At 45.9% G+C, this 144179-nt stretch overlaps 3 protein-coding genes across 5 annotated transcripts in view; 2 read left to right on the top strand and 1 right to left on the bottom strand.

The window, feature by feature from the left end:
- Nucleotides 1–24542: 24542 nt before the first annotated feature.
- LOC142143291 (scavenger receptor cysteine-rich domain-containing group B protein-like) lies at nucleotides 24543–70555 on the bottom strand. Its single transcript, XM_075201008.1, has 9 exons — nucleotides 70476–70555; nucleotides 61440–61639; nucleotides 52922–53016; nucleotides 50683–51243; nucleotides 49364–49684; nucleotides 48972–49289; nucleotides 46341–46667; nucleotides 26192–26506; nucleotides 24543–25377 (listed from the first exon to the last, which is right to left on the bottom strand). The coding sequence occupies exons 1-9, from the start codon at nucleotides 70476–70478 to the stop codon at nucleotides 25361–25363; spliced, it is 2157 nt and encodes a 718-aa protein (XP_075057109.1). The 5' UTR covers nucleotides 70479–70555; the 3' UTR covers nucleotides 24543–25360.
- Nucleotides 70556–70622: 67 nt separating this feature from the next.
- On the top strand, nucleotides 70623–93776 carry EIF2B4 (eukaryotic translation initiation factor 2B subunit delta). 2 transcript variants are annotated; one of them, XM_075201009.1, is made up of 13 exons: nucleotides 70623–70739; nucleotides 71912–71946; nucleotides 78592–78721; nucleotides 80812–81042; nucleotides 82660–82739; nucleotides 86451–86542; nucleotides 87148–87262; nucleotides 89403–89479; nucleotides 90063–90165; nucleotides 91884–92011; nucleotides 92107–92284; nucleotides 92609–92789; nucleotides 93526–93776. In XM_075201009.1, exons 1-13 carry the CDS (start codon nucleotides 70718–70720, stop codon nucleotides 93723–93725), a joined length of 1572 nt encoding a protein of 523 aa, XP_075057110.1. In that variant the 5' UTR covers nucleotides 70623–70717; the 3' UTR covers nucleotides 93726–93776. The 2 variants fall into 2 exon arrangements, with proteins under 2 accessions (XP_075057110.1, XP_075057111.1); XM_075201010.1 differs by having other exon boundaries at nucleotides 80815–81042.
- A 23280-nt stretch (nucleotides 93777–117056) lies between these two features.
- GTF3C2 (general transcription factor IIIC subunit 2) overlaps nucleotides 117057–144179 on the top strand; it is an 86941-nt gene continuing 59818 nt past the window's right edge. For both annotated transcript variants that reach the window (XM_075201011.1, XM_075201012.1), the window contains exons 1-5: nucleotides 117057–117114; nucleotides 120795–121123; nucleotides 121336–121690; nucleotides 128580–128859; nucleotides 137429–137523. In XM_075201011.1, coding sequence (XP_075057112.1) covers nucleotides 120838–121123; nucleotides 121336–121690; nucleotides 128580–128859; nucleotides 137429–137523 — 1016 coding nt within the window. In that variant the 5' untranslated portion in view covers nucleotides 117057–117114; nucleotides 120795–120837. The remainder of the gene's footprint in view (nucleotides 117115–120794; nucleotides 121124–121335; nucleotides 121691–128579; nucleotides 128860–137428; nucleotides 137524–144179) is intronic.

Below are 144179 nucleotides of genomic sequence, written 5' to 3' on the forward strand. Positions count from 1 at the left end.
AGGATCAGGGGACTGGGTTACCCTCTGCCAACATGTGTATCAGAAACAGTAAATAAAGAGCTGTATGTTGTATTTTAACTGTATTACACCATCTGGATGATCACTAGTACCTCCAACTGGTGTGTAACTGTCCTTGTATGGACCCCTTGAGCAATAAACATCACTGCTTGAAGATTCTGCCTGACGCCTATTACCTGTTGTATCTTGTGACTAACATATAAGAGCTTACACTCTAATCTGTTCAACGGCTGTCTTGTTTTGAGCCCAGCGTCTCTGTGTCAATGCTCTGCCCACTACCCAGCAATCCAGATGCATAGTAAGCGGTCAGGAGGTACCAGTCAATCCACAGCAAAGAGGGGCTGTAGCAGCTATACCAGCTACCCAGAAGTAACCTGTTCTAGGTGTCGATGAAGGAGCCTAGTGGTGGCAGCGAGATTCACCTACAACTATTGCGCAGTTGGAATCGCAGTCGACAAGTGTCTGGTAGCAAAGTGGCACCAGTAGGAGTGGTCAGTACCAGTCGGTTACTGACAGTGAGAAAGAGACCCAGATAAACTGTACAGGAAGAACGTCCCTTCATCCTTCTTCCCCCAACAGACTGGGTGGTACAGTAAGCCCATCCAGTCACAGGTTCTAACTGGTGGTAAGCGGTGGGATAATACCAGACAGTTTTTTGGAGACCAGCTTTGGAGAGCCGAGTTACTCAAGTAAAAAGTACCTCCAGCACAGGGGAACACACAGGATGGGTAAACACAGTGCAATGTCCAAGGCGGACCGCCAGCTCTTGTGCCAAGCAAGAAACATCGAAATTCCTTACCTAGCGACGAGGAGCAAAATGAAAAGGCGCTAATGGCCTACAATGAGCCGTACAGGTCAGCAGATGAGAAAGCTGACTGCGACAGTGACCAAGCGGAGATCCCAATCCCAAACTTAGACATACTTGCGGTAATGTCCCAGAACCCAGCACCTGTTCTCAGTGGCAGCCCTCTCCCACAGAATGAGCCAGTGGCGTAAATTCAGCATCCTGATAAGGGCAACTTTTCCGCACTAATGTGGCAACTGGAGTCCCTGAGAGATAGAACAACTGAGATGGGGCTGCTGCTTATTATCAAGTTGTGGGTGAACAGATGGGCACCACCTCCTGCAGCAACCCGCGATCAGTCATCTGCTGCGCACAAATTAGGATCCCTTCACTTTACGAAATTGGATGAAAATGTTGGCGATATTGATGGACATTTGCAGGTGTTTGAAATATCCTGTAGTCTCCATGATTTGTCCAAAAAGGAGTGGGGAAAATATTTGGTTCCAAGTAGAAGGCCGTGGAGTGGAAGCCTATCATGGAGTGGCCCCAAAGGACTGTGCAGACTATAGTGTGGTAAAAAAGGGCCATCTTAAGCACTATAATATCACCCCGGAAACCTACTGGTAGAAGTGTCCCTCACATTAGCCATGAGGAATTTGCTAACCAGTTTCGGCAGCTGGCAATGAGAAGGATTAATGGATCTGGTGCCAAGTTCTGGAAAAAATTAGTGGACTTAATTTTCAGAGAGCAGTTTCATCGGTGGTGCACACTGGAGGTGAAGGAGTGGGTAATGGACCGTAGCCCAGCAGCAGCCCAGTTGGCAGATAAGTATGTGGTGGTCCGGACACACTTGCAGATGCACCAGTCTAGCAGCCAACCCCAAAGCACTGTATGAACAGGGGAACACCCCTATTCTGTTCATCACCCACCAAAGCAAGTAACCCCAAAGCCGGGTGCTTCTAGCCAGGAATTTATCAGAGACCAGCGGAGCCCCGGCTGAAGAGAAAGTGTAATGACTGTGTGATGATTGGCCACCTGACTGTTCTACAACCCAAGTACCCCAGACTCGCACCCCTAATCCAAGTCCTGGGGCCCAGCTAATTTGTCTAACTGGTGGAGGTGAGCCTGTGGCAGGATGTACCGTCTATGCCACCCTGTCTGTTGCTGCTGTGAACCGGCTGGGATTACTTTGCCACCGTTCCTTCTCGTTATCCCGAATGCCTCCTCTAACCGCAATAGGAGGGGCTTACTAATGCTGCCACCACTGGACTCCGGGTTTCTTCTGGGGAACTGACGCTGCGAGTTTACCCCGTTACTGGTGTACCTGGGCTGCTACTCCTGACCTCTTCCTATGGATCAGGGTTGCTGTGGATGGATTCCCCCTGGCCTATCACACTGGTCAGAGCTGCTCGGTAGTGGGCAGAGCGATGGTACTGGATGCTGGGTCCAAACCTCACATACAGCCGGGAATGGATTAGATTTTGGGTCTCATATGTAGGTCACAGGATTTTCAGCATGGAAGATGTTTTCAATTAGGTCTTTGAAGCAAGTGATGTTTACTTGCAGTCACACTGATTGAAGGTATCAGTGTCCAGGTCAGATGGAATCAGAAGAGCAATTTTCAATAAAAGGTAGTGCTTTTATACAGATTTGGACACAGCCTCACAGGCTATTTTTAGAATCAGGATGCAATTTGTTTACCCAAACATGGATTTACATGCAATGCAAAGCTGCCAATATTTACCCTTCTCTATTATGTGCTAAAACTTGATGCTTGCATTTTCTGAGATGCAGTCACACCAGACAGCCAGACAGCGGCCCCCTGCTGGGTACACAGGATAAACAGGTGTTTGTCACTTCACATAAAGACTTACTTAACATTTCCTGCTATCAGCAAACAGACTTCCTCTAGCAATGCTACAAACTGAAACAACGACACTTCCATACAAAACACATCCCAATGTAACATGATGAGTGCATTTCAAATTATACATTGGTGCCTTCACCACTGACTGAAATACATTTCTACAGTAAATTATTTCTACATGATCCAGCCACAAATAAGTTGTTTATACGTGATCCAGTGACAGAGCCCAAAGAGATTGTTCTCACACAACCCAGTCCAGTGAAGCTTGGTGGTACAGAAAGTGACTCAGCGGAGAGACCCACCAAAAACATGTGGAGGAACCTACAACCGGACCAAGTGGGACCCCAGCAGGGAGAAGGACTTAGAGACTCAGGGGGCCTTAATCACTATAGTGAACCCTCATGTTATTGATCCTGCCGCAGTATTGCAGGGTGGCACTGCTAAAGTTACTGTATCAGATGGAAAGGAAATGTAGGTGATTGTAGCGAGGGTCTATCTAGACTGGGGAGATGGCCAGGAGTTGCAAGATGTAGCCATTATGGATGGCCTCCATACTGATGTGATCTTGGGATACGACAGTGGAATTGTGACCCCGTTTTTCAACTCCATTACTCAGAGCCAAGCTGCCCGACTACAGTCTTCAGGATCTACAGTCATGGGCAAAAGTTTTGAGAATGACACAAGTATTGGTTTTCACTAGAGATGGGCGGGTCCGGTTCTCCGAGAACCGAACCCACCCGAACTTTGGGTATCCGAGTACCGAGCTGAGCAGCTCGGTACTCTCCCGCCCATTCCGAATCCAAATCGAGGCCGAACGTCATTGTGACGTCGTCGGATCTCGGGGCTCGGTTCTCGCGATACTTCAACTTTATAAATACACGCCTCCACAGCAATCCATCGCCATTTGACAGAGGGAGAGAGCAGGGTGTAGTCATAGGCTAATTAGAGCAGGGACAGAGAATACAATATTGTTCTTGCAATTGCTCTAACCAAAATCGCTAGTGCAGAGAGGAGGATAGAGGTTTATTATTTTTTCTTCATATTTGGCACTCCCCAGCGCTTTTGGGGTGTCCCCCATAATTGTGCATAAATATTTCTGGCTGTCAAAAGTCATATCTGTCAGCAGTATCTACTAAATAATTTTTAGCACTCCTCAGTGCTTTTGGGGTGTCCTCCCTAATTGTGCATTAATATTTCTGGCTGTCAAAAGTCATATCTGTCAGCAGTATCTACTAAATAATTTTTAGCACTCCTCAGTGCTTTTGGGGTGTCCTCCCTAATTGTGCATTAATATTTCTGGCTGTCAAAAGTCATATCTGTCAGCAGTATCTACTAAATAATTTTAAGCACTCCTCAGTGCTTTTGGGGTGTCCTCCCTAATTGTGCATTAATATTTCTGGCTGTCAAAAGTCATATCTGTCAGCAGTATCTACTAAATAATTTTTAGCACTCCCCAGTGGTTTGCGCTCAGAATGGATTCAAAGCAGTCCACATATGATCTGAATGAGCAACCAGGTTCTGTCACCAGTCCTGATGTTAGTGTTCCCAGTATGTCATCTGGCCAAGGCGATGTCAAACAACAGAGTGTTTTCAAATTAGTGCAAAAAACAAAAACCAAAAAAAAATTTACTGTATTGAAGCGAAAAAGAAGTGTAACTGAGCAAAAGTTAAGTGACGATAAAAAAAAAATTGCAAGCATGCCATTCTACACACGCAGTGGCAAAGAGAGAATGAGGCCTTCACCTTTGGCTATTAGTGGCAGATCCCAAAAAGTTACCCAGCCTACAATTGGTGCACAACTACTGTTACGCGTCAAAGCCGAGCTGCAAGATAACAGTGAGGCATTACAGGAGAATATTTGCTCTGATTCACAAATGACAACAATCCCTGTGGAGAGTCCATCCAACAGTGGGATGTCTAATCGTGAGCATTCTGCTGATGTGTGCCTTAATAGCCCGAGTGTAGCCGGTGATACCCAAATTGAGGATGCCACTTTGGAATTAGAAGAGGATGAGGGGAAGATTTGTGTAGGCGACGAGGGCGCTAATGATGATGTTGATGATTATGATGCAGACAGATACCAAATTGCCTTTCTCAATTTCTATTTATATTCTAGATTATATAACGGCTGAATAGTTTTCTATTTTACTCCTAGTGGAGAGAGGATCTGATGCAGACAGATACCAAACTGCCTTTGTCCATTTCAATTTATATTGTACAGTATATAACGGCTGAATTTATTAGTATTTTATACAAGTGGAGGGGGGCCTAGAGAGACAGAAACCAAACTGGCTTTCTCCATGTCAATTAATATTGTACAGTCTATAATGGCTGAATTTTTTAGTATTTTATACAAGTGGAGGGGGGCCTTGAGAGACAGAAACCAAACTGGCTTTTTCCATTTCTTTACATATTTAACTATAAGTGTAGGGTGTAATATACATTCAAAGACGATGGCTGCATTGCCAATATGCATAGATGGAGAGGAAGACAATCTGTTTTGTGTGTAGAATAGGCCTACCAACGAAGAATTAAACTGTTTTTTTGGATGATTTATTACCTCAACAATTAGATTACATGTCTCTAAAACAGTTGGAGCACTAAATTGGGTTAATTTAGGCCCAAAAACATGGATTTTCCAAAAAAATAGCAAAACAAAACCAAACAAAACCAAAACCAAAACACGCAATGGCAGTTTTGCAAAACCAAAACCAAAACACGACGGTAATCCAGATCCAAAACCGAATCCAAAACCAAAACACGGGGGTCAGTGACCATCTCTAGTTTTCACACAGTTTGCTACTTCAGTGTTTTTAGACCTTTTTGTCAGATGTTGCTATGTTATACTGAAGTAACATTACAAGCATTTCATAAGTGTCAAAGGCTTTTATTGACAATTACATTAAGTTTATGCAAACAGTCAATATTTGCAGTGTTGACCCTACTTTTATAAGACCTCTGCAATTCACCCTGTCGTGTTGTCAATCACCTTCTGGGCCACATACTGAATGATGGCCGCCCATTCTTACCTAATCCTTGGAGTTTGTCAGAATTTGTGGTTTTTGTTTGTCCACCCGCCTCTTGAGGATTGACCACAAGTTCTCAATGGGATTAAGGTCTGGGGAGTTTCCTGGCCATGGACCCAAAATTTTGATGATTTGATCACTGAACCACTTAGTTATCCCTTTTGCCTTATGGCAAGGTGCTCCATCATGCTGGAAAAGGCATTGTTCATCACCAAACTGTTCTTGGATGATTGGGGGAAGTTGCTATAGGCAAAATCTCCATTTAAAATAGTGGATATGTTGCCTATAGCAACCAGATTCAGATTCTAGGTATCATTTATTTAGTACATTCTGCAAAATAAACAGCTATAATCTAATTGGTTGCTATAGGCAACATCTAGACTTTTTCAAACCCGCAGGTTGATAAATGTACCCCTTGGAATGCCCAGGGTGTGCACACAAGAGTTTTTGAGATTGGGCAGAAGGTTCCTGTTCTGGTTCCCACGCGTCAGAACAAGCTCCTGGCTGTCTGTGCTGGCCCACTCATGGTCTCAAAATGCCTAAGTGAGATCACCTACGTAGTGTCATCTGATAGCGATGGTAGGAGGCAGCGGACCTACCATGTGAACATGCTAAAGGCATACCAGGAGAGTGTGGATTCTGTAGCAGCGGTTTGCTACTTACCGACTGAGGAACCAGGAAGTGATCCACTACCTGACCTCCTCGCGGATGCCAGAGGTGAAGGTGGTGTAGAGGAAGTGGGCTGGGATGAGCAGTTGAGTAACCAAAAGAGGGAGCAGCTTGAGGCAGGTGCTGTGGTCCTTTGTGACTCAGTTTAGTAGGAAGCCCAGACATACTTCCTTGGTGATGTACCATGTGGACACTGGAGAGCATAGACCAGTTAGGCAACCTGCTTATCGGGTCTCACCAGAGGACAAGGAGTGTATACACAGGGAGGTGCTGGAGATGCTTGAGCTAGATGTGATCCAACCATCATGCAGTCCTTAGGCGTCCTCCATTGTACTTGTTCTCAAGAAGCAAAAGACAATGCAGTTTTGCTTAGATTACTGCCAGTTGAACGAGGTAACCTGATGTCTATGCCATGTCCCACATTGATGCCCTGTTAGGCAAGTTGTCTAGCGAAAAGCTTATCTCACTGTTTGGGGTATGCAAGGATTTGAACCCAGGGCTTCTGCCCCTGTGGACTGCTGCTCTACTGACTGAGCTATTCTGGCTGCTGTACAGATCGTTGCCTTTATCCTGTGTTCCAGATCAGTTCTAGTGATCTCCTGATGTTCCAGCAAGACTTAGCTCCACCCCTTTACTTCCTATAAAAGCCTGGCCAGTCCCAGTGATCTCCTGATGCTCCAGCAAGCCTTAGCTCCACCCCTTGACTTCCTATAAAAGCCTGGCCAGTTCCTGTCTCCAGTGCCTGATTATTGTGCTCCTTGCCTGTGATCTAGCGCCTGTTCCTGTTGCTTCTCTTACCTGCAGACACCTACTTCTCGTGTACCGACCTTGGCTTGCCCTCGATTTTGCTTCTTCCCTAACCATTGGACCTCGTTACCTCTCTGTGTACCGTACCCAGCTACGTTTGCCCGGTGGCAGCCTTCCTCCCTGCCACTGGGCTCCTATCCAGTCTCCGGACTGTGCCAGGGTATTGGCAGATACTACTCACCCCAGAGACTCAATAATTGTCAGTTTTCATCACCCCATTTGACCTGTTCAAGTTTAAATCAATGTCATTTTGGGTGAAGAGTGCGCCAGCCACCTTGATTACCTGCTCGAAGAGTGTAAAGGCTTTGCTCAGGTGTACTTGGATGACATTACCATTTTCAGTAAGTCCTGAGAGGATCATCTGAGACATGTAGGGCAAGTGTTGGAGAAAATTCAGTGGTCCGGTCTGACCATCAGAGCAGACAAGTGTCGGATGGGGATGTCAGAGGTGCAGTACCTGGGGCATCGTGTAGGGTGAGGTAGGGTTAAGCCAGAACCAGCTAAGGTAGAGGCAATCCGAGACTGGCCCCGGCCCACGACCCAAAGACAAGTACGGGACATTTTGTCCCAGACTTTAGTACTGTAGTGAAGCCCCTGACAGATCTCACTAAGAAGAAACTCACCAAAGTAGTTGACTGGACACCCGCTTGTGAGCTGGCATTTCAGTCATTAAAGGAAGCCCTGGTTTGTGCTTCAGAACTGTTGGCGCCAATTATGACAAGGACTTTATTGATGCGTCACAGCATGGACTGGGAGCAGTACTTAGTACTTAGCCAGTTGGGTCCAGATGGGCAGGAACACCCTGTGGCCTATTTGAGTGCGGGCTTATTGTCGTGCAGCTGGTACCATATATAATATGAGATAAACCGAGCGCCTACTTTTTCTCTGTTTTTATCTCAAAATATTGCCTTATATTGTCTTAGCAGCTGTCCATCAAGCTTATTAAAGGCACATTTGGCCCTTGCGAGATGTAAACCCCTATACCTGGGAAGTGAGTGCATCTGATTTTAACTGCATTTTAATGGAGTTTAAAGCATATAGGTCAGTGTAGGACCTGCATATAATGAGGTGCCCTTGACGTTGGGATGCAGGCTTAAATGTTTTCATCAAAATATGAACTAATACCTCATGTTTTCTTTTTGCTCGATACACACAGATATACAGTGTTTAGGATAAACCCTGATAACTGTCGTTTTGTTTTGTATACATATATGGGCATTTATATTGCTATACAGCTGGTACCGTGTACCATATTAGATATATGCCAAGTGCGGCCTTATTTCCATACAGCTGGTACCATACATAACATATATATTTATATATACTGAGCATGGGCTCATTTTTTCTCTATATGTGAAGAAAACTGCTAAACCGGGAGCTGGGGTACCTCACAATTGAGAAGGAATGTTTGGCCATTTTGTGGGCAGTGAAGAAACTTCAACCTTATTTGTATGAACGACATTTTACTGTGGTGACTGATTATAATCCCTTAAAGTGGCTACAACACACCTCAGGGGAAGATGGCCGTTTGTTGCGCTGGAGCCTTGCACTTCAAATTTATGACTTTCACATAATTCACAAGCAAGGGAAGACTCACAGCAATGCGGATGGACTGTCTCATCAGGAAGAGCCGGATCCCCTGGGTCACCTCCGGTAACCCTAAGAACTGCGGACCAGGAGCCAAATCGTTGGGACATGGCACGCTGGTTACCACATGGACAAGGGGGGGGGAGGGGTGTGACTGGATCACTTATAAATAACTTATTTGTGGCTGGATCACGTAGAAATAATTATTGTAGAAATGTATTTCAATTACTGGTGCAGTACTCCCTGTAGATACCTCCCTGTGTATAAAATACTTATTTGTACATAACAAACCACTCCTTAAATGATACATCTTTCTGTATCTAACAAATGTGGCCATATATAACATACCTCTGTATAACATTACTGTATATAACATACCTCTCTCTATAATATTACTGTATATAACATACTTCTGTACAACATACCTCTCTGTATAACATTACTGTATATAACATACCTCTGTATAACATACCTCTCTGTATAACATACCTCTCTGTATAACATTACTATATAGAACATACTTCTGTATAACATACCTCTCTGTATAACATTAATGTATATAACATATTTCTGTATAACACCTCTCTGTATAACATTACTGTATATAACATACCTCTGTATAACACACCTCTCTGTATAACATACCTCTCTGTATAACATTACTGTATAGAACATACTTCTGTATAACATACCTCTCTGTATAACATTACTGTATAGAACATACTTCTGTATAACATACCTCTCTGTATAACATTACTGTATATAACATATTTCTGTATAACATACCTCTCTGTATAACATTACTGTATATAACATATTTCTGTATAACATACCTCTCTGTATAACATTACTGTATAACATTACTGTATATAACATATGTCTGTATAACATACCTCTCTGTATAACATTACTGTATATAACATACTCCTGTATAACACACCTCTTTGTATAACATTACTGTATATAACATACCTCTGTATAACATTACTGTATATAACATACTTCTGTATAACACACCTCTCTGTATAACATTACTGTATATAACATACCTCTCTGTATAACATTACTGTATATAACATACCTCTGTATAACATTACTGTATATAACATACTTCTGTATAACACACCTCTCTGTATAACATTACTGTATATAACATACTTCTGTATAACACACCTCTCTGTATAACATTAATGTATATAACATATGTCTGTATAACATTACTGTATATAACATACCTCTCTGTATAACATTACTGTATATAACATACTTCTGTATAACATACCTCTCTGTATAACATTAATGTATATAACATATGTCTGTATAACATTACTGTATATAATATACCTCTCTGTATAACATTACTGTATATAACATACCTCTGTATAACATACCTCTCTGTCTAACATTACTGTATATACCATACCTCTCTGTATGACATTACTGTATATAACATACCTCTGTATAACATTACTGTATATAACATACCTCTCTGTATAACATTACTGTATATAACATACCTCTGTATAACATTACTGTATATAACATATTTCTGTATAACACACCTCTCTGTATAATATTACTGTATATAACATATTTCTGTATAACACCTCTCTGTATAACATTACTGTATATAACATACCTCTGTATAACACACCTCTCTGTATAACATACCTCTCTGTATAACATTACTGTATAGAACATACTTCTGTATAACATACCTCTCTGTATAACATTACTGTATAGAACATACTTCTGTATAACATACCTCTCTGTATAACATTACTGTATATAACATATTTCTGTATAACACACCTCTCTGTATAACATTACTGTATAGAACACACCTCTATGTATAACATTACTGTATATAACATATTTCTGTAAAACATACCTCTCTGTATAACATTACTGTATATAACATATGTCTGTATAACATTACTGTATAGAACACACCTCTCTGTATAACATTAATGTATATAACATATGTCTGTATAACATACCTCTCTGTATAACATTACTGTATATAACATACTTCTGTATAACACATCTCTTTGTATAACATTACTGTATATAACATACCTCTCTGTATAACATTACTGTTTATAACATACTTCTGTATAACATACCTCTCTGTATAACATTACTGTATATACCATACCTCTGTATAACATTACTGTATATACCATACCTCTGTATAACATACCTCTCTGTATAACATTACTGTATATACCATACCTCTCTGTATGACATTACTGTATATAACATACCTCTCTGTATAACATTACTGTATATAACATACCTCTCTGTGTATAACATTACTGTATATAACATACCTCTGTATAACATTACTGTATATAACATATTTCTGTATAACACACCTCTCTGTATAACATTACTGTATATAACATATTTCTGTATAACACCTCTCTGTATAACATTACTGTATATAACATACCTCTGTATAACATTACTGTATATAACATACCTCTCTGTGTATAACATTACTGTATATAACATACCTCTGTATAACATTACTGTATATAACATATTTCTGTATAACATTACTGTATATAATATACCTCTCTGTATAACATTACTGTATATAACATACCTCTGTATAACATACCTCTCTGTCTAACATTACTGTATATACCATACCTCTCTGTATGACATTACTGTATATAACATACCTCTGTATAACATTACTGTATATAACATATTTCTGTATAACACCTCTCTGTATAACATTACTGTATATAACATACCTCTCTGTATAACATTACTGTATATAACATACCTCTGTATAACATATTTCTGTATAACACCTCTCTGTATAACATTACTGTATATAACATACCTCTGTATAACATACCTCTCTGTGTATAACATTACTGTATATAACATACCTCTGTATAACACATATTTCTGTATAACACCTCTCTGTATAACATTACTGTATATAACATATTTCTGTATAACACCTCTCTGTATAACATTACTGTATATCATCATCATCATCATCATTTATTTATATAGCGCCACTAATTCCGCAGCGCTGTACAGAGAACTCATTCACATCAGTCCCTGCCCCATTGGAGCTTACAGTCTAAATTCCCTACTATAGACACACACTCACACACAGAGACAGACAGACAGACAGAGAGACAGAGAGGGAGAGACTAGGGTCAATTTTTTTGATTGCAGCCAATTACCCTACCAGTATGTTTTTGGAGTGTGGGAGGAAACCGGAGCACCCGGAGGAAACCCACGCAAACACAGGGAGAACATACAAACTCCACACAGATAAGGCCATGGTCGGGAATCGAACTCATGACCCCAGTGCTGTGAGGCAGACGTGCTAACCACTAGGCCACTGTGCTGCCCTATATAACATACCTCTCTGTATAACACACCTCTCTGCTTTAAATGAAGCCCTATGTTCACTAATGTCAGCCATCCATCTGGAGGTATCTGGAGTTGTTCTCAGTATTCTTTTGTCATTTCGACTGTATCCGTCTTAAAAATGACTTAAGACTTTTATGAATATGGAGATAAGTAAAATGTTGTTATCAGCAGCGATTTCGATCTAACTCAAGTTTTGTGAATCTGGTCTTTAGTACTTTGTGTTTATTATTACTGTAATACTTTCTGTGGTCCGGATACCTTGTATGTTATGGACCTTTGTGGCCTTAAATACCAATTTTGTGACACGTTGGAGAAAAACTCAATAAAATGTACCTGGGAGTAAAGTCGCCTGAAGGTTTCTCTGTGACCATATTAACCCCAACTGAGCAGCAAAACCATCTAATCATCTCACGAGAGAAGTGGTCACATGACATATGCAGCATAAGGGACCCTAGCTAGAGGAGCTTACAATCTAGACCTTCATGAGAAGTTGGTCCCCTGTAGGTTACGGAGGTTCTGGCTATATATTGTGATGTGCAGATAACACAGGTTACTCATTGGAGGACAGATGATTGAGTCTGGATCCCGGGGACAGGAGTAGTTATAGGGGAATAAGACTATTTAGTGATTAGTAGTAATATTGGTTGCTGGGTCTCTGTGGAGGGACGGACTGGTATCTGAATGATCACCAGAGTCTTGGAGAGACTGCTCAGTATCTCCTCTGTATACAGCAGATGCGAAACTGCCAGATCCACTTTGATGTAATTGTTAATCTGTTCCTGCTGCCAACACCTTCTGGTTCCAGCCGCTGATGTCATAATGCAGAGACATTAAATCTTGTGACATATTGACCACTGTCCTCCGTCACAGCCTGTCTGATGCTACTAGTAAGAATGGACTCGTACCCGTCGAGCAATACATCATCATCATCATCATCATCATCATCATCACTACCATCATCATCACCATCATCATCATCATCATTATCATCATTATCATCATCATCATCATTTATTTATATAGAGAACACACTCACATCATGCCACCAATCACCTATCTGGACACATTTATGGGTTTGGCAAAATTCGCTTTATTCAAAGTTGGTTCAGTCTTTGACATTTTTAGTATAAAATATAAAATGTAGAGAGACACAAGGTCCATAATTAGGTATCTTCTGCATAAACGTAGAAACATATATCCTTAGTTAATCCACCTACCATATGGTCTCTTCGACCCTATGAGCCATTCAGCTCCCTTTTCATTAATGCAATTATCCAAAATCTTCACACCTATAGCCCGGGCCTGCACAGTCAACTGGGGTGCAATGATTTAGGGGCAATTAAAACACTGAATGAAGAACACAATGCCCCCACACTAAGCACCAGTCAGAAGCTGGGAGTATGGCGCTGGACTATGTTGCCACATTCCTAGTTTCAGAGGAGCAGAAGATGCCACCTTCTCATTCCACACAAGGTGAGAACTTTCCAGGAGCAGTCCAGTGCCAGAGAGGAGGTGGTGTAGTAGGTGGGTAGCTGCCTCGGGGGCCCAGGGACCCTACACAAGCATTGCCTATAGCTAACACATAGTATAACACATTATAATTCATCTTTTGGCCTTTCAGAATGGACCACCTCCCCCACCCAATGTCTCGGCCACTCCCTTGACCTTGTCTTCTCCTATCTTTGCTCTCCTTCTGACCTCTCTGTATTTCCTTTCTCTCTATGACCATCATCTCCTTTCCTTCACCATCTCCTCATCAGCCACTTCCATCACCTAAACAAATAGCCTTGACAAACCAGACATTACTATTTTTTCCACCTCCCTTGAAACTCTCCTCTCCCCCTTACCCATCGTGACCTGTCCCCACCTGGCAACCTCCCTTTACAACCACTCCCTCTGTCCTTGCGCCGCCTGTCCTGCCACCTCTGTTTCTCTCTGCTGTTCCAAATTCTAACCCTGGCACTAAGCTCACATGACTCCTCAAAAGATGTTCACATACTGCTGAATGTCACTGGAGAAAATCTCCTTCCCTGGCAGATTTTCTTCACTTCAAGTTCATTTTCTCCTCCTAACACTCTGCCCTCTTCCTAGCCAAACAACCATTCTTCACGTTTCTCATATTAGCTCAGTCATCCAACCACTGTGGCCTTTTCGCCACTTTCGTCTCCTTGCTCTCTCCTCCACCTCATCTCCTTCCACCCTCCATCGCTGCCACTGACTTGCCACCTTCTTCATCTCCAAAATCAAATCCATCAGAAACAAAACCTCCTCCTCTCACTTCCCTCATACCTCCCCAACCTCTTGTCCCCCCCTCAACATGCTCCCTTAATGTTATTCCCTCCTATTTCCTTGGAACCCTCTTGTCTGCTGTCTGCTCCCACTTTGCCCACCTCTTTCACTTCTCCCTCTCCTCCTGGATGTTCCACCGTTTCCTTAAAGCTAACATGGCCAAATCTGCACTTCCCTACCCTCCCATCCTCTGTTGTTAATACTAAAATCTCCTCCATTCCCCAAGTTTGCTGCCTAGGTGCCATCCTTGACTCCTCCCTCTCCTTCATCCCCCATATCCAATCCCTCACCCAATCCTGCTGCTTTCGTTAACGCAATATTGCTCATATACGACCCTTGCTCTCTACTGATGCCACCAAAACTCTCATCCCTACTGATGCCACCAAAACTCTCATCCATTCTCTGATCATTTCCCGCCTCAACCACTGCAACCTCCTCCTAACTGGTGTCCCCTGCTCCCATCTTGGCCCTCTTCAGTCCACAGACCCTGCTGCAGCGAGACTAATCTCTCTCTCCCCCCCCCCCCCCCCACTCCTCTACCCCCTTTCTTTATCCTTTCTCACTTATCATTTTCATCTCATCCTCTCTTTTCCTCCTCTATTCATTTCACCAGCACTTTTCTGCTCTCCCTTCCGATTTCAAGTTCCCTCACTGCTCTAGTCCCCCTTTCTGCCCTCCATTCAGATTTCCAGTCCCCTCACCCTGACTCCCCATGGTGTTTCCTAATGGTCTGCCTCCTCCCCTAGACTGAAAAGTCCTACGAGCAGGGATCTCTATTCCTTGTGTCCTCCTCCTGTCACCTTCCTGTTGTTTCTGGCACCCAGCTTCATTCCTCAACCTCGACTCTGGACTTCTGCCTTGGTCTACTCCTCTCCCTCCCCTCCATTACTGGCTCTGGTCCTGCTAGTTGCGGCCACACTCCTGGGCTCAGGCCCATCCTACTTTAGTCCGCTCGCCACCTCTCTTCCTTCCCCTTTCTGGCTCTCAAGCGTTTCTTTGTTCACTCATAACTGTCTGTCTGTCTACACATCGTAACTGAGAGTGGCATCATGTAAACCTGCACTGTGCATGTCTGTCTTCTCTGCGGCAAAGGGGGGACACCTCCGCTAGAGAAAGAAACAGCTGGGAAAGTGGGCGTGCAAAGAGCAGCATGTTCCCCCCTTCCAAGAGGCTTCGAGCCCCATGCTGGTAGCGTTGCAGCTCATTTCAACACCACTGAGCCATGATGCCTGTGGTAACTAACAAGACTGGGACCCCTGGAGAGGCAGCTTTATTACTTTATACCAAGAGCACCCACAATATTAAATAAACTTTATTTCAATTAAAAAAACTTCACCAAAACACTTGTTCACCACTTTAATATATATTTTTTCTTTTTTTCTGGATCCACTGAAGTCTAAATCAGTATAAATAAAACAAAAAACGACGATCGAAGAGAAGATATCCTGGGACTCCACTTCACTGCCAGCCAATCACAAAAGGCCAGTGGGGTCCAGCCTGGGTCTGGTCCCCACTGGGAAGGTCACAATTTTGGAGACGTCCCAGCTCTGGGAATGTTACTGATTTGGGAATGTCACAACTCTCAAGAAGGTACAGCTTTCGGGAGGTCACTAGTCTGCAAAGTTCACAATTTGTAAAAGGTCACATCCTTGTGCAGGTTTCCCATTCTGGGAAAGAGACCGTCATTCACAGGTCACAACTGCAGAGGTCAAAATTTTCACGAGGTAACAGCTCTGTTAAGATTATTACTGTGGAGAGGTCACAGTCATTGAGACGTCACAGTCGTTGAGAGGTCACAGTCATCATCATCATTTATTTATATAGCGCCACTAATTCCGCAGCGCTGTACAGAGAACTCATTCACATCAGTCCCTGCCCCATTGGAGCTTACAGTCTAAATTCCCTAATATACACACAGACAGACAGAGAGGGAGACACTAGGGTCAATTTTTGATTGCAGCCAATTAACCTACCAGTATGTTTTTGGAGTGTGGGAGGACCAGGAGGAAACCCATGCAAACACAGGGAGAACATACAAACTCCACACAGATAAGGCCATGGTCGGGAATCGAACTCATGACTGCAGTGCTGTGAGGCAGATGTGCTAACCACTAGGCCACTGTGCTGCCCTGAGAGGTCCCAGTCGTTGAGAGGTCACAGTCGTTGAGAGGTCACAGTCATTGAGAGGTCACAGTCATTGAGGGATCACAGTCATTGAGAGGTCACAGTCGTTGAGAGGTCACAGTCGTTGAGAGGTCACAGTCGTTGAGATGTCACAGTCGTTGAGAGGTCACAGTCACTGAGAGGTCACAGTCGTTGAGATGTCACAGTCGTTGAGAGGTCACAGTCACTGAGAGATCCCAGTCGTTGAGAGGTCACAGTCGTTGAGAGGTCACAGTCGTTGAGAGGTCACAGCTCTCTGGGTACGACGGGTCAGTCAAACCTTTGGAGAGGTTAATGTTCTGGGACATGAAATCTATGCAGGTTATCTGGTGTGTTCTTACCATTGTTACTGGATGATTATTTACATTCTTATAATAAGTGAAGCAGATATAACGCAGAGTACAGCTCATTCCCGGAGCCTCCTGTGATGTTGTGTTCTCAGCTGTGAATAGTCTGGGCCCCCGACATTGTCTGAGGGCCGTTAGGCCGCCCTGGCTCTTTGTCACTCACGTTTCTTCCTCCCACTCTCTCGCTCTCTCCATCTGTGTCCTGCCAGGTTCTTGTGCCTCCTAATTGTTGGCCTCTATTCCTCTTCCTCCCCCTCTAATCAGCGCTCTTATTTCACTCTAATCCTGCTGTTTCCTCCGCTCTCTCATGTCGTTTCATTGTATGAATAATTTCTTTTTATATTTCACTCATTTCAATCTCATAAATCAGCTTTTCCTATAAATGTATTCTGACTTCTCCTGCTTTCTGTCTGACTCTGTCTGTCTGTGACTCCTGTGACCCACGACTGTCTCTCTTTGTCTGTCTCTTCTGTCACCCATGACTGTCTCTTTGTCTGTCTGTCTCTCCTGTGACCCACGACTGTCTCGCTGTCTGTCTGTGACTCCTGTGACCCACGACTGTCTCTCTTTGTCTGTCTCTTCTGTCACCCATGACTGTCTCTTTGTCTCCCTCTCCTGTGACCCACGACTGTCTCGCTGTCAGTCTATCCTGTGACCCACGAGTGTCTCTCTTTGTCTATCTCTTCTGACACCCATGACTGTCTCTTTGTCTGTCTCTCCTGTGACCAACCTCTGTCTCGCTCTCTGTCTCTGTCTCTTCTGTGACCCATAACTGACTGTAACTGTCTGAATCTCCTGTGACCCATGACTGTCTCTCTCTCATGACTGAGGTCTGTCTCAGTCTATCTCTCTCATGACAAATGTCTGTCTCTCTCTTTCTATATATATGTCTACCTGTCTATTTGTCTTCTTTCTTATTTATTCATTCTGTCTGTCTCTCCAATTACTGATGTCTCTTTTTTTTCTTATTAATCCCATTTGTGTCTCTCTCCGGTGACCTGTGACTGTCTCTCTGTCTGTCTCTAATGACTGATGTCTGTCTCTCTCATGACCAATGTATGTCTGTCGATCTCTATATGTCTACCTGTCTCTTCGTCTATCTTCTTTCTTATTTATTCAGTGTTTCTGTCTCTCCAATAACTGATGACTGTCTCTGTCTCTCTATCTGTATGTATGTCTCTCTTCTTTCTCTTTTTCTTATTAATCCCATTTGTGTGTCTCTCCCATGACTGATGTCTGTCTCTTTGTCTATATGTCTGTCTATCTTATTTCTGATTATCCTGTGTGTGTGTGTGTCTGTCTTACATATGGCCAATGTTTTCCTGTCTCTCTCTCTGTCTGTCTCTCCCACAACTGATCTCTCTGTGTGTCTGTCTCTTTTCTTTTTCATTATTCCAGTCTCTGTTTCTCTAATGACTGATGTCTATCTCTCTGTCTGTCTGTCTAAAAATTGATGTCTGTCTTTCCCAGGATTGATGTCTATCTGTCTCTTTTCTTTCTTATTATTCCAGTTTCTGTCTCCTATTGCCGATGTCTGTCTTTCTGTCTGTCTCTTTCACATTAATCCAAACTGTGTGACTCTCCCATGTCTGTTGTCTGTCTCTTTAATGATTGCCTCTCTTCTTTCTGATTATTTTCAGTCTGTCTGTCTCTCCTATGGCCGATGTCTCTCTGTCTGTCCCTGTCTCTCTGTCTGTCTCTCCTATGGCTGATGTCTGTCTGTCTGTCCCTGTCCCTCTGTCTGTCTCTCCTATGGCCGAAGTCTCTCTGTCTGTCTCTCCTATGGCCGATGTCTCTCTGTCTGTCCCTGTCTCTCTGTCTGTCTCTCCTATGGCTGATGTCTGTCTGTCTGTCCCTGTCTCTCTGTCTGTCTCTCCTATGGCCGAAGTCTCTCTGTCTGTCTCTCCTATGGCCGATGTCTCTCTGTCTGTCTCATCTCATTTTACAGTTGTTATTGTTGAAGAAAACCAGAAATATTTTATCTAAACATTTCTATTTAACATCCGCAATTAAGATTTTTGCTTTGTTTATGGATTGTATTTGGGGGGGGGGGGGTTAGTTATTTTTTATTATTTATATTTTTTGAGGGGTAAAATATAAATTTTTTGGGGGGGTATGTTTGAGAAGCGCCCTACTTGGGGAGGAAATACATATTAGTACATGGTAGGGAACTTCTCAAAAATACCCCTCAAAAAACTGACATTCACATGGCTGATGAAATATTGCAATGCTTGAAGCTTATTGTACTGGCTCAGTCACCTGGTTTCCTGGGGGGATTATACCCCCCCCCCCCCCCATCTTTGGTTGGAGACAGAGAGGTGAGTGATCTACGCTGAGCAATAACAATGACAATGTGATTGTGATATTAGACTGTAGACCGGGCCTCTAATTAAGGGAAGTGTATGTGGAGAAAGCCATAAATATTACTGGTACAGGAAAGAAGTGACGATCACAGTCAATAGTGAAAGGAGAACAGGTGAAATAAAATGTAAGACACAAAATCATCATCTCTTCACTGGCGGAAACCATTTATTATTATCCTTTATTTATAGGGCGCCACAAGGTTTCCGCAGCGCCGTACAGAACACAAACAGTAGACCATACAGGGTGACACAGTACAGAACAATAATAGAGTAATACCAAGAGCTCCAAGCATACCGAGTACAGTGACGTTGGAGCAGAAGAATAGGTAGAGACACAGGAGGGACGAGGGCCCTGCTCCTAAGAGCTTACATTCTAAAGGGAGGACAAACAGACAGGAGGCACAATGGGGAGTCAGTGAGATCTCGCACAAGTGGAGCTAGTAAGGGGATAGGCGAAGAGAACATGGAGAGATGGTTAGGTGGATGGCTGGTAGGCTTAGAGGAACAGAGAAGTTTTAAGTTCCCATTTGAAGGTGCACAGACTACGGGACAGTCGGATAGAGCGTAGGAGATTGTTCCAATGGAGGGGGGCAGACCGGGAGAAATCTTGGATTCTGGATTGGGATGAGGTGATCAGAGTGGAGGAAAGGCGATGGTCATTGGCTGATCACAGGGAATGGGAGGGAGTGTGAATGGAGAGGAGATTGGAGATATATGGGGTAGTGGAGTGGGAGAGGGACTTATAGGTGAGAGTATGGAGTTTGAAAAGGATTCTGTAGGGAAAGGGAGTCAGTGTAGGACAAGACAGAGAGGGGAGGCAGAAGAAGAGCGGTGTGAAAGGAATATAAGTCTCCAAGCCACAATAAATACAGAAGAAATGGGTAGGTGAGGGCAAGGTTGCAGTAATCAAGATGGGAAAGGATGAGTGCATTGATAATGGTTTTAGTGGCATCCTGAGATAGGAAGGGCCAGATGCGGGCATGTTGCGTAGTTGAAAGCAAGAGGATTAGGCAAGAGATTGGATGTGGGGGACAAATGAGAGGCAGGAATCTAGGGTGATGCCCAGGCAGCGGAGTTGGGGAACAGATGAGATGGTGGTGTTGCTAACATTTATCGAGAGATCAAGATGGGATGAAGATCTAAAAGGAGGGAAGACAATGAGTTCAGTTTTGGCAATGTTAATTTTGAAAAAACATGAAGACAGCCAAGAGGAGATGTGCGAAAGGCAGATGGATACATGAGAGAGAGGGAGGGGGGGGGGGTATCAGGAGAACAGAGGTAGAGTTGAATGTCATTGGCGCGAAGGTGATACTGGAGACCGAAGGAAGTGATGTATCACCCAGGGAGGTAGTGTACATTGAAAAGTATAGAGGGCCAAGAACTGAGCCCTGAAGGACTCCTAAAGGCATGGCGGAAGGGGAGAATGATGAAGCAGAAGTGGATATAGAGATGGAGCTGTTGGTGAGGTATCAGGTGAACCATGCAAGAACAGAGTCAGAGAGGCAGAGAGAAAGAAGGGACTGTAACAGAAGTGTTTGGCCCACTGTGTTGAGGGCTACAAAGGGGTCCAGGAGGATGAGCAGGGAGAATTGACCCCTGGATTTAGCCGAGAGAAGATATATAGTAACTTTGGCCAGGGCAGTTTCAGTGGAGTGGAGGGGGCGAAAGCCAGATTGGAGAGGGTCAAGGAGGTCGCTGTCCAAGAGGTGCCTGGTGAGGGGATCGGTGATAAACCAGCTGAAGTAATTTAGAGGTGTAGGGGAGAAGTGAAATGGGGAAGTAGTTAACGAGTGAGGTGGGGTCAAGATTGTGTTTTTTGAGAATGGGAGAGAGATAGGTTGAAGAGATGTGCAAGGTAGGAGCAGGCAGTGGGGGAAAGGGAGCGAAGGAGGTGAGAGGGGATGGGATATAGGTGGCAGGTAGACGGAGGAGAGGAAAGAATAAGGTAGTGGACTTCTACACCCAAAGTAGGATGGAAGGAGCACCAGAGAAGGTTGTTGGAGGATGGTTGAAGGATAAAAATGGCAGAAGGATCATGTGAGGAGGAGATGTTGAGTCTGATTGCCTCAATTTTGGGGGAGAAAAAGTCGGTAGCAGAGAGGAAGAGCTGGATAAGAGGGGAGGGAGTTGAATGTGGCAAAGAGGACTTAGAAGAAATGAGGGACTTAAAGAAGAATTGTTTAGTGAGGGAGAGGGCAGAGCTGTAGGAAGAGAGGATAAATTTAAAATGAAGGAAGTTGGCCAGGGAGCGAGATATCCTCCAGAGTCGCTCAGCTGCACGAGTGCACTTCTGCAGGAACGGGGTAAATTTGGAGTGCCAAGATGGGGGTATCAAGCAGCGGTGGTGGACAGAAGAGGCGGGGGGGACCACACCCAGGGCAGTGGTGAGGGAGAGGTTGTAGAAAGAGGTTGCCCGGTCATGGCAGACCAGGTTGGGAAGAGGAGACAGGAGAGCTTGGAGAGAGAAGGAGAAAGTAATAGGGTCTAGAGCATCAAGATTGCGTCTAGTGAGAAAAAAAAGGTGATTGAACTGTGTCAAAATACATTTTGGGTCTAGCCCCCAGTTTTTGGGTCTTCTCTCCTAAAATTATAATGGGTATCTCTTGTTAAGGAGAGGTTCCTTATGGTTTTCTTTTTATGAGCACTTGTTCCATCTGAGTCAAGTCTAGAGCGTAACCTATTTATCAAATAGTACATCTTTGGTCTCGACCTAGAATGTCCCTTCTCTCTATTTATCCAGGGAGGGACTCTTGTCCACCATTGTCGATCTTTATGTGCTTGTGCTATATTTCTCTTATATATTCTCACCCTATTTGACTCATAGTCAGATGTAGCTATCCTGAATTTCTTGTTTTTCTTTTCTATCAACTCTATCTCATAATCTATGACTCCCTTATTGATGAGATGATCTTTAGCTACAAAGGCTGGAGAATTCTTATGTTTCAAAAGGGAGGTCCTCACTTTTTTTTATTTCTTTTGTTATTTGTTCCACCTTTGTTTCTCTGTACTTCTCTCCTGACAGTAATACAGAGGACAGTTTTCTGAAGATTTATGGGTCTACGGTTGTGTTTTAAGTTCTCTGACATGGAAGTTAGAATATAAAACAGATGTCAGTACTAACATGAGTTTAGTCCTATATGGAGATTTTTTGTATGTTTTTTGTGTTGGAAATACTAGGGACCTAATTAATTTATTAATTAGGCAACACATCACTCTTCTAGCCGTTCAGAATCCAGAGATAGAAACTGTTGTATTTTTTAATCTTGATTTATATTTCATGGCTGATAAGTACTAATAATGTAAACCATGAAAATAAGACAGTTTCTGAGGAGATTACAAGGTTTTAGAGTGATATTACTACTACAGGTGTCCGTGATACTGAGACATGGAATTACTATATATAGGTGATTATGGGAAGAGAAGTTATCTGTGAGAAAGTCTTACTATCCTGGTCGGGTCTATGAAGCAGTCAACTACTAAACCTGGATTTGTGCTTATTGAATATCACCATTAAGAACAGGTGGGAACGCTGTCATATAAGATTTGGCTACAACAGCTCACACAGACTGTGGAGACATTAGGATCTTAAAGCCACTCATCTGGCCGTGTGGACACTTAGATGGGGGATACATCTGACCAGGTGAGATCCTTTCAATATACTCTTGTGTGAAATGACTACTTTACGTTGCTGATTAAGTCCCACACGAGTGCTTGAATAAAATTTGGGCCCCCTGCTGATAATGGAGGAACCCCTGGATGAAGGCCATTGACTCCATTGCGATTGCTACAGACTGCACAGTTTTTTGGCAGTTATCATATATCCCTATTAATACCAGAGACCAGAGAGAAGAAGAACCAGAGGCCCTCACTTTTTGCTCTTTAATAAATCAGCCCCAGAATTTTATAGGTAAATATAATTGATAATAATACTTCACCTCCTGGTGCTCGGGCATCTGGTGCTCACACCTGATATTACAAGGCTTTGATGCATCCTCATTTAGTGCTGGACCTATTTCTTGGCCTTGATTTGGGGCCAGTCCCCGATGGCCTCTATCTTAGGCTTTGGGCACACAGGTTACATAGGTACTACACTCCGTCCGTACCCATCGAGCACTTGTATCAGCGGCTTCTCAAGGTGGGACTGTAAATATCTATGGCATCTATGGAAGCCTGTGACAGGTGGACATTCTACAATCATAAAACGCTCCTATTTCTCTGGAGTTTTGCATATTTTGCCTAATGCAAATCCAGGATAGACACAAAATGGGTGGCCCCTATCTGGTCCAGCTTATCTTCTACACTCGGCGTAGCATAGATGTCAGGGACAGTCTTTAATGCAGCTCCTGGATGTTTCCATTAGACCTGAGGCTACCATCTCCTCTACCTCCTCCACGTCTCCCATAAGGGATATGTTTTTTGGGGCCGATCAGACCAGAGTCCCCATGATGATGCCCCTAGTTAGTCAGGCTTCCTAATGAACAGGTCCTCACAGGTTTCCAGCACCCAAAACAGCTGAACAGTTCTTTACATCTAACACCTTTTACCCTTAATCTTTCTTAGATACATAGAGAGAGGGTCCGCAAGTGAATCACTCTCTCTGGAAGGCAATAAATTTTCTTGATTATCAAAAACATATTCCTGGTAAACATTTATCATATTTACATGTAAAGGAGTTTGTTACATCTTGGATAAGGGAGTATTCTGACAATATTGTGAAGGACTGAGAGAGACTGTATGTGATGAATAAAGCAAAGGATGGAGCCAGGTGTGAGACCAAGGCACTGGGCTTGGGAGTGAGGAGATTGTGGGGTTATTGATGGTGAGGGAGATTTGAGGGGAAGAGGTGGCTTTATGAGGAGGGAGTAGGATAAGTTCTATATTAGTCATATTGAGCTTTAGGTAGGACGGGGACATCCATGTGAAGATAGAGAGACAGTTGGTCACAAGATACTGATGGGAGAGGGTAGGAGCAGCAGAAAGTTCCGGGAGGATGAGTATGAAGTGACCACTAGACTTTGCTGTAAGTAGATCATTGGCCGCTCTGTAAGTGTTTTCTCAGTGGACTTTTAGGTGCAGATGCAAGAATGGACTTTGGTAAAAACTTCACTTGTGTTTTTACAATATTCTATCTATACATGTGTACGATTCCTTGTCACATGAATGATCTTTTATTCTAAATCTAGTGGTCTCTCAAAATGATCATAAAAACACACAACATAAGGATGGATTTATTTTTAATTAATAGACAAATGTTTAGCAAGTTACTGATTATATACAGGAAATGTACACAGAATGTAACGCAGGAGCCATATCTGCTGTCCTTCCATTGTCTGCGACTCTATCCGTAGACGTTAGTTGCGATGTAGTCAGGGATCTCTCGTAGCAATGAGGCTGCAGATCGTCTATTGAATCCATCGGACGCTTGCAATTATTTCTACATTTTCTGCACATTAAAGCATTATCTATAAACTAGCCCCTGTCTTAACGTTACTGGGCTGAAGTCAAATACTTCTTCATTATTCAAACTTGAGAATTCTCTCACTTATTCTAGATAAAATAGCTAATGTCAAAGAAGGCAAGGAATACAACCCCCCACCCCCCAAATGCACTGACACCCACATTTCAAAGAATTATGGGGAATCAGGCTAAACCTTTCCCCATGTTACAGGTAATTAGAAACATGAGCAGTGACTCAGGTAAGTCTCAGGTGAGAGGACATCCAGGTGATTGGTAGAAGAAACAGACTCAGGTGAGAGGACATCATGGTGATTGGTAGAAGAAGACTCAGGTAAATCTCAGGTGAGAGGACATCCAGATGAGGACCTTATGAGTCTGATGCCTCCTCTCTCTCTCTGTGATTTTGGGGCATGTTTATCTCACATGATCCTGACATGAGCTGGATAAGGACAGGGTAAACATGGGGAAGATGTTTATACGTTTACATAAAGGTAATAGCGATATAATGGATGGGGCAGGAGGACTCTCATGTGGGACAATATCTCTCTAACCATATTCTGTCCCTTGTGGCTTCACAGCTAGAACACCTTCTTTTCTGTTAAATTAGAGAAAAAAATACAATTATATTAGTTACACAATTGAATAGATCAGACAATATCCTATTGTATGTACATAATATACACAACAGTTACATTGTTAGAGTGTATAGTCAGTGCCCCATCTAACTAACAAATACCAGTCTGAATTTATCATTTCTACACCAGGACATTTCTTTTGTGCCCCTCGCCCCTCCCCCCGTGTTTCACAGTCCCAATCCGCCTGCGCTCCATCTGCAGAACATAAATAAGTGAAACAATTCCAATGTAGTCTGTTGTTAAAAATGTATAAACTGTACATAATAAATGATTAATAGACACATCTGTATGTTCAGCCGATGGTTACAATACTCAAAATGAGCATGTTAACTCGTTTCTGTAATACGTCCAGTGACATAATATATATAATAATACTATAATAATGATATATACACACTTTATAGCAGATAGCTGCCCATATCTCTGGTCTAACCAGGCCTTACATAAAGCGACCAATGTCCAACCCACTGTAACTTCTCCCAGACACCTGAAGCTATCAGCGAACAGGACCCAGAACGGATGACGAGAGGATGACACAGTGTAGTAAACAATAGGTTTAGTGTGATAAAATGATCCATGAATTGGAGACTTTTATGGCCTGTGAGGAACAGCCCAAACTATAAGCCACTTTCTATGGGGAAGGGATTATGTTGTGTGTACAGACGTGACCCCTGTCATATGTTACATGTTTGGTGGCCATGTAATGTTGTCTCTCTCATATGTTACGTGTGAACGTGATCATGTTGTGTGTAGATGACACATGTCTGGTCTCACCTTCACAAACCACCCCGGCATCTTGTGAGTGGACACATAGCGTCTTCCTAGATATCACAGCTCCACAAGCGGACAATGCAGACTCCGAGCCATGACAGTAAATCTTCTCCAACCAAATGTGTCCAGACCCAGGGCCAAAATAAGCCCCTACTGGAGCTCGCATGGCAGGGCCACAGCCAACTTGTCTACACACCACATTAGCGTCAGAGAGATCCCAAGTCTCGTCACACACTGTCCCCCACTGTTCTTTGTAGAAGATCTCAACACGCCCGGAACAGGGTTTCCCTCCATCCACCAGTCTCACCTGGGAGATCACTGGAGAAACATGACATTGGTCAACATGCTACAAGGGAACATACTACATGACATCTTGTATAAATGTATATGATGTATAGGTACAACCCTCCCACCAAGTCCATGTTCATAGACTTCCCCATCATCAACATTTATTTACATAGCGCCAGCAAATTCCGCAGCGCTTTACAATTGGGAACAAACATTAATAAGACAATACTGGGTAATACATACAGACAGAGAGGTAAGAGAACCCTGCTCGCAAGCTTACAATCTATGGGACAATGGGAGTTAGAAACACAAGGGCATGTGCTACATCATATTGCACAATGGACCAGCTAGAACGCAAAGGTAAAAGTACTGAATGGGCTGTGTGTGTTGCAGTGTTGGTCAGAGGGTTGTTGTCTTGCATTAGCTGTGTAGAGGATGGTAATAGGGTAATCTAGGGAAATTAAGATGGTGGTTGAGGAATATCATAACCTTGGCTGAAGAGGTGGGTTTTCAGTGAACGCTTGAAGGTTTGAAGACTAGAGGAAAGTCTTACTGTGCGAGGGAGGGAATTCCACAAAGTAGGTGCAGCCCGAAAAAAGTCCTGTAACCAAGAGTGGGAGGATGTGATGAGAGTGGAAGAGAGACGCAGATCTTGTGCAGAACAGAGGTGTCGATTTGGGAGATATTTTGAGACAAGTGAGGAAATCTATTTTGGTGCAATTTTGTTGATGGCCTTGTATGTTAGTAGAATAATTTTATATTGGATTCGTTGAAATACAGGCAGCCAATGTAGAGATTGACAGAGTGGCTCAGCAGAGGAATAACGGTTAGTAAGGAAAATCAATCTAGCCGCTGCGTGCAAAATAGATTGTAGGGGTTCAAGTCTGACTTTGGGAAGACCAGTAAAGAGGGAATTGCAATAGTCGATGCGGGAGATGATCAGTGCATGAATTAATATTTTTGCAGTATCTTGTGTCAGATATGTGCGTATTCTGGAAATGTTCTTTAGATGTATGTAACATGATTTAGATATAGAGTTGATGTGGGGAATAAACGACAGTTGTGAATCAAGGATTACACCTAGGCAACGAGCTTGCGGGGTGGGATTTATGGTCATGTTATCAACAGAAATAGAAATGTCAGGCAGGAAGCTTCTGTTCTTGGGTGGGAATATTATTAATTCAGTTTTTGAAAGATTGAGTTTGAGTTGGCGAGAAGACATCCAAGATGAAATGGCAGAAAGACAGTCAGTAACGCGAGACAACACAGATGGTGAAAGATCAGGCAGCACAGGATAGGACAGTGCCTTCAAGACCTAGGAATTGTAGTGTTTGTATGAGGAGAGAGTGGTCAACAGTGTCAAATGCAGCAGAGAGATCCAGGAGAATTAGAAGAGAATAAAGGTTATTATTTTTTGCTGTGATCAGATCATTGACAACTTTGGTCAGTGCAGTCTCTGTGGAGTGTTGAGAGTGAAAGCCCTGACTGAAGAGGATCCAACAGGTTGTTTACTGTAAGAAAGTGTGTGAGGCGAGTGTAGGCAATTCTCTCGAGAAGCTTGGAGGGGCATGGGAGCTGGGAGATGGGGCGGTAATTTACGAGAGAGTTAGGGTCAGAATTCTGTTTTTTTAAAATGGGAGTAATCACTGCATGCTTGAATAGTGATGGAAAAATACCAGTACAAAGAGATAGATTACAGATTTTAGTTAGAGGGGGAATGAGTACAGGAGACAGGGACATACTAATTTGTGAGGGAATGGGATCAAGAGGACAGGAGGTAGAGTAGGAAGATGAGAAAAGAGTAGAAACTTCCTCTTCATTTGTGGGATCAAATGAAGAGAGAGTGTCAGAGGGTGCTACAATGGAATTGAGCCGATTGCTTGTCAAGGGAGATGAAACCATTTCAAGCCTGATCTTATCAATTTTGTCCTTGAAATAGGAAGCAAGATCCTGGGCACTGATGGTAGTTGGAGGATTTGGGGCAGGAGGATTCAGAAGAGAGTTAAATGTGTTAAAGAGGCATTTGGGATTAGAGGCCTGAGCATAGATGAGAGATTGGAAGTAGGCTTGTTTAGCAGGGTCCAGAGCATTTCTATAGGAGTGGTAGATATCAGTATATGTGATGAAATCATTAGAGGCACAAGATTTACGCCAGTGACGTTCTGCTTTACGAGAAAGTTTTTGTAGAGTTCGTGTTACTGTAGTGTGCCACGGTTGGCAACAAATTCTACGCGAAGTATGTAGTGTCGCTGGAGCCACTTGATCCAGGGCAGTTGCTAGGGTTTCGATGAAAATGGGGTACTGCCCGATCAGGAGAGGAGAATGTAGAAATTGGGGAGAGAAGGTGTTGGGGAGAGGTGGAAAACTGTTGAAGAAGAATAGAGTTTAAATTCCTGCGGTTGTGAGGAGGCTTGGAAGAGTTTGACACTGGGGAGAGTAAAGAACTGGGGGTGAGCGAGTAGCTAATAAGGTGATGATCCGAGAGGGGGAAAGGAGTGTTAAGGAAATGAGAAACTGAGCATAGTCTAGAGAAAACAAGATGAAGACAGTGGCCATCCTGATGAGTAGATGATTCAATCCACTGGGAGAGGTCTAGTGAGAAGGTTAGAGAGAGTAGTTTGGAAGCAGCATTGGAACGTGGATTAGAAATAGAGATGTTGAAATCACCCAGGATGATGGTGGGGATATCAGTAGATAAGAAGCGAGGAAGCCATGCAGAGAAGTGTTCAAGAAATTGTTGGTGTGGACCAGGGGGGCGATAGATGACAGCAACACGCATAGAGAATGGGTTAAAAATCCTAACAGCATGTACTTCAAAAGATGTGAACGTGAGTGATGGGACATTTGGTAGAACTGTGAATGTGCACTGTGGGGAGAGAAGTAGTCCAAACCCCCCTCCTTGTCTGCCTCCTGGTCTGGGGGTGTGGGTGAAATGGAGACCACCATGTGAAACGGCTGCAGGTGAGGCAGTGTCTGATTGCGTGAGCCATGTTTCTGTTATTGCTAGAAGGTTTAGGTTGTTTGAGAGGAAGAGATCACGATGGAGCTTCTATCTCAAGGTCCAGGGGTCCAAACAAGATGAGTACCTCTGTTTTGGATTAGTGCACAGAGATTGCTCTGACTAAATCCAAGGTGTGTAGCTTTCTTTCTTTATCATTAGTTGGTTGCGAACAGAAGGATGGCCGAATAATTTCTTAATTAATATAAAAAGTGGACAGCACTTTAGGAAATAAAACTGGAACAGTCCTTAGTGCTACCTTTTCCAGCAAACATCCATAAATTATTATTTGCACCAATTATATAGGCAAAAGTAATAGCTACTAGGAATACAGCCTTCAGTTTAAGCCACCTTAGGATTCAGAAGAGAGTTAAATGTGTTAAAGAGGAGTTTGGGGTTAGAGGCCTGAGCATAGATGAGAGATCGGTAGTATGCTTGTTTAGCAGTGTCAAGAGCATTTCTATAGGAAAACAAGATGAAGACAGTGGCCATTCTGATGAGTAGTGGATTCAATCCACTGGGAGAGGCCGAGGGAGGAGGTTAGAGAGAGTAGTTTGGAAGCAGCATTGGAACGTGGATTAGAAATAGGGATGTTGAAATCACCCATGATGATGGTGGGGATATCAGTAAAAGTCACTCTCAGGAACAAAAATGGATAATAAGTTCTTCTAAGCTATCTTGGTATCTGTGTCTATCATCTTCTCTGAAATGTCTTTATACTGAGCAATGACCGCTCAATCTCCATTGTATCAAAGATAGCCCTTTTGGATTTGGATGAAGAACTGGACCCTGGTGTAAGAAGTCTTGCTGAAGATGAACAGACCATGGCTGATCCTGATGCATTTCACAAGCTATCGCAAACCACGGGGGTTATTGTCAGAATGGAAGAACTGCTATCACTTATGTTTTTTCCTTTTTGATCTTTTTCAGGGGACGAGCAATGAGAGGAAATGGAGGGAAGGGATTAAAGGTCCAAAGGATTGTCATAGCATCTATTTCTTCAGGTCCTGGAACTTTATGACGAAGGAAGAAACTGGGCACTTTGGTGTTGTAATATGTCCCCATTATGTCTACTTGAGGGCAGCCAAACTCTCATGTTAACAACTGGAATATTTCCTGGTGCAGAGTCCACTCTCCTGGATGAACTTGTTTTCCACTGAGATCATCGGCTATGACAAGTTGTCTTCCCACCACATACAGTGCCAAGAGGGACTTCAGGTATCTCCCTGTGGATGACATTTTTTGCTACCTCTGTTATCATGCTCCTGCTGCAAGTAGCTCTTTGACAAATCATGAAGGCGAGATCACTCCTGTTGTCTGAGAATACCTTGAGACACTTTCCCTGTAATAGAGGCTTAAAAGACTGAATTGCATTTCAGACTGCCCATGTTTCCAGAATTTTTATGTGTTATTTTTTCTGGTTTTGTGACCTTGCACCTTGTACTACCTTTGACAGGAGATGAACTCCCCCAGTCTATGATACTGGAGTCTGTTGCGAGTTTTATCCTGTCTGGTTCTAACAGAAACACTTCCAGTTCCCTTAATTTTGGATTCTGCTACGAGTTCAGAGACTTCCAGTCCTTTTTAATTGAATGATATGACCCAGAGATATTTGTCTGCGATCCCACTAACTAAATAAATCTTACTGGAGTTTTTGCATATGCCACCTTGCCCCAGGCGGAGGAAAGTATTTCTATAAGGTGAAGGCCCCTTCAAATTATTTTATTATTATTTTTTCTTTATGAGGCACCACAAAGGGTCTGCAGCGCCGTACATAGGGCAAGGAATAGCAGTACAGGGTAACGATATATGGCATACAGGGTAGTACAGAAACCAAGATGAAGTAAAAGCAAAGTGCAAAACGTATAAATAAATAATTACCATTTGACAGTGAAGGGTGCACAGTGCAGACACATAAAAGTGACTTCCAGTGTACAGATAGAGAGGGAAGTGACGGAGGGATATGGGGAGTGAAAAAAGGGTTGCGCGAGTGTCCTATACAGTGGGCACCACATACAGGATCAAGGCAGGGATAGAGAAGAGGAGGCACTAGAGAACAGGAAAGATGGGGACAGGGGTCAAGTGATGAAATGGAGAGAAGAGGCGGAGGACACGAGGAAAGAGAGCACTGCTCAAGGGAGCTTACAATCTAAAGGTGAGGGGAGACTGACAGGAGACACCGAGCACCAAGATGGGGTGAGGGATGAGAACACTGAGGGGAAGGAAGTAAGGAATAAGTAGGAGCTGGTGAGGTATAGAGAGGTGAGTACACAAAGATAGAGAAGAGGGTTGTAAGAGGGCAGGGTTAGGCAGAAGAAGGGTGGGCTAACCTGAACAGATGGCTTCAGGGAGCGTTTAAAGTTTGACAGCTAGGTGACAGCCTGATAGAATGGGGCAGATTGTTCCAGAGAAGGAGGGCAGCATGGGAGAAGTCTTGAATGCAGGAATGAGAGGTGGTGACCAGATGGGATGTAACGATGCTGCTGGTATTATCTGAAGCCCAATGGCCGAGTACATATCCAGCGAGTAGTCGGACGATTGCCGGGTCGGTACACAGGCAGGGTAGTCAGACGATTGCCGGGTCGGTACACAGGCAGGGCAGTCATGAATGCAAGAAAGTGCAGTAAGTGACAGAAGCTGAGCAGGCAGAATACTCAATCACATGTCTAATCCAGGAGGTGCCTATTATAGGCCCAAACAGGAAACAGGATCCAAGATGGTTTCTCCTTGATGCCATTCTGGCCATCTTGGATAAGGGCAAATCTGAGAGCAAGTTTACAAATGTAGAGACCTCTAGTGGTCGAAGGTGCAAATATCAAAGTAATTCCCTACATGGGAGGTGAAGCAGCAGTTGTTGGAAGACAGCAATGTAGATAAGTCTAACAATCCTGACCAGGTTTTGTTACTTTCCCTGTCTGCTCTGTTTTTCTGTGCATCACATGACTCACCCTCAGGGCGTGGTCACTTTACCTGCTCTATTTAAACTCAGCACTGACATCTGCTCACTGTCAGTGCAACTTGTTGCTAGCCTGATTCCTTGGACTCCTGTGTCTTCCTGTGTATGAGTTTCAGTTCTCTATCTAGTGCTGGAGCACTTCTACTGGGATTTCCCTGCTGCAAGTATCATCTTGTGCATATTACCAAGACTTTGTTTTCTCTCTATTGTGCTTCTACTGATTCACAGCCTGCTGCAAGTCTGTTCATGTGCATATAACAAGACTGTTATTGTGTTTATCCTTGTCACGCTCCGCCGTGGCTATTGGACACCTGCATATTATCATCTGTGCTGTGAATAGACTGCTATTGTGGTTATCACCTTGTCACGCTCCGCCGTGGCTAATTGACATCTGTATATCATCATCTGCATATTTATATATATATATATATATATATATATATATGTTTTTCATTGAAGTATTGAAGAACATTGTGTCTTGCCTCCTTATTCTGAACCTAGTAGACTCAGCATCTGGTCGTGTACAGGCCTGCTCTGACTATCAGACCTGTAACTACCAGCACCGTAACAATAAGACCGGCTGCAGCATTAAGTATGGACTGAAAAGGAGCGAGACTTTAAATTCATACTCTCTTCTTTCTCCTCTGCCCTCTCCCTCGCTAAACAATCCTTCTTTAAGTCCCTCATTTCTTCTCAGTCCTCCAATCCCCGCCGCCTCTTTGCCACCTTCAGCTCCCTCCTCCCCCCCTCCCCCGACTTCCCTCTCCGCTTCTAACTTCGTCACTTTCTTCTCTTCCAAAATTGAGGCCATCAGACTGAAGATCTCCTCCTCCCCTTCTCCCGCCACCCTCATCGCTTCACCTCCCCCCATCAACCAACTCTGGTGCTACTTCAGCCCTACAAACGGTGAAGAAGTTCGCTCCCTTATTCTTTCCTCTCCACCCTCTACCTGCCCTTTCGATCCCATCCCCTCCCACCTCCTTCACTCTCTTTCCAACGGCCTGCTCTTACCTAGCACACCTTTTCAACCTACCACTCTCCTCTGGTGTAGTACCCTCAGTACCCTCCTCTTTTAAACACGCTCTTATCTCTCCTATCCTCAAAAAACCCAATCTTGACCCCACCTCTCTTGCTAATTATCGCCCTCTCTCTCTTCTCCCCTATGCCTTCAAATTACTTGAGCGGATTGTCTGCAGCCGCCTAACCAGGCACCTCACGGACAATTCCCTCCTTGACCCTCTCCAATCTGGCTACCGCCCCCTCCATTCTACCGAAACTGCCCTGGCCAAGGTTACTAATGATCTCCTATTAGCCAAATCCAAGGGTCACTTCTCCGTACTCATCCTCCTTGACCTCTCTGCAGCCTTTGACACCGTGGACCACCCCCTCCTGCTGCAAACTCTTCTCTCTCTCGGCCTCTCTGGTTCTGTCCATGCCTGGTTCGCCTCATACCTCGCTAATCGCTCCTTCTCTGTATTCACGTCTGGTTCTTCCTCCTCACCCTACCCTCTCCCCGTAGGAGTCCCGCAGGGCTCTGTCTTGGCCCTCTACTCTTTTCGCTCTACACTTCCTCCCTTGGTGCTCTCATCTCCTCCTTCAGTCTTTAGTATCACCTTTATGCTGATGACATTCAACTCTATATCTCCTCTCCTGATCTTTCCTCCACCCTCCTCGCTCGGGTATCTGACTGCCTCTCCGCCATCTCCTTATGGGTGTCCGAGCGCTTTCTCAAAATCAATATCTCTAAAACTGAACTCCTTGTCTTTCCTCCGCCCAGACTCCCATCCCACGATGACCTCTCTATTGTCGTCAACAACACCACCATCTCCTGTCACCCAACTTCGCTGCCTGGGTGTCACCCTCGACTCCTCTCTCTCTTTTTCCCCCTCACATTCATTCCCTTGCCCAAGCCTGTCGCTTCCAACTACGCAACATCGCCCGCATCCGTCCTTTTCTCTCTCAGGATGCCACCAAAACTATCATCCACGCACTCATCATCTCCCGCCTTGATTATTGTAACCTCCTCCTCACTGGCCTCCCCCACTCCTGTCTCTCACCCCTCCGCTCTATACTCAATGCGGCCGCAATACTCATCTTCCTCTCACGCCGCTCCTCCTCCGTCTCCCCTCTCTGCCTTGCCCTACACTGGCTCCCCTTCCCCTACAGAATCCTTTTCAAACTCCTCACCACCACTTACAAGGCTCTCTCTTACTCTACTGCCCCTTATATCTCTAACCTCCTCTCCATTCACACTCCTGCCCGCTCCCTGCGCTCGGCCAACGACCGCCGCCTCTCCTCCACCCTTATCACCTCTTCCCACTCCAGAATCCAAGACTTCTCCCGTGCAGCCCCCCTTCTCTGGAACGACCTCCCTTGTTCCATCCATCTCTCTCCTACTCTGTGCTCCTTCAAACGTGCACTCAAAACTCACCTATTCCTCAAAGCCTACCAACCATCTACTTAACCCCCATCTCCTCCCTTTGCTCATCCTCCCTTCTCTCCTCTTGCTTCACTGGCTCCTCTTGTGCCTGGTCTGTTTACCCTCCCTTAGGATGTAAGCTCGTATGAGCAGGGCCCCCTCCCCTCCTGTCTCCATACCTGTTCTTCCGCTCCGTCTTTACTGCATATGACTGGCCGGAGTTTCTGAAGTATTGGTACTTTTTGTTCATTGTTCTGTACTGTTACACCCTGTATAGTCTACTGTTAGTACTGTGTGCGGCGTGCGGATACCTTGTGGCGCCTAACAAATAAATGATAATAATAGTAATAATAATAAGAGGGAGGCCAGTGAGGAGAAGGTTGCAATAATCCAGGCAGGAGATGATCAGAGAGTGGATGAGAGTTTTGGTGGCCTAGAAGGAGGCTGTACTTGAGGCTGAAGGAGCTTATAAGATCACCCAGTGAAGAGGTGTAGAAAAAGAGCAGAGGGCCAAGGATGGAGCCCTGAGGGACTCCTACAGGAAGTAGGGAAGAGGAGGAGGAGGAGCCAGTGAAGGAGCGGTTAGAGAAATAGGAAATGAACCAACAGAGGACAGTGTTGGAAAGTCCTAAGAAGCGAAGTGTATGCAGCAGGAGAGGGTGATCAACTGTATGAAAGACTGCAGAAAGGTTCAGGAGGAGGGAGTAGTGGCATTTACATTTGGCAGATAGGAGGTCATTAGTGACTTTAGCTAGGGAAGTTTCGGTGGAGTGGGGGGGCACAAACCGGATTAGAGAGGATCTAGGAAGAAGTTATTGGAGAGGTAGGTAGTGAGAGAGCTGTAGACTAGCCGTTCGAGTAATTTAGAGGCAAAGGGGAGGAGAGAGATGGGGTGCTAATTGGACAGGGAGGTGGGATCAAGATTCCGTTTTTTGAAAATGGGTGAGACTAGAGCATTTTTGAAGGACGAAGGAAAAGTACCAGACGAGAGGGATAAATTGAAGAGATGAGCCAGGTATGAGCAGGCAGTGAGTGAGAGGGATCTGAGGAGGCGACAGAGGATGGGATCAAGGGGGCAGGTGGAGGGGGGAGAAGACAGAAGTAAGAAACAAACTGCCTCACTGTAGGTAGAAGGAGCACATAGTAAGCTGGTTGGAGGGCAGTGAGGAGCGGGTGAGGCAGGAGGGATATGAGAGATGTTGGAGGAAGAGATTTCTATTCGGATGCCAGGGCATGCTGGCACCAGTAGTGCCCCAACAACGATATACATTTTTCTAATTTTGTTAACCGTTTATTACCACACACTCTCTGCTTTAGGGGGGTTGGTGAGCCTTACTGTTTTCTTCTAGGGGGAATATGTCCCGGTCCTAAAAGGGTGGGGTGACATCATGACAGGGGGACCCCACACTGCGGTTTCCCTGCTATAGTATCACCAGCCTATCATAGCTTCATCATCATGTTATTTATATAGCACCACTAATTCCACAGCGCAGTACAGAGAACTCACATCAGTCCCTGACATGTACACTTGGATCAGGGATAGGGCTGGGATTGTATTCATTCCACTCTTTTTACTTTTTGACATTTTTCTTATTATACTTGTTTTGATTTTAGATTTAATCCCGCAGTAAAAGCAGCGACCAGAGTCTATGTAATACTGGGGAGTGATGTGGAAGATTCTATATCCTGAGGGTGATACGTGTCAGCATTATCCTTATTAAATAGGCTTCACCAAGCAGAACATGGGGACAGGGCCCCCAGAAAAGGTTATTTTAAAGGCAATATCTAGTAATAGTCTTCACCGGCCACATGACGGAGTTTTAGGGTTAGGGGTAGGGTTCTGCATATACCCAAACTCATGTTTAGGTATATGTAAATATACAGTATTTATATCCATATTATGAATCATAAAATAATTAAATATTCCAATTATAGAAGGCGTTGTAAGGGCTGATAACTGAATCCTTATTACAAATAAATTATATCAACAATCCAAATAAACATATTAAAAACATAGGCAGTGTGTGTAATATAAATATATATATATATATATATATATATATACACACACACGCACACGCAATAACCAGGCCTTCTGGAGATAGATATGTATTGTATATCTGTAATCCAGATGATATTAGTTATAGCACCTACGCTGGTCCCAGCCTTTCTCCATCTAATGATTTGAATAACGCTTATTTAATGTTTTCGTTATTGATGATTTCATTTACTTGTGACACGGATTGTCAGTGTTGTTATATGGGTATATATACCGTATATTACACCCAGTGATCCGTAAAGGTTCCCTGTGATATGTGGGCGCACAAAGTGCCGCTGTCTCATTGGCCTTAACCTACTAATCTTAACCCTTGTGTATCTTTAATCAGCATTGTCATGATGGAGCTTCAGATCATGTGACTTTTCCTGGGGTGGACCGCCATCTTGTGGACATTTTGGGTAAGACAAGCGTCTTATGATTTTGAATTGAACTTAAAGACAGGTCTGCACACTAGTCGGTATATTAAGTTACAGGCATCGTAAATCTAGAAGATTCCAGAGAGAAGATGCACCAGGTTTATGTAGGTGTAAATATCATCGCTCATGTATGAAAGAGTTCACATGTATCTTCACAACCTTACTGTACAGTATCCGTGCCGGCACATCCCTGGTCCCCCTCTCATTAGTGACTGGGGCGTAAGTGTCTCGGACTACAAATACCTCCCAAAATGTCTATGCACAGAAACAGGGCAAAATAAGCCGGGGAGGGCTGGCAGACTTTAGCCCGGGGGTTAAGCACACAGCACTGGCCCATAAGTAGCGGCCCATCCTTAATGGGTGGTTTGCGGTACTATATCAATATAAAAAGAGGCTATTTTAGGGTTGACTAATTCAGCAATACGTTATTACTATAAGTGATAGATCTTAAATAATAAAAATAAATAAATTTTTAGGAGTTCTCCCGGACTCCCAAGAGAGCAGGCAAAAATCCCGGATCCAGATTTCGGCGTTGTTGAAGATGGCGGGGGCGGAGCCTAATGGTGCACCACGTGTGGCCACGCCCCCCTCGACGGACTCCCCCTCCCAGAAAGCTGCTTGCAAAAGTAGGCAAGTATGGCTATATCGGCACACTGGGACACACCCCCCATATCAGCACACTGGGACACACCCCCCATATCAGCACACTGGGACACACCCCCCCATATCAGCACACTGGGACACACCCCCCATATCAGCACACGGGGACACACCCCCCATATCAGCACACGGTGACACACCCCCCATATCAGCTCACGGGGACACACCCCCCATATCAGCACACGGGGACACACCCCCCATATCAGCACACGGGGACACACCCCCCATATCAGCACACGGGGACACACCCCCCATATCAGCACACCGGGGCACACACCATATCAGCACACTGGGACAAACCCCCCATATCAGCACACTGGGACAAACCCCCCATATCAGCACACTGGGACACACCCCCCATATCAGCACACCGGGACACACCCCCCATATCAGCACACCGGGACACACCCCCCATATCAGCACACCGGGACACACCCCCCATATCAGCACACACTATATCAGCACACACCGTATCAGCACGCTGGGACACACACACGCGCCCTATCAGCACACACCGGGACACACACACACGCACGCCCTATCAGCACACACCGGGACACACACACGCCCTATCAGCACACACCGGGACACACACACGCCCTATCAGCACACACCGGGACACACACACACGCCCTATCAGCACACACCGGGACACACACACACGCCCTATCAGCACACACCGGGACACACACACACGCCCTATCAGCACACACCGGGACACACACACACGCACGCCCTATCAGCACACACCGGGACACACACACGCCCTATCAGCACACACCGGGACACACACACGCCCTATCAGCACACACCGGGACACACACACACGCCCTATCAGCACACACCGGGACACACACACACGCCCTATCAGCACACACCGGGACACACACACACGCCCTATCAGCACACACCGGGACACACACACACACACGCCCTATCAGCACACCGGGGGACACACACACGCCCTATCAGCACACCGGGACACACACACACACACACACACACACACACACACACGCCCTATCAGCACACCGGGACACACACACACGCCCTATCAGCACACCGGGACACACACACACGCCCTATCAGCACACACCGGGACACACACACACGCCCTATCAGCACACCGGGACACCCACACACCCGCCCTATCAGCACACCGGGACACCCACACACACACACACCCGCCCTATCAGCACACCGGGACACACACACACCCGCCCTATCAGCACACCGGGACACCCACACACACACCCGCCCTATCAGCACACCGGGACACCCACACACACACCCGCCCTATCAGCACACCGGGACACCCACACACACACCCGCCCTATCAGCACACCGGGACACCCACACACACACCCGCCCTATCAGCACACCGGGACACCCACACACACACCCGCCCTATCAGCACACCGGGACACCCACACACACACCCGCCCTATCAGCACACCGGGACACCCACACACACACCCGCCCTATCAGCACACCGGGACACCCACACACACACACCCGCCCTATCAGCACACCGGGACACACGCACACAAACACACACACACACACACGCCCTATCAGCACACCGGGACACACACACACACACACGCCCTATCAGCACACCGGGACACCCACACACACACCCGCCCTATCAGCACACCGGGACACACACACACACCCGCCCTATCAGCACACCGGGACACACACACACAAACACACACACACACACACGCCCTATCAGCACACCGGGACACACACACACACACACGCCCTATCAGCACACCGGGACACACACACACACACGCGCCCTATCAGCACACCGGGACACACACACACACACACGCGCCCTATCAGCACACCGGGACACCCACACACACCCGCCCTATCAGCACACCGGGACACCCACACACACCCGCCCTATCAGCACACCGGGACACCCACACACACCCGCCCTATCAGCACACCGGGACACCCACACACACCCGCCCTATCAGCACACCGGGACACCCACACACACACCCGCCCTATCAGCACACCGGGACACCCACACACACACCCGCCCTATCAGCACACCGGGACACCCACACACACACCCGCCCTATCAGCACACCGGGACACCCACACACACACACCCGCCCTATGAGCACACCGGGACACACACACACACCCGCCCTATCAGCACACCGGGACACACACACACACACACCCGCCCTATCAGCACACCGGGACACACACACACACACCCGCCCTATCAGCACACCGGGACACACACACACACACCCGCCCTATCAGCACACCGGGACACACACACCCGCCCTATCAGCACACCGGGACACACACACACACACACACACACACACGCCCTATCAACACACCGGGACACACACACGCCCTATCAGCACACCGGGACACCCACACACACACACACACACCCGCCCTATCAGCACACCGGGACACACACACACACCCGCCCTATCAGCACACCGGGACACACACACACACACACACACACGCCCTATCAGCACACCGGGACACACACACACACCCGCCCTATCAGCACACCGGGACACACACACACACCCGCCCTATCAGCACACCGGGACACACACACACACACACACACACACGCCCTATCAGCACACCGGGACACCCACACACCCGCCCTATCAGCACACCGGGACACCCACACACCCGCCCTATCAGCACACCGGGACACCCACACACACCCGCCCTATCAGCACACCGGGACACCCACACACACACACACCCGCCCTATCAGCACACCGGGACACCCACACACACACACACCCGCCCTATCAGCACACCGGGACACACACACACACACACACCCGCCCTATCAGCACACCGGGACACACACACACACCCGCCCTATCAGCACACCGGGACACCCACACACACACCCGCCCTATCAGCACACCGGGACACCCACACACACACCCGCCCTATCAGCACACCGGGACACCCACACACACACCCGCCCTATCAGCACACCGGGACACCCACACACACACCCGCCCTATCAGCACACCGGGACACCCACACACACACCCGCCCTATCAGCACACCGGGACACCCACACACACACCCGCCCTATCAGCACACCGGGACACCCACACACACACCCGCCCTATCAGCACACCGGGACACCCACACACACACCCGCCCTATCAGCACACCGGGACACCCACACACACACCCGCCCTATCAGCACACCGGGACACCCACACACACACCCGCCCTATCAGCACACCGGGACACCCACACACACACCCGCCCTATCAGCACACCGGGACACCCACACACACACCCGCCCTATCAGCACACCGGGACACCCACACACACACCCGCCCTATCAGCACACCGGGACACCCACACACACACACCCGCCCTATCAGCACACCGGGACACCCACACACACACCCGCCCTATCAGCACACCCGGACACCCACACACACACCCGCCCTATCAGCACACCCGGACACCCACACACACACCCGCCCTATCAGCACACCCGCCCTATCAGCACACCGGGACACCCACACACACACCCGCCCTATCAGCACACCGGGACACCCACACACACACCCGCCCTATCAGCACACCGGGACACCCACACACACACCCGCCCTATCAGCACACCGGGACACACACCCCGCCCTATCAGCACACCGGGACACACACACACACACCCGCCCTATCAGCACACCGGGACACACACACACACCCGCCCTATCAGCACACCGGGACACACACACACACACGCCCTATCAGCACACCGGGACACACACACACACACGCCCTATCAGCACACCGGGACGGACACACACGCCCTATCAGCACACCGGGGGACACACACACACGCCCTATCAGCACACCGGGACACACACACACGCCCTATCAGCACACCGGGACACACACACACACGCCCTATCAGCACACCGGGACACACACACACACGCCCTATCAGCACACCGGGACACACACACACACGCCCTATCAGCACACCGGGACACACACACACGCCCTATCAGCACACCGGGACACACACACACACACACGCCCTATCAGCACACCGGGACACACACACACACACACGCCCTATCAGCACACCGGGACACCCACACACACCCGCCCTATCAGCACACCGGGACACCCACACACACACCCGCCCTATCAGCACACCGGGACACACACACCCGCCCTATGAGCACACCGGGACACACACACACACCCGCCCTATCAGCACACCGGGACACACACACACACACTCGCCCTATCAGCACACCGGGACACACACACACACACCCGCCCTATCAGCACACCGGGACACACACACACACACCCGCCCTATCAGCACACCGGGACACACACACACACACCCGCCCTATCAGCACACCGGGACACACACACACACCCGCCCTATCAGCACACCGGGACACACACACACACACACACACACACACACACACACACACACGCCCTATCAACACACCGGGACACACACACACACACACACACGCCCTATCAGCACACCGGGACACCCACACACACACACACCCGCCCTATCAGCACACCGGGACACACACACACACCCGCCCTATCAGCACACCGGGACACACACACACACCCGCCCTATCAGCACACCGGGACACACACACACACACGCCCTATCAGCACACCGGGACACACACACACACACACACGCCCTATCAGCACACCGGGACACACACACACACCCGCCCTATCAGCACACCGGGACACACACACACACACGCCCTATCAGCACACCGGGACACACACACACACACACACGCCCTATCAGCACACCGGGACGGACACACACACACACACACGCCCTATCAGCACACCGGGGGACACACACACACGCCCTATCAGCACACCGGGACACACACACACGCCCTATCAGCACACCGGGACACACACACACACGCCCTATCAGCACACCGGGACACACACACACACGCCCTATCAGCACACCGGGACACACACACACACGCCCTATCAGCACACCGGGACACACACACACGCCCTATCAGCACACCGGGACACACACACACGCCCTATCAGCACACCGGGACACACACACACACACACGCCCTATCAGCACACCGGGACACACACACACACGCCCTATCAGCACACCGGGACACACACATACGCCCTATCAGCACACCGGGACACACACACACACACACGCCCTATCAGCACACCGGGACACACACACACACGCCCTATCAGCACACCGGGACACACACACACACGCCCTATCAGCACACCGGGACACACACACACGCCCTATCAACACACCGGGACACACACACACACACACACACACGCCCTATCAACACACCGGGACACACACACACACACACACACACACACACACGCCCTATCAACACACCGGGACACACACACACACACACACACACACACACGCCCTATCAGCACACCGGGACACACACACACGCCCTATCAGCACACCGGGACACACACACACACACACGCCCTATCAGCACACCGGGACACACACACACGCCCTATCAGCACACCGGGACACACACACACGCCCTATCAGCACACCGGGACACACACACACGCCCTATCAGCACACCGGGACACACACACACACACCCGCCCTATCAGCACACCGGGACACACACACACACACACACACACGCACACACGCCCTATCAGCACACCGGGACACACACACACACACCCGCCCTATCAGCACACCGGGACACACACACACACCCCCGCCCTATCAGCACACCGGGACACACACACACACACACACACACCCGCCCTATCAGCACACCGGGACACACACACACACACACACACCCGCCCTATCAGCACACCGGGACACACACACACACACCCGCCCTATCAGCACACCGGGACACACACACACACACACCCGCCCTATCAGCACACCGGGACACACACACACACACACGCGCCCTATCAGCACATCGGGACACACACACACACACACACGCCCTATCAGCACACCGGGACACACACACACACACACGCGCCCTATCAGCACACCGGGACACACACACACACGCGCCCTATCAGCACACCGGGACACACACACACACACCCTATCAGCACACCGGGACACACACACACGCCCTATCAACACACCGGGACACACACACCCGCCCTATCAGCACACCGGGACACACACACACACACACACACACGCCCTATCAACACACCGGGACACACACACACACACACACACACACACACACGCCCTATCAACACACCGGGACACACACACACACCCCCGCCCTATCAGCACACCGGGACACACACACACACACACACACACCCGCCCTATCAGCACACCGGGACACACACACACACACACACCCGCCCTATCAGCACACCGGGACACACACACACACACCCGCCCTATCAGCACACCGGGACACACACACACACACACCCGCCCTATCAGCACACCGGGACACACACACACACACGCGCCCTATCAGCACATCGGGACACACACACACACACACACGCCCTATCAGCACACCGGGACACACACACACACACACGCGCCCTATCAGCACACCGGGACACACACACACACGCGCCCTATCAGCACACCGGGACACACACACACACACCCTATCAGCACACCGGGACACACACACACGCCCTATCAACACACCGGGACACACACACCCGCCCTATCAGCACACCGGGACACACACACACCCGCCCTATCAGCACACCGGGACACACACACACACACACGCCCTATCAGCACACCGGGACACACACACACACACACACGCCCTATCAGCACACCGGGACACACACACACACACGCCCTATCAGCACACCGGGACACACACACACACACACACACGCCCTATCAGCACACCGGGACACACACACACACACACCCGCCCTATCAGCACACCGGGACACACACACACACCCGCCCTATCAGCACACCGGGACACACACACACACGCCCTATCAGCACACCGGGACACACACACACACACACACGCCCTATCAGCACACCGGGACACACACACACACACACACACACACACACACACGCCCTATCAGCACACCGGGACACACACACACACGCCCTATCAGCACACCGGGACACACACACACACACACACGCCCTATCAGCACACCGGGACACACACACACACACACACACACACACACACGCCCTATCAGCACACCGGGACACACACACACACGCCCTATCAGCACACCGGGACACACACACACACACACACACGCCCTATCAGCACACCGGGACACACACACGCCCTATCAGCACACCGGGACACACACACACACACACACACACACACACACACACACACACACGCCCTATCAGCACACCGGGACACACACACACACACACACGCCCTATCAGCACACCGGGACACACACACACACACACACGCCCTATCAGCACACCGGGACACACACACACGCCCTATCAGCACACCGGGACACACACACACACGCCCTATCAGCACACCGGGACACACACACACACACACACACGCCCTATCAGCACACCGGGACACACACACACACACACACACGCGCCCTATCAGCACACCGGGGGACACACACACACGCCCTATCAGCACACCCGGACACACAGTTAACATTCCCCCCCACACTTACCTTGCTCCCTCCGCACGCGCTGTCTACAGCACTTCTCACATGGGACGACACCTGTCATGTGGTGCACCTCCTATGTGACAGCTAGACTCTCACAGATAGGGGGAAGGGGAATGGATGGATCAGGAGGATCCACAGCCAATATGAAAGGTAGCTGGTCCCGGAGGAGGGGTCCAGCTACCGGTCAATCCACCGGACCAAAATAGATCATTTCTGTCTGGTCCGGGGGGGGGGCATATGCCCCCCTTCCGCCCCTTTTGGTGCCCATAATTTGGAACTGTCCCACTAAAATCAGGACAGTTGGAGGTATGCACAGTGCTGTAAGTCTGGCCCTCTGTAGGCCATGTCTGAAAATCTATGAAAGGGTTATACCTGGTTACCACTCTTTACCTGTGAACATAGGGCCGGTGTGGATCTTCCTGTACTTCCTCTTAACAGTCCCTGCATTCAGGACCAGAGATCGACTCCTTATATGACTGGAACCCCAGAGCCTCACTGAACCACCGGGTCAGAACTTTCTACCTTTACATAAGTATAGTGGGCACAGTAAAGCGCGTGGAGTGGGAGCCCATCCACAAACTCCCTTCTTGTTAGACCCTCGGCTCCTACAGTAACTCTGCAATCTCCATACCTGACTGTGAACACAGCACCTCCGCTTCCCAGGCGTCACAGCTGGATCCTTTAGATACAACAGACCCACAGTGGGACAGAGTTGCTTCACTGCCCCCACAGTGCACACTGCGGACATCAGCCTGGGGGAATGCTCCCCTGGGTATCGCCACTTTCCTGACTTCAGCCAGCTCGATAGTTGGTCCACACCCGATCTGTTTACAGAGCACGGCCTCTTCTGCCACGGTCCAATGATCAGCGCACACCGCGCTCAGCTTGTTATTGTGGTATACCTTCACTCTCCCGGCACATGGACCGATACCGCCAGTCACCGTCACCTTGGAGAGAGCTGTATAGACACAAGGTCAGAACAGAACAATGAATAAAGGATTTGTTAATACCATCTGACAGGTAGTATGATGATACTTGTTAAGTAGGCTTCTCCCACAACATTACATCACCAACGGGGCATACCGCCTGTGGGGTTATCGCCAGCGTTAGCAGTGTTCTCATCGGCTGTAACCCCTTGTTGTATAGGGTGCAGTGAGAAAACATCTTCCGAGATGAGCCCTAATATATGTGACTAATACAGATGAGCAAAATGTTCTAAACATCTGTGGAATATTCCCCTCATTGCACATTGTGCATAGGATTTCCCTGGCATAATATGGGGGTATGTTTTTCACTCAGAATTCCCCCCATCATTTCTCATCTGCATGAACTTCTCCCCAGTTATTCCTCAACCACATCACAGAACAACATTATTCTTATAGATCTATATATAGACTCTAATTCCTGCAAACTGTGGACTCTAAAAACACATTACGGCAATGGAAGATTCTATCCCAGGACATTGTTTCCTCTAGTGACTCCATCTACACAGCTCATGTTTCTGTATTCTGTGTGTATCTTCTTGTACTGCTGGCTGGTCATCACTACCATAGAGGGACACTTACCTTGTTAGGGCTCTATATGAGCAACAAGCAACATCCTTCCTATAAGATCCACCATGACACTTATACCTGCTGTATTCCTGTGTCCTACAGATAAGGACTAACACTCTCATCCATCCCCCGGCTGTCCTGTGAGACCCCTATACCTGCTGTATTCCTGTGTCCTACAGATAAGGACTAACACTGTCACCCATCCCCCATCTGTCCTGTGAGACCCCTATACCTGCTGTATTCCTGTGTCCTACAGATAAGGACTAACACTCTCATCCATCCCCCGGCTGTCCTGTGAGACCCCTATACCTGCTGTATTCCTGTGTCCTACAGATAAGGACTAACACTCTCATCCATCCCCCGGCTGTCCTGTGAGACCCCTATACCTGCTGTATTCCTGTGTCCTACAGATAAGGACTAACACTCTCATCCATCCCCCGGCTGTCCTGTGAGACCCCTATACCTGCTGTATTCCTGTGTCCTACAGATAAGGACTAACACTCTCATCCATCCCCCGGCCATCCTGTGAGACCCCTATACCTGCTGTATTCCTGTGTCCTACAGATAAGGACTAACACTCTCATCCATCCCCCGGCTGTCCTGTGAGACCCCTGTACCTGCTGTATTCCTGTGTCCTACAGATAAGTACTAACACTCTCATCCATCCCCCGGCTGTCCTGTGAGACCCCTATACCTGCTGTATTCCTGTGTCCTACAGATAAGGACTAACACTCTCATCCATCCCCCATCTGTCCTGTGAGACTCCTATACCTGCTGTATTCCTGTGTCCTACAGATAAGGACTAACACTCTCATCCATCCCCCCGGCTGTCCTGTGAGACCCCTATACCTGCTGTATTCATGTGTCCTACAGATAAGGACCAACACTCTCACCCATCCCCCGGCTGTCCTGTGAGACCCCTATACCTGCTGTATTCCTGTGTCCTACAGATAAGGACTAACACTCATCCATCCCCCGGCTGTCCTGTGAGACCCCTATACCTGCTGTATTCCTGTGTCCTACAGATAAGGACTAACACTCTCATCCATCCCCCCGGCTGTCCTGTGAGACCCCTATACCTGCTGTATTCATGTGTCCTACAGATAAGGACCAACACTCTCACCCATCCCCCGGCTGTCCTGTGAGACCCCTATACCTGCTGTATTCCTGTGTCCTACAGATAAGGACTAACACTCATCCATCCCCCGGCTGTCCTGTGAGACCCCTATACCTGCTGTATTCCTGTGTCCTACAGATAAGGACTAACACTCATCCATCCCCCGGCCGTCCTGTGAGACCCCTACACCTGCTGTATTCCTGTGTCCTACAGATAAGGACTAACACTCATCCATCCCCCGGCCGTCCTGTGAGACCCCTATACCTGCTGTATTCCTGTGTCCTACAGATAAGGACTAACACTCTCATCCATCCTCTGTCTGTGTTGTGTGAAGAGGTGCTGTGGGAACTATACACAACACCCAGAAGTAAGACACTCCAGGTGCCGGTGAAGGAGCTTTGTGGTGGTAGCTTCTATTCTCTTACAACTAGTGTACAGTTGGTGGCTGAGTAGCACCAGTAGGACAGTTGTCAGTAAGACAGGTTACTGGTAGTAGAATGAACCCCAAGAGAAGCGGTAACATCACTTGCGGCAGCGAGCCAGGATTGCAGGATAAGCCTATCGTGTCACACAAGCTCTGTAGGTCTCTTACCTGATGGAGAGCAGACAAGTCCAGCATGAACATTGTGGAAACATGGCTCTTTACTCCACAGACTGATGCTGCACTCAGACAACTGAGACTCTGCCCCTGAGCAATGAGTTTTCTCCACCATCTGAACCTCAGAACCATCCCCCATAATATTCTCCTGGATCTTCAGGAGAGGTCCACAGCCCAGCTGTCTGCACACCACTGCAGCTTCCCGCAGGTCAAAGTTCCAGAGACAGATTCTATTCCATGTGTTATTTAGAGATATTTCAACTATCCCATCACAGGTTCCAGATCCATTCACAAGTCTAACACTGGTGAGTCCTGGAAGACAGACAAGAAAACCATGGTGTAAGGAACATGCAAATAGCAATATATAGAGGACATATAAGACTCACCAGAAGATAAGCAGGTAACGCCCGCACTGTGCTGAATCTCCTTGTGGTCTTGTTCATCCCATTGACCCAGTAAGCACTGTGAAATCTCATGTTCATCTCCAGTACAGAGCACCTTTTCCAGAACGTGTCCGGGTGCAGGACCAAATGCATCTCCTTTCAAGGCCTCCACCGATGGTCCACAATTCAGCTGTCTGCAGATGACATCAGCCACATGCCTGTCCAAGTGTTCATCACTCAACCAGCCCCAGGTATTATTATACAAGACTTCCACTCTCCCCTGGCAGAGATCCCGGCCACCAACCAGCCGTACCTGCGAGAGGACTGGCAAAAAGAAGAGGAATCAGCAGATGCATTTCTGCACAGTCTGTATCCTGAATGTCAGGACAGCTCAGTTTACCAATAAAAGCATTGTATGCTGCCTTCTTTATGTGAAAGTCTATCTCCATTCCCAGTCACTGACTCACCCGTAAACAAAACATTCAGTGTGTGTTAATGTATGATACACATGATGTCCCTCCTTTACCTGGTTATATCTCACATTCATCACTTTTGGTTCCTCTTGCACAGAGGTTTGCAGTGAACATCTGTGATCTTACTGTAAGGGGAAGAAGCTATACGATGCCATGTCTACACCACAAGAGTCACTGTCTCCAGGCTCCAGTGTCATTGGCCAGGAAATCTCCTAATTGTATGTTGTCACCCAGAATCACCAGTGTGTGTGAAGTGTAAATTCTGTGAGGATTACTTGAGGAGATTGATACAGCTACGTGTTCACTTGTACTTAGCATGCACAGATTAAGGTGAAATGAAACATGTTGTAAGTTAAACATGTAGAAGTAATCGTTATATGATAGGATAGACTGTCAGCGACAATGTCATGAAAATAAATCATGTTACATAAAAGCCTTTGATGAAAACACAAAATGGTAATGAAACGCGTTGTATTATTTGCGGTCTTCTAGAAGATTGGGGCTTATGTAGAGTTAGACGCAAGTCTCTTTTCCTTTCCATACATGCGCAATATTAGGGCGTCCTCCTCCCTCTCTATGCACTACGAGATGGAATGAGGATGTGAAGGGCGGGCTGGCGTATCCCCAGTAAGATAGAACGTGTCAACGTTACGTTGCGTCTTATGTACAGTAGACACAGATAGACATTTTTGGAGATTACATTCTTCGATTTCTTTGACGTTTCATCTATTTATGGTATTAATTGTAAAACAGTTCTGTGACTGTTATTATCAAGCTGCTTTTGTAGCAGGTTTAGGTGCTATTTATGTTTTATGGATATTTTTCTGTGAATTCAGGTGAATTACTTACGGGTTTTTTTTGCGTTGCGTTCCTTGGCCTCAAGACTGCGACAAACCGATTGTGCCAACTCAGACAGAGCTGCTCTGCCATTTGGATACTGCCGCCAGTTAAACGAGTGGGTTTCTGCCGGGTAGGACGCCACATCATCCAAGTCATGGTGCTTTATTTTCTTAAATCCCATTACAAAGATCTCTAGTCCAGCTCTCTTCATTTTCTGTATTTTGGGTTTCATAAAGATGTACGGGTCATAGCCATCCAGCATGAGAATGAGGATGTGCGAGGTGCGGGCCGTGGTGACCGATGGCTTCCAGGTCATTGAGTTAATAAACTCAACAATGTGGCTTCTCTGCACAGTATAACTGACCGTTCCCATTGCCTGATTGTCACGGATATACTTGCTCAGTTTACCGGGATCATAACAGTGAAGATGGAGATTAATTGTATGGTTTGAGGGTTGTAGATTTTCTACAAACTTTCTGAGTTCTTCAAACTCGGGTAAATTGCCCATGTATTCAAAACGGTCATTAAATATGGTGATGTGCGAGTTAGTGTGCACAGCGCTGGAACAACCTGCAAGAGACAGGAAGGATTGTACCATTATAGGAAGGTATAGGTCCTAAGCTTGAAGAACAGCCTCCGACATGTGTACTGATACCCCTGACAATGTCAGACACGGCATGTGTACCGAGACATCTCTTCTGAGGACACGTTTATATGTCCCGTCCCTGCCCTGTATACAGATAACAACTACAAACATAACCTTCTAGGCATATTACAGAGCTGCAATGGGGCAATAATTCACTAAGGTCGGGGCAACTATTATTTAATGATAGGAGCAGCATTTATACTGCTCACCAATGGCACTACAAGTGCCAGCATGGAATTACGCCTATGAGCATGCTAGCACTTACAGTTCCACCAGTGTGCCATATAAATTGTGCCCTCATAATGAAATAACAAGTGTTGGCCATCAAAACAAGATACCACTGCCAGTGATAACCTCTAGGACCTCAGATACCACTGCCAGTGATAACCTCTAGGACCTCAGATACCACTGCCAGTACTTACCTCTAGGACACCAGATGCCACTTCTCGATTTTCAGAGAACAGGTAATCCTGTCCCTGAGGACAATGGATAAACTATTGGAAGCAAAAAGTGTTATATCTGTTTGACCCCCAGTGATAGCAGATAGAGAGGACTGACCCCCAGTGATAGCAGATAGAGAGGACTGACCCCCAGTGATAGCAGAGAGAGAGGACTGACCTCCAGTGATAGCAGATAGAGAGGACTGACCCCCAGTGATAGCAGATAGAGAGGACTGACCTCCAGTGATAGCAGATAGAGGACTGACCTCCAGTGATAGCAGATAGAGGACTGACCTCCAGTGATAGCAGATAGAGAGGACTGACCTCCAGTGATAGATAGAGAGGACTGACACCCAGTGATAGCAGATAGAGAGGACTGACCCCCAGTGATAGCAGATAGAGAGGACTGACCTCCAGTGATAGCAGATAGAGAGGACTGACCTCCAGTGATAGCAGATAGAGAGGACTGACCTCCAGTGATAGCAGATAGAGAGGACTGACCTCCAGTGATAGCAGATAGAGGGGACTGACCCCAAGTGATAGCAGAGAGAGAGGACTGACCTCCAGTGATAGCAGATAGAGAGGACTGACCCCCCAGTGATAGCAGATAGAGAGGACTGACCTCCAGTGATAGCAGATAGGGGGGACTGACCTCCAGTGAAAGCAGATAGAGAGGACTGACCTCCAGTGATAGCAGATAGAGAGGACTGACCCCCAGTGATAGCAGATAGAGAGGACTGACCTCCAGTGATAGCAGATAGAGAGGACTGACCTCCAGTGATAGCAGATAGAGAGGACTGACCTCCAGTGATAGCAGATAGAGAGGACTGACCTCCAGTGATAGCAGATAGAGGGGACTGACCCCAAGTGATAGCAGAGAGAGAGGACTGACCTCCAGTGATAGCAGATAGAGAGGACTGACCCCCCAGTGATAGCAGATAGAGAGGACTGACCTCCAGTGATAGCAGATAGGGGGGACTGACCTCCAGTGAAAGCAGATAGAGAGGACTGACCTCCAGTGATAGCAGATAGGGGGACTGACCCCCAGTGATAGCAGATAGAGAGGACTGACCTCCAGTGATAGCAGATAGAGAGGACTGACCCCCAGTGATAGCAGATAGAGAGGACTGACCTCCAGTGATAGCAGATAGAGGGGACTGACCTCCAGCAGCAGCGCAGGGAAGGGCCATCAAGAGGAGGATGAGGACCGACATGGTGGATGGATGTAACTGACTGCAGAGTCCAGCTGCTTCTGTTCTGTCGTAGTAGGAGGGATCCCAGGTCATGTTTATCAGATGGTTAATGTGTAAGTGACAGAGGGAGGTTAGGTCAAAAAGTCTGTTTATTCAGCACCCAGATCCTGTATACTGAGAGCATATAATACACAATACAGCACTGATCCTGTACACTGAGAGCATATAATACACAGTACAGCCCTGATCCTGTACACTGAGAGCATATAATACACAGTACAGCCCTGATCCTGTACACTGAGAGCATATAATACACGGCACAGCCCTGATCCTGTATACTGAGAGCATATAATACACAGTACAGCCCTGATCCTGTATACTGAGAGCATATAATACACGGTACAGCTCTGATCCTGTATACTGAGAGCATATAATACACAGTACAGTCCTGATCCTGTATACTGAGAGCATATAATACACGGTACAGCTCTGATCCTGTATACTGAGAGCATATAATACACGGCACAGCCCTGATCCTGTACACTGAGAGCATATAATACACGGCACAGCCCTGATCCTGTATACTGAGAGCATATAATACACGGTACAGCTCTGATCCTGTATACTGAGAGCATATAATACACGGTACAGCCCTGATCCTGTATACTGACAGCATATAATACACGGTACAGCCCTGATCCTGTATACTGACAGCATATAATACACGGTACAGCCCTGATCCTGTATACTGACAGCATATAATACACGGTACAGCCCTGATCCTGTATACTGACAGCATATAATACACGGTACAGCCCTGGTCCTGTATACTGACAGCATATAATACACAGTGCAGCCCTGATCCTGTATACTGAGAGCATATAATACACAGTACAGCCCTGATCCCGTATACTGAGAGCATATAATACACAGTACAGCCCTGATCCTGTATACTGAGAGCATATAATACACGGTACAGCTCTGATCCTGTATACTGAGAGCATATAATACACAGTACAGCCCTGATCCTGTATACTGACAGCATATAATACACAGTACAAACACACAACAACTATTTATAACTGGAAACCACAACCCTACTAATCTCTGGGTAACTTGAGTGGAGAAATGATAATTGTTCTGGATACATATAAGGTCACAGGACCCCATCTCAGTAAATAGAACAGTCTTGTATCCTATGCCGTGCACTTTGTCAGTACCGGCCATCCCATAATAGTTGTGGTTATCCTGGAAGCCTGCAAGTGGTGGGCTGGAACTAAACCAAACTAAATAACAGGGGACTCCTCCCCTGCTCCACGCCCACCAGCTGATTTAAATAATTCTGTCACACATATTAAATCTTGTTTCTCTACTTCAGTGTAACACTTGGTGATCTCATGTACCAAATCCACACACGGCCCCAACCGGTCTGTGGCTTGATTACTTATAAATAAGTTATTGTATAAATATGTTTAAATGATTAGTGCAGTGCGCCAATTTCTATAATTACAAATGTAGTCATTTTTTTATACTGTATATTAGAAATGTACTGATTTCTGAGGTGTTGAATTCTGAGACAGTATGTCATGTTTGGGTTTTGTAACTTTTCTATAGGAAATCCCAAGTAGGCATAGGGAGTGGAGGGAATGTGTTTTTGAAACTGTCTGGAGACAGGTAACCTCATGTTAATTAGACCTTTTCATCGCTGAGTGACCAACACATCTGCTGAGCCTAAAAGCACAGGAGGGGTAATTATACTGCTGGTAGATGTAAGTGATCATAGATGAATGTGAATTTTGCAAGTTAAATTGCATTAAAAGCAAGATTAGAGAAATGTTATGTCCTGATGGTAAACATTCAATATAAAACCTCAGACGCTGTGGTGCCGCTAGCAGCAATGTAAGAAGGTGTAACAGTAACCTGTCTATTTCTCAAAGTATGGATGTACTCGTGCCAGCATCTGAACTGACCCGGCTGAAGAGATGCTGCATGATGCATTATTGACTTAATCTGGGGTCATGTCGATCAAAATCCATTGTTGATGGATCAGGCAGAGGCACACAGACACTGTGTGCTGGCCCGGGGGGCAGAGGCACACAGACACTCGGGGGCAGGCTGGCCCGGGGGGCAGGGGCACACAGACACTCAGGGGCGGGCTGGAGGGCAGGGGCACACAGACACTCAGGGGCGGGCTGGAGGGCAGGGGCACACAGACACTCAGGGGCAGGCTGGCCCGGGGGGCAGAGGCACACAGACACTCAGGGGCGGGCCGGGGGGCAGAGGCACACAGACACTCAGGGGCGGGCTGGCCCAGGGGGCAGAGGCACACAGGCACTCAGGGGCGGGCTGGCCCGGGGGGCAGAGGCACACAGACACTCAGGGGCGGGCCGGGGGGCAGAGGCACACAGACACTCAGGGGCGGGCTGGCCCAGGGGGCAGAGGCACACAGACACTCAGGGGCGGGCCGGGGGGCAGAGGGACAGAGGCACACAGACACTCAGGGGCGGGCCGGGGGGCAGAGGCACACAGACACTCAGGGGCAGGCTGGCCCGGGGGGCAGGGGCACACAGACACTCAGGGGCGGGCTGGCCCGGGGGGCAGAGGCACACAGACACTCAGGGGCGGGCTGGAGGGCAGGGGCACACAGACACTCAGGGGCGGGCTGGCCCGGGGGGCAGAGGCACACAGACACTCAGGGGCAGGCTGGCCCGGGGGGCAGGGGCACACAGACACTCAGGGGCGGGCCGGGGGGCAGAGGGACACAGACACTGGACATTTTTGCCAAATTTAGATTTATTGAACCCTTTGTTTAACTTCATCATCATCACCATTTATTTATATAGCGCCACTGATTCCGCAGCGCTGTACAGAGAATTCACTCACATCAGTCCCTGCCCCATGGGAGCTTACAGTCTAAATTCCCTAACACACACAGAGAGAGAGAGATTAGGGTCATTTTTTTTTATTTTTTTTTTTGATAGCAGCCAATTAACCTACTAGTATGTTTTTGGAGTGTGGGAGGAAACCGGAGCACCCGGAGGAAACCCACGCAAACACAGGGAGAACATACAAACTCCACACAGATAAGGCCATGGTCGGGAATTGAACTCATGACCCCAGTGGTGTGAGGCAGATGTGCTACCACTGAACTTAAATGTTTTCATGTCATCACAGGTATTTTCTTGCAAGCTGCACAGTGCATGAAAACTGCGGGAACCATCTCTATGTCTGGAAGTTTGCATAGTATCAGAACGCCGCATCCTGTCCTTATCGCCTCAGCGTTGTGGGCAAAGTTGCCTCTATTTCGAAGACAGGCAATTTGCATGCACCTTTCTTTTGAATGCTTTAAAATGTCATGGCCCAGGCTAATTCAGTATCATTATGGTGAGCATGTGCCATAGACCGGGCTATATTTGAGAGGGGCTTCTTACAGTACATCAGTATACTTCTGTTTGTTATACGCCCTGGAGTCATCACTGTTTTAGAAAGTGTTTGGATGGACACCGCATCATCTTTCCAGCGTAAAACACCGCGGCCATCAGGTCGAGAATCAATGTGCATAGGACACATCTCTGGGAACCTGCTCTTTGTTCCACTGCACAATGATGTCTGAACCACTCTCCTCTGAAGTGTCAGGGGCATACTCATCCCCACTGCTCTCCGGACTATAGTCGGAGCCACCACTGGACTGTGTAGTGCTCCACTGTCCCCTCTGTCCTACTTTCAGCAGGAGATGGATGTGACTGTGTCTTATTCCCGCTTGGATTAATAGGGTAATCTCCTTCTCTTACGGCGCGTAGTTGAACAGAGATATGTTCCACTGTCCCCTTGTAGAAATCTAGGGCCTGATTCATTAAGGATCTTAACTAAAGAAACTTCTTATTTCAGTCTCCTGGACAAAACCATGTTACAATGTAAGTGGCGCAAATTAGTATTCTGTTTTGCACATAAGTTAAATACTGACTGTTTTTTCATGTAACACACAAATATCAACTTTAAATTTCAGTGTACAAATAAGCTATCAAGTATTTGTGTGCTACATGAAAAAACAGTCAGTATTTATCTTATGTGCAAAACAGAAAACTAATTTGCGCCACTTACATTGTAACATGGTTTTGTCCAGGAGACTGAAATAAGAAGTTTCTTTAGTTAAGATCCTTAATGAATCAGGCCCCTAATCCTTGTGCCAGCGCTGTAAGGGAGCAATGCTAACCACGGTGGCACCCTGCCATCCATATAACTCAATTTATAAATAAGTCAAAATTAAAACAGTTGTTAGATAAATGGAGATTATACAATCTCAGCAATAAATGTTACAAAATGTTTTTCTTCCAAAATGTTTATATTATATAAGAATCTTAATCATCAAATTCTAATGAGTGATTTAATGAATCTACAAAAAAATCTTTACAACTGTCATTGGTCATTCTAGATGCCCTAGAGGGAGAGGGGGATGTTTTAACCATTTTATTAATAACTGGCAAACTGATTAATCTTATGTTTATAACCTCATATATATATATAAGATACATAAAATGGGATACACCTTTCACACACACAATGGTCGTATATCGTGAATAGTTGCGGGTAGTGAATGTTCTACAGATACAGTCATAAGGACACACAGTTACTGTGTAGATACAGAGTCCACACAAGGGTGAAGTTCACCAAACACATGATCTCCATAATCCGTGTCCTTCTGAAGTCATTGACCTGCTTAGGTTATATTATCTCACAGACTCGATGGGTGAAACACCCACAAGAGAGAACTAGAACCCATCTCATGAAGGACTTTCTGGGGGGTGATATAAAATATTTCGGTAAGGTTTGCAGGAATTACAATCTTCAGATCTTCAGAGTGGAGGAAATCTGAGTCTGGTAGCACCACTGCCCAGAAACCCCCAAAACAGGGCACTTATTACACTCCAGAACTTCTTCATCCCAGAAATAAGTCCACAATGTTTCCAAAGATACTGCATGGCCTGAAATTCTATACAAATGGTGGTGGATTAAACTTTAGAATTAAAATTCATATTTACAATTCAGAGCAAAACAATGTTAATTCCATACTTACCAACTTTACAATGTTGGTATCCGGGAGCCTGCGGGGGAGGTGGGCGTCATTTGACAGCGGGGGGCGGGGCCAAACGTCATTTGACACCGGGAATCGCGGAGTTTGGGACCTAATTCTGCCCACTTCACTAGAAAGTGGGCCCTTCCTAGTGGGCAGATCCGGGAGATTGCCACACTCTCCCGGGAGTTCGTGAGACTCTCGCAAAATGTGGGAGTCTCCCGGACATTCCGAGAGAGTTGGCAAGTATGGTTAATTCATTTTAAAATACTAAAAATATTAATATATGGATAAGACCACTCTGGCTACCAGAATCTACATCTTTTCTAGATGGAGAAAATGATCATTATCCTGGATACACGTATCGCTCATATATATACATCGATCAGCCACAACAAGTGACGTGAATAACACTGATTAATGGCACCTGTCAGGGGTGGGATATATTAGGCAGCAAGTGAACAGTCAGTTCTTGAAGTTGAAGTGTTGGAAGCAGGAAAAAGCTTAAGTATCTGAGCGACTTTGACAAGGACCAAGTTGTGATGACTAGAGGACTGGGTCAGAGCATCTCCAAACCGGCCGGTCTTGTGCAGTGGTTAGTACCTACCAACAGTGGTCCAAGGAAGGAGAACCAGTGAACCAGCAGCAGGTTATGGGCGTCTAAGTCATTACATCTAAAACATCTGATCACATTTTTATCACATCTCATATGTGGCTGGAACCGTCTTGACATAACTGGTCATTCTCCAGGTTCAGAGCCTTTGGCCTCTGGATGTTTCAGTTCATTCCACTGCTCAGCAATATTTTCCACTAGAACAGTCCTAGTAATAAGAAGATGACAGCTTGTGTCAAGCTGGAGCCTGTTGTATCCTCTGGGTAGTTCCCAAACAAGGCAACGAGAGACTGTACCACCTCTTTCAGGACTTGGCGGTCTTGGTGCTGTTGCCTCTGGGCCTCCTCCATGGCCAGCTACTGTACGCCAGTTGCTTCCCGCTGAGATGTGGTAGCTGCCTGCTGACTCGTAGCCTGTAGCAACGTCTTCATTATATCCTACATGCTACCCCGGGTGCAGGGGGAAGGCAGCGTCCTTAATCAACTGATGATGAGCCATATTAGGGTTCATAATATTTTTCCATATAACAGTCTTTTCCAAAGACTGGGTGTCTGTCACTTTAAATTTTGCACAGATTTTATATTGCTTCAATTAAAGTGCAATGCTGGCATTCTGCACCATGTGTCACAAGATAGGGTTAGGGGAGCCGTTTCCTGGGGTAAATGACAGCACTTCCTATACATCATCCAGACAGTATCCCACCAGTCCAGTGCCGCGGTACAAGTAGCCGCAGCTGGTTTCATCCAGGAGCTCCAAAAATAAACATAGACAAAAGTCCTAGCATGTCCATCTTATAATACCCCAAGGAGCTCCTGCTCTAAAGGGAAGGACCTAGTGTCCCACACACACAAAATAACAGCACTTACTGCTAACAAATGTCAGTGTCTGTCAGCAGGCACCTGACCTGTTCCCCAGGTAGTGAGAGACTGAGGGAACGGCCCAGCTTATTACTAGCACCTAGAAACGTGCTTTCCAAACATACACATTCTCCCTGGGGATTAAAAGCACAGATTATAGACACTTGGGCGTATGTGTCTCCCATTTACCACTTTCCCAGTGCTTCTGTCACAATATAAATATCTATATATTTTACACCGATCAGCCACAAGTTTAAAACCACCTGTCTAATATTGTGGAGTTCCCCATCATGCCACCAAAACAGCTCTGACCCGTGGGGGCATGGACTCCACAAGACCTCTGAGGTGTCCTGTGGTATCTGGCACCAAGACGTTAGCAGCAGATCCTTTAAGCCCTGTAAGGTGTGAGTTGGGGCCTCCATGGCTCGGACTTGTTCTTCCAGCTCATCCCACAGATGCTCGATCAGATTGAGATCTGGGGAATTTGGAGCTAAGTCAACACTTTGATCTCTTTGTTATGTTCATCAAACCATTACGGGAACAATTTCTGCAGTGTGACAGGACGCATTATCCTGCTGAAAGGTCACTGCCATCAGGGAATACCGCTGCCATGAAGGGGTGTATTTGGTCTGCAGCAATATTTAGGTCGGTGGTACGTGTCATAGTAACATCCACATGAATGCCAGGACCCAAGGTTCCCCAGCAGAACATCACACAGCCTCTGCCGGTTGCCTTCTTCCCATGGTGCATCCTGGTGCCATCTCTTCCCCAGGTAAACAAAGCACATGTACCCAGCCATCCACATGAAAACGTGATTCATCAGACCAAGCCATCTTCTTCCATTGCTCCATGGTCCAATTCTTGTGCTCACTTGCCCTTTGCAGGCGCTTTTGGACCAGACGGGCGCCTTCATTCCCCACGCACATCAATGAACCTTGGGCCACCATGACCCTGTCGCGGGTTCACCGGTTGTCCTTTCTTGTACCACTTTTGGTAACTACTAACCACCGCATAACGGGAACCCCACAAGACCGGCTGTTTTGGAGATGCTCTGACCCCGTCCATCTAGCAATCACAGTTTGGCTCTTGTCAAATTTGCTCAGAACCTTACGCTTACCCATTTATCCTTCTTCCAACACATCAACTTCAAGAACTGACTGATCACTTGCTGCCTAATATATCCCACCCCTTGTCAGGTGCCGGTGTACCAGGTAATCAGTGTTATTCCCTTCACTTGTCAGTGCTTGTAATGTTGTGGCTGATCGGTGTGTGTCATTATCTAGATTGTAAGCTCTCAGGATCAGGACCCTCTTCCCCGTGTCCTCCTTCATGACCTATGCCACAAGCACATGGGACTTATCGCCTATCCTCAATCAGCGGCTCTGGTCCTTGATCCTACGCTCATCCTCCTGGGCACAAGCTCAACTCATACTTGATAACTTTCTAACGCCCAAGATGCCAGTGTGAGAGCATCATAGAGCTCCGGGGAGGCAAAATACGAGATTTGTGGCAAATCGACACATCCAGGGCTTCTGAGTGAAGTGGGTGGGTTCTGCCCCCTATTCTGCCCCCCACCTCTTTCCACTAGTTATAGCGAGAGGCTATACCATGCCTAGCACATGCTACATCTTGTTACTGTGTATTGTCCTGTTATGTAGTATTTTAACGTATGCCCCCTGTACGATACTACGGACCATTTCTCCGTAGTATCGTACAAGATAATAATAACTGCTATATATCCATCATAGTGTTATACCAAGTATTGTATGCTCATCTCTGTGAGACACCAAATTGTGTCATTTCTTTCCCTGTCTCTGCAACGTGATGACGCAATTGTGTCTTTTCACCACAAAGGGGCAGGGTGACGCAAATCACCACAAATCGTGTCATTGAGGCTTCCGTCCCACCACTGACTCCAGGAAGTGGGTGACGTCTGGGAGAGATACCTGAAATTCGGGAGTCCCACAGACCATCCAGGAGCGTAGGCAAGTATGGTATATTCTAACCCTTGGCAGGCGGGTGACAGACATGCCACGCGGATCGCTTTCCTCTGGCACGCTGGAGCTGCGTCAGTCAAGCAGCCCATTGTTGCAGAAATGGATCTGCACCACATACGCCGCAGCTCCTCCCGTCTTCCACTGCGGAACTGAAGATGTTGAGACGCTGGTGAGTCGCACATATGAAAACAGAGCTGCCCACATATGTTTTATTAACATGGTTTAAAAGGCAGTGGCACCACTGTGTGGTATAATATGACCTGAGGACACTGCTGTGTGGTATAATATGACCTGAGGACACTGCTGTGTGGTATAATATGACCTGAGGACATTACTGTGTGGTATAATATGACCTGAGGACACTGCTGTGTGGTATAATATGACCTGAGGACACTGCTGTGTGGTATAATATGACCTGAGGACACTACTGTGTGGTATAATATCACCTGAGGACACCACTGTGTGGTATAATATGACATGAGGACACTACTGTGTGGTATATAATATGACCTGAGGACACTACTGTGTGGTATAATATGACCTGAGGACACTACTGTGTGGTATAATATGACCTGAGGACACTACTGTGTGGTATAATATAACCTGAGGACACCACTGTGTGGTATAATATGACCTGAGGACACTGCTGTGTGGTATAATATGACATGAGGACACTACTGTGTGGTATAATATGACCTGAGGACACTACTGTGTGGTATAATATGACCTGAGGACACTGCTGTGTGGTATAATATGACCTGAGGACATTACTGTGTGGTATAATATGACCTGAGGACACTGCTGTGTGGTATAATATGACATGAGGACACTACTGTGTGGTATAATATGACCTGAGGACACTACTGTGTGGTATAATATGACCTGAGGACACTACTGTGTGGTATAATATGACCTGAGGACACTACTGTGTGGTATAATATGACCTGAGGACACTACTGTGTGGTATAATATAACCTGAGGACACCACTGTGTGGTATAATATGACCTGAGGACACTGCTGTGCGGTATAATATGACCTGAGGACACTGCTGTGCGGTATAATATGACCTGAGGACACTACTGTGTGGTATAATATGACCTGAGGACACTACTGTGTGGTATAATATGACCTGAGGACACTACTGTGTGGTATAATATGACCTGAGGACACTACTGTGTGGTATAATATGACCTGAGGACACTACTGTGTGGTATAATATGACCTGAGGACATTACTGTGTGGTATAATATGACCTGAGGACACTACTGTGTGGTATAATATGACCTGAGGACACTGCTGTGTGGTATAATATGACCTGAGGACACTGCTGTGTGGTATAATATGACCTCAGGACACTGCTGTGTGGTATAAGATGAGCTGGGGACATTACTGTGTGGTATAATATGACCTGAGGACACTGCTGTGTGGTATAATATGACCTGAGGACACTGCTGTGTGGTATAAGATGAGCTGGGGACACTGCTGTGTGGTATAATATGACCTGAGGACACTGCTGTGTGGTATAATATGACCTGAGGACACTACTGTGTGGTATAAGATGACCTGAGGACACTGCTGTGTGGTATAATATGACCTGAGGACATTACTGTGTGGTATAATATGACCTGAGGACACTACTGTGTGGTATAATATGACCTGAGGACACTACTGTGTGGTATAATATGACCTGAGGACACTACTGTGTGGTATAATATGACCTGAGGACACTGCTGTGTGGTATAATATGACCTGAGGACACTACTGTGTGGTATAATATGACCTGAGGACACTACTGTGTGGTATAATATGACCTGAGGACACTACTGTGTGGTATAATATGACCTGAGGACACTACTGTGTGGTATAATATGACCTGAGGACACTACTGTGTGGTATAATATGACCTGAGGACATTACTGTGTGGTATAATATGACCTGAGGACACTACTGTGTGGTATAATATGACCTGAGGACACTACTGTGTGGTATAGTACGACCTGAGGACACTGCTGTGTGGTATAATATGACCTGAGGACACTACTGTGTGGTATAATATGACCTGAGGACACTACTGTGTGGTATAATATGACCTGAGGACACTACTGTGTGGTATAATATGACCTGAGGACACTACTGTGTGGTATAATATGAGCTGGGGACACTACTGTGTGGTATAATATGACCTGGGGACACTACTGTGTGGTATAATATGACCTGGATTACTTTATAGGGAGCACTGACCAATCACAGACTGGGAATATCCTGATTGACACCTTATGACCTGGTCAGTGTTTAATAGGATATATAGTTATTACCATCAGGGTATACTAGGATATATATCGTTATTACCATCAATGTATAATAGGATATATAGTTATTACCATCAGTGTATAATAGGATATATAGTTATTACCATCAGTGTATAATAGGATATATAGTTATTACCATCAGTGTATAATAGGATATATAGTTATTACCATCAGGGTATAATAGGATATATAGTTATTACCATCAGGGTATAATAGGATATATAGTTATTACCATCAGGGTATAATAGGATATATAGTTATTACCATCAGGGTATAATAGGATATATATATAGTTATTACCATCAGGGTATAATAGGATATATAGTTATTACCATCAGGGTATAATAGGATATATATATAGTTATTACCATCAGGGTATAATAGGATATATAGTTATTACCATCAGGGTATAATAGGATATATAGTTATTACCATCAGGGTATAATAGGATATATATAGTTATTACCATCAGTGTATAATAGGATATATAGTTATTACCATCAGTGTATAATAGGATATATAGTTATTACCATCAGTGTATAATAGGATATATAGTTATTACCATCAGTGTATAATAGGATATATAGTTATTACCATCAGGGTATAATAGGATATATACTTATTACCATCAGTGTATAATAGGATATATAGTTATTACCATCAGGGTATAATAGGATATATAGTTATTACCATCAGGGTATAATAGGATATATAGTTATTACCATCAGGGTATAATAGGATATATACTTATTACCATCAGTGTATAATAGGATATATAGTTATTACCATCAGGGTATAATAGGATATATACTTATTACCATCAGTGTATAATAGGATATATACTTATTACCATCAGGGTATAATAGGATATATAGTTATTACCATCAGGGTATAATAGGATATATATATAGTTATTACCATCAGGGTATAATAGGATATATATATAGTTATTACCATCAGGGTATAATAGGATATATATAGTTATTACCATCAGTGTATAATGGGATATATAGTTATTACCATCAGGGTATAATAGGATATATAGTTATTACCATCAGTGTATAATAGGATATATAGTTATTACCATCAGGGTATAATAGGATATATAGTTATTACCATCAGTGTATAATAGGATACATATAGTTATTACCATCAGGGTATAATAGGATATATATAGTTATTACCATCAGGGTATAATAGGATATATAGTTATTACCATCAGTGTATAAAAGGATATATAGTTATTACCATCAGGGTATAATAGGATACATAGTTATAACCATCAGTGTATAATAGGATATATATAGTTATTACCATCAGGGTATAATAGGATATATATATATAGTTATTACCATCAGTGTATAATAGGATATATAGTTATTACCATCAGGGTATAATAGGATATATAGTTATTACCATCAGGGTATAATAGGATATATAGTTATTACCATCAGTGTATAATAGGATATATATAGTTATTACCATCAGGGTATAATAGGATATATAGTTATTACCATCAGTGTATAATAGGATATATAGTTATTACCATCAGGGTATAATAGGATACATAGTTATAACCATCAGTGTATAATAGGATATATATAGTTATTACCATCAGGGTATAATAGGATATATATATATAGTTATTACCATCAGTGTATAATAGGATATATAGTTATTACCATCAGGGTATAATAGGATATATATAGTTATTACCATCAGGGTATAATAGGATATATAGTTATTACCATCAGTGTATAATAGGATATATAGTTATTACCATCAGGGTATAATAGGATATATAGTTATTACCATCAGTGTATAATAGGATATATATAGTTATTACCATCAGGGTATAATAGGATATATAGTTATTACCATCAGTGTATAATAGGATATATAGTTATTACCATCAGTGTATAATAGGATATATATAGTTATTACCATCAGGGTATAATAGGATATATATATAGTTATTACCATCAGGGTATAATAGGATATATATAGTTATTACCATCAGGGTATAATAGGATATATAGTTATTACCATCAGTGTATAATAGGATATATAGTTATTACCATCATGGTATAATAGGATATATATAGTTATTACCATCAGGGTATAATAGGATATATATAGTTATTACCATCAGGGTATAATAGGATATATATAGTTATTACCATCAGGGTATAATAGGATATATATAGTTATTACCATCAGGGTATAATAGGATATATATATAGTTATTACCATCAGGGTATAATAGGATATATATATATAGTTATTACCATCAGGGTATAATATGATATATAGTTATTACCATCAGGGTATAATAGGATATATATATAGTTATTACCATCAGGGTATAATAGGATATATAGTTATTACCATCAGGGTATAATAGGATATATAGTTATTACCATCAGGGTATAATAGGATATATATAGTTATTACCATCAGGGTATAATAGGATATATATATAGTTATTACCATCAGGGTATAATAGGATATATATATATAGTTATTACCATCAGGGTATAATATGATATATAGTTATTACCATCAGGGTATAATAGGATATATATATAGTTATTACCATCAGGGTATAATAGGATATATATATATATAGTTATTACCATCAGGGTATAATAGGATATATATATAGTTATTACCATCAGGGTATAATAGGATATATATAGTTATTACCATCAGGGTATAATAGGATATATATATAGTTATTACCATCAGGGTATAATAGGATATATATATATATAGTTATTACCATCAGGGTATAATATGATATATAGTTATTACCATCAGGGTATAATAGGATATATATATAGTTATTACCATCAGGGTATAATAGGATATATATATAGTTATTACCATCAGGGTATAATAGGATATATAGTTATTACCATCAGGGTATAATAGGATTTATATATAGTTATTACCATCAGGGTATAATAGGATATATAGTTATTACCATCAGGGTATAATAGGATATATATATAGTTATTACCATCAGGGTATAATAGGATATATATATATAGTTATTATCATCAGGGTATAATAGGATATATATAGTTATTACCATCAGGGTATAATAGGATATATAGTTATTACCATCAGGGTATAATAGGATATATATCTAGTTATTACCATCAGTGTATAATAGGATATATAGTTATTACCATCAGGGTATAATAGGATATATAGTTTTTACCATCAGGGTATAATAGGATATATATATAGTTATTACCATCAGGGTATAATAGGATATATAGTTATTACCATCAGGGTATAATAGGATATATAGTTATTACCATCAGGGTATAATAGGATATATATAGTTATTACCATCAGGGTATAATAGGATATATATAGTTATTACCATCAGGGTATAATAGGATATATAGTTGTTACCATCAGGGTATAATAGGATATATATAGTTATTACCATCAGGGTATAATAGGATATATAGTTATTACCATCAGGGTATAATAGGATATATAGTTATTACCATAAGGGTATAATAGGATATATATAGTTATTACCATCAGGGTATAATAGGATATATAGTTATTACCATCAGGGTATAATAGGATATATATAGTTATTACCATCAGGGTATAATAGGATATATAGTTATTACCATCAGGGTATAATAGGATATATATATATAGTTATTACCATCAGGGTATAATAGGATATATAGTTATTACCATCAGGGTATAATAGGATATATATATATAGTTATTACCATCAGGGTATAATAGGATATATATATAGTTATTACCATCAGAGTATAATAGGATATATATATATAGTTATTACCATCAGGGTATAATAGGATATATAGTTATTACCATCAGGGTATAATAGGATATATATATAGTTATTACCATCAGGGTATAATAGGATATATATATAGTTATTACCATCAGGGTATAATAGGATATATATATAGTTATTACCATCAGGGTATAATAGGATTTATATATAGTTATTACCATCAGGGTATAATAGGATATATAGTTATTACCATCAGGGTATAATAGGATATATATAGTTATTACCATCAGGGTATAATAGGATATATATATAGTTATTACCATCAGGGTATAATAGGATATATATATAGTTATTACCATCAGGGTATAATAGGATATATAGTTATTACCATCAGGGTATAATAGGATATATATATATAGTTATTACCATCAGGGTATAATAGGATATATATATAGTTATTACCATCAGGGTATAATAGGATATATATATAGTTATTACCATCAGGGTATAATAGGATATATATATATAGTTATTACCATCAGGGTATAATAGGGCATATAGTTATTACCATCAGGGTATAATAGGATATATATAGTTATTACCATCAGGGTATAATAGGATATATAGTTATTACCATCAGGGTATAATAGGATATATAGTTATTACCATCAGGGTATAATAGGATATATATATATAGTTATTACCATCAGGGTATAATAGGATATATATATAGTTATTACCATCAGGGTATAATAGGATATATATATATAGTTATTACCATCAGGGTATAATAGGATATATAGTTATTACCATCAGGGTATAATAGGATATATATATAGTTATTACCATCAGGGTATAATAGGATATATATATAGTTATTACCATCAGGGTATAATAGGATATATATATAGTTATTACCATCAGGGTATAATAGGATTTATATATAGTTATTACCATCAGGGTATAATAGGATATATAGTTATTACCATCAGGGTATAATAGGATATATAGTTATTACCATCAGGGTATAATAGGATATATATAGTTATTACCATCAGGGTATAATAGGATATATATATAGTTATTACCATCAGGGTATAATAGGATATATATATAGTTATTACCATCAGGGTATAATAGGATATATAGTTATTACCATCAGGGTATAATAGGATATATATATATATAGTTATTACCATCAGGGTATAATAGGATATATATATATAGTTATTACCATCAGGGTATAATAGGATATATAGTTATTACCATCAGGGTATAATAGGATATATATATAGTTATTACCATCAGGGTATAATAGGATATATATATAGTTATTACCATCAGGGTATAATAGGATATATATATATATAGTTATTACCATCAGGGTATAATAGGGCATATAGTTATTACCATCAGGGTATAATAGGATATATATAGTTATTACCATCAGGGTATAATAGGATATATAGTTATTACCATCAGGGTATAATAGGATATATAGTTATTACCATCAGGGTATAATAGGATATATATATAGTTATTACCATCAGGGTATAATAGGATATATAGTTATTACCATCAGGGTATAATAGGATATATATAGTTATTACCATCAGGGTATAATAGGATATATAGTTATTACCATCAGGGTATAATAGGATATATAGTTATTACCATCAGGGTATAATAGGATATATAGTTATTACCATCAGGGTATAATAGGATATATATATAGTTATTACCATCAGGGTATAATAGGATATATATATAGTTATTACCATCAGGGTATAATAGGATATATATAGTTATTACCATCAGGGTATAATAGGATATATATAGTTATTACCATCAGGGTATAATAGGATATATATAGTTATTACCATCAGGGTATAATAGGATATATAGTTATTACCATCAGGGTATAATAGGATATATAGTTATTACCATCAGGGTATAATAGGATATATATAGTTATTACCATCAGGGTATAATGGGATATATAGTTATTACCATCAGGGTATAATAGGATATATAGTTATTACCATCAGGGTATAATAGGATATATATAGTTATTACCATCAGGGTATAATGGGATATATAGTTATTACCATCAGGGTATAATAGGATATATAGTTATTACCATCAGGGTATAATAGGATATATATAGTTATTACCATCAGGGTATAATAGGATATATATATAGTTATTACCATCAGGGTATAATAGGATATATATAGTTATTACCATCAGGGTATAATAGGATATATATAGTTATTACCATCAGGGTATAATAGGATATATAGTTATTATTACCATCAGGGTATAATAGGATATATATATAGTTATTACCATCAGGGTATAATAGGATATATATATAGTTATTACCATCAGGGTATAATAGGATATATATATAGTTATTACCATCAGGGTATAATAGGATATATATATAGTTATTACCATCAGGGTATAATAGGATATATATATATATAGTTATTACCATCAGGGTATAATAGGATATATATATAGTTATTATCATCAGGGTATAATAGGATATATATATATATATATATATATATATATATATATATATATATAGTTATTATCATCAGGGTATAATAGGATATATATATATATATATATATATATATATATATATATATATATAGTTATTACCATCAGTGTATAATAGGATATATATATAGTTATTACCATCAGGGTATAATAGGATATATATATATATATATATATATAGTTATTACCATCAGGGTATAATAGGATATATATATATATAGTTATTACCATCAGGGTATAATAGGATATATATATATATAGTTATTACCATCAGGGTATAATAGGATATATATATATATAGTTATTACCATCAGGGTATAACACCAGCTGTCTCAGGTACATACACACAGACTGTGTCCTAGGCATCATACAGCCCTACTGCCCACACCAAAGATGGCCGCTGCTCCTTCCCGACCCGCCTCATGCTGATTGGTCAGGTCTGCCAGTAACTGAGGCTGTTCTGCCAGCTTCTATCATGGCCGGTCTGTCATCCGGCCGCATGGCTGCGCTGTGACCGATCCCACCGGGAGAAGCAGTGATCAGATCAGACATGGAGGGGGGCGAGATACCGGGTGAGAGCCGGGGTTCATTCACCATTATATCGTCTATATCACTACAGGGGTCACATCACTGTTATCCTGCCATATATTATACATGTATATCACTACAGGGGTTACATCATCATTATCCTGCCATATATTATATCATCTATATCACTACAGGGGTCACATCACTGTTATCCTGCCATATATTATACATGTATATCACTACAGGGGTTACATCATCATTATCCTGCCATATATCATACATATATACCACTACAGGGGTCACATCACTGTTATCCTGCCATATATTCTACATATATATCATTACAGGGGTTACATCATTGTTATCCTGTAATATGTTATACATATATATTATTACAGGGGTCACATCATCATTATTCTGTCATATATTATACATATATATCACTACAGGGGTCACATCATTGTTATCCTGCCATATATTATACATATATATTACAGGGGTCACATCACTGTTATCCTGTCATATATTATACATATATATCACTACAGGGGTTACATCATCATTATCCTGCCATATATTATACATATATATCACTACAGGGGTCACATCATTGTTTTCCTGCCATATATTATACATATATATCACTACAGGGGTCACATCATTGTTTTCCTGCCATATAATATACATATATATCACTACAGGGGTTACATCATTGTTATCCTGTAATATGTTATACATATTTATCACTACAGGGGTCACATCACCTTTATCCTGTCATATATTATACATATATATCACTACAGGGGTCACATCACTGTTATCCTGCCATATATTCTACATATATATCATTACAGGGGTTACATCATTGTTATCCTGTAATATGTTATACATATATATTATTACAGGGGTCACATCATCATTATCCTACCATATATTATACATATATATCACTACAGTGGTTACATCATCATCATTCTGTCATATATTCTATCTATATATCACTACAGGGGTCACATCACCATTATCCTGCCATATAATTTATTTATATATCATTACAGAGGTTACATCATCACTATCCTGTCATATATTATACATATATATCACTACAGGGGTCACATCACCATTATCCTGCCATATAATATTCTTATATATCACTACAGGGGTTACATCATCACTATCCTTTATCTCGGTGGTTAACAATTCCCTTCTCTCGTAGGTGGCGTTAAAAACAAGAAAACAGAGAGTCGACAGGTAAAACCTTTAACGGTCACTCTGTGTGTGTGTGTGTGTGTGTGTGTGTGTGTGTGTATATATATAATGTCTGTGGTGTATATAAAGTGTGTGGGGGGGAGGGGGGATCATCATCTTACAGATTAAAAACATCCTACAGATAGGACACATGTGAATATAATAAGTATAATAACAGATATATGGATAGTCATGAGCTGGTAATGCATATGATACGGATACCGTTACATATTCCAGCCATGTGAGTGAACACACAGCAGAAGACATGGCCTCACGGACGTACGAGGTGGAGATATCTAAGAGAGAGGTCCCTGTACGTAAGAGCTGACATTCTAGAGAGAGGGCATTATGAGAGACACAGATGGGAGACGAGGAAATGAAGGATATAGAGGGAATGGACATGAGGCGGTAGGGTAGGCCCGCTTAAAGAGGTGAGTGGTGAAGGATTGTAGGGTGGGGAACAGTCGGGTAGGGCGAGTAGTTCCACAGCTGAGGAGCAGTGTGGGAGATGTCTTGGAGAGGAAGGAGGACTGAGGCAGCTGGGGTGACGAGCTCAGATATGTACAGAGGGGAAGTGCTGGTGAGGAGCAGTGCGGGAGAAGTCTTGGAGAGGAAGGAGAACAGAGGCAGCTGGGGTGACGAGCTCAGAGATGTACAGAGGGGAAGTGCTGGTGAGGAGCAGTGCGGGAGAAGTCTTGGAGAGGAAGGAGGACTGAGGCAACTGGGGTGACGAGCTCAGAGATGTACAGAGGGGAAGTGCTGGTGAGGAGCAGTGCGGGAGAAGTCTTGGAGAGGAAGGAGGACAGAGGCAGCTGGGGTGATGAGCTCAGATATGTACAGAGGGTAAGTGCTGGTGAGGAGCAGTGCGGGAGAAGTCTTGGAGAGGAAGGAGGACAGAGGCAACTGGGGTGACGAGCTCAGATATGTACAGAGGGGAAGTGCTGGTGAGGAGCAGTGCGGGAGAAGTCTTGGAGAGGAAGGAGGACAGAGGCAGCTGGGGTGACGAGCTCAGATATGTACAGAGGGGAAGTGCTGGTGAGGAGCAGTGCGGGAGAAGTCTTGGAGAGGAAGGAGGACAGAGGCAGCTGGGGTGACGAGCTCAGATATGTACAGAGGGGAAGTGCTGGTGAGGAGCAGTGCGGGAGAAGTCTTGGAGAGGAAGGAGAACAGAGACAGCTGGGGTGACGAGCTCAGATATGTACAGAGGGGAAGTGCTGGTGAGGAGCAGTGCGGGAGAAGTCTTGGAGAGGAAGGAGGACAGAGGCAGCTGGGGTGACGAGCTCAGATATGTACAGAGGGGAAGTGCTGGTGAGGAGCAGTGCGGGAGAAGTCTTGGAGAGGAAGGAGAACAGAGACAGCTGGGGTGACGAGCTCAGATATGTACAGAGGGGAAGTGCTGGTGAGGAGCAGAGTGGGAGAAGTCTTGGAGAGGAAGGAGGACAGAGACAGCTGGGGTGACGAGCTCAGATATGTACAGAGGGGAAGTGCTGCTGAGGAGCAGAGTGGGAGAAGTCTTGGAGAGGAAGGAGGACAGAGACAGCTGGGGTGACGAGCTCAGATATGTACAGAGGGGAAGTGCTGCTGAGGAGCAGTGTATGAGAAGTCTTGGAGAGGAAGGAGGACAGAGACAGCTGGGGTGACGAGCTCAGAGATGTACAGAGGGGAAGTGCTGCTGAGGAGCAGTGTGTGAGAAGTCTTGGAGAGGAAGGAGGACAGAGACAGCTGGGGTGACGAGCTCAGAGATGTACAGAGGGGAAGTGCTGGTGAGGAGCAGAGTGGGAGAAGTCTTGGAGAGGAAGGAGGACAGAGGCAGCTGGGGTGACGAGCTCAGAGATGTACAGAGGGGAAGTGCTGGTGAGGAGCAGTGCGGGAGATGTCTTGGAGAGGAAGGAGGACTGAGGCAGCTGGGGTGACGAGCTCAGATATGTACAGAGGGGAAGTGCTGGTGAGGAGCAGTGCGGGAGAAGTCTTGGAGAGGAAGGAGAACAGAGACAGCTGGGGTGACGAGCTCAGATATGTACAGAGGGGAAGTGCTGGTGAGGAGCAGTGTGTGAGAAGTCTTGGAGAGGAAGGAGAACAGAGACAGCTGGGGTGACGAGCTCAGAGATGTACAGACGGGAGGGTGAGCAGCTTGAACTGAGTTCAGGAAGGTATGGTATTTATAAAGTGGGGCAGCAGAGAAGATTAGCCAAGACACGGCAGCATTCAGGATGGTTTTAGTTTTCTCTGAGTGTGAGTAAGGTGCATATTTTGGCAGAGGGCATTTGGAACATGTGGGGATGGTTAGTGACATTAGCAAGGGAAAGATGGTGAGCTCAGATTTAGACTTGTTGAGTTGCAGCAAGCATTGTTTCATCCAGGTGGAGATGGAGAAGAGGGTGTTGGACACACGGGATTGGAAAGAGGGTGGGAGGTCTGGGGTGAAATGTAGATTGGGTGTCGTCTGCATAGAAATGGTAGTGGAGGACGAAGGGGAGTATGAATTTCTCAGAGCGAACACGTGTTGGTAGAGAAGTGTAGAGTGCCAAGAACAGTGCATTGGGGGACACCGATGAGGAGAGGAGCAAGAGCTGGAAGAAGAGACACTGAAGGAGCAACATGAGAAGTAGGAAGCGACCCAGGAGAGGACAGAATCATAAAGGTCAAGGAGAAGAGAGTGATCAACAGTGGTGGAAATGAGTATGAGAAGGGAGAAGTGGTCCTTGACTTGCTAAGAATAGGCAGAGTAGGGCGGAAACCGGACTTAAAAGGGTCAATAAGAGTGTGGGAGGAGAGAAAGTGGATCAGACAGTTAAAGACAAGTCGTCCAATAATTTTGGAAGCAAAAGGGAACAGATAACTGGAGTGGTAGTTGGAGAGCGATGAGCGCTCAAGAGAGGGTTCCTTGAGAGTAGGGGAGATAAGAGCATGTTTAATATTTGAGAGAAAGGTTAAAGAGATGAGCAAGGTGCAGGCAAGTATTGGGGGGGGCAAGATGGTGCGTAGGAGCTTGGATGAAACATGGTCAAGGGGGCAGGTTATGTGTGTAAAGGAGGGAGAGTGAGGATCTCGTGCTCAGTTAGGAGGAGGAGTAGAGATGTCATAGTTTGTGTGTTCTTGTGTATAGGTGATAGGTCAGGAGGAGTAGAGATGTCATAGTTTGTGTGTTCTTGTGTATAGGTGATAGGTCAGGAGGAGTAGAGATGTCATAGTTTGTGTGTTCTTGTGTATAGGTGATAGGTCAGGAGGAGTAGAGATGTCACTGTCTGTGTGTTCTTGTGTCTAGGTGATAGGTCAGGAGGAGTAGAGATGTCACTGTCTGTGTGTTCTTGTGTCTAGGTGATAGGTCAGGAGGAGTAGAGATGTCACTGTCTGTGTTCTTGTGTCTAGGTGATAGGTCAGAAGGAGTAGAGATGTCACTGTCTGTGTGTTCTTGTGTCTAGGTGATAGGTCAGGAGGAGTAGAGATGTCACTGTCTGTGTTCTTGTGTCTAGGTGATAGGTCAGGAGGAGTAGAGATGTCACTGTCTGTGTGTACTTGTGTCTAGGTGATAGGTCAGGAGGAGTAGAGATGTCACTGTCTGTGTGTTCTTGTGTCTAGGTGATAGGTCAGGAGGAGTAGAGATGTCACAGTCTGTGTTCTTGTGTCTAGGTGATAGGTCAGGAGGGGTAGAGATGTCACAGTCTGTGTTCTTGTGTCTAGGTGATAGGTCAGGAGGAGTAGAGATGTCACTGTCTGTGTGTTCTTGTGTCTAGGTGATAGGTCAGGAGGAGTAGAGATGTCACTGTCTGTGTGTACTTGTGTCTAGGTGATAGGTCAGGAGGAGTAGAGATGTCACTGTCTGTGTGTTCTTGTGTCTAGGTGATAGGTCAGGAGGAGTAGAGATGTCACTGTCTGTGTTCTTGTGTCTAGGTGATAGGTCAGGAGGGGTAGAGATGTCACTGTCTGTGTGTACTTGTGTCTAGGTGATAGGTCAGGAGGAGTAGAGATGTCACTGTCTGTGTGTTCTTGTGTCTAGGTGATAGGTCAGGAGGAGTAGAGATGTCACTGTCTGTGTTCTTGTGTCTAGGTGATAGGTCAGGAGGGGTAGAGATGTCACTGTCTGTGTTCTTGTGTCTAGGTGATAGGTCAGGAGGAGTAGAGATGTCACTGTCTGTGTGTTCTTGTGTCTAGGTGATAGGTCAGGAGGAGTAGAGATGTCATTGTCTGTGTGTACTTGTGTCTAGGTGATAGGTCAGGAGGAGTAGAGATGTCACTGTCTGTGTGTTCTTGTGTCTAGGTGATAGGTCAGGAGGAGTAGAGATGTCACTGTCTGTGTTCTTGTGTCTAGGTGATAGGTCAGGAGGGGTAGAGATGTCACAGTCTGTGTTCTTGTGTCTAGGTGATAGGTCAGAAGGAGTAGAGATGTCACTGTCTGTGTGTTCTTGTGTCTAGGTGATAGGTCAGGAGGAGTAGAGATGTCACTGTCTGTGTTCTTGTGTCTAGGTGATAGGTCAGAAGGAGTAGAGATGTCACTGTCTGTGTGTTCTTGTGTCTAGGTGATAGGTCAGGAGGAGTAGAGATGTCTCTGTGTGTTCTTGTGTCTAGGTGATAGGTCAGGAGGAGTAGAGATGTCTCTGTGTGTACTTGTGTCTAGGTGATAGGTCAGGAGGAGTAGAGATGTCTCTTTCTGTGTGTTCTTGTGTCTAGGTGATAGGTCAGGAGGAGTAGAGATGTCACTGTCTGTGTTCTTGTGTCTAGGTGATAGGTCAGAAGGATTAGAGATGTCTCTGTGTGTACTTGTGTCTAGGTGATAGGTCAGGAGGAGTAGAGATGTCTCTTTCTGTGTGTTCTTGTGTCTAGGTGATAGGTCAGGAGGAGTAGAGATGTCACTGTCTGTGTTCTTGTGTCTAGGTGATAGGTCAGGAGGAGTAGAGATGTCACTGTCTGTGTGTACTTGTGTCTAGGTGATAGGTCAGGAAGAGTAGAGATGTCACTGTCTGTGTGTTCTTGTGTCTAGGTGATAGGTCAGGAGGAGTAGAGATGTCACTGTCTGTGTGTTCTTGTGTCTAGGTGATAGGTCAGGAGGAGAAGAGATGTCACTGTCTGTGTGTACTTGTGTCTAGGTGATAGGTCAGGAGGAGTAGAGATGTCACTGTCTGTGTGTTCTTGTGTCTAGGTGATAGGTCAGGAGGAGTAGAGATGTCACTGTCTGTGTGTTCTTGTGTCTAGGTGATAGGTCAGGAGGAGTAGAGATGTCACTGTCTGTGTGTTCTTGTGTCTAGGTGATAGGTCAGGAGGAGTAGAGATGTCACTGTGTGTTCTTGTGTCTAGGTGATAGGTCAGGAGGAGTAGAGATGTCACTGTCTGTGTGTTCTTGTGTCTAGGTGATAGGTCAGGAGGAGTAGAGATGTCACTGTCTGTGTTCTTGTGTCTAGGTGATAGGTCAGGAGGAGTAGAGATGTCACTGTCTGTGTGTTCTTGTGTCTAGGTGATAGGTCAGGAGGAGTAGAGATGTCACTGTCTGTGTGTTCTTGTGTCTAGGTGATAGGTCAGGAGGAGTAGAGATGTCACTGTCTGTGTTCTTGTGTCTAGGTGATAGGTCAGAAGGAGTAGAGATGTCACTGTGTGTTCTTGTGTCTAGGTGATAGGTCAGGAGGAGTAGAGATGTCACTGTCTGTGTTCTTGTGTCTAGGTGATAGGTCAGGAGGAGTAGAGATGTCACTGTCTGTGTGTACTTGTGTCTAGGTGATAGGTCAGGAGGAGTAGAGATGTCATTGTCTGTGTTCTTGTGTCTAGGTGATAGGTCAGGAGGAGTAGAGATGTCACTGTCTGTGTGTTCTTGTGTCTAGGTGATAGGTCAGGAGGAGTAGAGATGTCATTGTCTGTGTTCTTGTGTCTAGGTGATAGGTCAGGAGGAGTAGAGATGTCACTGTCTGTGTGTTCTTGTGTCTAGGTGATAGGTCAGGAGGAGTAGAGATGTCACTGTCTGTGTGTTCTTGTGTCTAGGTGATAGGTCAGGAGGAGTAGAGATGTCACTGTCTGTGTTCTTGTGTCTAGGTGATAGGTCAGGAGGAGTAGAGATGTCACTGTCTGTGTGTTCTTGTGTCTAGGTGATAGGTCAGAAGAAGTAGAGATGTCACTGTCTGTGTGTACTTGTGTCTAGGTGATAGGTCAGGAGGAGTAGAGATGTCATTGTCTGTGTTCTTGTGTCTAGGTGATAGGTCAGGAGGAGTAGAGATGTCACTGTCTGTGTGTTCTTGTGTCTAGGTGATAGGTCAGGAGGAGTAGAGATGTCACTGTCTGTGTGTACTTGTGTCTAGGTGATAGGTCAGGAGGAGTAGAGATGTCACTGTCTGTGTTCTTGTGTCTAGGTGATAGGTCAGAAGGAGTAGAGATGTCACTGTCTGTGTGTACTTGTGTCTAGGTGATAGGTCAGGAGGAGTAGAGATGTCACTGTCTGTGTGTTCTTGTGTCTAGGTGATAGGTCAGGAGGAGTAGAGATGTCACTGTCTGTGTGTTCTTGTGTCTAGGTGATAGGTCAGGAGGAGTAGAGATGTCACTGTCTGTGTTCTTGTGTCTAGGTGATAGGTCAGGAGGAGTAGACATGTCATTGTCTGTGTGTACTTGTGTCTAGGCGATAGGTCAGGAGGAGTAGAGATGTCACTGTCTGTGTGTTCTTGTGTCTAGGTGAAAGGTCAGGAGTTGTCCAAAGAGGAGAAGCTTCGTATGCGAAAGGAAAAGAAGCAGCAAAAGAGGACCAAGGAGAAGGTGTCAGCTGAAGCAGTGGAGGGAACACTGGAGAGCGCTGCTCAGAAAGGTTAGCTTGATCTGTCTATTGTAGCAGCTACTGAAAGACTAGATCCAAAAGTATAACTGGTGGAGGGAGTTACTGCTTTACATTTCTCCACCATCATATATAGAGAGAGGTCAGTGGAACCTCTCAGAGGTGAGGTGTTGGGGTGGTGAGCTTGGGGGTATGTTGGGGAATGAAGGGAAGCTATGAGGTGTTGGGGTGGTGAGATGGGGTATGTTGGGGAATGAAGGGAAGCTATGAGGTGTTGGCGTGGTGAGATGGGGGTATGTTGGGGAATGAAGGGAAGCTATGAGGTGTTGGTGGTGAGATGGGGGTATGTTGGGGAATGAAGGGAAGCTGTGAGGTGTTGGGGTGGTGAGATGGTGTATGTTGAGGAATGAAGGGAAGCTGTGAGGTGTTGGGGTGGTGAGATGGGGGTATGTTGGGGAATGAAGGGAAGCTGTGAGGTGTTGGGGTGGAGATATGGAGGTATGTTGGTGTCACGCTTCAAACTAAATCACAGCAATGGAGCCCAGGATATGATTAAAGCATAAAGATGTTTTGCTCTGAAAATACAGATAAATGTATATAATATAGCTGAAACTGCACAGTGAATCCTGCAGACGCAGGTAGAATGGAAGGTAGAGAGATATCCGGAGCAGTTGTGTAGCAGCAGGATGTGGAGTCCTAGAGCACAGAAGCAGCAGGGAGAACAAACCATAAGGAAGGCAAAGAAACAACAATGACCAGCAAGGTATACTGGGAGTGGAAGTTATAAGTAGAGAGACATCAGGTGCTGGTGATTAATTAGTGCAGCAAGGTAACTCCTAGTAGTAGGAAGATGCAAGGACAATAGCAGCACCTCTGATAGAGAATAGATACGGCCGCAGAAACATTCAATGAATACAATAATGAAGGCCAATAAGTCTGAGAGGCAGGAGCTACTGAGATGAAGCTGCAGGGGAAACGAGGCAGATCCTGACAGCAACCCCCCTCTTAAGGCGGATTCCTGACGCACCATTTCCAAAATGGTTAATACAGTCTGAATCGTAGACCACTGTAAGGGAGATCATGCCAGAGGAAAGTCGATGCACCACAGACCCTGCTCTCTTTTTTCGCCTTTTCTTCTTGCAAGAATTCCTCTGAACGGGAGCCTCAAACAATTGGGTGGAGCACAGTGGCATATCTTGTCCTGATGGGATAGGTTGAATTTTCGAATGTACAGAGGCCCCACAAGATGGCATAGCGAGAGATGTCACAAACTTGCCGATTGCTGCCTCAGTAAAGAATTGCAAGTCTGATAAGATAGGATGATTAGTCTCTATATATGGGCTTAACCATTCCAAGGCTTCCCCTCTAAAATGCAATGTCAAAAACCATACCTGTCTCTGGGTCATTTACAAGGCTAGGTACATAGGGAAATTGTGAAGCACAAAACCTCAGAAGGGCACGAAGTTGAAAAAGATGCCCGTCAAAGATAGGTGATGGCTCCGGACTTGAGATGGAGGTATGTTCGGGAATGAGGAGAAGCTACGAGGTGTTGGGGTGGAGAGATGGAGGTATGTTGGGGAATGAGGGGAAGCTATGAGGTGTTGGGGTGGAGAGATGGAGGTATGTTGGGGAATGAGGAGAAGCTATGAGGTGTTGGGATGATGAGATGGAGGTATGTTCGGGAATGAGGGGAAGCTATGAGATGTTGGGGTGGAGAGATGGAGGTATGTTCGGGAATGAGGAGAAGCTACGAGGTGTTGGGGTGGAGAGATGGAGGTATGTTCGGAATTGAGGGGAAGCTATGAGATGTTGGGGTGGAGAGATGGAGGTATGTTCGGGAATGAGGAGAAGCTACGAGGTGTTGGGGTGGAGAGATGGAGGTATGTTGGGGAATGAGGAGAAGCTGTGATTTGTTAGGTTGATGAGATGGAAGTTTGTTGGGGAATGAGGGGAATCTTGGATGTTTTAGAGTGGTGAGTTGGAGTTAATAGTAAAGTGACACAAGGAGGAACTATCAGACTTGGGGGGAGACAGGTATAAGTGGTATGACACAGGTATTATATTTATGTGTTTAATGACAGCTCTATACTTGTTTCTCTACACTGATGTATTTGATGTTTTAGTAGACACACCGTGCCCTGTTACCATACCTAACACTCCATGCCCTGCACCACCAACTGTCCCTGGGGTAGCGTCCGAGGTGCCGTCAGGAGGGAAGAGCAAGTCCGAGCTGCGAGCGGAACGAAGAGCCAGACAAGAGGCTGAGCGCACCCAGAAACAGAATAAAAAGGCTGAACAGAACACTGTACCCGGGCCAACCAAAGTCAAGGTTCAGCCTAGTGATGGCCAAACAGGTGAGAGAAGTTGGGAGTGTTTGTCTTTCCAATGGAGAAATTCTCTTATCCCCCTTCTGTGATTGCTGTTCTCCATCCTCCCGTAATTTAATATTAAACACTTCCAACTGTTATGTTCCTTTATCTACTACAGCATTTTAGTAGACGGGGAAGTAAAAATACCTAGGATCCTCGTCCCTATAATCTCCCTTGGCTTCTATCACCCTCTGTTTTTTAGTGTCCTGTGTATGAGGTGGGGTTGCAGGGTCTTCTACCTGTGATTACAAGAGTGAAGGACACAGTGAAGAAGATTTGGACAGCAGGGCATGCAGTGACGTGCTTTCACCAGGGAGCCTCGGGTGACACCTGGTGCATGGCAAGGTTGATGAAGGTGCAGAAGTGAGGCAGAGAGTGGTTACTGTCTAGAGGGAGAGGGTAATGTTGGGACAATAGGAGCTAGTGGGACAGGAGTGGGCATGGGGCTGGAGCTGTACACCCAGAGGGAGTAGTATCCGTATTTAGTGGAATAGGATATAGTGAAGTGATGGGTTTTGAGAGAGAGCGATGGTAAGTTGTGGGATGAGCCTGGAGAACCAGGGTAGTGTGTTCCATAAGTGGGAAGCAGCACGGGAGAATACTCGGAAGAGGGAAGATGATGAGCTCTGTTTTGACATATTGAGCATTTGGTAGTAGTGGGACATCCAGGTGGAAAAGGCAGTTGGACCCATGCGATAATAGAGAAGGGGAGAGGTCAGTGGAGGAAAGGTAGCATTGGGTGTTGTGTACATAGAGCTGGTAGTGGAGGCCAGATTGGCAAATTAGTTCACTGAGAGAACAGAAAAGGCAGGGGGCCAAGGTAGAGCCTTCAAGAAGCCCAAGAGTGGAAGGGGAGAATGTGCCAGAAGTAGGAGTGTTCAGAAATGTAGGAGGTGAACCAGGAGAGAACTGTTCCTTAAAGGGTTTGCAGGGGAAGAAGTTGGTCGACTGTATCAGAAGTGGTAGGTCATCAACGAGCGTGATTAAGTAGGAGTGACCCTTAGACTTATCTGTTAGAGTGTTGATCACTTTAGTGAGGATAGATTCGATGGCATGTTGAAGCCCGTTTTCAGAGGGTTAAGGAGGGATGTAGAGGAGAGAAGGTGAGTTGGTTGTATGCAAGTTGCTCAAAAGTTTTGGGAGGAAATAAATGCAGGAGTAATTGGTGGAGTGATGGATTCTCGAGGACAGGAGAGATGAATGCGTGTTTGAAGATGTAAGGGGAAGTGCCAATGGAGAGGGACAGGGTGAAGACATGAGCTAGAAGCAGGCAAAGTTGGAGTGTAGTAGTTAGGAGGGAATGGCATCAGGAGGACAGATTGAGGGGGAATAGAGGAGTGTGAAGAACCATTTTCGTTAACAGAAGAAAAAGAAGTTGGATTGGGTAGCAGAGATGAGGAGACGTGGAGTGCCCTGTCTCCTAGCTATGGTGACTAAATCCCCATCACCTATCTGTATGCCTTGTTTAAATTAATTTTACGTTGTATAAAAAAAAATCCAATGCATGATCTCCTTATGTCCTGAGCGCCAACACGTGAAACATTCTCCAGTCTCCCAGGTTCTTTCTAATGAGCATCCGTCATCTTTGTACTTTTTCTGCAGTGAAACGTCTTCCAGAACATGTCCAAGTGGATGATCCGGCAGCACAGAAAAAATTGGCAAAGAAACTGGAAAGACAACAGGTACAATAGTGACTTTATGACGTATGAGATCACTCGTGGTGCCAGTGTTGCACTAGGGTTCCTAAATTATCCACCAGCGCATTTCAAGGTGTGATCTCTGGAGAGGACTCGGCTGCCTGGAAGAGCGCCTCTGTGTGGAGAGGTGGATAATGCGGAAGACATGCTGTAATAATATAACTATCACAGGGACGTCCAACCTCCTAGCACCTCTAACAGTACCCATCGTTACAGAACACTTTTCAGTTTTTCTCTTGTAATGTTTCTCCGTTTAGCCCAATTTATGTCTTAAATTAACCCTGAGGGTGGAACGGACGTCGGGACTGTTTTATTAACTGTCATTTCTGTGTGTTTGAAGCTGTTGCTTGTATTGCTGGTTAAGTGCCCTGGGGTCACCAAATGCGTTGCATTAAGTATAGGATAAGACCTGATCCCCAACAGTTTGAACCTGGCGCAGGGTCGGCTTCTATGCACCCGGTTCAACAGCCGTTCCCCAGTCCTCCAGGTGCCCACAGTGTAGCCCCCGGTTGTGTATAGTGATGTTGGGGGCTCATGGTTACTGTAATCATCTCTTTGCCCCTTAGAAGGCACAGAGTGAGCCGCTCATACATGGCCCTGAGACGGAGGTTTGAGAGTGTTTAACGCTTTGTGTGCTGTGTTCTCCTAAAGTGACTGAATTCTCTGTGTCCTGACCCATGTGCGGAACCAATTGAGACACCACCGATTGTTAGATATTTATTCTTTCACCTTCTCTGTTGGTGTCTCAGTAGCACCTGACTCCTGGAGGGGGTTTGTCAGAAGAGCGGCACCCTGGTCCTGTGGGGGGCGGGGGGGTTCTGGGAATAGTGGCACCCTGGTACTTGGGAGGGGGTTCTGGGAACAGTGGCACCCTGGTACTGGGGGGGGGTTCTGGGAACAGTGGCACCCTGGTACTTGGGGGGGGGGGGTTCTGGGAACAGTGGCACCCTGGTACTGGGGGGGTTCTGGGAATAGTGGCACCCTGGTAGTGGGGTGGGGAGGTTCTGGGAACAGTGGCACCCTGGTACTTGGGTGGCACCCTGGTACTGGGGGGGGGTTCTGGGAACAGTGGCACCCTGGTACTGGGGGGGGGTTCTGGGAACAATGGCACCCTGGTACTGGGGGGGGGGGTTTCTGGGAACAGTGGCACCCTGGTACTGGGGGGGGTTCTGGGAACAGTGGCACCCTGGTACTGGGGGGGGTTCTGGGAACAGTGGCACCCTGGTACTTGGGGGGGGTTCTGGGAACAGTGGCACCCTGGTACGGGGGGGGGGGGGGTTCTGGGAACAGTGGCACCCTGGTACTTGGGGGGGGGGTTCTGGGAACAGTGGCACCCTGGTACTGGGGGGGTGGGGGTCTGGGAACAGTGGCACCCTGGTACGTGGGGGGGAGGGTTCTGGGAACAGTGGCACCCTGTTACTGGGGGGGGGGTGGGTCTGGGAACAGTGGCACCCTGGTAGTGGGGGGAGGGAGGTTCTGGGAACAGTGGCACTCTGGTAGTGGGGGGGAGGTTCTGGGAACAGTGGCACCCTGGTACTTGGGGGGGGGGGGGGGGTTCTGGGAACAGTGGCACCCAGGTACTGGGGGGGGGGAGTTTCTGGGAATAGTGGCACCCTGGTACTTGGGGGTACTAGGGGGGGAGGGGGTTTCTTGGAATAGTGGCATCCTGGTACTGGGGGGGGGTCTGGGAACAGTGGCACCCTGTTACGTGGGGGTGGGTGGGGGGGTTCTGGGAACAGTGGCACCCAGGTACTGGGGGGGGGGGGTCTGGGAATAGTGACACCCTGGTACGTGGGGGGGGGGGCATTGGAGTTTCTGGGAACAGTGGCTCCCTGGTACTTGGGGGGAGGGGGGGTTGGTTCTTAGAACAGATTCTTGGAATAGTAGTACCCGGACCCTGGAGGGTTCTGATAATTGTGGCACTCTAATTCTTGAACTACGGCACGCTGACTCGTGATGCTCAGAACAGTGACAATGACGGGGTAGCGGGGGTGTAGTACATTGACTTTTGGGGTGGCTGGTCCAAGTGCTTGCGAGGGGGGGTGTTCTCAGACCACTGGTGCCCTGACAACACTTTGGAGATGGTTACAGCTGTACGTATGATTGGCCACCTCTGGTCTGGTCAGAACTGATGTTCCTTATCTGAGAACTACTCTCCCGGAGGAAACAAAAATGAATAACTTTAGATGTTTGGAGAGAGGGTGAACGTATGAGTTACACTGTTGTATTCAGTACCTAGAAGGACGAGCCTGCCGCTAGGGGACGGTCTGGGATTGGGGAGCACTTACTACTGACTTTCCCAGGGAAACGGGCTTAAATCCGACTTGATGAGAGTGCTCACCCTACGCCTTACTGATGAGGCCGGGGTTCTCACCACCGCTCGTTCGCTAGTATATGAGTGTTGTGGTGTCATCCCATCTACCTGTGCTGCAATCACTACATCTCGTGGTACACACACTGGATCATGTAGATTATGGGGCTAAAAGATGTAGGATGGGATCTCCGATGTGACATCTCCTATATGGGCGAACACACTGACTACTGTAAGGTATCTAAATATTAGAAGTCCATGGTGCACGGGGAGAGGACGACACCATCAAGCTTAAGGGAGATAGGAGTAGAGGATGTGACACTGGGCCGTGAGAAGACTTTGAGCTCCGTTTTGGATATATTGAGCTTGAGGTTGCGTCCAGCCATCCAGGTGGAGATGGCAGAGCGGCAGTCCAACACGTAGAAGAGGTGAGCGGTCAGGGGAGGAAAGGTGGATTAGTGTGTCATCAGCATAGAGGTGATATCGGAGGCTGAACCAAGGCAGGAGGTGTAAAAAGAGAAATGTAATGGGCCAAGATCAGAGCCTTGTGGAACCCTGACAGACAGAGGAAGATGAGGGGGAGCTGGCACCAGAGGAAGAGACACTGAAGGAACCATCATAGAGGTAGAAGCTAAACCAGCAGGACCTGGTTGTAAGGGATCAAGGAGGGAGTGAACATTGAAACAGTGTGATAAACGGTTGTTGACTGGCCATTCGAGAAGTTTGGAAAGGAAAGGGAGTAGGAGGACGGTAGCTGGAGAGAGAGGCAGGGTTGAGAGATGGCTTCTTGATGTTGGCAGTGACGAGCGTGTGTTTTGTTTTGTTGAAGGCAGGAGGGAAGATGCTGGTAGAGGAGGACTAGGTGACTGCAAGTGTCGGAGGCGAGAGGGTAGTAGTGAGAGGATTTCGGAGTCTGTGATAGGAGGAAGGCTGGACGGGGTGGCTGGGGGCTTTGAAGTGGGCTGATGTACTTCGCCTAGAGTGAGGAACGTGAATTTCCACCATTTCCCCATCATAGGGAGGATGTTTATGGAGAGGAGTTTTAAGTTTTACATCTTGTTCTGCCCCCCAGTTGTGATAGTCAATACCATCAGCTAGGAGAAGGATTTAATGAGGAAATATTTGTGATATAAAATAGCACAGACATAACTGATAACATAGAAATCTCTTATGTATAAAACGATTACTTGTGGTTACTGTATTGTACTCCAAATACACACGGATGGCCGTAGTAATTAGTGTACTTGGAGACTGAGAGTAACTGGACCAGAATGGAACATGTTGTTCCACAAATTACTTTACTGTTAAATACTCAACATTTTTATTAATTTCTCACAAAGTCGGATAACCTGGATTTATCTAACGCCGCTTCATTTACTTTCCAGGTTCCTTTGCGTCAGGATTACGGTGCAAAAGTCAGCCTGTTCTCTCACCTCCATCAATACAGCCGCAAGATTCCCCTCACTCAGCAGATGAGGTGAGAAATACGCGCGTTATAGCGCCCTCATCAGGCGCATTGTACAACGCTGTGCTTTGTGCTATAGATCATACATTACGTCTTTACCGATACAGTGTATGTTCCTGTTAGCGCATGAGGAATAGAGCATGTAGCATTCAAACACCTTAAACACAGCATTCAAGTACCTGATGCGTACATGTAGCAGTACAGATAATATGGTAATGATTCTAATTTCAGAATCACAGTTTTATTTACAGATGTTCCGGCCAGAACATTAATAAAATAAGAATATAATGAGAACGTTTGTTCTTCAAGCTTGAAATGTTATCAATATATTGTTGTTATTAATGTTCTGGACGGAACATCGGTTTGTAAATAATCCTGCGATTCTGATTTTAAGCTTATTATTTATCTAGAGGAATAGGGGGTTCCCTGCATACCACCCAAAGGTTATGTCCTCTAAAGCAGTGACCGGAGCAGCAGCCATTGCTCGTACTTCCTCGTGGGCCGGTGTGATTGGTGCCCTGATTCACATGTTGTTCTGTGTAACTATTAGCAGAACATTGATGATATTACTCTGCAGATGTATGAGGATGACTGTTACTCTCTCTGTTCTTCCATAGTATCCCGTCCTCTGTAATACACCCTGCAGTGGTGAGACTCGGCCTCCAGTACTCACAGGGTATTATCAGTGGCTCAAACTCGCGCTGTATCGCATTATTACACTGCTTCAAACAGGTAATGTCCCCTGCTGTCCTCTGTTACCCTAGAAACAGACATCTGCCCCCTACAAATCCTGTATCGCCTGCTACTAATCCAATACTGAACTCTTATTCAACTGGTACCCTTTCCACCCAGCGCAGTCCCCCACCATCTTCCCTTCCTCGTCCTCGGATTACACCCAGCGCAGTCCCCCACCATCTTCCCTTCCTCGTCCTCTGATTACACCCAGCGCAGCCCCTGCCATCTTCCCTTCCTCGTCCTCGGATTACACCTAGCGCAGCCCCCACCATCTTCCCCTCCTCGTCCTCTGATTACACCCAGCGCAGCCCCTGCCATCTTCCCTTCCTCATCCTCAGATAACACCCAGCGCAGCCCCCGCCATCTTCCCTTCCTCGTCCTCAGATAACACCCAGCGCAGCCCCCGCCATCTTCCCTTCCTCGTCCTCGGATTACACCCAACGCAGCCCCCGCCATCTTCCCTTCCTCATCCTCTGATTACACCCAGCGCAGCCCCCGCCATCTTCCCTTCCTCGTCCTCGGATTACACCTAGCGCAGCCCCCACCATCTTCCCATCCTCGTCCTCTGATTACACCTAGCGCAGCCCCCACCATCTTCCCATCCTCGTCCTCTGATTACACCCAGCGCAGCCCCCGCCATCTTCCCTTCCTCGTCCTCGGATTACACCCAGCGCAGCCCCCACCATCTTCCCTTCCTCATCCTCTGATTACACCCAGCGCAGCCCCCGCCATCTTCCCTTCCTCGTTCTCGGATTACACCCAGCGCAGCCCCCGCCATCTTCCCTTCCTCGTTCTCGGATTACACCCAGCGCAGCCCCCACCATCTTCCCTTCCTCGTTCTCGGATTACACCCAGCGCAGCCCCCACCATCTTCCCTTCCTCATCCTCTGATTACACCCAGCGCAGCCCCCGCCATCTTCCCTTCCTGGTCCTCAGATAACACCCAGCGCAGCCCCCGCCATCTTCCCTTCCTCGTCCTCGGATTACACCCAGCGCAGCCCCCGCCATCTTCCCTTCCTCATCCTCTGATTACACCCAGCGCAGCCCCCACTATCTTCCCTTCCTCGTCCTCTGATTACACCCAGCGCAGCCCCCGCCATCTTCCCATCCTCGTCCTCAGATAACACCCAGCGCAGCCCCCGCCATCTTCCCTTCCTCATCCTCTGATTACACCCAGCGCAGCCCCCGCCATCTTCCCTTCCTCATCCTCTGATTACACCCAGCGCAGCCCCCGCCATCTTCCCTTCCTCATCCTCTGATTACACCCAGCGCTGCCCCCGCCATCTTCCCTTCCTCGTCCTCTGATTACACCCAGCGCAGCCCCCGCCATCTTCCCTTCCTCGTCCTCGGATTACACCCAGCGCAGCCCCCGCCATCTTCCCTTCCTCGTCCTCGGATTACACCCAGCGCAGCCCCCACTATCTTCCCTTCCTCATCCTCTGATTACACCCAGCGCAGCCCCCACCATCTTCCCTTCCTCATCCTCTGATTACACCCAGCGCAGCCCCCGCCATCTTCCCTTCCTCGTCCTCGGATTACACCCAGCGCAGCCTCCCCCCCACTATATCTTCCCTTCCTCATCCTCTGATTACACCTAGCACAGCCCCCGCCATCTTCCCTTCCTCATCCTCTGATTACACCCAGCACAGCCCCCGCCATCTTCCCTTTCTCATCCTCTGATTACACCCAGCGCAGCCCCCGCCATCTTCCCTTCCTCGTTCTCGGATTACACCCAGCGCAGCCCCCGCCATCTTCCCTTCCTCGTTCTCGGATTACACCCAGCGCAGCCCCCGCCATCTTCCCTTCCTCGTCCTCGGATTACACCCAGCGCAGCCCCCGCCATCTTCCCTTCCTCGTCCTCGGATTACACCCAGCGCAGCCCCCACTATCTTCCCTTCCTCATCCTCTGATTACACCCAGCGCAGCCCCCACTATCTTCCCTTCCTCGTCCTCGGATTACACCCAGCGCAGCCCCCACTATCTTCCCTTCCTCATCCTCTGATTACACCCAGCGCAGCCCCCACTATCTTCCCTTCCTCGTCCTCGGATTACACCCAGCGCAGCCCCCGTCATCTTCCTTCCTCGTCCTGTTTAACTCTCACTGATGCATATTGACAATTTTTACATTACATGACAGGTTATTAGGGACTACAACACCCCACCCAATGAGGAGCTGTCACGTGACCTGGTCAACAGATTGAAGCCATCCATCAGGTGAGGGATCAGTGTCTTGATGTCTGTATATTAGGATTGCGGAAAGGTCCATTAGAAAGAGAGGCCTGTCTATGAGAAGGGGGAGGGGATAGACTGATCTATGAGGGGGAGAGGCTGGTGTATGAGGAGGTGGGGTAGGGGAGAGGCCGACCTAAGTGGAGGAGGGGGTAGGGGAGAGGCCGGCTTAGGAGGGGGAGAGGTCGGTGTATGAGGAGGAGGTGGGAGGGGAGAGGCCGGCCTAGGAGGAGGGTTTAGGGGAGAGGCCGGCCTAGGAGGAGGGTTTAGGGGAGAGGCCGGCCTAGGAGGAGGGGGTAGGGGAGAGGCCAGCATAGAAGGGGGAAGGGAAAGGCCGACCGAGGAGGGGGAGGGGAGAGGCCGGCCTAGGAGGAGGGGGTAGGGGAGAGGCCAGCATAGAAGGGGGAAGGGAAAGGCCGACCGAGGAGGAGGGGGAGGGGAGAGGTCAGTCTATGGGTAGAGAAGATGTTTCCGGTGAGGGATTGGGGAAGAGGTCCTTCTAGGGGGAGGGGGGCAGGTATTACTAATAGCCTGGTATGTGACCTGATGAGTTTTTCTTTCCTTGCAGTTTTCTGACTCAGTGCCGCCCTCTGTCAGCCAGTATGGGAAATGCTATAAAATACATTAAGAAAGAGATCTCTGGTGTCAGCCGAACGAAAGGAGAGGAGGAGGTGAGTGTTGACCCTTCACACCTGGAGACCATGTCTTAAATAACCCATTGGTTAGCTCCTAAGGATTAAGGCATCTTCCCTCTGTAACCTTAATTTATCATCCCTACAGTTCTAGATAAACGCATCAGTCCCTTATTGTAGAGATGGGGACACAAGTTAAAGCTCGTTCAGTCCTGAGATCTGGCATCTTCTCCATCTCTCCTGCTTTACTAGAAGTTCTGTCAGCATCACAGGTCTCAGGCCTGACAACGGTCCTAATCTCCTTCTGCAGTAGGACACAGCCTGTGGCTAAGGCTCCGCCCTCTATGGGGCACTGGAGAATCAAGAAGCTGACCCCGCCAGCCCAGTTTTTGTCTCTGTGCCCATTATTTATTTTGGTTGTATGGAGGGATAGCCTGAACAGAAGTACCCTGTGACACCATCCGTCTGCCTACTCCCGAGACCTCCATCCCTGATCCCGTTCCTCAGGTTATCTCTCTCACTCTCCCCCTCCCCCTTTTTGGATGGTCATAAGAGGACGTTGTTGGCAAAATATTTGGGACGGTACAAAATCTATTTCTACAATTTACCTTTTATTGGCTATATGGCCGAATTCTGAAGTGAAAACCAAATTGAATGCATGAATTATAAAATTAAATACGGAAAGAAGGGATTGTTCTTCCTCTTTCCATATAAAATAACACAGGCAGTTAACATAATCTATTGATGCCAGAGCCCTAGATTTGTTCCAAATGTGAACTGGGTAGTGTATAATCTACCCCATACAACAAAAGTAAAACAGGGTAAAGTGGTGCAAATACATTACCCATTGCAGTGCCGAGCATCTGTAGATAAAATGATCTAGTGAAATGATTTCATTTAATTAGTGAAGACTAGGTGTAGTGAATGGATGAGTTACACAGTAATTACTTTAATGGAGTAAAGATTAAGGAGTAGAGTTTAAATTGCTGAAGAACTAGAAATGTACTGTAATTAGGATCAGGCCTGACATGTAATCGTTACACTAGGGATTGTTCCCTATTAAGTGTAAAGTGATTACTTTCGGTTTTGGCTTATTTTCCTATACAAGGGAAGGTCTTCCAGCTCTCTGTCCATGCAGTGGTTCCTTCATAGGGCTTTGTCAGCCCCTTTTGTGAACCTTATACCAAACTTACCAAGGTGGATGTGGGCGCTTTTGCAGACTCTGCTTTTTCAGGAATGGTCCTTCATGAGTCTATTTTTGCATTAGACGTTTCTCTTGGCTGTTATGGAGGGACTTGGGGCATCTCGTCATCTGAGTCCCCCTGCTGCAAAAAGAATGGAGATTATTACACTTCCTGTTAAGTCCTGTTCTCTGATGCTTGTATGGGGACAGAGTCTGGCACAGCCAAGGAGGCTCGGTCTTCCCGTTTCTGCTTGCTTGTCTACTGACACCCTGGGGAGGTTTATAGGTAAGAGGAGGAGCCAGTCAGAGGGTGGAGCCACAGTCTGTGTCCTATAGCATTAGAGAGAAGGATGTAATGCTTTGTTATATGTTGGGAGGATTGTCCCGTACACCTGGCAGCAGCTCCACCCTATAGGTACGTTTATAGTAGAGCCATTAAAGCTTCGGTTCCAGAAGCCCTGAACCTTCCTATGACAAGTATCAGTAATCAACCGGTAACATCATTCATAGATAAACGGCCCATCTGCACCTTGTCATATTCCTCCTGGATCACTTTGTCCTCTCTCTGCCTCAGGTGAAGGATGAGCTGTATCAATGTATTGACAACTACATCCGTGAGAAGATCCACCTGGCAGCTGAGGCCATTTCCAAGTCCGCAGCCGAGAAGATCAGTGAGGATGACGTCATCTTGGTGTATGGCTGGTGAGTACGTCATTATGTCTCTGTAAACGCACCTACTGCGAATCAGAGAACAGCCTCTGGGGCTGGTATGAGTAATGTGTGTGTTACTCTCTCAGCTCCTCTCTGGTAACATTCACACTCTGCGAGGCGCACAACAGCGGGAAGAGCTTCCGGGTCATCGTGGTTGACAGTCGGCCACGGCTAGAGGGGAGAAAGACCCTGAGAAGACTGGCGAACTGTGGCATTCACTGCACGTACATCATGATCACCGCTATTTCTTACATCCTGCCCGAGGTAAGTGGAGGGATGTTTACCCGGACACGTGGATCTCAACATACGTGTCCTGCTGAGACTCTGACTAGAAACTATCCCAGAAGGCGAGAGTCAGGGGATTACAGAGGGTAGATTAAAGCTGTGAGAAGACGTCACTAGGAGGTGGGATGGATGTGATATTCTGTAATGTCAGGGATGTCGTACGTCTTCTAGTCCTTTCTTGGGAATAACGTGGCCGCCCACCTGACAGCGAGGAGGATAACCCTGCAGACCAGTCACGTGATTCTTAGACTGGTGGGGAGAACATATAACTATAATATGTACCATATCCTGTCTTCTCCTCAGGTGTCTAAGGTGTTCCTGGGAGCTCACGCTCTTCTAGCGAATGGATACGTCATGTCACGCGTGGGTACCTCCCAGATAGCGCTGATTGCCAAAGCTCACAATGTCCCGGTGCTGGTGTGCTGCGAGACCTACAAGTTCTGCGAGAAGGTCCAGACTGACTCCTTCGTCTCCAATGAATTGGGTGAGGAAAGCAGGTGTACCCCGTGCGCCAGAGAACCTGCGTATTCTGTTAATAATATTCCAAAGTACAGCCAGATTACAGTTAGCTGCCTGCTAGACTTTTCTTTAAATATTATTTCTGGATATATAACATTCTCAAATGTTCATGGAGGTGCCATCAATGAACCCAAGCAGGGATCGATTAATATTCACAAAGAAATTCTAAAGGACAAATCTATTCAAATGGAACAGTTATTAGAATCTTTAAAAGCATTTGTTTATGAATGAGTACAGGTGTTTGTTAGCCGTGTTTTAATCACGCTTCTCGTTACTCTATTATTTTGCTGGTTTAGAAACTGGACCTTGAGTGAAAATGTATTTTAAAGATTCTAATACGTCACATTCTACTGGATTTCCCATTTTGAACCCCCTTTTGTGCAGCACCAGTACTGTGAGAGTCTTATCACACCAGGATATGAAGGGATCTCTGCCTCATAGTGACTATATAAAGTCCTATAACAGAAATGTTTTATACACTTCCACCTTATTACTTACATTAGACCAATATAAAGGGGAAAATATTGGTTTATAGTCCTTTACTGGTCTTATGTAGAAGTGTCTTCCATTATCCCTCATATTTGACTGCTAATATAACATGGGCTCTTGTATTTGGGGAGTCACATGGAAACCCGCTCAGTATAAAAGCAGATTCTCCGGTCTCCAATGTCTTTCTCCACCTTGTCTCTCGCTGTATTCAGATGATCCGGACGACCTGATCGTCACCCGGAAGGGTAGATGTCCCCTCGGACAGTGGGAGAAGAGCCAATTTCTGCGACTCCTGAACTTGGTGTATGATGTCACACCCCCCGATCTCGTGGATCTAGTGATCACCGACCTGGGGATGATCCCTTGTACATCTGTACCGGTGGTCCTTCGAGTGAAGAGTGGGGAGCAGTAATTGGGGGAATCTTGTATTATTTAAGTCTCTTATTAAATGCTCTTTATCGCCTCCTCTTATGTTACGTTATAGATCCAGTACAACACTGTAGTCCCAGTCTATGTATATATTATACAGTGCGAGTCATAGACCTAATGTCTGAGCTACATCTGTGGTGGCCGAGTACTGATGGGACTTCCTTCCCTTACCTTGTCCTCCAGACATGATTCAGGTTCTTTTTTGGTTGGATATCCGGTGGTCAGGAGATAAATACTTCAATGAGAGGGACAATGATTGGTCAAATAACTTGGGTTTATTAATAATGCGGTAAAGATAATTTTGGTAAGCAACCGCGCCACTGACCCCTTCAACTCAATGGTAATAACAAAATATTGATTTGATCAACATAGAGCACAATAGCATTTAACATATAATAACAATAAATCAATTTTCAGGTAAATCACTTAACATTAATATTCCACTAAAACATTTGGTAACGTTACCATATTTACACTCAGTCCTGGGCTGAACTGTGCACAGGAATTTAGTAGAAGTGCTGCATGTGGTTGGGGCCCATAAATTACTTTTTCACGCCAAATAAACCGATGATCTTTTGTATTACACAGTCTCTCTATATTCTCTCCTTACACACTGTTCTCAGGACATAGCTCAGTCTGTTTGGTGTGATGTCACAGATCTCTATACTGCTTATTTGTTTTCAGTACTTTCCTTTTTACTCACACCTCTCTTTGGCTCACTTCTTATCTTCTTCTCTTCTTACACTTACTTCACTTCTAATCTGCTTATATATCACTTTGTCCGATTTTCATTCTGTCCCTATTTTTCTCTCTCAGTCTATGCAGACACAGGGATCTCTCTCAGTCTGTGCAGACGCAGGAATCTCTCTCAGTCTGTGCAGACGCAGGGATCTCTCTCAGTCTGTGCAGACGCAGGGATCTCTCTCAGTCTGTGCAGACGCAGGGATCTCTCTCAGTCTGTGCAGACGCAGGGATCTCTCTCAGTCTGTGCAGACGCAGGGATCTCTCTCAGTCTGTGCAGACGCAGGGATCTCTCTCAGTCTGTGCAGACGCAGGGATCTCTCTCAGTCTGTGCAGACGCAGGGATCTCTCTCAGTCTGTGCAGACGCAGGGATCTCTCTCAGTCTGTGCAGACGCAGGGATCTCTCTCAGTCTGTGCAGACGCAGGGATCTCTCTCAGTCTGTGCAGACGCAGGGATCTCTCTCAGTCTGTGCAGACGCAGGGATCTCTCTCAGTCTGTGCAGACGCAGGGATCTCTCTCAGTCTGTGCAGACGCAGGGATCTCTCTCTGTCTGTGCAGACGCAGGGATCTCTCTCTGTCTGTGCAGACGCAGGGATCTCTCTCTGTCTGTGCAGACGCAGGGATCTCTCTCTGTCTGTGCAGACGCAGGGATCTCTCTCTGTCTGTGCAGACGCAGGGATCTCTCTCTGTCTGTGCAGACGCAGGGATCTCTCTCTGTCTGTGCAGACGCAGGGATCTCTCTCTGTCTGTGCAGACGCAGGGATCTCTCTCTGTCTGTGCAGACGCAGGGATCTCTCTCTGTGCAGACGCAGGGATCTCTCTCCCTCAGAAGTCTAGAACTTTCCTCCCCCCACTGCCTTCTGGGAGTTCACAGTTATTACCAAAGTTAGTGGACTTGTTGCTACGCCACATACTCCTCCTTCCTGTTACTCCCGGCAACCACCAACCACTCCCAACTGTCACTTCTCCCTAAAGAAAATATATATATATTTTTTTAAAATTTTTATAAACACTTTTAACAATTAACAAACCAAAAACATATAGATACACCCCAGGGTACTCAGATTTTGGGGCACCACACATCCACCATAACACAGATCTGTAACCAGTACAACACTGTATCTCCAGGTAGTCCCAGTCTATGTATATATTATACAGTGAGAGTCACAGACCTAATGTCTGGGCTACATTATTATTAATTTTTATTTATAGGGCGCCACAAAGTATCCGTAGCGCCGTACAAGGACAAACAATGGCACAGTACAAGGTGAAACAGCACAGTACAAGTAACAGTAAGCACTATAACTCTGGGGGCTCAGGCACAGCATGAAAGGAGAGGGAGGGAGGGGAAAAGTGAGTACAGGCAGGTAACTATGGCCCAAGAGGGTGGGCACGGATGACAGGTTGAGAGTCACTGAGGGGAGCGGAGAGAAGCGAGAGGAGACAGAGGGCAGAGGGACTGAGAGGAGGTGAGCTGAGTAGCTGGAGAGCGCAGTTAAAAGTGATGGAAACAGAAGGTAGGAGAGCCCTGGTCAAAGGAGCGAACAATCTAAAGGGAGGGGAAGACAGACAGACACATGGATGAGACGGAGAGATGGAGAGACGGGAGGAAGGGGGAGAAGGGATGAGAAAGAGAGGTAGCCGACCGGTGGGAGTTTAGGCATGAGACTGGAAGGCTTTAAGGAAAAGGTGGGTTTTTAATGTTCGTTTGAAAGAGGACAGATTAGGGGAAGTTCTGATGGAGCGGGGGAGCTTGTTCCAATGGAGGGGAGCGGCGCGGGAGAAGTCTTGGATACGTGCGTGAGAGGAGGTAATCAGAGGGGAAGAGAGGCGACGATCGCAGTGAGCGGGAGGGAGTGTGAATAGAGATAAGGTTAGAGATATAGGGAGCAGTGGAGTTGGCGAGGGCCTTGTAAGTCAGAGTGAGGAGCTTGAAAAGGATTCTGTAGGGGAAGGGGAGCCAGTGAAGGGCTTGGTAGAGTGGGGAGACAGAGGTGGAACGGCGAGAGAGGAAAATAAGCCTAGCAGCGGCGTTAAGTACAGATCTAAGGGGAGCGAGATGAGAGAGGGGGAGGCCGATAAGGAGAAGGTTGCAGTAGTCCAAGCGGGAGATAATCAGAGAGTGGACGAGAGATTTGGTGGCATCCTGGGAGAGGAAGGGTTGAATGCGGGCAATGTTGTGAAGCTGGAAACGGCAGGATTTGGCGAGAGAGTGAATGTGAGGGGCAAAGGAGAGAGAGGAGTGGAGGATAACACCTAGGCAGCGGAGTTGGGGAACAGGGGAGATAGATGAGTTGTCAACAGTGATGGAGAGGTCAGAGGGGAAGGAGGTTCGAGAGGGAGGAAAGACAATGAGTTCAGTTTTAGCAAGATTGAGTTTAAGAAATCTAGAGGACATCCAGGAGGAGATGGCAAAGAGGCATGCGGATACCCTGGAAAGAAGGGAGGGAGAGAGATCAGGAGAGGAAAGGTAGAGTTGAGTGTCATCAGCATAAAGGTGGTACTTGAGGCCGAAGGATCTGATGAGTGCACCCAGAGAAGAGGTGTATAGTGAGAATAGTAAGGGTCCAAGGACAGAGCCCTGAGGGACCCCGACTGGAAGGGAGGAAGAAGGGGAGAGAATCAGAGGTGGAAACAGAGAAGGAACGGTCGGCAAGGTAAGAGGTGAACCAGGAGAGGACGGTACCGGAGAGGCCAATGGACTGAAGGGTGTGAAGCAGGAGGGGGTGGTCAACGGTGTCAAAGGCCGCTGAGAGGTCGAGGAGAATCAGGAGGGAGTAGTGGCCCATGGCTTTAGCCGAGAGGAGATGGTTCGTAACTTGAGCCAGGGCAGTTTCAGTGGAATGGAGGGGGCGGAAGCCTGATTGGAGAGGGTCAAGGAGGGAGTGTTCAGAGAGGTAGGTGGAGAGACGGATGCAGACAAGTCTCTCGAGTTTTTTGGAGGCAACACATAACACAGATCCACCATAACACAGATCTGTAACCAGTACAACACTGTATCTCCAGGCAGTCCCAATCTATGTATATATTATACAGTGAGAGTCGCAGACCTAATGTCTGGGCTACTTCCACCATAACATAGATCTGTAACCATTACAACACTGTATCTTATTCCATCGGTCCTGATCAATGATACCTTCAAACAGTGTGACTGCAAATAAACATCACTTGCTTCAAAGACCTGCTTGAAAATGTCTTCCATGCTGAACATCCTGTGACCTACAGATTAGACTCAAAATCAAATCCGTTTCCGGCTGTTCTGAGGTTTGGACCCAGCATCCAGTAACACCTCTCTCCCCGCTACCTGCAGCTCTGGTCAGTGTGATAGGCCAGGTGGGATCCATCCACAGCACTCTGATCCATAGTAAGAGGTCAGGGGTACCAGCCCAGGTACACCAGCAAGGGAGACGCTGAGATATGGGGGATGCTGAGATATGGGGGACACTGAGATATGGGGGATGCTGAGATTTGGAGACGGTGAGATATGGGGGACACTAAGATATGGAGACGCTGAGATACGGGGGACATTGAGATATGGGGACACTGAGATATTGGGACATTGAGAAATGGAGATGCTAAGATATGGGGGACATTGAGATATGGGGACGCTGAGTTATGAGGACACAGTTATGAGGACACAGAGTCATGAGGACACTGGGTGTGGCTGGATTACTTATAGATAACTTATTGTATACTTTTATGTTAATTAGTGACGCAGTGCGTCAATCTATATCTTTGCCAATGTACTGATTTAAGGCTGTATGCCATGTAGGAGGAAATTTGTTTTTGTAACTTCTGAAGGCAGGATGCTAATCCTATGCTAATTAAGGCTGGATACACACTACAGAAACATTCAACCTATTTGTTATCACTAACGGTTTTACAAACGACTGAGGTTCCAATCAGTTTGCTATTTCGTGTGTACACACTATACATGATTTATCTTTAGATCTGTGCTCTTTATCAGGTCCAAGAGCAGTGTAGTCATTCCTGTCCTACTAATTATAACACACAAAAATAAACTTTAACTTTTCCAAAATATTATTATAGATTTCATTAGCTTCTGTGACTGGAACGAAATATTCAGTCTCAGGGCCTTAGTCATTAAGGAGAGCAAAGCAAAATAATGGTGTAAGTTTTCTCCTGGACAAACCATGTCACAATGCGAGGGGTGCAAGTCAGTTTATTATTTTGCATCTAGTTAAATACTGGCTGTTTTATCATGTAGCACACAAATACTTGAAAGCTTTATTTTGACACTGAAATGTAAAGTTGATCTAGGACATGTCCTACACCAACTATAAATCTGTCACCACATTTTAAATTTACCTCCCCCTCCAATGCATTATGGTTTTGCCAAGGTGCATTCTGTTAAAGTTTAAAATTGTGTTACCTCGAAGTCTAGAGGCTCTGTTTGACTATGTTATGTATTATTCCATCTGTAACTTCTGGGTGATCACTAGTACCACAAACTAGTGTGTAACTGTCCTTATTAGGACACTTGAGCTAATAAAACATCATTGCTTCATGATCCTGATTTGACGCCTGTGACTGGATCACTTATAAGTAACTTATGGTATAAATTTATTTAAGTGAAATATTTTTGATATTATGTATATTTTGGTAAAGGAGATCTTCATTTCTGAGACCAGGGGAAGAAATTTGTTTATTTTATCTTTGCTAGAGAAAATGCATGATTTCTGAGGTATATATCTACAATAAACCTTTGTGGAGGCAGTCTTTTGTGTATTGTGATGTGGGGAAATTACTTGTTTGGGGTTTTCATGTTCCATCTGACCTGCTCCCCGTTATCTTCAACCAGGGTAAGCAAATAAACATCACTTGCTTCAAAGACCTGCTTGGAAACATCTCTATCCCTGTGACCTACAGATTAAACCCCAAATATAATCCGTTCCACTGTTTCTGAGGTTTGGACCCAGTATCCAGTACCACCTCTCTGCCCGCTACCCAGCAGCTCTGGCCAGTGTAATAGGCTAGGGGGGATCCATCCACAGCAACCCTGATCCATAGGAAGAGGTCAGGAGTACCAGCCCAGCTACACCAGTAACGGGGTGCACTAGCAGCAGCAGTTACCCAGAAGACACTGGATGCCGGTATTAAAGTAATTCTATTGTTTTCAAATAAGCATTGCATAGGCGATTGTATTGTGTTTCTAACGCACAAAGTGATTTATTTTAGCAGATGTAAATAGTCAACAATTCAATACATTATTATATTATGATACAGTACAGTACAGCCAATACCAAAAGATACATACATACCGCTGCTATCGCATGCGCTCGCTGCGCTAACCAGGGGCACCCCTGGACAGTGATTCACCTTTGAATACTGTGATCAGTGAAGTCTGAGGCTGGTGGGGGTGCAGCTATGATTATATACAGCACAGTGTTACACAGTGAACAATAGAGATGACGTAGCTTGCTTCTATAGGTCCAGACAAGGGTGGTTCTAGGGTAAACAGGTCATAGGCTGATTCAATCTAAGGAATCCAAAGGTGGGGGTCGTCTCTTCAGGGGATGTGAGCATTTCATAGCCAGCATCATACAAAGGTTTATTCCCTAATATCAATAACTAGAGTATGCAATGTGCGATCTCTTCGCCGACTGCACCGGACAGCTGCTGATGAATAGGGTTTTAATATGATACTAGACATGCCACCTTTCCTATTATCTGAACTATTTATATCACTGAAGTGCACATATAATCATATTATATAAACTAATAATAAACCAAATACTGTCTGCTCATAAATTACTGGGTAATGGATCCAATATGAATATGAATTACATAAATAACTAAATGTTGTAATGCGAGTGTGTGCGTGCGTATTTTACCGTGCGATCGCACCATGCCACGTGTTACGTGGCGTACGGATCGCAATCGCGCGGCAAAACAATATTAACCAATATACTTTCGTTCATCCAATTATACGACTTCTACAGTCCACCCTTTGATAGTATAATAAACTATCACCTTAAAGATGTTATATGCAGGATCTCAGTACCACGTTTCATTGTTATGTAATACAAATTCCCCTTGGTGTATGACCACGCTGTTTGTAGATCTAAACAAGTTATCATAAGAGAGTCTTAATTCTCTAAACGACTTCTTCTTTTACTATAAATCAGCAGTTTCTATACGCATGAAAACAAAACCCCTGACTGTTTCTGTGTCAATCTAGTGTGTGTATCCCTGAATTTGTCTTATGTAAAAAAATAAAAAATATGTCTTAGCCCCATTGATGAGACTGTGTCTGTTTTTATCTCTACCAGAGGAAAGAGAGAGAGAGAGAGAGACTAGCATATATGTAAAAAAATGAGAAATAAGAAGGCAATGAATAATAGGAATACAAAGATTTAAATACAAAGGTTTGAAAACAAACATACATGCAGAAAGGGAGATTTTACAGCACAAATGACAGCTGGATAGGACTCTATGGGGAAAATGGCTGTATTTATTCCACTAATCCCCTTAGCTATTTGCTAAACTATGACCCCTCCCCATACTTGACTAGGGGGTCTTAAACCAACCGTGCAATCCAGTGCCGTCCGTCATTTGTTCATTAAGAACTCGGTATGACATTGACTACATACCTTTTCAACGGACTTTCTAACTTATGGCAGAGAAATATAAAAGTTAACTCTTAATGACTCATCTGAGATACATAAAACAATATTTTTGGAGAAAAGTATGTACATACTTCATTTTTGGATAATGATTCTCGGCCAAACAAATTATCATGAGTCACTGCAGCCTGAAACAAAGAGTGTTCCAATGATCTATTGTTAATTAGTCTTTCAAGAGTAATCTTTCTATTTCTCTACCTCACCCTTTTAAACACTGAGTCTATATTTCTTCTGCGTACCCTTTATCTGTGAGAGGAAAACAAGATAGTTATCTTAAAACAGCAACAAAACAAACATTTCCATTCTTTTCCCTCGGCCAGCGATTAGGAAAGCAAGCATGTGACAACCTAAAACAAGCAAAATCAACAAAGATTACCTTTTTAATCAGTTTTTTTTTCTAAACCTGCACACTAATACTTACCACAGATTAAACCCCACCTGGTTGTAGGACTACAGGTATGACCTGAACTCTAGGGTTGGCTATAGTTCTTCCTCAAGGCATTGGCTGTTATGAGGTGTACAGGCAACTGTTGAGAAGCTTCTGAGACTTGTGTGCGCCGTCACTGTGGGTGTCTGTGTGATTCCCCCTTAGATGGGCCAAGTCTCTTTGCTTCCGCTCTTGTCATTGTACAGTTCTTTGCTTGGTGTCCCTTTTTAGCGCATCTAAAACACTTCCTCAACTCATGTTGTTTCTTTTCCTTAAACCAGGTGTTATTATGCTGTGGTTGTGTGTGCTGTCCCTCTAGTGCTTGGATACTTGCCATCATTAACCTATCACTTAGTGTCTCTTTCTGTTTATTTATATTCTTATCATGTTCTATAGCTGACTCCCTGAGAGCATCTACAGGGATCCCTCTCCAGTTCGGTAATGAAGTTTGCACCCTTGTTTTCAAATTGTCGCTGAGGCCATCCATTAGAACTGAAACAGCAACCTCCCTGTAGTGTACATTATCCTTTATGTCTGATAACCCAGTGTATTTGGCCATCGCTATCAGTGCTCTAGAAAAATAGTCCACTGCATTTTCACTATCCTGTTGTTTGATAGTGAAAATTTTACTCCAGTCCACTACCACAGGAAAGTATATGGCCAACTGAGAGATTATGCATTTAACATTTTCCTGATTATCATCATCTGTTAAGGACTTCTCTTCCTTCAACATATAATCCTTAATAAACTTTTGTATATCAGTACCGGGAGGAAGACAGGCCCTAAACACCACTCGCCAATCTTTATTAGTTGGCTCATGTGCATAACCTAAATCTCTAACAAATTTCTGACACTTGGCTAAATCTTTCCTAGGATTTGGGAACTCAGATATAATTGCACGCAGTTCAGATCTAGTCCATGGACAATGCATTTCTACATGTCTTATGGGAACTAAGCCATCTCTGTCTGCCTTCCCATTGGGAACTGCTATTGTGCGGACAGGATGCAAACCTACTAAATCACTACATTCTGAACTAGTTGCTGGAATTGCTGTTGCAGTATAATGGATGTCTCCCCTTCTATTAATCTCTAAATTATTCTCACCAATTTCAGCCGCTGCCCCTACTGGTGGGACATTCCCTTTCCTTGTCCATGTGGTGCTTCTTGCATGTTACTAACATGGGCAGTGGCCGAAATGACGGTGGGTTCACCTTCTTCCCTTGATAGCTTATCCTTAACGTAAATTATAGGATACAAGTTACTGGTTACATTCTTACCATTTTTGGTATTTGCTGTACTTATCACATCAATCGCATTTGGCTGCGAGGGCGCACGTGCGCTCAGTTCTCCACGTTTCTCAATGCTCACTTCCGCTGTGCACGCGTTTTTCGCCACGCCTACTTCCGCTGTGCTCTCGCTGCTCTGCCACGTGTTGCCTTCCATTTGCCACAATTTTAAACAATCCTCATGTTTAATTCTCGTTTTTGTTGATTTAATCAACCGCACTTTATTTCCAACAATATTTAACACCTCTGACTCAAAACTACCCATGTTTGGGAAAGGTCTTTCACAATCCTTGGTCATTTTGACCCACTTGTCGCAATATGCAGTTGCGTATGCAACATATTTATTAAACATGAGAAATCTTGCTGAACTAACCGGCCATTCATTAGGCAGCACAACACGAACTATCTCTAGCATTTGCTTCGCATCCATTGTGAAAACAACCTATTTCTCAACGCCACGCAAAAATACTTTTTACCTGTTCTCCTTTCAAACAGAACCTACTAGAGATTTTTATCCGTGGATGGTTTCACAGGCTACGCCCACACACCTCCTAACACAGAAATATCATTACGGACTAAAGGGCTATCAGCTCCTCGATACCCTTGACTCTACCTCAAAATCTGTTTTCACCGTATACCCTGTATACTACTTATTCAAATCACGTACTTCTTCAATACACTGTATGCTACATAAAAATCCACATACTACCATATCACCGTATACCCTGTATACTACCTATTCCCACACCATATACAGCTTAGAATATTGTATATTACCTATAACACCGTATGCTACATACAAATTCACATACTACCATATCACCGTATACTCTGTATACCACCTATTAAACTGCACCGTATGCTACATAAAAATCCACATACTACCTATTAAGCTGCACCGTATGTTACATAAAAAATCCACATACTACCTATAAAGCTGCACCGTATGTTACATAAAAAATCCACATACTACCTATTAAGCTGCACCGTATGTTACATAAAAAATCCACATACTACCTATTAAGCTGCACCGTATGTTACATAAAAAATCCACATACTACCTATAATAGTGTTCTTATTTCAAACACAACCTTGCCCATCCAGTTTCCCTGGTCAGGCAGCAACCGATATCTCTGTCTTTTCAATAGTAAATCACCTCTTTGTCTGTCTTCAACAGTATGCAAATTCTTCCGTTATCTATCTCTTTTCAACTGTATGCAAACTCTTCTCTTATCTTTATGCATACCATTCACATACAACCTTTTGTTTTCTGCACAGAAAATAGATTTCGCAATCAATGGTAGTTTTACAGAGGTTTTAACAAATGCTTATATAACAGACTATGAACATATTAACACATATTTAGACTATGTTACATATATAACAGACTATGAACATGATTGTTTTAACACGTGGTAACAATACCGGAAGTTCATACACGCTAAACAGGAAGCACACATACACTAGGCAATGCAATACCCTTTAAAACGCAAAACGACAATAAAAAGAAACATTTTTCTTTCTTGTCCCTAGATTCAAATAAGCATTCCTCCAGTCTATGCAACAACGGACATTCGGTTTCGCAACACAAAGTGAACCACAGGTCTTAAACACATTGCGTTTTTTCCCGTGTGAGACGCGTCTGTCAATATCCACCCTTTGTTGAGGAACCGAATATTGTAAGCGTTGCATACCTGCCGATAACGTAACTCACCTCCGAGCCCCCAAATTATTAAAGTAATTCTATCGTTTTCAAATAAGCATTGCATAGGCGTTGTATTGTGTTTCTAACGCACAAAGTGATTTAGTTTAGCAGATGTAAATAGTCAACAATTCAATACATTTTTATATTATGATACAGTACAGTACAGCCAATACTAAAAGATACATACATACCGCTGCTATCGCATGCGCTCGCTGCGCTAACCAGGGGCACCCCTGGACAGTGATTCACCTTTGAATACTGTGATCAGTGAAGTCTGAGGCTGGTGGGGATGCAGCTATGATTATATACAGTACAGTGTTACACAGTGAACAATAGAGATGACGTAGCTTGCTTCTATAGGTCCAGACAAGGGTGGTTCCAGGGTAAACAGGTCATAGGCTGATTCAATCTAAGGAATCCAAAGGTGGGGATCGTCTCTCCAGGGGATGTGAGCATTTCATAGCCAGCATCATACAAAGGTTTATTCCCTAATATCAATAACTAAAGTATGCAATGTGCGATCTCTTCGCCGACTGCACCGGACAGCTGCTGAGGAATAGGGTTTTAATATGATACTAGACATGCCACTTTTCCTATTATCTGAACCATTTATATCAATGAAGTGCACATATAATCATATTATATAAACTAATAATAAACCAAATACTGTCTGCTCATAAATTACTGTGTAATGGATCCAATATGAATATGAATTACATAAATAACTAAATGTTGTAATGCGAGTGTGTGCGTGAGTATTTTACCGTGCGATCGCACCACGCCACGTGTTACGTGGCGTACGGATCGCAATCGCACGGCAAAACAATATTAACCAATATACTTTCGTTCATCCAATTATACGACTTCGACACCGGTAAAGGAGTCCAGTGGTGGCAGTATTTGTAAGCCCCTCCTACTGCGTTGAGAGGTCGCGTTTGGGATACTGAAAGGGACCGGTGGCAAAGTAAGCCCAGCCGATTCCCAGCAGCAACAGACAAGGTGGCCTAGGGGGTCCATCCTGTCACGCCTACTTACCTGCTGTAACTCCTGTGACCTACAGATTAAACCAATCGAATCCGTTATCTGACTGTTCTGAGGTTGGGACCCAGCATCCAGTACCACCGCTCTGCCGCTACCCAGCAGATCTGGTCAGTGTGATAGGCCAGGGGGGATCCATCCACAGCAACCCTGATCTAAAGGAAGATGTCAGCGGTACTAGCCCAGATGAACCAGCAGGGGGTACACTAGCAGCTAGAGTTACCCAAAAGGACAAAATTCTAAGGGACTGTTAAGGTGCCTAGTGGTGGCAGCAGGCTTCTCCTACTGCAGTTATAAGGACACTATTATAGTGGACACCGAGTTATAAGGACACTATTATAGGGGACACTGAGTTATAAGGACACTATACTAGGGGACACTGGATTGGGGGACACTATTATAGGGGACCCTGAGTTATAAGGACACTATTATAGGGGACACAGGATTGGGGGACACTGAGTTATAAGGACACTATTCTAGGGGACATTGGATTTGGGGGACACTATTATAGGGGACCCTGAGTTATAAGGACACTATTATAGGGTACACAGGATTGGGGGACACTGAGTTATAAGGACACTATTCTAGGGGACATTGGATTGGGGGACACTATTATAGGGGACACTGAGTTATAAGGACACTATTATTGTGGAGACTGAGTTATAAGGACACTATTCTAGGGGACATTGGATTGGAGGACACTGAGTTATAAGGACACTATTCTAGGGGACATTGGATTGGGGGACACTATTATAGGGGACACTGAGTTATAAGGACACTGAGTTATAAGGACACTATTATTGTGGAGACTGAGTTATAAGGACACTACTCTAGGGGACATTGGATTGGGGGACACTATTATAGGGGACACAGGATTGGGGGGAGACTGAGTTATAAGGACACTATTCTAGGGGACACTGGATTGGGGGACACTATTATAGGGGACACTGAGTTATAAGGACACTAAGGACACTATTATAGGGGACACTGGATTATTATGACACTATTATAGGGGACACTGAGTTATAAGGGCACTATTATAGGGGACACTGGATTGGAGGACACTGAGTTATAAGGACACTATTCTAGGGGACACTGGATTGGGGGACACTATTACAGGGGACACTGGATTATAAGGACACTATTATAGGGGACACTTTATTATAAGGACACTATTTTAGGGGACACTGGATTGGGGGACACTGAGTTATAAGGACACTATTCTAGGGGACACTGGATTGGGGGACACTATTACAGGGGACACTGGATTATAAGGACACTATTATAGGGGACACTGAGTTATAAGGACACTATTATAGGGGACACTGGATTATAAGGACACTATTCTAGGGGACATTGGATTGGGGACACTATTATAGGGGACATTGAGTTATAAGGACACTATTATAGGGGACACAGGATTGGGGGACACTGAGTTATAAGGACACTATTCTAGGAGACATTGGATTGGGGGACACTATTATAGGGGACACTGGATTGGGGGACACTGAGTTATAAAGACACTATTCTAGGGGACACTGGATTATAAGGACAGTATTATAGGGGACACTGGATTATAAGGACACTATTATAGGGGACACTGGATTGGGGGACACTGAGTTATAAGGACACTAATCTAGGGGACATTGGATTGGGGGACACTATTATAGGGGACACAGGATTGGGGGACACTGAGTTATAAGGACACTATTCTAGGGGACACTGGATTGGGGGACACTATTATAGGGGACACTGAGTTATAAGGACACTATTATAGGGGACACTGAGTTATAAGGGCACTATTATAGGGGACACTGGATTGGAGGACACTGAGTTATAAGGACACTATTCTAGGGGACACTGGATTATAAGGACACTATTATAGGGGACACTGAGTTATAAGGACACTATTATAGGGGACACTGGATTGGGGGACACTGGATTGGGGGACACTGGATTTGGGGACACTGAGTTATAAGGACACTATTCTAGGGGACACTGGATTGGGGGACACTATTACAGGGGACACTGGATTATAAGGACACTATTATAGGGGACACTTTATTATAAGGACACTATTTTAGGGGACACTGGATTGGGGGACACTGAGTTATAAGGACACTATTCTAGGGGACACTGGATTGGGGGACACTATTACAGGGGACACTGGATTATAAGGACACTATTATAGGGGACACTGAGTTATAAGGACACTATTATAGGGGACACTGGATTATAAGGACACTATTCTAGGGGACATTGGATTGGGGGACACTATTATAGGGGACATTGAGTTATAAGGACACTATTATAGGGGACACAGGATTGGGGGACACTGAGTTATAAGGACACTATTCTAGGAGACATTGGATTGGGGGACACTATTATAGGGGACACTGGATTGGGGGACACTGAGTTATAAAGACACTATTCTAGGGGACACTGGATTATAAGGACAGTATTATAGGGGACACTGGATTATAAGGACACTATTATAGGGGACACTGGATTGGGGGACACTGAGTTATAAGGACACTATTCTAGGGGACATTGGATTGGGGGACACTATTATAGGGGACACAGGATTAGGGGACACTGAGTTATAAGGACACTATTCTAGGGGACACTGGATTGGGGGACACTATTATAGGGGACACTGAGTTATAAGGACACTATTATAGGGGACACTGAGTTATAAGGGCACTATTATAGGGGACACTGGATTGGAGGACACTGAGTTATAAGGACACTATTCTAGGGGACACTGGATTATAAGGACACTATTATAGGGGACACTGAGTTATAAGGACACTATTATAGGGGACACTGGATTGGGGGACACTGGATTTGGGGACACTGAGTTATAAGGACACTATTCTAGGGGACACTGGATTGGGGGACACTATTACAGGGGACACTGGATTATAAGGGCACTATTATAGGGGACACTGAGTTATAAGGACACTATTATAGGGGACACTGGATTATAAGGATACTATTCTAGGGGACATTGGATTGGGGGACACTATTATAGGGGACATTGAGTTATAAGGACACTATTATAGGGGACACAGGATTGGGGGACACTGAGTTATAAGGACACTATTCTAGGAGACATTGGATTGGGGGACACTATTATAGGGGACACTGGATTGGGGGACACTGAGTTATAAAGACACTATTCTAGGGGACACTGGATTATAAGGACACTATTATAGGGGGCACTGGATTATAAGGACACTATTATAGGGGACACTGGATTGGGGGACACTGAGTTATAAGGACACTATTCTAGGGGACATTGGATTGGGGGACACTATTATAGGGGACACAGGATTGGGGGACACTGAGTTATAAGGACACTATTCTAGGGGACATTGGATTGGGGGACACTATTATAGGGGACACAGGATTGGGGGACACTGAGTTATAAGGACACTATTATAGGGGACACTGAGTTATAAGGACACTATTATAGGGGACACTGAGTTATAAGGGCACTATTATAGGGGACACTGGATTGGGGGACACTATTATAGGGGACACTGGATTATAAGGACACTATTATAGGGGACACTGAGTTATAAGGGCACTATTATAGGGGACACTGGATTGGGGGACACTATTATAGGGGACACTGGATTATAAGGACACTATTATAGGGGACACTGAGTTATAAGGACACTATTATAGGGGACACTGGATTGGGGGACACTGGATTTGGGGACACTGAGTTATAAGGACACTATTCTAGGGGACATTGGATTGGGGGACACTATTATAGGGGACACAGGATTGGGGGACACTGAGTTATAAGGACACTATTCTAGGGGACACTGGATTGGGGGACACTATTATAGGGGACACTGAGTTATAAGGACACTATTATAGGGGACACTGAGTTATAAGGGCACTATTATAGGGGACACTGGATTGGAGGACACTATTCTAGGGGACACTGGATTGGGGGACACTATTATAGGGGACACTGGATTATAAGGACACTATTATAGGGGACACTGAGTTATAAGGACACTATTATAGGGGACACTGGATTGGGGGACACTGGATTGGGGGACACTGGATTTGGGGACACTGAGTTATAAGGACACTATTCTAGGGGACACTGGATTGGGGGACACTATTACAGGGGACACTGGATTATAAGGACACTATTATAGGGGACACTGAGTTATAAGGACACTATTATAGGGGACACTGGATTATAAGGATACTATTCTAGGGGACATTGGATTGGGGGACACTATTATAGGGGACATTGAGTTATAAGGACACTATTATAGGGGACACAGGATTGGGGGACACTGAGTTATAAGGACACTATTCTAGGAGACATTGGATTGGGGGACACTATTATAGGGGACACAGGATTGGGGGACACTGAGTTATAAGGACACTATTCTAGGAGACATTGGATTGGGGGACACTATTATAGGGGACACTGGATTGGGGGACACTGAGTTATAAAGACACTATTCTAGGGGACACGATTATAAGGACACTATTATAGGGGGCACTGGATTATAAGGACACTATTATAGGGGACACTGGATTGGGGGACACTGAGTTATAAGGACACTATTCTAGGGGACATTGGATTGGGGGACACTATTATAGGGGACACAGGATTGGGGGACACTGAGTTATAAGGACACTATTATAGGGGACACTGAGTTATAAGGACACTATTATAGGGGACACTGAGTTATAAGGGCACTATTATAGGGGACACTGGATTGGGGGACACTATTATAGGGGACACTGGATTATAAGGACACTATTATAAGGGACACTGAGTTATAAGGGCACTATTATAGGGGACACTGGATTGGGGGACACTATTATAGGGGACACTGGACTATAAGGACACTATTATAGGGGACACTGAGTTATAAGGACACTATTATAGGGGACACTGGATTGGGGGACACTGGATTTGGGGACACTGAGTTATAAAGACACTATTCTAGGGGACACTGGATTATAAGGACACTATTATAGGGGGCACTGGATTATAAGGACACTATTATAGGGGACACTGGATTGGGGGACACTGAGTTATAAGGACACTATTCTAGGGGACATTGGATTGGGGGACACTATTATAGGGGACACAGGATTGGGGGACACTGAGTTATAAGGACACTATTCTAGGGGACATTGGATTGGGGGACACTATTATAGGGGACACAGGATTGGGGGACACTGAGTTATAAGGACACTATTATAGGGGACACTGAGTTATAAGGACACTATTATAGGGGACACTGAGTTATAAGGGCACTATTATAGGGGACACTGGATTGGGGGACACTATTATAGGGGACACTGGATTATAAGGACACTATTATAGGGGACACTGAGTTATAAGGGCACTATTATAGGGGACACTGGATTGGGGGACACTATTATAGGGGACACTGGATTGGGGGACACTGAGTTATAAGGACACTATTCTAGGGGACACTGGATTGGGGGACACTATTATAGGGGATACTGAGTTATAAGGACACTATTATAGGGGACACTGAGTTATAAGGGCACTATTATAGGGGACACTGGATTGGAGGACACTATTCTAGGGGACACTGGATTGGGGGACACTATTATAGGGGACACTGGATTATAAGGACACTATTATAGGGGACACTGAGTTATAAGGACACTATTATAGGGGACACTGGATTGGGGGACACTGGATTGGGGGACACTGGATTTGGGGACACTGAGTTATAAGGACACTATTCTAGGGGACACTGGATTGGGGGACACTATTACAGGGGACACTGGATTATAAGGACACTATTATAGGGGACACTGAGTTATAAGGACACTATTATAGGGGACACTGGATTATAAGGATACTATTCTAGGGGACATTGGATTGGGGGACACTATTATAGGGGACATTGAGTTATAAGGACACTATTATATGGGACACAGGATTGGGGACACTGAGTTATAAGGACACTATTCTAGGAGACATTGGATTGGGGGACACTATTATAGGGGACACTGGATTGGGGGACACTGAGTTATAAAGACACTATTCTAGGGGACACTGGATTATAAGGACACTATTATAGGGGACACTGGATTGGGGGACACTGAGTTATAAGGACACTTTTCTAGGGGACATTGGATTGGGGGACACTATTATAGGGGACACAGGATTGGGGGACACTGAGTTATAAGGACACTATTATAGGGGACACTGAGTTATAAGGACACTATTATAGGGGACACTGAGTTATAAGGGCACTATTATAGGGGACACTGGATTGGGGGACACTATTATAGGGGACACTGGATTATAAGGACACTATTATAAGGGACACTGAGTTATAAGGGCACTATTATAGGGGACACTGGATTGGGGGACACTATTATAGGGGACACTGGATTATAAGGACACTATTATAGGGGACACTGAGTTATAAGGACACTATTATAGGGGACACTGGATTGGGGGACACTGGATTTGGGGACACTGAGTTATAAGGACACTATTCTAGGGAACATTGGATTGGGGGACACTATTATAGGGGACACTGAGTTATAAGGGCACTATTATAGGGGACACTGGATTGGAGGACACTGAGTTATAAGGACACTATTCTAGGGGACACTGGATTATAAGGACACTATTATAGGGGACACTGAGTTATAAGGACACTATTATAGGGGACACTGGATTGGGGGACACTGGATTTGGGGACACTGAGTTATAAGGACACTATTCTAGGGGACACTGGATTGGGGGACACTATTACAGGGGACACTGGATTATAAGGGCACTATTATAGGGGACACTGAGTTATAAGGACACTATTATAGGGGACACTGGATTATAAGGATACTATTCTAGGGGACATTGGATTGGGGGACACTATTATAGGGGACATTGAGTTATAAGGACACTATTATAGGGGACACAGGATTGGGGGACACTGAGTTATAAGGACACTATTCTAGGAGACATTGGATTGGGGGACACTATTATAGGGGACACTGGATTGGGGGACACTGAGTTATAAAGACACTATTCTAGGGGACACTGGATTATAAGGACACTATTATAGGGGGCACTGGATTATAAGGACACTATTATAGGGGACACTGGATTGGGGGACACTGAGTTATAAGGACACTATTCTAGGGGACATTGGATTGGGGGACACTATTATAGGGGACACAGGATTGGGGGACACTGAGTTATAAGGACACTATTCTAGGGGACATTGGATTGGGGGACACTATTATAGGGGACACAGGATTGGGGGACACTGAGTTATAAGGACACTATTATAGGGGACACTGAGTTATAAGGACACTATTATAGGGGACACTGAGTTATAAGGGCACTATTATAGGGGACACTGGATTGGGGGACACTATTATAGGGGACACTGGATTATAAGGACACTATTATAGGGGACACTGAGTTATAAGGGCACTATTATAGGGGACACTGGATTGGGGGACACTATTATAGGGGACACTGGATTATAAGGACACTATTATAGGGGACACTGAGTTATAAGGACACTATTATAGGGGACACTGGATTGGGGGACACTGGATTTGGGGACACTGAGTTATAAGGACACTATTCTAGGGGACATTGGATTGGGGGACACTATTATAGGGGACACAGGATTGGGGGACACTGAGTTATAAGGACACTATTCTAGGGGACACTGGATTGGGGGACACTATTATAGGGGACACTGAGTTATAAGGACACTATTATAGGGGACACTGAGTTATAAGGGCACTATTATAGGGGACACTGGATTGGAGGACACTATTCTAGGGGACACTGGATTGGGGGACACTATTATAGGGGACACTGGATTATAAGGACACTATTATAGGGGACACTGAGTTATAAGGACACTATTATAGGGGACACTGGATTGGGGGACACTGGATTGGGGGACACTGGATTTGGGGACACTGAGTTATAAGGACACTATTCTAGGGGACACTGGATTGGGGGACACTATTACAGGGGACACTGGATTATAAGGACACTATTATAGGGGACACTGAGTTATAAGGACACTATTATAGGGGACACTGGATTATAAGGATACTATTCTAGGGGACATTGGATTGGGGGACACTATTATAGGGGACATTGAGTTATAAGGACACTATTATAGGGGACACAGGATTGGGGGACACTGAGTTATAAGGACACTATTCTAGGAGACATTGGATTGGGGGACACTATTATAGGGGACACAGGATTGGGGGACACTGAGTTATAAGGACACTATTCTAGGAGACATTGGATTGGGGGACACTATTATAGGGGACACTGGATTGGGGGACACTGAGTTATAAAGACACTATTCTAGGGGACACGATTATAAGGACACTATTATAGGGGGCACTGGATTATAAGGACACTATTATAGGGGACACTGGATTGGGGGACACTGAGTTATAAGGACACTATTCTAGGGGACATTGGATTGGGGGACACTATTATAGGGGACACAGGATTGGGGGACACTGAGTTATAAGGACACTATTATAGGGGACACTGAGTTATAAGGACACTATTATAGGGGACACTGAGTTATAAGGGCACTATTATAGGGGACACTGGATTGGGGGACACTATTATAGGGGACACTGGATTATAAGGACACTATTATAAGGGACACTGAGTTATAAGGGCACTATTATAGGGGACACTGGATTGGGGGACACTATTATAGGGGACACTGGACTATAAGGACACTATTATAGGGGACACTGAGTTATAAGGACACTATTATAGGGGACACTGGATTGGGGGACACTGGATTTGGGGACACTGAGTTATAAAGACACTATTCTAGGGGACACTGGATTATAAGGACACTATTATAGGGGGCACTGGATTATAAGGACACTATTATAGGGGACACTGGATTGGGGGACACTGAGTTATAAGGACACTATTCTAGGGGACATTGGATTGGGGGACACTATTATAGGGGACACAGGATTGGGGGACACTGAGTTATAAGGACACTATTCTAGGGGACATTGGATTGGGGGACACTATTATAGGGGACACAGGATTGGGGGACACTGAGTTATAAGGACACTATTATAGGGGACACTGAGTTATAAGGACACTATTATAGGGGACACTGAGTTATAAGGGCACTATTATAGGGGACACTGGATTGGGGGACACTATTATAGGGGACACTGGATTATAAGGACACTATTATAGGGGACACTGAGTTATAAGGGCACTATTATAGGGGACACTGGATTGGGGGACACTATTATAGGGGACACTGGATTGGGGGACACTGAGTTATAAGGACACTATTCTAGGGGACACTGGATTGGGGGACACTATTATAGGGGATACTGAGTTATAAGGACACTATTATAGGGGACACTGAGTTATAAGGGCACTATTATAGGGGACACTGGATTGGAGGACACTATTCTAGGGGACACTGGATTGGGGGACACTATTATAGGGGACACTGGATTATAAGGACACTATTATAGGGGACACTGAGTTATAAGGACACTATTATAGGGGACACTGGATTGGGGGACACTGGATTGGGGGACACTGGATTTGGGGACACTGAGTTATAAGGACACTATTCTAGGGGACACTGGATTGGGGGACACTATTACAGGGGACACTGGATTATAAGGACACTATTATAGGGGACACTGAGTTATAAGGACACTATTATAGGGGACACTGGATTATAAGGATACTATTCTAGGGGACATTGGATTGGGGGACACTATTATAGGGGACATTGAGTTATAAGGACACTATTATATGGGACACAGGATTGGGGACACTGAGTTATAAGGACACTATTCTAGGAGACATTGGATTGGGGGACACTATTATAGGGGACACTGGATTGGGGGACACTGAGTTATAAAGACACTATTCTAGGGGACACTGGATTATAAGGACACTATTATAGGGGACACTGGATTGGGGGACACTGAGTTATAAGGACACTTTTCTAGGGGACATTGGATTGGGGGACACTATTATAGGGGACACAGGATTGGGGGACACTGAGTTATAAGGACACTATTATAGGGGACACTGAGTTATAAGGACACTATTATAGGGGACACTGAGTTATAAGGGCACTATTATAGGGGACACTGGATTGGGGGACACTATTATAGGGGACACTGGATTATAAGGACACTATTATAAGGGACACTGAGTTATAAGGGCACTATTATAGGGGACACTGGATTGGGGGACACTATTATAGGGGACACTGGATTATAAGGACACTATTATAGGGGACACTGAGTTATAAGGACACTATTATAGGGGACACTGGATTGGGGGACACTGGATTTGGGGACACTGAGTTATAAGGACACTATTCTAGGGAACATTGGATTGGGGGACACTATTATAGGGGACACTGAGTTATAAGGACACTATTATAGGGTACACAGGATTGGGGGACACTGAGTTATAAGGACACTATTCTAGGGAACATTGGATTGGGGGACACTATTATAGGGGACACTGGATTGGAGGACACTGAGTTATAAGGACACTATTCTAGGAGACATTGGATTGGGGGATACTATTATAGGGGACACAGGATTGGGGGGACACTGAGTTATAAGGACACTATTCTAGGGAACATTGGATTGGGGGACACTATTATAGGGGACACTGGATTGGAGGACACTGAGTTATAAGGACACTATTCTAGGAGACATTGGATTGGGGGACACTATTATAGGGGACACAGGATTGGGGGGACACTGAGTTATAAGGACACTATTATAGGGGACACTGAGTTATAAGGGCACTATTATAGGGGACACTGGATTGGGGGACACTATTATAGGGGACACTAAGTTATAAGGACACTATTATAGGGGACACTGGATTGGGGGACACTATTATAGGGGACACTAAGTTATAAGGACACTATTATAGGGGACACTGGATTGGGGGACACTATTATAGGGGACACTAAGTTATAAGGACACTATTATAGGGGACACTGGATTGGGGGACACTATTATAGGGGACACTAAGTTATAAGGACACTATTATAGGGGACACTGGATTGGGGGACACTATTATAGGGGACACTAAGTTATAAGGACACTATTATAGGGGACACTGGATTGGGGGACACTATTATAGGGGACACTGAGTTATAAGGACACTATTATAGGGGACACTGGATTGGGGGACACTATTATAGGGGACACTGGGTAATAATCACTTTTCTATGGTGAATAAATAGCTGTGAGATCAGATTCCGCGGCCATGATTGTGTAGTTTTGTCTACGATAAAATGGCCGCCCGCTGTCACAGCTGCTAGAGGTATATAAATATATAGGCGGCCATTTTCCCGGAGATCAGACCCAGGCGAGTGACGTTGCGGTTTCCTCTGACGTCATCCAAGTGAGTCCGGCGCCGGCTTTAAACGTGTAGGACTGAGTGGAAGGATCTTGAGACAGAGTCATGTATGTGATGTCCTGTACTGTGTGTGTGCCATGTATGTCCTGTACTGTGTGTGTCATGTATGTGATGTCCTGTACTGTGTGTGTGTGTCATGTATGTGATGTCCTGTACTGTGTGTGTCATGTATGTGATGTCCTGTACTGTGTGTGTGTCATGTATGTGATGTCCTGTACTGTGTGTGTGTCATGTATGTGATGTCCTGTACTGTGTGTGTGTGTGTGTCATGTATGTGATGTCCTGTACTGTGTGTGTTATGTATGTGATGTCCTGTACTGTGTGTGTGTGTCATGTATGTGATGTCCTGTACTGTGTGTGTCATGTATGTGATGTCCTGTACTGTGTGTGTGTCATGTATGTGATGTCCTGTACTGTGTGTGTGTGTGTGTCATGTATGTGATGTCCTGTACTGTGTGTGTTATGTATGTGATGTCCTGTACTGTGTGTGTGTGTCATGTATGTGATGTCCTGTACTGTGTGTGTGTCATGTATGTGATGTCCTGTACTGTGTGTGTGTTATGTATGTGATGTCCTGTACTGTGTGTGTGTGTCATGTATGTGATGTCCTGTACTGTGTGTGTCATGTATGTGATGTCCTGTACTGTGTGTGTGTGTCATGTATGTGATGTCCTGTACTGTGTGTGTGTGTCATGTATGTGATGTCCTGTACTGTGTGTGTGTCATGTATGTGATGTCCTGTACTGTGTGTGTGTCATGTATGTGATGTCCTGTACTGTGTGTGTGTCATGTATGTGATGTCCTGTACTGTGTGTGTGTCATGTATGTGATGTCCTGTACTGTGTGTGTGTGTCATGTATGTGATGTCCTGTACTGTGTGTGTCATGTATGTGATGTCCTGTACTGTGTGTGTGTCATGTATGTGATGTCCTGTACTGTGTGTGTGTCATGTATGTGATGTCCTGTACTGTGTGTGTGTCATGTATGTGATGTCCTGTACTGTGTGTGTGTGTGTGTCATGTATGTGATGTCCTGTACTGTGTGTGTGTCATGTATGTGATGTCCTGTACTGTGTGTGTGTCATGTATGTGATGTCCTGTACTGTGTGTGTGTCCTGTATGTGATGTCCTGTTCTGTGTGTGTGTCATGTATGTGATGTCTTGTACTGTGTGTGTGTCATGTATGTGATGTCCTGTACTGTGTGTGTGTCATGTATGTGATGTCCTGTACTGTGTGTGTGTCATGTATGTGATGTCCTGTACTGTGTGTCATGTATGTCCTGTACTGTGTGTGTCCTGTATGTGATGTCCTGTACTGTGTGTGTCATGTATGTGATGTCCTGTACTGTGTGTGTCATGTATGTGATGTCCTGTACTGTGTGTGTCATGTATGTGATGTCCTGTACTGTGTGTGTCATGTATGTGATGTCCTGTACTGTGTGTTTGTCATGTATGTGATGTCCTGTACTGTGTGTGTGTCATGTATGTGATGTCCTGTACTGTGTGTGTGTCATGTATGTGATGTCCTGTACTGTGTGTGTGTCATGTATGTGATGTCCTGTACTGTGTGTGTGTCATGTATGTGATGTCCTGTACTGTGTGTGTGTGTCATGTATGTGATGTCCTGTACTGTGTGTGTGTGTGTCCTGTATGTGATGTCCTGTACTGTGTGTGTCCTGTATGTGATGTCCTGTACTGTGTGTGTGTCATGTATGTGATGTCCTGTACTGTGTGTGTGTGTCCTGTATGTGATGTCCTGTACTGTGTGTGTGTGTCATGTATGTGATGTCCTGTACTGTGTGTGTCATGTATGTGATGTCCTGTACTGTGTGTGTGTCATGTATGTGATGTCCTGTACTGTGTGTGTGTCATGTATGTGATGTCCTGTACTGTGTGTGTGTCATGTATGTGATGTCCTGTACTGTGTGTGTGTCATGTATGTGATGTCCTGTACTGTGTGTGTGTGTCATGTATGTGATGTCCTGTACTGTGTGTGTGTCATGTATGTGATGTCCTGTACTGTGTGTGTGTCATGTATGTGATGTCCTGTACTGTGTGTGTGTGTGTGTCATGTATGTGATGTCCTGTACTGTGTGTGTGTGTGTGTCATGTATGTGATGTCCTGTACTGTGTGTGTGTCATGTATGTGATGTCCTGTACTGTGTGTGTGTGTCATGTATGTGATGTCCTGTACTGTGTGTGTGTGTCATGTATGTGATGTCCTGTACTGTGTGTGTGTGTCATGTATGTGATGTCCTGTACTGTGTGTGTGTGTCATGTATGTGATGTCCTGTACTGTGTGTGTGTCATGTATGTCCTGTACTGTGTGTGTCCTGTATGTGATGTCCTGTACTGTGTGTGTGTGTGTCATGTATGTGATGTCCTGTACTGTGTGTGTGTGTGTCATGTATGTGATGTCCTGTACTGTGTGTGTGTCATGTATGTGATGTCCTGTACTGTGTGTGTGTGTGTCATGTATGTGATGTCCTGTACTGTGTGTGTGTCATGTATGTGATGTCCTGTACTGTGTGTGTGTGTCATGTATGTGATGTCCTGTACTGTGTGTGTCATGTATGTCCTGTACTGTGTGTGTCATGTATGTGATGTCCTGTACTGTGTGTGTGTGTGTGTCATGTATGTGATGTCCTGTACTGTGTGTGTGTGTGTGTCATGTATGTGATGTCCTGTACTGTGTGTGTGTGTCATGTATGTGATGTCCTGTACTGTGTGTGTGTCATGTATGTGATGTCCTGTACTGTGTGTGTGTGTGTGTCATGTATGTGATGTCCTGTACTGTGTGTGTGTCATGTATGTGATGTCCTGTACTGTGTGTGTGTGTCATGTATGTGATGTCCTGTACTGTGTGTGTGTCATGTATGTGATGTCCTGTACTGTGTGTGTGTGTCATGTATGTGATGTCCTGTACTGTGTGTGTCATGTATGTCCTGTACTGTGTGTGTCATGTATGTGATGTCCTGTACTGTGTGTGTGTGTCATGTATGTGATGTCCCTGTACTGTGTGTGTGTGTCATGTATGTGATGTCCCTGTACTGTGTGTGTGTGTCATGTATGTGATGTCCTGTACTGTGTGTGTGTGTCATGTATGTGATGTCCTGTACTGTGTGTGTGTGTGTCATGTATGTGATGTCCTGTACTGTGTGTGTGTGTCATGTATGTGATGTCCTGTACTGTGTGTGTGTGTCATGTATGTGATGTCCTGTACTGTGTGTGTGTCATGTATGTGATGTCCTGTACTGTGTGTGTGTCATGTATGTGATGTCCCTGTACTGTGTGTGTGTGTGTCATGTATGTGATGTCCCTGTACTGTGTGTGTCATGTATGTGATGTCCCTGTACTGTGTGTGTGTCATGTATGTGATGTCCCTGTACTGTGTGTGTGTCATGTATGTGATGTCCCTCTGTCATGAGTTAAGGGCTGTGATAGTTTTTGGATACTATGGGTCAGATTAAAGTAATAAATAAAATCCTTGTGAGGTTCCTCTGGAACCGGCGCCAGACACCTCGTGTGGCTTTTTTTTTTTTTTGTATAGAAGTAACCCTGAGTTTTGCTCGCACCCCATAGAGGTGTGATCTAAACATCTGCGTTACTTGTTACCGTAATATGTGTAAAACTATGTGTCCGCAATGTTCTTGGTAACAATGCCCCTGTGTGTATATTTGTTTATGACGTTCCGTACTGAAGATGACCAGACTCTTTGTCTCTCCCAGAGTTCAGTATGACCGGGGGTCTCAGTGGGAGCCTGTGACGTTAATGGACCACTCTGTACCTGATAACTGTGAGACGGCCCAGGCAGAGGTTATGGTACAACGGAGAGATGAGGACAGTGTCCTTCCCCCAGCGCATGTCGCTAAAACATCCACCGTGAACATGAAGCAGCCGGCTGTGGTGTCTTATATGACACCGGGACTCCATGTAATGAAATCTCCAGTCAAGGCTGCAGCTCGACCCCTCAGCTACAAGAGGAAACGTTCTTTATCCCTCCCAGGATCGCAGGAGAGGGTGACGATGGGACGTTCAGAGCTGCAGACTCCTCTGGGTAAGTAACGTTCTATTTCTAGTGATTCAGGGTCTTCGAAATTATCTTAGAATATGATATTGGGTGGTTGAGGCTCAGCAGGGTGGATGAGGGGAGGTGGTTCAAGCTGTACGAGGTGCTATAGAAACTCCTTAGTAGAAGTTGAGACGTCTTTATAATGTGGAAATTAATGCACATTCGATGTTAATTATGTTTTTTGGGTTTTATCCTAGGTCCTTCCCTTCTTGATGGGAGTAATAAAACATTACTCACTGATGGGATGTCTACCTGTGCCTTACAAACTCCAACCTCCAACAGCGAGGTCTCTCCTAGGAACAGCCTGTGTGCATCTCAGTCTCCTTGTCTGGCCGGTCTGTTAGAGAATGGTCCTCCCACCAATACCCCACTGACACCACCAGTCAAAGTGCCCAAAAAACGAGGCCGTAAGTCTAAAGCTGAACTGCTGCTGATAAAGATGGCCCAGGAGCTGGAGGCTCAGTCACGAGGAGAGACCGTAGAGACCGTCCCGGAGGAGAAGGAGACAGAGCTAACACAGAGTGGGCGACCGAGGAGGCGGGCGGCTAAAACGTAAGTCTTCCAGTCTTCGGGGTTCCCTTATCTCCGTGTCCTCGCACCTCACTGGCATTACACAGAGTAAGACCGGCCTGGAGTGGTCAGATACTTCATCATCATCATCAGTTATTTATATAGCGCCAACATATTCCGTAGCGCTTTACAATTGGGGACAAACGTAATAAACTAATAAACAAACTGGGTAAAACAGACAAAGAGGTGAGAAGGCCCTGCTCGCAAGCTTACAATCTATGGGACAATGGGAGATTGACACATGAGGTTAAGTATACATTTTGCATCTTGGCCCAGCCAGACTGCAAAGGTAGGGTGATTCATAAGCTAAATGATCCTGTCACACAATAATGTTGGTCCGGGGGTAGTTGTCTTGTGTGAAATTGTGTAACAGGCTAAAGGTAGTGAGGTTAAGATGGTGGTTGAGGAATATTATACGCTTGTCTGAATAGGTAGGTTTTCAGAGAACGCTTGAAAGTTTGTAGAACAGAGGAGAGTCTTATTGTGCGAGGGAGAGAGTTCCATAGAGTGGGTGCAGCCCGAAAAAAGTCCTGTAACCGGGAATGGGAGGATGTAATGAGGGTGGATGAGAGACGCAGATCTTTTGCAGAACGGAGTTGCCGAGTTGGGAGATATTTTGAGACAAGAGAGGAGATGTATGTTGGTGCAGCTTTGTTGATGGCCTTGTAGGTTAGTAAAAGTATTTTATATTGGATTCGGTAGAAGACAGGCAGCCAGTGTAGAGACATACAGAGTGATTCAACAGAGGAATAGCTATTTGCAAGGAAAATCAGTCTTGCCGAAGCATGCAAAATAGATTTTAGGGGTTTGAGTCTGTTTTTGGGAAGACCAGTAAGGAGGGAATTGCAATAGTCAATGCGGGAGATGATTAGTGCATGAATTAAGGTTTTAGCAGTGTCTTGTGTGAGATATGTGCGGATTCTGGAAATGTTCTTTAGATGTATGTAACATGATTTAGATATAGAGTCAATGTGGGGAACAAAGGATAGGCGTGAATCAAGGATTACACCTAGGCAGCGAGCTTGTGGGGTGGGATTTATGGTCATGTTATCAACAGAGATAGAAATGTCAGGTATGCTCTTGTTGGCGGGTGGGAATATTATTAACTCTGTTTTAGAAAGATTAAGTTTGAGTTGACGAGAGGACATCCAAGATGAAATGGCAGAAAGACAGTCAGTTACACGGGACAACACAGATGTCGAGATATCAGGAGAGGATAGATAGATTTGGGTATCATCCGCATAGAGATGATACTGAAAGCCAAAGGAACTTATTAGATTTCCAAGAGAAGCGGTATAGATAGAGAACAGCAGAGGACCTAGCACCGAGCCTTGTGGTACTCCAACTGATAGGGGAAGCGGAGCAGAGGTGGCTCCAGAGAAATTAACAGTGAAAGAGCGATTAGAGAGGTAAGATGAGAACCAGGATAGAACTGTGTCTTGAAGACCTAGGGATTGCAGCGTTTGTATGAGAAGAGAGTGGTCAACTGTGTCAAATGCAGCCGAGAGATCAAGGAGAATTAGGAGAGAGTAATGGCGTTCAGTCTTAGCAGTGATCAGATCATTAACAACCTTGGTCAGCGCAGTCTCTGTGGAGTGTTGAGAACGAAAGCCTGACTGAAGAGGATCCAACAGGTTGTTTGCGGAAAGAAAGCGTGTGAGGCGAGTGTAGGCAAGTCTCTCTAGAAGCTTGGAGGGGCAAGGGAGCTGAGAGATGGGACGGTAATTTGAGAGAGAGTTTGGGTCGGAGTTTTGTTTTTTTAGAATAGGAGTAATCACTGCATGCTTGTATAGTGATGGAAAGATGCCAGTAGAGAGTGAGAGATTACAGATTTGAGTTAGAGGTGAAATGAGCACAGAAGACAGGGATCTACCAATTTGCGAGGGAATAGGATCAAGAGGACAGGAGGTAGAGTAGGAAGATAAGAAGAGCGTAGAAATTTCCTCTTCATTTGTGGGGTCAAATGAAGAGAGGGTGTCAGAGGGTAGTGGGAAGGAAATGAGCTGATGGCTTGTTGAGGAAGAGGATACCATTTCTAGTCTGATCTTATTAATCTTGTCCTTGAAGTAGGTAGCAAGATCCTGAGCACTGATAGTAGATGGAGGGTTCGGGGTGGGAGGATTGAGAAGATGATTAAATGTATTGAAAAGGCGTTTGGGGTTAGAAGCCTGAGCATAGATAAGAGATTGAAAGTATGTTTGTTTTGCAGTATCCAGAGCATTTCGATAGGAGTGGTAGACAGAAGTATATGTGAAGAAGTCATTAGAGCTTCGAGATTTACGCCAGTGACGTTCTGCTTTACGGGACAGTTTTTGAAGATTTCGTGTTGCTTTGGTGTGCCACGGTTGACATCGAAGTCGACGTGTAGTATGAAGTGTCGCTGGAGCCACTTGATCAAGGGCCGTTGCTAAGGTTAGGTGAAAATGAGGTACTGCCATCTCAGGGGATGAGAATGTAGAGATAGGGGAGAGAAGGTGTTGGAGAGAGGTGGAAAATTGTTGAAGATTAATAGAATTCAGATTTCTACGAGTATGAGGAGGCTTGGTTGAGTTAGACAGTAGAGAGGTTAGAGCAGTGGGGGTGAGAGTGTAGCTGATAAGGTGATGATCCGAGAGGGGGAAGGGTGTATTAATAAAGTTAGAAACTGAGCATAGTCTAGAGAAAACAAGATCAAGGCAGTGGCCATCCTTATGAGTAGATGATTCAATCCACTGGGAGAGGTCAAGTGAGGATGTTAGAGAGAGTAGTTTGGAAGCAGCTTTGGAAGGTGGGTTATCAATGGGGATGTTGAAGTCACCCATGATGATGGTGGGGATGTCTGAAGATAAGAAGTGAGGGAGCCATGCAGAGAAATCCTCAATAAATTGTTGGTGTGCTCCAGGGGGACGATAGATCACTGCAACACGTAGGGAGAATGGATTAAAAATGCGAATAGCATGTACTTCAAAAGATGTGAACGTGAGTGATGGGACATTTGGTAGAACTGTGTATGTGCACTGTGGGGAGAGAAGTAGTCCAACCCCACCTCCTTGTCTGCCTTCAGGTCTGGAGGTGTGGGTGAGATGGAGGCCACCATGTGAAAGTGCTGCAGGTGAGGCAGTGTCTGATTGCATGAGCCATGTTTCTGTTATTGCCAGAAGGTTGAGGTTTTTTGAGAGGAAGAGATCATGAACGGAGGTAAGTTTGTTACAAACAGATCGTGCATTCCAAAGGGCACATTTAAAGGACTTAGGAAGAGAGGGTAGACAGGTGATGTGTTTGAGGTTTGCTATAGAACGGTAGTGTTCTGATGTATGTGTGTGTGAGGAGTGTGGGGGACCTGGATTAGGTGATATATCACCAGCTAATAGAAGCAGAGTGAGCGAAAGATAGGCAAGGGGATTGTAAGATGTGTGGCCTTTTATTTTCTGGCGACAGGTGGAGGCTGTACTTGTTAGAGATAATAAATAGGACAACAGTTCATGGGTGTTAAATAGAGGTGAGTGGAGTAATGCAGGTGCAATATGAACAAATTTGTGTGTTGGTGGAGGGGTGAAAGATGACACAGTCCTAAAGATCATGCCATGAAATGAGACTAAGAAAAGCAATTTGTGAATCATTGTGATAAAAGGGGTAAAAGCAAAAAGCAAGGGTATTTTAAGAATTACCTCTTAGCAGTATTCCATATAAATAGACAAGTAGTGCAGAAATAGGCTGTGGCAGATGTTGCTTAGTGCTGGGAGTAAAAGCAAGTCAAATGTAGTCCAATGTTTGTCCAACTGTGTTGTCTAACTGTGCATTTTCGTCCACTTTGTGAGAAAATCCCACATAGTGCAGAAATCACACACGTCTAACCCCACATACGTCTCCCCATAGAATGAAGCTAAGATGTAGTCAGTCTAATTTAGGAATACACTACAGATGTGCTAATTGGTCAGCTAATCAAAGGAAAAGAAAACATTTGTGGGAAAGGATAGAGGAGGCCAGATACCTATCATAAATTAGGCAGCAATAAAAGACTGTGCCAACCTAAGTTTAAACAGATAACAGTTTCCTATAACATACTTAAACACAGATTGCAGGGATGAAATTCACAGAATAATGATCAGAGTAGTAGTAGCAGCATGGATGAACATACTTAAACACAGATTGCAGGGATGAAATTCACAGAATAATGATCAGAGTAGTAGTAGCAGCATGGATGAACATACTTAAACACAGATTGCAGGGATGAAATTCACAGAATAATGATCAGAGTAGTAGTAGCAGCATGGATGAACATACTTAAACACAGATTGCAGGGATGAAATTCACAGAATAATGATCAGAGTAGTAGTAGCAGCATGGATGAACATACTTAAACACAGATTGCAGGGATGAAATTCACAGAATAATGATCAGAGTAGTAGTAGCAGCATGGATGAACATACTTAAACACAGATTGCAGGGATGAAATTCACAGAATAATGATCAGAGTAGTAGTAGCAGCATGGATGAACATACCTGAAGATGAAAAGAGAAGAGAAAGATGAGGATTAGTTGCTGTGTTGTCTAACTGTGCATTTTCGTCCACTTTGTGAGAAAATCCCACTTAGTGCAGAAATCACACACGTCTAACCCCACATACGTCTCCCCATAGAATGATACTTGGGGTTGGGGGGAGATCGTCTCTTCCTGTGATTCTCTTTCTGTCAGGTGTCTGGATGTGTGTATGTTCTGTATTACCCCTAGTGATCTGTAAAACCCCTGTGATCTACGGTTTGTGTGTCATGAAGCAGAACACATTTCTTCACCGTTAGATTAGCAGCACGAGGGCTTTTACATTGAAACGTTTTATGTGTGTGAGCCTTTGGTCAGTGCCACAGTGTTTAGGAACAGGTCTAAGGGTCCCCACTAGGTAACTCCATGATTACATACCCCTCGTCTGGGTCCCTCTGTGTGCGGTACACCGCTCACCACTCGTGTATCAGGATATACTGGCGAGGTCCCTCATCGGCCACTTGCTGGAATCTATTGGTGTAGTCCGAGCTGTTAGGGGAGAGGACTCCTGCCTTTCTCCAACTGGCTACTGTAGTATAATTGCTACTTTGTAATCCAAGAGACTTTCCAACACTGAGGAACAGACCACCTGCCTGAGTCTGCAACATCTCTAACGAGGAAGGAGCATTGCTTATCATCGTTTTTATCCGGATCTTACAGTGAGTACTCACTTGGGACATTTACGTGGCAACATTTATATCAAGCACGCAAATATTGATTGTATGGTATTCGTAATAGAAGTGGGTCACTTACCCCAAGACGACGTTTGGCTCATAGAGACAACCCTGCATGGACCTATATCCAGTCCTCTATTGGCGAGCGCCACAGTATAACATCCTCATGAACCCTGCTGTACGGGGCTTTTATGAATTCTTCCATGGTTACATATAGCCGCTGCAATAGGAATAGGTTCATTACCTCAAGGAACGGAGGCTCAACCTAGCCGGCATCAATATTATTATCATCCACAGGTTTACATTTTACTATGATACGACAATGTGAGTGTTGGAGATTTACTATTTGACCAAGTGATATGGTTTGAAATTCAAAATATCTTCATGGGATCCATTTGAGAAGTGTTTATTCCACCATTAGAACTGCCTATGGGTCCTATGTGTACCCTTTCCAACGTGTATGTGTGTATATATATATATATATACTTCCTTCTCCGTTAATATAGTGAGTACGTGTATACTTGCCTGTACTGGGTATACCAACATCTGCTCATATAGGTTTTTTAATCTGGAAGGATTACATTGATACACGGAGATAAGACGGCAGCGCCCACAGGAGGCGGGGGGGGGCGACACGCCGGGCACCCGCTGATCCCGTACTGAATATTTGTTTATGTTTGTGAGATATTTAGTCGTGTCGTCATTTGTGTAATTGTAATTGACATCGTCTATGCAACATATAGTTTATGGTGGTGACATTTACCTTTTATTCTCATTTTATTGAAGCCCATCCAGTGGTTTATGTGTATGTTTATTGAGCGATTTGTTAAATCAGTGCACTGATTATACATGTTACCATTTGAGTATGGTCTATATTTGTTTATTATATAATAAAATATTTTTATTTATTATCTTTCCACGAATTCATCCTTGGAGTGTCTGCCATTTTCAGCGCTGTGTGTGTGTTTTTTTATATATATATATATATATATATATATATATATTCTCCCCAATCCGTCACAGCTGCGATTTTGGCTCCCGCTCACATAGTATGAATACATACTCTATCAGCGCCAGAATATTTTTCTGGATTTTATTAACATCTCTCACGTGCCTCCTGCAGAACACACCACAGCCCTCCTCCTGCTGAGCTACGGATGGGTGTGGTCACACCATAAGCCCCCTCCCCGCTGAGCTACGGATGGGTGTGGTCACACCATAGGCCCCCCCCGCTGAGCTACGGATGGGTGTGGTCACACCATAGGCCCTCCCCACTGAGCTACGGATGGGTGTGGTCATACCACAGCTCCTCCTTTCCTAGTAGGGGAGCTGTGGTATGACCACACCTCCTGCTTAAAACCCAAAAAGTCAGAAGGATCGTGAGGCCCCGCTTTCACGGTCTGTATTCATACTGAAAATCAAGCTTTTGCCCTTCTGCTCCACAGGGGGTTTCTGTCCTCCCTGAGCTCGCCTTAGGACACCTGCATTACGGTTTGACAGGTGTACCGCCCCAGTCAAACTCCCCACCTGCCACTGTCCTCGGAGCGTATACACAATGCGCGCTGATGCTTTTGCATGCGTCACTAGAAGGCTTCATTCCGCTGTTCATTATATATTGATTATAAACTGTATGAGATTATAGAAGGTATTAAATCTAAGTCTCCTTGTTTCCTTCTCAGGGCCATGAAGTATCTGCAGGACATAGCAGATGAATGGGCGGTATCTGGACTGTCCTCTTCCACCACACCTGACCAGATCATGCCTGAGGACACTGGGAAGAAGCGGAGGAGGAAGAGGAAGGCCGAGGACTCTGATGACGATGTGGATTTTGTGGTGTCTCACGAGGCTCTTCTCACAGAGGAGAGAGAGGAGAGAGAAGAGATCGAGATCGATTATCTAAGTGAGGAGTCTGACAGTGATCTCTGCTCCTACAGGATGAGTGTCTTTGCCCATAGAGAGGTGAGTCCTGTCCCTAACGGTGGCTTCTTCCTGTAGACTTAGCTTGTTGTGGGCCACGATTAGACACCTCAACGTCCGCAGTCATCATAAAGCTCTAATATACTACAGATAGCCAGGTCTCCAGGAGACCACAGTATGATAACACAATGTTAGTGTCTCCTAGATGACGCACAGGAAGACAATAACTCCTGGAGAAGTGATTCCTGTCCCTATCTGTGGCGTCTTGTTTGTATGTTCTATATGTAAATCACTTCCTGTATTATGTAATTATATGTTCATACATCTACTCCCGGGATATCCTGCCACATTGTCATTTCCCAGCATTACGGGCCCTCACTAGTATTCAGTAACTTGTCCCTGGCCTGCTCGGCCCCAACCTTTGTGGCGCCCCAGCTGTGGGAGAGTCGTCCTTTACTGGCATCTGGGGCACCTTTGCTGGTGGCTGTGGCTGGTTCCTCCCAACCGATTACTCCGGGCTGGTGGGTAGCTGACAGTGTGCTGAGGCAGATGCTGGACAGGTGGGGATGCATCAGAGTGAGGGGAGCTGTGGGGGCAGGGGCGTTTCCCAGGGGTGAGGGGAGCTGCAGGTTCAGGCGCGTTTCCCAGGGGGGAGGGGAGCTGCAGGGGCAGGCGCGTTTCCCAGGGGTGAGGGGAGCTGTGGGGGCAGGCGCGTTTCGCAGGAGACGGCTGGAGCTGCGGGGGCAGGCGCGTTTCGTGGGAGACGGCTGGAGCTGCGGGGGCAGGCACGTTTCGTGGGAGACGGCTTTAGCTGCGGGGGCAGGCGCGTTTCCCGGGAGAGGGGGAAAGCTGCGGGGGCAGGCGCGTCTCCCAGGGGGGAGGGGAGCTGCAGGGGCAGGCGCGTCTCCCAGGGGGGAGGGGAGCTGCAGGTTCAGGCGCGTTTCCCAGGGCTGAGGGGAGCTGCGGGGGCAGGCGTGTTTCCCGGGAGAGGGGGAAAGCTGCGGGGGCAGGCGCGTCTCCCAGCAGTGAGGGGAGCTGCGGGGGCAGGCGCGTCTCCCAGGGGTGAGGGGAGCTGCGGGGGCAGGCGCGTCTCCCAGGGGTGAGGGGAGCTGCGGGGGCAGGTGCGTCTCCCAGGGGGGAGGGGAGCTGCGGGGGCAGGCGCGTTTTGCGGGATATGGCTGGAGCTGCGGGGGCTATAATAATAGTATAACTATAGTATGTTAGTATAACTATATACAAGATGCTGCAACCCTTCCTGTATAGAGCCACGGGCTGTCTCCACCACTGCATACAGTCAAGTAGGCACATGAACGACTAAACCAATTCTAGGGGGTGATGGCATCAGGACAGCCAAACTTGCTGGCTGTGTGCAGTCTACTCCTCTCCCAATCAGGACTAGGATTGACTGATCCAAAGGGCAAGGTTTATTATATATATTTATCGGTGTGGTGCGCCGGATGTATATTACCATAAAGGCAACAATGATATGAAGGTATTACCAGTTTTGTGACACTGATACAGGAAATCACAAGCAAATTGGCCAGGATCAGGAGGAAGGAATCACCTTGACAACTGCCTAGGGAAACTCATATATATATTGACAATATCAAGAATGAGCGCTGATGATAATCAAAAAGCAGCCTAAGTCATCATAAGAGGAGCCACCTGCTTCCCCAAACAGATATATACAACAAAATGATCACTTACAGGGCTGAAAGGGTCACACATACAGGAATGCCAGCGTCAAACAGAAAGCTGTAACATAAAATGAAATAGACATAGAGCAGTACAGTCCCAACAGTTGAATGGGGTATCCACAATATTAAGGCAGATAGACCCTCTTCCAGGTGTATTCCAGATAGTCAAATAAAGGATAACCCCGTGAAGGGGCCCCTTGGTTGTGTGCTTACAAGATAATTTCTTTAAATACAGCAAATCAATCAAAACTCGATGGGGATGTTGGCCGCTGACTTCACCGCATGCTCCAACGATAAAACATGTGCAAAAAAATAGAATCATAGCATAATACCATTTATTTCAATGACAGTAAAATATCTAATAAAATCCACAGAGCTGGTCTGCTTCTAGGAGTGTACCTCAAGGCAAAGTAAATACAGCATGTACATTGTAACAGGGAAAATACCCCAAAGTCCAAACGACCAAATGATTCATTTGTGGGATCAAATGAAGAGAGTGTGTCAGAGGGTGCTGGGAAGGAATTGAGGCGATTGCTTGTCAGGGAGATGACACCATTTCAAGTCTGATCTTATCAATTTTGTCCTTGAAGTAGGAAGCAAGATCCTGTGCATGGATGGTAGACGGAGGGTTTGGAGAGGGAGGGTTTAGAAGAGATTTAAATGTGTTAAAAAGACGTTTGGGGATAGAAGCCTGAGCATAGATGAGAGATTGGAAGTAGGTTTGTTTTGCAGTGTCCAGAGCATTTCTATAGGAGTGGTAGATATCGGTATATGTGATGAAATCATTAGCGGTACAAGATTTTGATGTTCAGTTTTACGAGAGCGTTTTTGTAGATTTCGTGTTACTTTAGTGTGCCACGGCTGACATCGAAGTAGACGTGTAGTATGAAGAGTTGCTGGAGCCACTTGATTAAGGACAGTTGCTAGGGTATGGTGAAAATGAGGAACCGCCATATCAGGGGAGGTGAATGTAGAAATTGGGGAGAGAAGTGGAAAACTGTTGGGAACCAATAGCTTTAATATTCCTGCATGTGTGAGGAGCCTTGGAAGACAAGAAAACTTGCGGTTTCACATGTCCGATTATAGCTTGTTACACTTACACACCAACTAAATGTAAGAAAACCATTGAAACTCTTCCACTCAAACTGCAATAAGAAAGCAAACTAGGAGTATTAAGGCAGGAGGTCTGCGCAGCTGTGTCTGCACCCTCCCTTCCAAGTCCATGTTCTTTTCTCACACCTCCCCGCCGTTGCCCATCAGCTTTACTTTCTGTTTGATCCATGGGGGACACTTTTTTTTTTTTTTAAATTTTGTTTCCAGAAAATCCATCTCCTCCCCGTCTGTACCTTTTGGAAATCTTTAAAAGTTTTCTAATTGCCCACCGGAGGTAGGCGATTTGTTCCATGAAGTTGTAGGCAGCCTATGCTCTTGGTGTACTTGGCACCCCTCAGTAACAGCATGGATCTGCATCACCTTCTGCCCACAGCCTGCTACCCCCCAACTGTGTCCTGGGTGAAACTACCACCACAGGTAGTGCCCAGGTTCCACAGCAGAATAGGTAAAAGCCGGGTTTGTAGAAATCATGTTCGATGTTTTCCAGTCATTTTTGCTCTGAAACCTGTATCTCTTCACTCCCGTGCCTGCCCTCCAGCCTTTCTCTCCCGTGCCGCTCCACCTGCCCACCAGCTTCTCTCTCCCGTGCCTGCCCTCCAGCCTTTCTCTCCCATGCCGCCCCACCTACCCACCAGCTTCTCTCTCCCGTGCCTGCCCACCAGCCTTTCTCTCCCATGCCGCCCCACCTACCCACCAGCTTCTCTCTCCTGTGCCTGCCCACCAGCCTTTCTCTCCCGTGCTGCCCCACCTGCCCACCAGCTTCTCTCTCCCGTGCCGCCCCACCTGCCCACCAGCTTCTCTCTTCCGTGCCTGCCCACCAGCTTCTCTCTTCCGTGCCTGCCCACCAGCTTCTCTCTTCCGTGCCTGCCCACCAGCTTCTCTCTTCCGTGCCTGCCCACCAGCTTCTCTCTTCCGTGCCTGCCCACCAGCCTTTCTCTCTTCCGTGCCTGCCCACCAGCCTTTCTCTCTTCCGTGCCTGCCCACCAGCCTTTCTCTCTTCCGTGCCTGCCCACCAGCCTTTCTCTCTTCCGTGCCTGCCCACCAGCCTTTCTCTCTTCCGTGCCTGCCCACCAGCCTTTCTCTCTTCTGTGCCTGCCCACCAGCCTTTCTCTCTCCCGTGCCGCCCCACCTGCCCACCAGCCTTTCTCTCTCCCGTGCCGCCCCACCTGCCCACCAGCCTTTCTCTCTCCCGTGCCGCCCCACCTGCCCACCAGCTTCTCTCTCCCGTGCCGCCCCACCTGCCCACCAGCTTCTCTCTCCCGTGCCGCCCCACCTGCCCACCAGCTTCTCTCTCCCGTGCCGCCCCACCTGCCCACCAGCTTCTCTCTCCCGTGCCTGCCCTCCAGCCTTTCTCTCCCATGCCGCCCCACCTACCCACCAGCTTCTCTCTCCCGTGCCTGCCCACCAGCCTTTCTCTCCCATGCCGCCCCACCTACCCACCAGCTTCTCTCTCCCATGCCGCCCCACCTACCCACTAGCTTCTCTCTCCCGTGCCTGCCCACCAGCCTTTCTCTCCCGTGCTGCCCCACCTGCCCACCAGCTTCTCTCTCCCGTGCCGCCCCACCTGCCCACCAGCTTCTCTCTTCCGTGCCTGCCCACCAGCTTCTCTCTTCCGTGCCTGCCCACCAGCTTCTCTCTTCCGTGCCTGCCCACCAGCCTTTCTCTCTTCCGTGCCTGCCCACCAGCCTTTCTCTCTTCCGTGCCTGCCCATCAGCCTTTCTCTCTTCCGTGCCTGCCCATCAGCCTTTCTCTCTTCCGTGCCTGCCCATCAGCCTTTCTCTCTTCCGTGCCTGCCCACCAGCCTTTCTCTCTTCCGTGCCTGCCCACCAGCCTTTCTCTCTCCCGTGCCTGCCCACCAGCCTTTCTCTCTCCCGTGCCTGCCCACCAGCCTTTCTCTCTCCCGTGCCGCCCCACCTGCCCACCAGCCTTTCTCTCTCCCGTGCCGCCCCACCTGCCCACCAGCCTTTCTCTCTCCCGTGCCGCCCCACCTGCCCACCAGCTTCTCTCTCCCGTGCCGCCCCACCTGCCCACCAGCTTCTCTCTCCCGTGCCGCCCCACCTGCACAACCAGCTTCTCTCTCCCGTGCCGCCCCACCAGCCCACCAGCCTTTCTCTCCCGTGCCGCCCCACCTGCCCACCAGCCTTTCTCTCCCGAGCCGCCCCACCTGCCCACCAGCTTCTCTCTCCCGTGCCGCCCCACCTGCCCACCAGCTTCTCTCTCCCGTGCCGCCCCACCTGCACAACCAGCTTCTCTCTCCCGTGCCGCCCCACCAGCCCACCAGCCTTTCTCTCCCGTGCCGCCCCACCTGCCCACCAGCCTTTTACTGGTGGTCAGTATGTTACTGGTGGTCAGTAGGTTGGTCAGCAGGTTACTGGTGGTTAGTATGTTACTGGTGGTCAGTAGGTTGGTCAGCAAGTTACTGGTGGTCTGTAGGTTAGTCAGCAGGTTACTGGTGGTCTGTAGGTTGGTCAGCAGGTTACTGGTGGTCTGTAGGTTACTGGTGGTCGGCAGGTTACTAGTGGTCAGGGTTAGAACACAGATAAACTGCAGAGGGAAAGACCAGGGTGGAATAAGCCACTCCTGTCAATGGTTTTAGGTGTTACAGCCTTTTCTTTGTCCCTAGTGTAGTAACTCGGTTCCTTGGCCCACCTTACATAGAGGCCAAGGTAACACAGATCCCTATTTCTAGTTCTCAGAGAAGATACTAACAATCACGCTGTATCCTATGGAATCATCTAGAACATGCTGTGGGAATGGTATCGGCACATTTTACGTGTATATACAGAGAGCACGCTGCATCAGCAATATAGATTAGCAAGTATGAGCCTACAATAAAGTTGTGACAGGATGGACCTCTTGTGCCTCTCTGTTGTGTTCCTGGGGACTGGCTGGGCTTGACTTGCCACCGTCCCCATTCTTTATCCAAAACGTGCCCCTTTAAACACTATCTGTGTGCTCTGCTGCCACCTCTAGGCTCCTTTATCGGCACCTAGATCCGCTTTTTCTGGGTAACACTTGCTGCTATTGTACCCCCTTCCTGGGCACCTGGGATGGTACCCCTGTTGCTGGGTATCAGAGACAGTGTTGATACTGGATGCAGGGTCCCAACCTCAGAAGAGCCAGATAACAGATTAGATTTGGGTCTAATCTTTAGGTCACAGGACGCAGCAGGTAAGTTGGCGTCCAAGCAGGATCTTGAAGCGGTGAAGTTTATTGCTCTGACAGGGTCCTTTATAAGGACCATTCACACTAGTTAGAGGTTCTAGTGATCATCAAGAAGTACAGATGGTATATATCAACTGAAATACAAAATACAGCTCTGTATATACTGCTTCTGACACACATGCTGGCAGGCGGTAATCCAGCCCCCAACCCATATCTACCACCACAACGTCTGGGATATTGCATTCAATGTTTAGCATTAGGATGTAATATATTCTCTAAACTTCTATTTGACGCAATTTAAACTTGGCACAATTGACATCACTCATTTCCTAAACTACTTACTGGTACATTATTCAGATAGTTCCCTGTCTCTCTCTGACACAGGAATATGACCCCTACTGTGTATTCAGGCTACAAAGATGTGTTGGTCACTCTTGGATGAAATGGGCTAATTAGCGTGGGATTTCCTTTCCGCAGGAACTCTGCAGTGTCTGATACTAACCCATTTGATGCTGCGGCAGCCATTGTGACCGCGCGGCAGGTGAGGGACCCAGACACATTCCTAAGGGCATGGGAACCAGACACTTCTTTAACACCCTCTTACCAGCCGTTACTGATCACTTCTACTAGTGTTACTCGCCGGCTGTAAGTACCAGTTATAGGAGAGTGTCACCACCAGGCTCCTTCACCGGCACCTGGAATCTCTTACTTCTGGGGCAGCTGCTATAGCTGCTGCAGTGCCTCTTGGCTGTGGGTTGACTTCTACCTCCTGACTGCTTGCTGTGGATCAGGACTGCGGGCAGAGCGTTGACACAGAGACGCTGGGTTCAACACAGGACAGTCGGGCAATGGTAATAGTCGTCAGGCAGAATCTCCAAGCAGTGATGTTTATTACTCAAGGACCTTTACACACTAGTTGGAGGTCCTATTGCTCATCCGGAAGTACAGATGGTATAATACACTCAAATACAAAATACAGCCCTTTTATGTACTGTTTCTGACACACGTTGGCAGGGGGTGAGCCAGCACTCTGATCCTGGCTGGCACCACAAAGTCTGAAATATTACATCAGATTAGCTTTAGGTTATAATATAGTCTCTAAACTTGGATTTAATGTAATTTAAACTTAACAGACTTCACATCAATCTGTGATTTCCTAAATCACTTGCTATTTCAGTATTCAAATAGGTTTCCTTTTCCGATCATCATTGTGGCGGGATGGACCGCCTGTGCCACCCTGTCTGTTGTTGCTGGGAACCAGCTGGGCTTACTTTGCCACGGTCCCCTATTTTTGTTTGGAATACGCCCCTCCTGCTGAAGTAGGAGGAGCCTGCTGCCACCACTGGACTCCTTTTATAGCATCCAGAAAAACATTCCTTCTCGGTAACTGTTGCTGCTAGTGTACTCCCGCTGGTACACCTGAGCTGGTACCCCTGACCGCTTACTATGGGTCAGGGTGCTGTAGATGGATCCCCCTTGGCCTATCACACTGGCCAGAGCTGCTGGGTAGCGGGCAGAGCGGTGGTACTGGATGCTGGATCCAAACTTCAGAACAGCCGGAGGACGAATTAGATTTAGGGTCTAATCTGTAGGTCACAAGATTACAGCAATATTGAAGAAGTTGTCAAGCAGGGTCTTTGAAGCAGAGAGTGATGTTTATTTAGCTCAAGTGTCCCAGTTCCACTGATTAAAGGTATCAGTGGTCAGGTCAGATAAAACATCAGAATGATACATTTCAGTGTACAAAGGCTCTCTTATTATACAGTTTTAGACACAGCCTCACAGGTTATTTTTAGAATCGGGATGCAATTTGTTTACCCAAACATGGATTTACATGCAATGCAAAGCTAACAATATTTACGCTTATCTGTGATATTCTAAAACCTTGCTGTGATTTTCTGCTTCTTATTTAGGATGCAGTGGACATCTGACAGCAAGTCTAATTACATATTTCTATGTCATCAGGTGCTAGACCCTCATACATCAAAAGGTCTAATTTGCATGGGTCCTTTCTTCCAACAGTTGCAGAATACACATTTCCTCCAAAGAGAAGAATTCCCCAAGAAAAGTTGTAAAACCCCAAATAAGGCATTTCCTTACACCAGGATACACAAAAGACTTCCTAAACAAAGGCTTATTGTATCAGGTGTATACATCAGAAATAATGCATTTCCTCTAGCAAGGTTAAAACACAAACAAATTTCTTCCCCTGTTCTCAGAAATAAATATCTATTTAACCAACATACCCACAATATAAAAAATAAGTGCATTTGCAGTTATATAAGTAAGCGCCCTGCGCTATATCCTTATAAATAACTTATGGTATAAATTTATTTAAAGTGATCCGGTCCAATATAAAAATCCATACATTTGCAGTGATCTACATTGACTCAGTGCACCATCAATTAAAATAAACGTACACATTAAGTTGTTTCTACGGGATCCAGCCTCAATAGTATAAATGAGTAAGTACTAGTTTACATTACAAGGACACCATTCCTCATGTCTTATGGGTGCACTCCCTCCTAGATAAGAGAGGAGCCGTGGAACCGATCATGTTGGTGGTGATGATATCTGCTTTCCAGATCCATACTGAACACTGACCATTACTTTTATTCTTTCCTTTCATTGTTCAGAAACCCAGTCCACAGATGAGAGGGTGCGCAGAGAACGGATTTCACAATTCCATCATGGCGCCTGTCTGGTCTTCTGCGCAGATCACCCTGGACTAGTAAGAGATTTTTTGTGGCGATACGATCTTCCTTCGTCCTTTGTAGGACTGCTGAATATGCAGTATATATACTTTTATATATTTATACTTCAATTGATTAGGTAGATGAAAAGGATTAGGCAACTTGTCTGAAATCTAGGACCAGTCATGAATATACACATTGTTATTACTGTCTAGGTTTAGATGTTTACAGTAAATACTCATTGTAATTTGACAAACAAGAAGGCTCATCAATATGTAGTACAAATATTAATGTAAGAATGATGTGATGAACGGGTGAAGCAGGTTCCAGCCGCACCGGCATGTAGAGACAGAGGCCACGTGACGGGATTGGGCACTGAGGCACGTGGCCTCTCTGGTCTTGTATTCCTCTGACCTGGATATAAGTAGGCTTACGTTGGAGTAACCTACAGTAAACTCTTCCCCTTCCAATGTCTGATAGCGCTATTCATCACTGTAAGAAAATTATTATTGTTTTTTTATTTAGAAAGATCAAACATAATACTTAGTTCTGTGTGTTCAGAAAATCATAATACAAACAAATTACAGAAAATAACATGAACCAAGGTAAAGATGGCGCTGCCCATTTGAGTTTACAATCTAAGGAGTGGAGTGCACTTGATACAAAAGGTAATGGAATAACAATTGTATCTAGTGTTAATGATACATTTTCATGGATAAAGACACCGCTAGTTCCTGGCTCTGGGTAGTTGGTGATTACAGGTACTGTACTAGTTCCTGGCTCTGGGTAGTTGGTGATTACAGACACTGTGCTAGTTCCTGGCTCTGGGCAGGTGGTGATTACAGACACTGTGCTAGTTCCTGGCTCTGGGCAGTTGGTGATTACAGGTACTGTGCTAGTTCCTGGCTCTGGGCAGGTGGTGATTACAGACACTGTGCTAGTTCCTGGCTCTGGGCAGTTGGTGATTACAGGCACTGTGCTAGTTCCTGGCTCTGGGTAGTTGGTGATTACAGGTACTGTGCTAGTTCCTGGCTCTGGGTAGTTGGTGATTACAGACACTGTGCTAGTTCCTGGCTCTGGGCAGGTGGTGATTACAGACACTGTGCTAGTTCCTGGCTCTGGGCAGTTGGTGATTACAGGTACTGTGCTAGTTCCTGGCTCTGGGCAGGTGGTGATTACAGACACTGTGCTAGTTCCTGGCTCTGGGCAGTTGGTGATTACAGGCACTGTGCTAGTTCCTGGCTCTGGGCAGTTGGTGATTACAGACACTGTGCTAGTTCCTGGCTCTGGGCAGTTGGTGATTACAGACACTGTGCTAGTTCCTGGATCTGGGCAGGTGGTGATTACAGACACTGTGCTAGTTCCTGGCTCTGGGCAGTTGGTGATTACAGGCACTGTTCTAGTTCCTGGCTCTGGGCAGTTGGTGATTACAGACACTGTGCTAGTTCCTGGCTCTGGGCAGTTGGTGATTACAGGCACTGTGCTAGTTCCTGGCTCTGGGCAGTTGGTGATTACAGACACTGTGCTAGTTCCTGGCTCTGGACAGTTGGTGATTACAGGCACTGTGCTAGTTCCTTGGTCTGGGCAGTTGGTGATTACAGGCACGGTGCTAGTTCCTTGGTCTGGGCAGTTGGTGATTACAGGCACGGTGCTAGTTCCTTGATCTGGGTAGTTGGTGATTACAGGCATGGTGCTAGTTCCTGGCTCTGGGCAGTTGGTGATTACAGGCACTGTGCTAGTTCCTGGCTCTGGGCAGTTGGTGATTACAGACATTGTGCTAGTTCCTGGCTCTGGGTAGTTGGTGATTACAGACACTGTGCTAGTTCCTGGCTCTGGGCAGGTGGTGATTACAGACACTGTGCTAGTTCCTGGCTCTGGGCAGGTGGTGATTACAGACACTGTGCTAGTTCCTGGCTCTGGGCAGGTGGTGATTACAGACACTGTGCTAGTTCCTGGCTCTGGGCAGGTGGTGATTACAGACACTGTGCTAGTTCCTGGCTCTGGGCAGGTGGTGATTACAGACGCTGTGCTAGTTCCTGGCTCTGGACAGTGGGTGATTACAGACGCTGTGCTAGTTCCTGGCTCTGGGCAGTTGGTGATTACAGGCACTGTGCTAGTTCCTGGCTCTGGGCAGTTGGTGATTACAGGCACTGTGCTAGTTCCTGGCTCTGGGCAGTTGGTGATTACAGACACTGTGCTAGTTCCTGGCTTTGGGCAGGTGGTGATTACAGGCACTGTGCTAGTTCCTGGCTCTGGGTAGTTGGTGATTACAGGCACTGTGCTAGTTCCTGGCTCTGGGTAGTTGGTGATTACAGACACTGTGCTAGTTCCTGGCTCTGGGCAGTTGGTGATTACAGACACTGTGCTAGTTCCTGGCTCTGGGCAGTTGGTGATTACAGACACTGTGCTAGTTCCTGGCTCTGGGCAGTTGGTGATTACAGACACTGTGCTAGTTCCTGGCTCTGGGCAGGTGGTGATTACAGACACTGTGCTAGTTCCTGGCTCTGAGTAGTTGGTGATTACAGACACGGTGCTAGTTCCTGGCTCTGGGTAGTTGGTGATTACAGACACTGTGCTAGTTCCTGGCCCTGGGCAGTTGGTGATTACAGACACTGTGCTAGTTCCTGGCTCTGGGTAGTTGGTGATTACAGGCACTGTGCTAGTTCCTGGCTCTGGGCAGTTGGTGATTACAGACACTGTGCTAGTTCCTGGCTCTGGGCAGGTGGTGATTACAGACACTGTGCTAGTTCCTGGCTCTGGGTAGTTGGTGATTACAGACACTGTGCTAGTTCCTGGCTCTGGGTAGTTGGTGATTACAGACACTGTGCTAGTTCCTGGCTCTGGGTAGTTGGTGATTACAGACACTGTGCTAGTTCCTGGCTCTGGGCAGTTGGTGATTACAGACACTGTGCTAGTTCCTGGCTCTGGGCAGGTGGTGATTACAGACACTGTGCTAGTTCCTGGCTCTGGGCAGGTGGTGATTACAGGCATGGTGCTAGTTCCTGGCTCTGGGCAGTTGGTGATTACAGACACTGTGCTAGTTCCTGGCTCTAGGCAGTTGGTGATTACAGACACTGTGCTAGTTCCTGGCTCTGGACAGTGGGTGATTACAGACACTGTGCTAGTTCCTGGCTCTGGACAGTGGGTGATTACAGACACTGTGCTAGTTCCTGGCTCTGGGCAGGTGGTGATTACAGACACTGTGCTAGTTCCTGGCTCTGGACAGTGGGTGATTACAGACACTGTGCTAGTTCCTGGCTCTGGACAGTGGGTGATTACAGACACTGTGCTAGTTCCTGGCTCTGGGCAGGTGGTGATTACAGACACTGTGCTAGTTCCTGGCTCTGGACAGTCTGTGATTACAGGCACTGTGCTAGTTCCTGGCTCAGGGCAGTTGGTGATTACAGACACTGTGCTAGTTCCTGGCTCTGGACAGTGGGTGATTACAGACACTGTGCTAGTTCCTGGCTCTGAGTAGTTGGTGATTACAGACACTGTGCTAGTTCCTGGCTCTGGGTAGTTGGTGATTACAGACACTGTGCTAGTTCCTGGCCCTGGGCAGTTGGTGATTACAGACACTGTGCTAGTTCCTGGCTCTGGGTAGTTGGTGATTACAGGCACTGTGCTAGTTCCTGGCTCTGGGCAGTTGGTGATTACAGACACTGTGCTAGTTCCTGGCTCTGGGCAGGTGGTGATTACAGACACTGTGCTAGTTCCTGGCTCTGGGTAGTTGGTGATTACAGACACTGTGCTAGTTCCTGGCTCTGGGTAGTTGGTGATTACAGACACTGTGCTAGTTCCTGGCTCTGGGTAGTTGGTGATTACAGACACTGTGCTAGTTCCTGGCTCTGGGCAGTTGGTGATTACAGACACTGTGCTAGTTCCTGGCTCTGGGTAGTTGGTGATTACAGACACTGTGCTAGTTCCTGGCTCTGGGCAGGTGGTGATTACAGACGCTGTGCTAGTTCCTGGCTCTGGGCAGGTGGTGATTACAGACGCTGTGCTAGTTCCTGGCTCTGGGCAGGTGGTGATTACAGACGCTGTGCTAGTTCCTGGCTCTGGGCAGTTGGTGATTACAGGCATGGTGCTAGTTCCTGGCTCTGGGCAGTTGGTGATTACAGGCACTGTGCTAGTTCCTGGCTCTGGGCAGTTGGTGATTACAGGCATGGTGCTAGTTCCTGGCTCTGGGCAGTTGGTGATTACAGACACTGTGCTAGTTCCTGGCTCTAGGCAGTTGGTGATTACAGACACTGTGCTAGTTCCTGGCTCTGGACAGTGGGTGATTACAGACACTGTGCTAGTTCCTGGCTCTGGACAGTGGGTGATTACAGACACTGTGCTAGTTCCTGGCTCTGGGCAGGTGGTGATTACAGACACTGTGCTAGTTCCTGGCTCTGGACAGTCTGTGATTACAGGCACTGTGCTAGTTCCTGGCTCAGGGCAGTTGGTGATTACAGACACTGTGCTAGTTCCTGGCTCTGGACAGTGGGTGATTACAGACACTGTGCTAGTTCCTGGCTCTGGACAGTGGGTGATTACAGACACTGTGCTAGTTCCTGGCTCTGGGCAGGTGGTGATTACAGACACTGTGCTAGTTCCTGGCTCTGGGCAGGTGGTGATTACAGGCACTGTGCTAGTTCCTGGCTCTGGACAGTGGGTGATTACAGACACTGTGCTAGTTCCTGGCTCTGGACAGTTGGTGATTACAGACACTGTGCTAGTTCCTGGCTCTGGGCAGGTGGTGATTACAGACACTGTGCTAGTTCCTGGCTCTGGGCAGGTGGTGATTACAGGCACTGTGCTAGTTCCTGGCTCTGGGCAGTTGGTGATTAGACACTGTGCTAGTTCCTGGCTCTGGGTAGTTGGTGATTACAGGCACTGTGCTAGTTCCTGGCTCTGGGTAGTTGGTGATTACAGGCACTGTGCTAGTTCCTGGCTCTGGGTAGTTGGTGATTACAGACACTGTGCTAGTTCCTGGCTCTGGGCAGTTGGTGATTAGACACTGTGCTAGTTCCTGGCTCTGGGCAGTTGGTGATTACAGACACTGTGCTAGTTCCTGGCTCTGGGCAGGTGGTGATTACAGACACTGTGCTAGTTCCTGGCCCTGGGCAGTTGGTGATTACAGGCACTGTGCTAGTTCCTGGCTCTGGGCAGGTGGTGATTACAGGCACTGTGCTAGTTCCTGGCTCTGGGCAGTTGGTGATTACAGACACTGTGCTAGTTCCTGGCTCTGGGTAGTTGGTGATTACAGACACTGTGCTAGTTCCTGGCTCTGGGCAGGTGGTGATTACAGGCACTGTGCTAGTTCCTGGCTCTGGGCAGGTGGTGATTACAGGCACTGTGCTAGTTCCTGGCTCTGGGCAGTTGGTAATTACAGACACTGTGCTAGTTCCTGGCTCTGGGCAGTTGGTGATTACAGACACTGTGCTAGTTCCTGGCTCTGGGCAGTTGGTGATTACAGACACTGTGCAACATTTGCTCACATTTTTGAATACTAGGAGTTGTCTCTTCTAGTTGATTAACATTAACCAAATATAAGCTGATCTTTTAAATCCACATTAGTCAGGCAGCTGGCATGTGTTTTCCAGCATTTTCCACTTCTTTCATCTATAAACAGATGATTTTTTTATACATAATGCTGCAGATCTGACTTTGCTCCTGTCCTATACACTTGCATTATATTCCTCCATCTCCTCTCTGTATCCAGGATCTCTGGTGCTGACTCTGCTCCTACCCATCTCTCTGCCCTGTATTATATACCTCCATCTCCTCTCTGTATCCAGGATCTCTGGTACTGACTCTGCTCCTACCCAGCTCTCTGCCCTGTATTATATTCCTCCATCTCCTCTCTGTATCCAGGATCTCTGGTACTGACTCTGCTCCTACCCAGCTGTCTGCCCTGTATTATATTCCTCCATCTCCTCTCTGTATCCAGGATCTCTGGTACGGACTCTGCTCCTACCCAGCTCTCTGCCCTGTATTATATTCCTCCATCTCCTCTCTGTATCCAGGATCTCTGGTATTGACTCTGCTCCTACCCAGCTCTCTGCACTGTATTATATTCCTCCATCTCCTCTCTGTATCCAGGATCTCTGGTACTGACTCTGCTCCTACCCAGCTCTCTGCCCTGTATTATATTCCTCCATCTCCTCTATGTATCCAGGATCTCTGGTGCTGACTCTACTCTTACCCAGCTCTCTGCACTGTATTATATTCCTCCATCTCCTCTCTGTATCCAGGATCTCTGGTACTGACTCTGCTCCTACCCAGCTCTCTGCCCTGTATTATATTCCTCCATCTCCTCTCTGTATCCAGGATCTCTGGTACTGACTCTGCTCCTACCCAGCTGTCTGCCCTGTATTATATTCCTCCATCTCCTCTCTGTATCCAGGATCTCTGGTACGGACTCTGCTCCTACCCAGCTCTCTGCCCTGTATTATATTCCTCCATCTCCTCTCTGTATCCAGGATCTCTGGTATTGACTCTGCTCCTACCCAGCTCTCTGCACTGTATTATATTCCTCCATCTCCTCTCTGTATCCAGGATCTCTGGTGCTGACTCTACTCCTACCCAGCTCTCTGCACTGTATTATATTCCTCCATCTCCTCTCTGTATCCAGGATCTCTGGTGCTGACTCTGCTCCTACCCAGCTGTCTGCCCTGTATTATATTCCTCCATCTCCTCTCTGTATCCA

The sequence above is a fragment of the Mixophyes fleayi genome, chromosome 3 (assembly GCF_038048845.1).
Source record: "Mixophyes fleayi isolate aMixFle1 chromosome 3, aMixFle1.hap1, whole genome shotgun sequence".
In the NCBI taxonomy this organism is placed as follows: domain Eukaryota; kingdom Metazoa; phylum Chordata; class Amphibia; order Anura; family Limnodynastidae; genus Mixophyes; species Mixophyes fleayi.

What these genes read in the sequence shown, in the direction of transcription:
- EIF2B4 (XM_075201009.1), top strand. Translation starts at nt 70,718, where the DNA reads ATGGAGGGGGGCGAGATACCGG. An exon ending in AGATTGAAGCCATCCATCAG is followed by an intron (nt 89,480 to 90,062) that starts GTGAGGGATCAG and finishes CTTTCCTTGCAG; the next exon opens with TTTTCTGACTCAGTGCCGCC. An exon ending in GAACGAAAGGAGAGGAGGAG is followed by an intron (nt 90,166 to 91,883) that starts GTGAGTGTTGAC and finishes TCTCTGCCTCAG; the next exon opens with GTGAAGGATGAGCTGTATCA.
- LOC142143291 (XM_075201008.1), bottom strand. An exon ending in ACGCAACGCAAAAAAAACCC is followed by an intron (nt 49,685 to 50,682) that starts GTAAGTAATTCA and finishes TCTTTTTGCCAG; the next exon opens with TCCTCTCGCAGGTACGGCTG. An exon ending in CGTTACCTGCTTATCTTCTG is followed by an intron (nt 49,290 to 49,363) that starts GTGAGTCTTATA and finishes TCTGTCTTCCAG; the next exon opens with GACTCACCAGTGTTAGACTT.